Here is a 121,896-nt window from a genome sequence, read left to right as displayed (position 1 = left end):
TACTAACAGGGGGCAAAACCTAGTATAAAAATGAATGTATCTGCACTTGTGATGAGCACCGGGTGATGTATGAAGTGTTGAATCGCTATATTGTACACCTGAAACTAATACTACACTGTATGTTAACTGGAATTTAAATAAAAACTTAAAAAAAAGATGAGTGTATCTCAAGGAGCCTTCTTCCAATAATACCTTTGATGCAATTTCCTAGAAGGAGAGTATCTACATATGTTTGGGATAAAATCAGAAAGAACACATGAAATATGAGCAGCTTGGATACATGCATATATTTAATAATGAAACAATTCATCAACAACAAAAAAATTAGAAAAATTCATGAGACCTCAATGCTGTGGAAGAGAACGGGACATCAAGGCAAAAGATACAAAAACTGACCCAGAAGGCTGCCTGATGAGTGAAGCAAAGGCAAATTTGCTTAGCATAGTAGTATATGCCCTTGAAAAGAAAAATGTTTGGACAGGTACCCACTTATCTGACTGCTTGGAAGCTGACAGCCTTACTGTATGCTGCAGGGAAGGGAGGCAAAGAGCCAGGGAAGGGAAAGAGGGGCAAGGGGTAAGAGCAATATAGAATCCAGGGTAAGCAGATGGAAGAGACTGAGACAGTTACAAAGAGATGACTCTAAGGCCTTTTGTTTCCTCTGCAGTCTACAATAAACCTGTTCCAAGTCTTTAAGTATGTCAGTCAAGTCCAATGATCACATAATGAGTAGCACTAGGCACTGTGAAGGAATAGTGGAGGGAGTGGTCTACAAAAGTAAAGGATAACATGGTTCCTGGTCTCAAGGAGCTTACAGCCTATATGGGAGACAGATTCCACGCAAAAAACAAATTTACAAAGTAACATAAGTATAAATAAATATACACATGAATAAACAACATATGAAAGCTTAAGGGGTACTGGGTCAATAATTATTTAGAAGTTCCTAGGTCAAAGAAGGTTTTCTGAAGGAAAAATTGGGGAACTGAGTATAATGTTAGCAGAGAGTAGGGCATATGCAAAGGCATAGAAGTGGAAGTAAATATGTCATGTCCAGTAAGCAAATTAGCTTGATTAGAGTAGAAAGTCTAAATAGGTCTCGTTGAGAAGTATGGTGAAACAGTAGGGGGTTAATTCGGTGAAAGACACTGCAGTGTTAGGTCTGATCCCTAAAACAAACAGGGAAAGAGGTTTCCTTTAGGTAATGATGATAAGTAGCCATAGGGCCAGGAGCAACTCCACTGCTCTCAAGTTTTATGGTTACTCTGAGACAAAGAAATTAGCAATAGGATGGCAGAAAATTATTCAGCATCCTTGAGCAGTTCAAGAAGAAGGAACTGCCTTCTGCAAGAACTCTTACAAAATGGCAAATGAAAACAATCAATGAAATTCCTAGATATAAGATCCACCATCCAAAGGCCAGCCAGCTAGATCCCAGTAAAATCAAGTGCTCAAGCAGAATGTCCTAGACCGTTGTTACTAATTCTTGGTGGGGAGCCAATTGTGTACGCTTATAAAAGAATTTATTTTTGAGCTACCACGACAATCAACTTTGATCCTAACATTTTAGAAATTAAAATAGGAGGATGAGAAGAGCCCTAATCTATAGGGAATGCTCACGTCCCTGAAGGAGGACAGGTCAGTAAGGGCCCAAATTCTTCCCTGGTCTTTAAGTGGAAAGGCAAAATATCACACCTTGAAAAGAGGCTTTTCTCAGCCAAAGCAAGTAAGACCTCTTTCTTTAAGCCTATTGATCTGAAGCTGTTCCAGGAAGGAAAAAAAGAGTCCAGGCCAGATATTCAGCAGCAGCCGGAGTTGGACCCTATTTCACTAGAGTTCCGCTGGGAGGCGCTGGGTCCTACTGATGTTGAAATACACTGCTGAGGACCAATCTTGATGCCATTTGCCTGTAAAAGAAAAAGGCAAGAGTTCCCACCTCAGTGCTAAAGTAATTGGGATAAAAGACAGGGATAAAAAGAGAAATCAGAAATTACATTTTTTAGAAGCAGATATGGCTTTGGCAGGTAACCATGTGCCCGCCCAACTGATGCAGAACAATAATCTTCAACAATAAAGATAAGATGACCAGCTCAGATATAAGTATTATAGATGACTACAAGTGACTCTTGTGCCCATTTTTTTTTTAAGTGAGGGTGGAGGGGAAGGGGGCAGAGGGAGAAGGAGAGAGAAAATCTTTAAGCAGTCTCCAAGCCCAGGGCAGAGCCCAACATAGGGCTTGACCTCACAACCCCTGAGATCCTGACTTGAGCCGAAATCAACAGTTGGATGCTTAACCGACTGAGCCACCCAGGTACCTGTCTTGTGCCCATTTTTAAGGTAAGAGTCATATTTAGGTTTCATAGCGATGTGCAGAATCAGGATGAGATGAGGTTAAGAGCAGGAGGAGGCAAAAGAGTAGATGTCAGGGTGCCTGGGTGGCTCGGTTGGTTAAGCGACTGCCTTCGGCTCAGGTCATGATCCTGGAGTCCCGGGATCGAGTCCCGCATCGGGCTCCCTGCTCAGCGGGGAGTCTGCTTCTCCCTCTGACCCTCCCCCCTCTCATGCTCTCTATCTCATTCTCTCTCTCAAATAAATAAATAAAATCTTAAAAAAAAAAAAAGAGTAGATGTCAGCATTTAATTCTTTGTTTTGCCACAGAATCTGCTTTATAGAAATGGCCCTGTTGAGCAATTAGGAATTACATCACCCCTAAACACTGGGATAGTGCAAAGAAAATCTCCCATACTGTATAAACATTTTAGATACCAACTAATTATCTCTTTAAGCATTCTGGGCCCCAGACTTGAGAAAAAACAGAAAATGACAGATTTCTCTCTCCCTACTTAAAAAAATCAAGTATGAATTGGCATAGCTTCAAATAGCATGATGTTAGAAAGGAAATGCTTACGTTCTAGAGGATTTCTTGTCCTCTTTAACACAAAGCAAAGTTAACTGTCAGCCCCACCCCCCTTCTCACCTCATTGTGGACATCAAATAAACCCTGCTGGATCTTCCTATATATTTCTTTGGCTGTGTTAATGAAGGCCTAAAGGAGACATAAATCATATTATTAGGCTCAAGTTTAAGAAATCTAATAGGAAAAGGTAATACCTTTTCCTTAATACAAATATTACAAACACCTTAATACAAATATTATTCCCACTTGGATTTCTCAGGTATGAATTAGGAACCATTGAGACCAGAGTAAAAATACAGAAGTGCCCACCCCCTGCCCAAGTCTCTGTTTCAAAAAGAAAAAAGGGAGTATATGGTATTTTGATACTGAAGATATTCCCTAGATTGGCACCTTCTCCAAATAAAACATGATCTGTTTTCAATTAATTACTGAAGATACAGTCAATAGCAGGCTTCAGAATGACTACAGTAGAACCCATGAGATCCTCCAACTAAAATATTTACAAGCAACACTGGTGTCTAATCCACACTTACCAATTAATGTTACACAAGGCAAAAGTAAAACTCCACTGTAGGAATCAAGGCAAAACAAAAAAAAGGACAATTCCCTTAAAGGGAAACATGGTCAATGTGACCACAAGACATCGTTTCCTTAACTATGGTCTTATAGAAGAAAATTTTGAATAAAAGAATAAAGATATGGCGTCATCTCTCAAAAGCTTTCCCTACTTTTTCCCAAGTAGTACCTCTTCAACATTGCAGGCTGTTTTGGCTGACGTTTCCATAAAGATAAGTCCATGCTCCCGGGCAAAGGCCTCGCCTTCTTCTCTCTTCACATCCCTACGGGACTCTAAGTCACTGCAAGAGATTAATTGGGGAGAAAACTAAAAAAAGATCCAAGTGAAAGAAGAAACTCTTATTCTAAAAGATTCCCATGGCTGTTTCAACCAGCAGTTAATGCATGAAGAATGTGGATCCTACACGATTTTCTCTTAATACAGAGTTACTGATTTCTGTAGCTTCTTGGAAAATGGTTCTTCAAATTCATGACAGGTGCTGCATGGTTGAGGATAATACCTTACTCTCTTATAGAGAAAAAGGTTTATAGTTAGGCAAGCCCCAGGAGAACACAGCTGCCTTAACTCTCACTAGTCTCATTATTAACATATATAATAGCAGCTTGCCACCAGGGAAATAAAAGACTTAAGACAAAAATGTATAAAGTTAGGTGGTATGAGGGGAAAAAAGATAAAGCCACAGACTGAGAAAGAGAATCAGGTGGCATGGAAAGACTTTATGACAAGACAGGATAAAAGGCTGCAGACAAAGGTAAGGATGGACTATCTGACTTTCATTTTTCTAATGAAAATTAGAAAATTAGAAAATTTCTAAATTTGCATTTCAGAGATTTCCAGTTTTCCAACCATGCAAAGAAATCAAAGAGTAAGCTCACTGAAGAACAGCAAATCTATAAAATGTATATTTATCATTCACCAGCTGTGTGAAGACCTGGGGAGAACTACCCATCTAAATGTCTACCTCTAGCCCAGCTGCTCCTCTAAGCTCCAGATCTCTTGCCCATTTCTGTTCTTCATTTCCAGTCTGATGTGTAAAAGGGCACCTGACACATACATCAAAACAGAACTTCATCTTTTCCCCCAAACTACTTCTGCCCCAGGCTTCCACATCTCCATATAGAACAGAAGCTAAATCCAGGATGTCATAATTTTAACAGCTTTTCCTTCTTCACTCCAAACACCCAATTCATCCCAAAGCGAGGTACTTCCAAAATGCACCTTAACACCATCATTTTCCCTCTCTCTGGTGTCATCACCTGAGTCCATGCCACCATTCACATTTAGACTACTGAAATGAACATCCCACTTCAACCCCTGCTCCCCTCCAGGGTGATCTTTTAAAATCTAATCAAGCCACATCTCTGCTTAAAACTCTTAAAAGCTTCCTACTATATTTAGAATAAAATCCACATTTCTTCCTAAGGCCTGAAAGTGCTATGAGTTCTGGCACCTGCCTACCTTCCCAACCTCGTCTTGTACCATTCCCCCTTGATTCAGCCCAACCACACTGATTTCTTTCAATACCATGACCTTGCCAAGGTTCTTCCCAGTTCAAGGCTTTCAGTTTGCTCCCCCTCTCTGATACTTTTCTCTTTTTCAAACTGTGCCCACTGAACTCTTACCTATCCTTCAGGTTCCAGCTTAACTATCACCCTTAATTAAAAATAGTACCGTTACTCTCTTTTATAGCACCTTTCTTTCCTTCACTGCATTTATCACAATTTGTAATAAGACATAATTCCTTTTATATTTAATATTTATGTCTCCAATAAACTATAAGCTCTATAGGAGCAGGGGCATGACTCTTTCTTTCTCCCCTCATACACTCAGGGTCTGGCAAATAGACATTTAGAACACAGTTCAAATAAATGAGTAAAATAAGTCCGTGGCCACAGTTCTCAAAACGGTGCACTCTAGGCACTACTATAAACTCACAAGGGTGCCACAGGATACTTTTTGGTTTTTTTTGCCCCAGGATAAATTTTCAAGGGAAACACAGCTAACACTCAACATCAGAACACCACGTGAATTATAAGCTTAAAACAGTTGGCAAGGTCACTATCAGAACAAAATAGACCCTGCTCAATATTTGCATATGTTTGTGTAACCTGAATTTTTGGTAGCTGCTGTGATAAAAAGCAAGTACAAAACTGGGGCGCCTGGGTGGCTCAGTCAGTTAAGCGTCCAACTCTTGATTTTGGCTCAGGTCATGATCTCAGGGTCGTGAGATTTAGCCCCATGTCAGGCTCCACACTGGGTGTAGAGCCTCTTTAAGATTCTCACTCTCTAGTGCTGGAGATGCTCAGCACCATGGAGGACAATGGCTGGGAATCCCCTTTGTTTTCTGGGGTGCGGGGACTGCCCAAGGAGCCCTGCCATGTGGCTGCTGCAGGAAACCTGCAAGAGGGACCCGTTAGTTCTGCATGTTCTTGGAGGGAGAAATTGTGGGGAGAGAGGCAGATAAGCACATTTTTTAGAGCTGGGAAAGAGCTCAGCCTTGGATTCACTCTTTACTCTAGAAGAACGGAGTGAACTTGTGTAAGATATTAACAGAGGACTTTTCCACTCTAAATTCTTTTTTTTTTTTTAAGATTTTGTTTATTTGACAGAGAGAGCGAGCCAGAGAGCACAAGCAGGGGGAGTGGCAGAGGGAGAAGCAGCGGACTCCCCGCTGAGCAGGGAGCCTGATGCGGTGCTGGATCCCCGGACCCTGGGATCATGACCTGAGCCGAAGGCAGACACTTAATTAACCAACTGAGCCACCCAGGCGCCCCGACCCTAAATTTTTTTTAATGCTTCTTGTGACGATTGGTACGAGATTTAGGGTTTACCTATTTTATTTCATTCTTTAGTTGTAGGTAGCAGTAGAGTGAGCTGCCCTCTCAGGCAGAACTGGCATTGGGGGCAGAGTAGTAGATCTGTTAATTATAAAGTTTATGCCTTAACACTTTGAATCTGTTTGTTTTTTTTTTTTTTTGATAGATTACCTCAGTAAATTTAAGAGTTTTTTAAAATGTAAATCTAAAGCAATTAAGTTTCTCTTTGGGGGGCGCCTGGGTGGCTCGGTCATTAAGCGTCTGCCTTCGGCTCGGGTCATGATCCCAGGGTCCTGCGATGGAGCCCTGCTTCAGGCTCCCTGCTCCATGGGAGGCCTGCTTCTCCCTCTCCCACTTCCCCTGCTTGAGTTCCCTCTCTCGCTGCGTCTCTCTCTGTCAAATAAATAAAATCTTAAAAAAAAAAAAATTTCTCTTTGGGGAGCCTAGTGGCTCAGTCTGTTAAGAGTCTGACTTTGGCTCTTGTCATGATCTCAGGGTCCTGGGATCGAGCCCCACATGGGCTCCCTGCTCAGTGAGGAGTCTGCTTGTCCTTCTCCCTCTGCCTGCCGCTCCCCTCGCTTGTGCTCTGTCTCTGTTTCTCTCTCCTCCTGCCCCGCCATGCATGCATTTTCTCTCTCAAAGTAAATAAAATCCTTAAAAATGGTTAAAATGATAAATTCTACCTTATGCATATTTTACAATTATTTTTTATTTTATTTTTTTATTTTATTTTATTTTTTACTAAGAGCACCATAAAGTAAAAAAGTTTAGGGACCGAGTGATTCAATGTCCATAGAGCACTTACATGACTTCTGGTCCTTATTATTTCTACAAATAAAATTTTACCTCTTATTCCCAATCAGCATGATAACCATGTTGGAGCTGGAGTGTTGCCGGGCATCCTCTAACCAGGAGGTCAGGTGGTTGAAGGTTTCACGCCTACAGCAGAGAAGTTTAAAAGTGGGTCAGAGGTCTATTTCCAAATGCCAAAGTAATTCCAAACACATGGGAAAAGGGGGAAAGCTACATGTCTAAAAGAAAATATTAGAGAAGTCTTTCTTCTTTAGCATTCACCAGAACCAGAACACAGAAAAGAAAAAGATTTTGAGAACATGGGGAAAAGGCTCCCTCCGGCCCAGCTGATCTGACTCACCTTGTGATATCGTACACCAGCAGTGCTCCAGCAGCTCCCCTGTAGTAGGACCGGGTGATAGAGCGGAAGGATTCTTGCCCAGCCTTTCCCACCAACATGGCAACAAAGAAATCCCAACAAAACCAGGTTATTTCCAGAGCAAGGACTTGATCACATGCCACTCTAACACAAAGGACTTAACTTTAAAAAAGAACTTTTATTAAGAAAAGAGAATTAGAGGGGCGCCTGGGTGGCTCAGTTGTTAAACGTCTGTCTTTGGCTTGGGTCATGGTCCCGGGGTCCTGGGATCGAGCCCTGCATCGAGCTCCCTGCTCCACGGGAAGCCTGCTTCTCCCTCTCCCACTCCCCCCGCTTATGTTCCTGCTCTTGCTATCTTTTTGTCAAATAAATAAAATCTTTAAAAAAAAAAATTCACACTCTACATTTCCATACGGGGCCAAGATATTTATAACTGAGCAATTTATTAATGCCCCCATATATTGGGTACTTTTGCTTTCTTGATGGAATAGTTGTGGGTTATTTTTCCTCCTTACAGGCAGCAAAAGCATCTTTTAAATAATAATAGTATATTATTATTAATAATATCCTAGGCACTGAATCTGTCCTATTAGAAGTTTTCACATTCTTGTACTGGCTCAGTAGGTGGAGAATCTATTGATCTCGGGGTCGTGAGTACGTGCTCCATCCACAATGGGTGTAGAGATTGTTCAAATAATAAATAAATCTCAAAAAAAAAAAAGTTTTCACATTCTTTTTTTTTTTTTTTTAAAGATTTTATTTATTTGACACACACACACACACAGAGCACACATCGGGAGCGGCAAAGAGAGAGGGAAACGCCGACTCCCCATTGAGCAGGGAGCCCAATGCGGGACTCAATCCCAGGACCCTGAGATCATGGCCTGATCTGATGGCAGGTACTTAACCGAGCCACCCAGGCACCCCAAGTTTTCACATTCTTGAAATCATTTATTCTCGTATCCCTACATTAAGGTTAAGAAGGAAAACTATTCATATTTTAAAGATGAGGGAAAAATGGCCTTCTCATAGTATAAAAACAGCAACAGTGAATACTAACACAAATGGGAAAATTGAAGCTCAAAGGGTAACTGGCCAAAAGTTATAAAATCTGTAAATGCTGAATCCATAATTAAACTTAGGATCTTAGTGCATCCCAGCACAAAGATTTGTTCTATTAGCCATTACATCATATAATCTAAACCTGGATTTGAAGGTGAGAAGAGAGTTCCAGTACATTAATTCTAAGGTTATTTTTCCAACAACATGAGACTCTCTTTCTACAAGAATCATACAAATGTTTTAGTGAGTTGTGTACCTCTTAGAACACCAAAATCAAAAATAATTCTAAAGAACTTTGTTGGGAATATTAACAACACTTTAAGATTTAAAACGTATTTTTCCCCTTTAACAGCTCACTTAACATTTTATTTAGTCCCTAATAGTTTTAGGTCTTAAATTATTTGATTACCATTCTGCTTTTACCTTACTTTTTCTCCTCTTCTGCTATGTTGAAAGGCCCCTCCCTCCCTGTGGCCTTCTAGGAACTAAAGGGAAATCTTGAGGGAGGCCTATGTGATGGTTGAAACACATGGCAGCATTTAACTTTAGCAGCTAAAAATACTTCCAGAGGTTCATCAGAAAATGCCTCTTAAAACCAAATCCCTTGAGTGGCTGGGTGGTGGCTCAGTCGATTGAGTGTCTGACTCTTGATTTCAGCTCATGTCATGATCTCACAGTCGTGGGATCAAGCCCATGTTGGGCTTCCTGCTGAGCGGAGAGACTACTTCTCTCCTTCTCCCTTTGCCCCCTTCCCCTGCTTGCACGCATGTGCTTGCGTTCTCTAACATAAATAAATAAATATTTTTTAAAAAATCCCTGGGGTGCCTGGGTGGCTCAGGCGGGTAAGCATTTGCCTTAGGCTCAGGTCATGATCCCAGAGTCCTGGGACTGAACCCCATGTTAGGCTCCCTGCCTGGCAGGGTGTCTGCTTCTCCCTCTCCCTCTGCCCCACCCGTACTGATTTTTTCTCTCTCTCAAAATAAATAAATAAATTTTTTTAAGTTAAAAATTAAAAAACAAAAATCAAATCCCTTTACTTCTTCATCTGAGTCCAGTTCATGAACTTTTGTTCAACCAATAACCTAGAAAGAGATGAGTGGTTCAATTTGGGCTGGTCTGTGTTGGTTTGAGGTATCTTTGTCCAACCCCATTAAACAAATCTGAAGCAGCAAAGAATTAAGATGGAGGTATGATATAAAGCATGATAAAGAGAATTAACACCTTTTGAATTTTCTCCCAAGTGGAAGAATCGTATTATGGTTTCAAGATATATACAATTAACCCTCGCATAACACGGGTTTGAACATCTCAGGTCCACTTACACACAGATTTTTTTATAGCACGGCACTGTAAATGCATTTTCTCTCCCTTACAGTCTTATTTATTTTTTATTTTTTTTAAAGATCTAGCCATCCCTTTTTGTTGTTGGTTTTTAAAGCATTTTATTTATTTGACAAAGAAAGACACAGCGAGAGAGGGAGCACAAGCAGGGGGAGTGGGAAAGGAAGCAGGCTTCCCGTGGAGCAGGAAGCCCGATGCGGGGCTCGATCCCAGAACCCTGAGATCATGAACTAAATCGAAGGTAGACACTTAACGACTGAGCCACCCAGGTGCCCCTTATTTTTTTTTTATTTTTTTTAAAGATTTTATTTATTTGAGAGAGAGAGAATGGGAGATAGAGAGCACGAGAGGGAAGAGGGTCAGAGGGAGAAGCAGACTCCCTGCTGAGCAGGGAGCCCAATGTGGGACTCGATCCCGGGACTTCAGGATCATGACCTGAGCCGAAGGTAGCCACTTAACCAACTGAGCCACCCAGGCGCCCTATTTTTATTTTTTTTAAGCCCCAATGCGGAGTTTGAACTCACAACCCTGAGATCAAGACCTGAGCTGAGATCAAGAGTCAGATGCTTAACCAACTGAGCCATCCAAGCAGCCCTCTCCTTTATGGTTTTTTGTGGGGCTTTTTTTAGGATTTTCATTCATTTATCTGAGAGAGAGAGAGAGCATGCACAAGCAGGGGGAGTGGCAGGGAGAGGGAGAAGCAGGTTCCCCGCCAAGCAGAGAGCCCGATGAGGGGCTCAATCCCAGGACCTTGGGATCATGACCTGAGCCAAAGGCAGACGCTTAAACCACTGAGCCACCCAGGCACCGCTCCCTTATGGTTTCCTTAATAACAGTTTCTTTTCTCTAGCTTACTTTATCATAAGGATACAGTATATAATACATATAACATACAAAATATATGTTAATCGATTTTTTGTAAGCCTTCTGGTCAACAGTAGGTTATTAGCAGTTAAGTTTTTGGGGATGCCTTGCTAGCTTAGTCAGAAGAGCACGCAACCCTTGATCTCAGGGTCATGAGTTCAAGCCCAAGCCCACGTTGCATGTAGAGATTACTTAAATAAATAAAATTTTTTTAAAAAGCAGTTAAGTTTTGGGGGAGTCAAAAGTCATACGCAGATTTTTGACTGTACAGGGGTTGATGTCCCTAAGCCCCACATTGTTTTAAGGGTCAACTATCTTTTTTTTTTTTAAAGATTTTATTTATTTATTTGAGAAAGAGAGAATGAGAGATAGCACGAGAGGGAAGAGGGTCAGAGGGAGAAGCAGACTCCCCGCTGAGCAGGGAGCCCGATGCGGAACTCGATCCCGGGACTCCAGGATCATGACCTGAGCCAAGGGCAGTCGCTTAACCAACTGAGCCACCCAGGTGCCCAAGGGTCAACTATCGTTTGAAGTATCAATTCCTAAAAAGTCAGAAAGGCTCATTTTCTAAGAATCAAAATGCATTCTGAAGTAAAATACAAATGAATTTGGGATTGACCAGTATTTTATATTAACTACAGTATAATGTCTCTTTGTTTAGCATGGGTTATTTGGGCAATTATATGTACAGAATGAAAAGGGATAAACAATAATATGGCTCTCTAGGGGCATGTGGCTGGCTTAGTTGGTGGAACACATGACTCTTGACCTCAGGGTCATGAGTTCAAGCCCCACATTGGGCACGGAACCTACTAAAAAGAAAAAAAAAGGTAATACAGCTCTCTAAATCCTTATCAATAACCAGAACAGTAACAACAGAAAACTCTGGGTAAGTTGATCTCTTTAAAAATTCCCTCATGGGGGGCACCTGGGTGGCTCAGTTGGTTGAGCGACTGCCTTCGGCTCGGGTCATGATCCTGGAGTCCCGGGATCGAGTCCCACATCGGGCTCCCTGCTCAGCGGGGAGTCTGCTTCTCCCTCTGACCCTCTTCCCTCTCGTGCTCTCTATCTCTCGTTCTCCCTCTCTCAAATAAATAAATAAAATCTTAAAAAAAAAAAAATTCCCTCATGGTAATCCCTAAATATTTTCACGTAGGATGACTTTGGGAATATGTGAGAAAATGGGGTCAACAAAATGGGAAACCAAGGTGGGTAAGCAATGAGTAGATCAGGGCTGACAAGGGAAAAAAGATCAGGCTTACCCAGAAGAGTGCAGACAAGAAACACACCACATTATAGGCAGGAATCTCTTAAAAATTTCAAGTAGAAAACCTTGTATTCTTTTTTTTTTTAAGATTTTATTTATTTGAGAGACAGGATGAGAGAGAGAGAGAGAGAGTATGAGAGGGGGAAGGGTGAAAGGGAGAAGCAGACTCCCAGCTGAGCAGGGAGCCTGATGCAGGACTCGATCCTGGGACTCCAGGATCACGACCTGAGCTGAAGGCAGTCACTTAACCAACTGAGCCACCCAGGTGCTCCGAAAACCTAGTATTCTGAAACCTGATCTCTTTTTATGGTTCAACAAAAATTAGTCTAATCTCAAAATAATTATTAAAAGAGAACAGAAAACAACTAGCCCAGTTGCATCACAAGTGACTATCAGGCCATATGGTCCTTGAGGATCCTGTCAACAGAGCAGTGGCTCTCAACTTTCTTATTTTATGATCCACTGTGTCTCATGTTACCATGTAAGGAGGAAAAAAAAAAAAACACAAAAGCCAGGAAACCAACACTTAGACACTCTCATAACTGTGACCATAGCACTAACTGGAAGCTCTTGGGTCTCCTGGCATGAAAACATCCATTTTTAGAAATGGTGGAGGTTTAAGTTAAAAAGGCAGAACTAGCTATTACCAGTCTTGACATCTACAGGTTTCACTCTGTCACCTGCTCAGAATTTGTCCTATGGCCTCTTTAGGGGGGCAAATATACCTTTGCGGGAAATATAAAAATTAGGAGATAGTAAAAGGAGAGTTACAAGATACATACTTCGGTTAATAGTGACAAAGAACCCCTGGGCCCAAACAATGAAAGGAGAAGGGAATGAGTGATGAGTGACAGCTGTTTAAGAAATATATGAACTTAACCTTGGCAACAAACATAGAGTATATCTCTTGGGTTTAGCTGGGAGGAAAAGGCTAGAGACAAAACTAGTCAAAAGAACAAGTCTGGAAGATTCAGAGGTATGTGGCTAGTGCTGCCACTATTAGAAACGTAAAGTCTGTTCAGAAGGGCAAAAGGTTATTAAAATACTTGCAAATATGACCAAATGACGTACAAAAGAATATGATCCTAGTTAAAAGCACCTCATAAATGAGCGCAACCAAAGGTGGTAACAACCTTGGAGGCCACCAGAAAAAGATTCTGCAAAAAGGGCTTAGAGCAGCAAGTTAACTTACAGTTGACTCGGGAACAAGAGGGGAGTTAGGGAGGCCTGCCACCATGCAGTCGAAATTCCTCGTATAACTTCAACCCCTCCAAACCTTAACTACCAATAACCTACTGCTGACCAGAAGCCTTACCCATAACATATGTTGATCAACATGTTTTGTATGTTATTTCTATTAAACACTGTATTTTTACAGTAAAACAAGCTAGAGAATAATAACATTAAGAAAATACATTTACAGTACCGTAGTACATTTACTGAAAAAATTTGCATATGAACGGACCTGCGCAATTCAAACACACGTTGTTCAAGGACCAATTGTACTTTTAAGACAGATACCTGCATGCGTAGGGAGATGGAGGATGGGAGGAGGGTAAGGGGAGGAAAAAAAGGAAAAAAATCACTGTACTGCTTATAGCTATAAGGGCTTCAGCTCTTGAGTTTTGAAAAAAAAACCAGAATGAAATAATAAGTAAACAAAAGCAGATTTTAGCTGAATATCAAGAACTTTGTGCTTGCTTCCTTCAACTTTAAATAAAGACAGGGATATTATTTTCCTTAGAGAAAAGAAAGATACAAATCAAATGAGATAATACACATAAAATCAGTTTATGTGGATAAAACAAAATTATACTAAGTCAAGATAAATTTTAGCAGTACTACATTTGTCAAATTTTAAAATACGCATAACCTCTGACCCAGATTTTCCATTTCTGGGCAGGCATTCCACAGAAATTCTCAAACTATTTGCATAAAGATGTAGTAATCAAGGACATTCAGTGAAAATTTGCAAAGGTGAAAACTGGAAACCTGAATTTCCATCATTGGGAGTATAGCTAAACAAATGATGGTACAGACTTTTTATGAGTCTATATAGTGCTTAAAAGAAATGAGGTAGAGATGTATGTATCAATACAGAAGTATCCAAAACATAGAAATTATTAAATAAAAAAACTAACATAGCTAGGTCTACTCGGCCATGATTCTATGCAGGTAAAACTAACAAGAACAAAACCACTACCATGTACTTGTACATGTGTATGTATCTGAGAACACAAAGAAGTCTGAAAGCATAAGCACTGAAACATTCACACTGATTAGGCAGAAACCAGGAATGGAAGGAAGAGATGTGTGTGTGTGAAAGGGGACATTCACATTTTATTCTATACACTTATATTGTTTGCTTTTATTTTTACCAGGACAAATTCATACATTACTTGGGTAATTTAAAATAAAAATACAAAGACACGGCATTCAGAATTTTAACTGTAACAGATGAAAGTGAAAACTCTCCCTCTACGCTCATCTTCACCATCAGCCCCACCCTCATGGCCCCTTGCCCCCGCATCAGCCTTTACTGTTCTGTTTGGATCTTGGTCAGGGACTAAATTATCCTGTTCTCTCTCACCGTATCCCAGATTTGCAGTTTGATTTGTTTTCCATCAATGTTGACCATACGGGCCCCAAACTCCACACCTGTCAGTGAAAAGCAAAAGAAAGGATGTGATTCTCATGAACATCACCCATGTTGAGAGGTTCATGTTTTTCCCCAATGTGCCCACTGACTCCTTCTCTGTCTGCACTCAGTACCACTAAGCCCATTATTGCTATTTGCTACAATTAATTTTGTGTTTCTTGAACTTTCATTTTCCTTCTAGAATTAAAAAATTGTAATCTAGGTGATAATGACCCCAGGAATGTAACCAAAAAGCAGAAATGGAGATGAAAGTAAGAAGTAGAAAGGGTGAATGTATTTTTAGTAATGTTAACACTTAAATTTCATTAGATAATTAATGTTTAATTTGTAACTTTTTAAAAAAAAAATCTAAAAACTTTGAAATATTTCCTAACATTTTCTCAAAGTCACTCTCTAATCCAGTATTTTTTTTGTAATTCCATAATTTTTTGTTTGAGAAAAGAGCCTAAGAAATAGGTTCCCAAGGAGGATACATTTCAGATCTCTAACTAATTCCCACAGTTCATTAGAAAATAGCCTTCCTCACAGGAATACGGAAACTGACAGGCTGAATAAGGTTTTGGTTTACCTGGCATTCATCTTCTTTCAAGTAATGTTAGGACAAAATTTAAAATTGAAGGTCGCTCAAACTGAAAATACTTGATCATAAGTCAATTTGTCCTATGTTCTATTTTTATATAGTATTTTACTAGAGAAATTCTGATTTCCAAGTAAGAAAGAGCGCTAATTTAGCTTCTGCTAAAGGGCTGATAGGTGCCTATTCAGTGCCCCCCCACACAATATTATCAGGACTCTCTCTCTCAACTCTAAGATGCTGCAGTTAAAAAGATATAAAAAATTCTTTTACTACTCTAGACTGCTTCATCAAGAGCAGTGATACCTACTGAAAAAAAGTCACTAGATTTTTTTTTTTTCCCCTTTCTGGACAATAGAAATGGAATCTCAATAGCGAATTAAAAAATAAAATTTGCCTTTTATGCAACTTCTCCCAATTATGCACTCAGAGATCCTTGTATTTTACACATATTTTCTATCCAACTGTCTTATCTTGGTATATAAGTCTGAATTCAAAAAGAAACAGAGCCTATACGGGACTCTGGCAAAAACTTGATCAATTCATTCCTCCACTTTAAAATTTGTCATTTTCTCACTACCTTCAGCTGTTTTAGAACTTGGTCCCTAATTCATTCTCTAGCTTTATTTTTTTTGCCACTCTCCACTTGAAATTTCATGCTCTAGCCATATTACTTTGTTTTCCAAAGGTAGTCTGATCTGACATTCCTGAGTATTTGCAAATATTATTCCCTCTTGCCCTGACCAGTTTTCCATCTCTACAACCCCTGTGCCTGGCTAACTCTTGTTCATTCAATTTTCAGCCTCTCCTCCCCTTCTACTACAGGAATTTACTTAGTCTCTGATCCAGCCCCACCTCCTACATTGGAAGACTAAATTACTTAAGGACAGGCACAATGTCTGCCTGGTTAGGCACTATATACCATTAGCACCTATTACACTGTACTCACTTCATATTAACTTACAAAGATATTTTCCTGTAGATGTTATCCTCTAAATCCTTTTCTAACCCCATTACTTATTTGGCTCTGAATAAGGTGTTTGGGAACAGAAGTAGCTTCAGATTTCAATAAGGTGGGATTTGGAAGTAGCGATACGGTAAGAATGGGAGTTAGGGATTTTATCCAGAACCTGCACCTGCATGGCAAGAAGGCTAGTTTCATATACATTATTCATTTGGAGTGGGGTTATGGAGATTATGGGGAAGGGGTTGTTGAAGTCCCAGAAGGCCCCCGCCTTAACACAAATGTGCAGCAAATGTTTATGCCTTCCATAATCACAAGTGTGATTTTGTTATTCTACTACACTCTTTTCCTTAAAGGTCATCTGTTTTACCTACCTTCTACTTAGAAGGGAGCCCTGGGAGGGCTCTTCATATTTACTTCTTCCTCTCCAACACACACAAAAATCTGCATGTTGGTGATCACTTTGAAAAACATACGTGACGTTTGCACTAACTTACCGCAAAACAAGGTGAGTTTTTGAATAAAGCAGTTAAGCTTTCGTGGGATTTTCCATAAACATACAAATTATATTTAGGAAAAAAAAAAACAGGGCAATGAACTCATATCTCACGCCCATCTCTGAAGTTGCCTTTCAATGATTTACTCCCCTTTACACCACTCCCCATTTATCAGCATTTGGTTAGTCACTCTTTATTACAATACATAACCTTGGACTAGCTTAAAAATAGGAAAAGGTAACTTTTTAATTCGAATACCGAAGCCTGCTAACTTTCCATTTCAGCTAGTCAGGTTTCGTTATCTCTTCTGGGACAGGCACATGGACTTACCTATTGTGAGGTCGTGGACAGGCTGGAACCGCTTGTCCGTAAACTGTAGGAGGAGACATGACTTCCCCACACCTAAAAGAGGAAGACGCACGTTCTAGGAGTCACGCGGCCCAAGAACAATCTCGAGTCCGGGCGTCCGGGGCTGGGGAAGGGGAGCCCCGAGCCCCGCCCCCGGCCGCCCCGCCCCCGCCCGCTCTTCACTTAATCGCCCAGCCCACTAAATGAGCCCCGCCCCACGCCCGGATTTGTGAACTTCGGATCCCCGCCCCAGCCGTGAGGGCAGTCGCCCGCAGGTTACCTGTGTCCCCGATGATGATGTACTTGAAGAGATAAGCATAAGTCATGGTCCCGTTTCCTCTGGATTCCGGGTCCGCCCGACTTCCACAACCACTTACCTCCGGCCTCTCTAGCCGCACAATCTACCGATCTCTGGCCCCTCTAGCCCAGATCACGTCTCTATTGCTCTCCCCTGAAATTCTCTCTGGGTCGGAGCGACTGTAATACCCGGACAGCACCTCCAGGGACGCCTCCAATACTTCTATTTGCCATTATCCCACCAAGCTCCAGGGGGCGGTAGCTACCCTTTCCGCCCGCTTGGCCATCCCGGCAACAGCCCCACGGCTCTCCTTCCAATCAGCGGAGAGCGACGCGCGTCCTTGCGGAAGTGACGGCAGTTCGAGTCCGGTGGGGGCGGTGGGAGCGATGAGGGAACTGAGACGGTGGTAGCCGTTGTGTGAAGATGGAGGTAGGAACCTGAGCGTTAAGAAGGCTGGAGAGAGAGCGCGGCCGACCGAGTCGAAGCAGAGGCGGGAAGCCGGGCGGAGAGGCGGGTGACGGGAGGGGAGAAGAGAGCCGGGTTTGGGAGTGTTGTCAGAATGTCGGGGACAGAATCCGTCGCTCCATGCTAACTCTCTACTCCCCCTAACTTATCCCCGCCGCTTTCTTTTGGTTTCCAGTTTCCCGGAGGAAATGACAATTACCTGACGATCACAGGGCCCTCGCACCCCTTCCTGTCAGGGGCCGAGGTGAGCACGAGCTGCCGACGCTGTGGGGGGAGGGCCTGAGGCAGCGGTAGGGTAGGGCGGTGGGGAGGAGAGCGCGGACGCCCGGGCCCGGGGGCTGGGAACCAGGGGCCGCGATTGGTGTTCAGAGAACAGTGGCAGCTGCTTCCCGAGCCTATAAAGACTAAGGGGAAGGCCCGGGAAGCTGCTGTCATCAGAAAAGCAAGACTTTGAAAAGAGCCAACCCATTTCAGAGTGATTCTGGATTGGAAGGACAGGGTGGAATTGTTTCCTTTCATTGGGGAGAAATAACTACAATCTGGGGGATCACAGCGGGAAGAAATTGGGGTAAGGGAGTTTACTTAAGGGGTTAACTGTGAGCATGTGTTCATTCTTGGAACTCTCTCTGTTGTAGGGTCTTTGTTTCTCTTAAACTTCTACTAAAAAAAAAAAAGTGGTTATGTTTACCTACAAGCTTGTTTCGCTAGTGACAGGATGAAAGGAAATATTTGCCAGAAAACATGGAGTTGAGTACATGTGTTTCTGTTTGCCAGTGACTCAGAGTTTGGGCAGGTTACTTCACCTTTATATGTCACAGATTCCCTAGCTGTCAAATGGCTGTAATAATAGTTTCTTATGATGTTGTGAAGTAGAAGTAATGGTTATGATGAGATACTTTAGTATCTGTGAAAAAGCTTTGCTTAAAATATTGTCATAGATACATATCACTTGTTTAGGCAGGGCAAAATAGTAAGATTTGGAACAGAAAAAGTAAATTTCCCAGTCTTCGAAAAATTAGTCTTGAGCTTTCTAGGATTTGGGTTGTTTTTTTTTTTTTGAGAATTTTAGTACTTTCCCCCCCCCAAAAGTGATGTGAACCACTTGCAGCAGTTTTTGTTGTTTTTTGTTTTTTGTTTGTCCTAAGAATTCTCAGTTGCTGTTGAGTAGGCTTATCCTGGATTAAATCTTAATATTTCCGTGGATGAGAATTAGATTGAAAAGGGACAGTTGCTAGTTTGATTTCTTTATTGCCATTATTGGTTATCGTTACTCTCTTGAGGGGAAAGTATAGCTCAAATAAACGACAAATTTAGAAATGATATAAAACTAAATCTCTTTGATGCTTTCCAGTCTCATTGCCAGTTTTTTCTGAACGATATCTCCATGGTTTAATTTCGTTATTTGGAGTGCTGTAAATCTCACATTGGCCTTATCCACACGAACATGCATCATTGCCAATTTCTTCTGAATCAGATTTAAATTTAGAGTGTGGTAAATTTCACACTGGCCTCATCAAGAAACTTTCCAGGTTTGAGTCTATCCTTTTTTTGTTTTTATGACTTTAAGAAATTTAACAACACAACTATTTTGCCAAGAAGCTCACAATTAAATTTCAGTGTCTTCCTTTAGCTTAGGTCTTTGTCATTGCTAACAGTTCTTCTCATTACAACTTCACCTTTCCTCCCCCCCCCCCTTTTTTTTTTACCTTTATTTCAGTTGGTTTGTGGTTTTTGTTGTACCTGGTCTTATTGTGAATCACCCCCAATATAACTTAGAACTAGATAAAGGTGATATTTTTTCTTTTAGAAAAAGAGTGATATTTAGAGTTTTCTTGCATGAAAAAAGATAGATGTCCAAAAAATACTAACCATAAAAAAAATTGAAAAATTGGACTTCACTGAAATTAGGAACCTCTTTCCATCAAAAGACATCATTAAGAAATTAAATAGGTATACCAGAGACTGGAAGAAGATATTTTAATACACATACCTGACACATATTCAGGATATATCAAATACTTAATGTAGAGTAAAAGAATCCAATTTAAAAACAGGCAAAAGATTTTTTTTTTTAAGATTTTATTTATTTGAGAGAAAGAATGAGAGAGAGAGAGAGCACATGAGAGAGGGGAGGGTCAGAGGGAGAAGCAGACTCCCTGCTGAGCAGGGAGCCCAATGCTGGACTCGATCCCGGGACTCCAGGATCATGACCTGAGCCGAAGGCAGTCGCTCAACTGACTGAGCCACCCAGGCAAAAGATTTGAACACACACTTCACAAAAGAGGGTATCCAGATTGCCATTAAGCATATGAAAGAGTGTCATCATCACTCATCGGGAATGCCAGTTAAATGGCATTTAAATGCCAGTTAAAACTATAACGAGCATGACAGTATACCCACTAGAGTGGTTAAAATTAAAAACACTGACAAAAGATTTTGCAAGGATGTAGATAACTCTTAATCATTGCGGATTAAAGTGTAAATTGATTCACTTTGGAAAACTGGCAGTATCTGCTAAAAATGAACATATACCTACCCTGTGACCCAGAATTTCTACTCCTTGATGTATACATGAGAGAAATGAGTCCATATATTCACCAAAAACATGTACGTTCACAGCAACTTTGCTCAATAGCTAAGCACTGGATACAACCCAAATGTCTATAAACTGGTACTAGTAAAAAGGGATACTACACAGCAATAAAAAAGGACATCAACTACTAATAAATGTACCTTGGGTGATCTCAAAAATATATTGTTGAGTAAAAAGCCTGACATGAAAGAGTAGACACTATATAATTTCACTTTTTTTTTTAAAGAGTATAAGGAATAGACAATGTGAAACTATGGTAATAGAAATCAGAATAGTGGTACCTGATAGGAAAAGGAGAGAGTATTGACTGGGAAGGAGTATGACAAAATCTTTTACAGTGATAGAAATGTTCCGTATCTTTGATCTGGGTGATGGCTAATTGGATGTTTACATAATGTAAAAATTCTTTGAGCTATGTACTTTAAATTTGTATACTTAAGTTATACCTAAGTAAGAAATAATACTAAAAATTTCTAAGGAGTAAGTATCCAGAGAGGAAGGCTTAGGATGTGTTACAGCATTGCTTGAGACAGGAAAGTTCTATCTGAAGGGAGTTTAATCTGTTTTCCTCATTCTCGTTGGCTCTTATACAATGATACTGTGCTTTGAGCACTTTTGGGAAATAATATAAAGATACCTATTTTTAATTAGGAAAGGTACTTATAATATTAGAACCAGTTAATTATTTCAGGCTGAATACTTAAAATTTTCACTACTATAGAATTTTTAAAAAACAATGAATTATCTTAATGACCCATTGTACCAGTGTACTGTGAGTAGACAGGTGTTGGATTAAAATAAATTTCTTTAAAATGAGTAATCTACACAAAGTATTTTTTTTTTAAGATTTTATTTATTTATTTGACAGAGAGAGACACAGCCAGAGAGGGAACACAAGCAGGGGGAGTGGGAGAGGGAGAAGCAGGCTTCCCACTGAGCAGGGAGCCCGATGTGGGGCTTGATCCCAGGACCCTGGGACCATGACCTGAGCCGAAGGCAGACGCTTAACCGACTGAGCCACTCAGGCACCCCTACACAAAGTATTTAAAGAAATACTGGGTTGTATGTTTTAGCATGGGGAAATAGGAAAAGAGGGAAATCTTTTTTTTTTTGGTTCTTCAAATAGCTGAGCATCCTTGTTTATAAACTGTAATTCCCAAATTGTTTCCTCCCTAAAAAAGGCCCATGAATTTAACGGAGAAGGAAAAGAAGGCTGAATGAGAGGGTAGCTACATCATGTTCCTGTTTTCTCCTTCTGGGTTAAAATCACTTATTTTTACCTGAATATTTGCTAGTTTTATCTTTGTTTTATATATGGTAGAGTAAGATCTAGTTATGTAGTAGGTCCACTAAAATAAAATAACTAGATATTCATTATTGGCTTTATCATTTATGGTAGTAAAAGAGCTTTAGAGTGAATCTCTTGTGTTTATTCTAGTCTATAGTTTACCCTCTGTATTCTTGATCATTGCTCTTCTTTTACTTAGGGAAGAAACAAGCAAATAAGCAAAACAAAACCCCCCAAAAAACAACATTAAAGCCATGGATACTGAATAACAAAGCTGTTTCCACATTCCAGGGGGTGGTGCATAGAAAGAATGCCTTGTTAATTCGATACAATGGAATCTCTGCATGTCTGGTTTTTTAGTGTAGTCCATGAGAGCACTCCAGATGGTTTATGTGGGGTAGTCCTTTGCAGAACACTGGTTTCTTGTTTGGGATATGAATTTTTACTCTTTTTTCTGTTCTCTTTTAACAAATAGTATCATTTTCATATCTTGGCAGAGTTGCCTTTTTAAAGCCAAAAAAAGATAGGCATCTTTTGCTTTGTCAAAACATTGTTTCTTGTAAAAATTGAAAACTACTATCATACAACTATTAATCTATTACAGTAGATGTTTCCCCTGATCCTTTTTCCCATCCCCATAACTTTGTTCACATGAAAATTTGGTAGAAATCTTTGTACTCTCTTCTTGAAAAATCTCACATGAACCTAAACTGAAATTTCAGAGAGAGTCATGGACTTGAAGTTCAGAACTTTCACACAAGAATCATGAGCTGTGTACTGAGAAAAGTTCAGCTGTTGCGGAGATTTTTAGTTTTTCCCATCAAGAACTGCTTGCTCGTATGTTCCTTGTACCACTCTCGTGTTACATCTCTACCAAATTTTTACCATGTTAAGTAAAATAGTAAGGATCTTAGAGAAGGAAAATGTAGAATTGAAGCTATATATATATATATTGTTTGTCTTGTAGGAAACTTTTCTCAGTTTGCCATTGTGATTCAGAGAGATTAGGCATTTCACAGACATATTTTTGTTCTCCCTAGTTTCTACTAGCTGGAAATTCCTTTTAAGCAATGTCTTCATTAAAAAAAAAAAAAAAGTGGGGTACTTGGCTGGCTCAGTCAGAAGAGCAAGTGACTCTTGACCTTGGGGCTCTGAATTCAAGCCCCACGTTGGGTGTAGAGAATACTTAAATAAAACTTAAAAAATGAAATAAAAAATGGTGATATTAGTGAGACCCTTTCTGGGCCGATAATAACCTTGAAGAACCCTTAAAGAATGTATTGTTTAACCATGGGGAAAAAGTGTGGGTACCTCTGGAATTTGATCTGAATCAGTTGATATTTACTATGCCATGTGATAGGTTGATTGAATTTAAAGTTTCTAAAATTTCCAATTTTCTATAAGTGATTAGCAGGTTGCAAGTTAATAATTAGGATGCTAATGTTATCATTAATAGCAATGATTAATAGTTATTAAACAAAATAACAATATAAGGAGAGTACTGTTACAACTCTTATTTTATAGATGAGGAAAACCCCTTCAGAGTCCTTTAGTAAGTGGCAGAGCTGGAACTTGAACCCAGACCTCTCTCACACCAGAGTCTCTTGCAAGTATTTATAATGCTCTTACTGCAGATGTCGCCATTTTAGTTTTTTACTGTCAAAAAAGGAACCATAGCATCTAATGTATCTTAGTTCAGACATTGGTCTGTTAGCTCTACAAATGGTGGACCCATTCAGTATAGAAAGGAGTCTATTACTATAGTTGAAGTCAGAGGAAGGAATTGGGTTTTATAGCTAGCTGGAGTAATCTTTTGCTTCCTCTCTTGCAGAAAAGGCTCTGTCAGAGCAAGACTAGGAATGTTAGAGAACCAGTTTGCCGTTTGGCCATAGCTCTTATGAAGGTTTTTCTCCTCAGTATTAACCTTATCTTGACATTGTTGGGTTTTCCAAAAATAAATCTTACTTGTTGTTAACATCATGATTACTAAGATGGAACTCTTAAGTGTAGATATTTTAGAAGAGGATATCATTCCATGACAGTACTTTTTGGGATTTGCTTCAAAGGAACCTAAAAACGGTAGTCAAAACTATAATTGTCTGGTTGAAAGTGAATTTCTGTGGTCTAATAGTTCAGGTGGATAATTGCAAAATAACTGGTGTCTATTAGAATCTTTTGAGAGTTTTTAAGCATCGTAGGCAAAACAATTTATAAAGACTGGGTCCTTACTAACAGCTCAAAGAGTCACTCATTAGAACAATAAGCATGATAAGACAACAGATGGCAAAGATAAAAAACTGAAAACTGTGATTGATTTTGGCAGCCTTGTATATGCCATTATGACCAAGGGTATTAGGAAGAACAGAGGTTTATTTGTAAAATTAAATAGGTCTTAAGAAATTGATAACAAAAACAGGATCCAGGCTGAAAAGAGGTACACTAAGAAACTCCAGTACCCAGCCGTGTTTTTCACTTAGCAGTATGCAGTTCCTCCTCTTCCCACTAACTTTTTTTCTGTTTTTCCCCCTACAGACATTCCATACACCAAGCTTGGGAGATGAGGAATTTGAAATCCCACCTATTTCCTTGGATTCTGATCCCTCACTGGCTGTCTCAGATGTGGTTGGCCACTTTGATGACCTGGCAGACCCCTCCTCCTCTCAGGATGGCAGCTTTTCAGCCCAATATGGGGTCCAGACATTGGACATGCCTGTGGGCATGACCCATGGCTTGATGGAGCAGGGCGGGGGGCTCCTGAGTGGGGGCTTGACCATGGTAAGGGGCAAGACATTATCAAGCTTACCCAAGCTCATGGGCTTGGTAGTGGTAGGGGAGATAAAAGTGACTCTCTCTTCCCTACTACATTTGGGTATTACTTGGTTCTCATTCTGTGTTTAAAGGCTCACCAACAAAGACTTAATTTCCGCTGAAGGAAATTTATCATTTGAATCAATTTTACTTGAAAAATAATTTAAAATTATAAAATGTCCAGTTCACCCGGATATGAAAATGATTGGGATGGGGGGGGTGTTTTTTTTTCCCCATCTATAATTGCCATCACATCCTAGGATTAAAATGTGCGTGTGAAAAAAAAATGTGAGTGTGACAGCTGGCACGTTGAGAGATTTATTCAAAACCAGTCTGAACCAATGTATTGTGGATTACTTTGTTATAAATTGGTATATTGGACTTCCAGCACATTTCATCAGTAACACATCTTCACACTATATTTGATGCCAAACATCTCTAACATCGGCCTTATTTACTCTTGATTGCCTGTATGTTGCAACTTTAAAAGACCATTATTGTAGGAGAGTACAGGAAGGAAGTTTTTCTTTACCCTATGTGTCATCACTACCTCCAGATTACTGAATAATTTATTTGTTCTTTAAACTAACTTGTCCAAAATTAAGACTTCTCTGGTTATTTTTCATTATTTTGGAACAGGCTTTTGAGTACAAAGAAGTAACTTTAATAATTTCTGTACTTTATTAAAAAGCTTAATATAGGTAAGTTATTTGATGTTTAGTCTTTAAATGATGATACAATCTGGGTAAGCAAGGGTTATAAACTGTCCTGAATTCAGTGGGGGGAAAGAGTGGTGTTTTTTTATATTTAGTGTTTAATTAGTCCTTCTGCTTCTCTCAGGACTTGGACCATTCTATAGGAACTCAGTATAGTGCCAACCCACCTGTTACAATTGATGTACCAATGACAGACATGACATCTGGCTTGATGGGGCATAGCCAGTTGACCACCATTGATCAGTCAGAACTGAGTTCTCAACTTGGTTTGAGCTTAGGGGGTGGCACCATCCTGCCACCTGCCCAGTCACCTGAGGATCGTCTTTCAACCACCCCTTCACCTACTAGTTCACTTCATGAGGATGGTGTTGAGGATTTCCGGAGGGTGAGGCATTCCCTGCCAAAATCAAATCTGCCATGATATTCTGGGATAAACTCTTGGCATACAGAGCCTACCGAGTATTATTTGCTCCTGCCCTGCCATCTCCTCTGCTCTTTTCTGGGTATGGGGTCCTGCCTCTCAATCTACAGTTTATAATGCTTTTCCCAATCCCCATTCTAATTGGTCCTCACATACTTTACTAATGTCTTAATCCTATTGCCTCTTTTTAGCATTTCTGAAAATTCCATCCATGTGCCTAGTTAGTTCCCCCATATTAAGGTCCTTTTCTTACAGTTCTCCAGACATGATACTTCCTTCTTCCCTTTTGTAATTCTCTTTTCTCCCCTGCAGCAACTTCCCAGCCAGAAGACAGTTGTGGTGGAAGCAGGAAAAAAGCAGAAGGCCCCAAAGAAGAGAAAAAAGAAAGATCCTAATGAACCTCAGAAGCCAGTTTCAGCATATGCTTTATTCTTTCGTGATACACAGGCTGCCATTAAGGGACAGAATCCCAATGCCACTTTTGGGGAGGTTTCAAAAATTGTGGCCTCCATGTGGGATAGTCTTGGAGAGGAGCAAAAACAGGTGAACAGAACATGGAGGGACTAGTGGGTAGTGAATGTCCCAGAAATTTTTAAGTAAGGGGATAAAAAACTAAGTTTCCTTTTAACTTTTTAAGTTGTTATTTAATATCCTCTTTGTTAACAGCACATTCACAGATCATAGTCTTAAAGTTACAGCCATCCACTGACTCCAGAATGCACATCAAAAACTATTAATAATGTTTATAAAAACAGTCTAATTTAAACCCCATTTTTTTTCCATCTGTAAAATTAGGCCATTCCTTGGTAAAGAGCATCTCTAAAATCCACTAGCCTTAAGTTTGAATTTAGAGTTTAGTTTATGGTTTTTTCATTGTCCTAGTATAAACTTGAAAAACTATAGTTAATCTCTCTATAACATGGATTTAAAAAATAGGGGCACCTGGGTAGCTCAGTTGGCTAAGCATCCAAATCTTGGTTTCAGCTCAGGTCATGATCTCAGGATCGTGAGATTGAGTCCCACGGTGGGCCCCGCACTGGGTGTAGAGCCGGCTTAAGATTCATTCTCTCCCTCTCTCTCCCCCCGCCCCTCCCCCACTCCCCTCCCCCTTGCTCTCAAAAAGTAAATAAATAAAAATTATGATACTATGTAAATATACAATTAATATTGAAGATGGCTGTAATTATCATTGCCCTAGACTCCCCAGGTCTTTTGTCAGAGTGAGTCTGCTACTTAATATTTGAAACAAAAAGCTGAAACTTATAGCAGTTATCCATTGCTACTCAACAAACCGCAGATTTAATAGCTTTATTTAATTTATTTTTTTAAAGATTTTATTTATTTAACAGTGAGAGATACAGCGAGAGAGGGAACACAAGCAGGGGGGAGTAGGAGAGGGAGAAGGCTTCCCGCTGAGCAGGGAGCCCAAGGCAGGGCTCGATCCCAGGACCCTGGGATCATGACCTGAGCTGAAGGTAGACACTTAACAACTAAGCCACCCAGGCACCCCGCAAATTTAATAGCTTTAAAAATAGTGGCAGTTTATTATTTCTCATGATAATGTGAATTGGTTAGATGGTTTTTCTGATGTTCTTGCCTGGGCTTATTCTTGTGGTTTGTCAAATGATAGCTGGTATGGCTGGCCAAAGTGACCTTGCTCTCGTGTCTGACATTTGGTGCTACTTGGCTTAGATTCCTGCTCATTGACATGGCCTCTCCATCAAAAGGCTAGACTGGCTTCCTTGTAGTATAGCTTAGTGCAAGGTCTCTCTGTCACTTCAGCCAGAATTGCATGGTCAAAGCAATTCATAGAGCTATCCCAGATTCAAAGGAAGGGGAAATAGGTTTCAGCCCTTGATGGAAGAAAAAGTATGCAAGATGGGAGGAATTCTCGTGGCCATCATTTCAAATAACTTGCCACAGTCCTTAAGGGACAATATACCCATTAGACACATCCCAGGCTAAGCAGACTATTAATCTTACACAATGTTTGGATCTGGATTTTCTCTCTTTTTTTTGGTTATAAAAGTGGGCATGAGTTGGTGTTAGCTATAGAAGTGTAGTTGTCCTGGCAAGACTTGCTGATTGGCTGACTTTCAGATGCATGGTCACTGGGAAGTCTGCCATGGAGGCTATCTTGATTACTAGCCAGAAATATATTCACTAAAAAGAGTTGTCAATATTTAACTGAGATGAATTGTCATTCGTTGATAAATAATACAGAATTATTAGTCTTTTCTAGGAGTATGGGGACTTTATAAACAGTCTCTGCCTTTCCTGTAGGTGTACAAGAGGAAAACTGAAGCTGCCAAGAAAGAGTATCTGAAGGCTCTGGCTGCATATAAAGACAATCAAGAGTGTCAGGTGAGAGGGTTACTTAAAGCAATAAAAAGATTTTTGGAGCTGTTTATTAGCAGTTAAAATAAGTAAATACCGCCAAAAACCTGTAGGACCTGTTAATACTATGTTGTATTAAAAGCTTAAAAGTATATAACAGGTTTCCTATTGTTTCCATCATAAACCTTGCCACAGTCTCTCTTTCTGAGTTTATCTCCATTATTTACTTTCACAGCTCTTTTCTTTCTTCCACTCTGTGATGTATCTTTTTTGGGAGGTGATTAGAGTGAATATGTTCTGGGGAAGAGAGTAAATTTCCCAATGACTTACTTACTTTCCTTTTTTTTGGGTCTTTTAGGCCACTGTGGAAACAGTAGAATTGGATCCAGTGCCACCATCACAGACTCCTTCTCCACCTCCTATGGCTACTGTTGACCCAGCATCTCCAGCACCAGCCTCAACAGAACCCCCTGCCTTGTCCCCTTCCATTGTTGTTAACTCCACTCTTTCCTCCTATGTGGCAAACCAGGCATCTTCTGGGGCTGGGGGTCAGCCCAATATCACCAAGTTGATTATTACCAAACAGATGTTGCCCTCTTCTATTACTATGTCTCAAGGAGGGATGGTTACCGTTATCCCAGCCACAGTGGTGACCTCCCGGGGGATCCAACTAGGCCAAACCAGTACAGCCACTATCCAGCCCAGTCAACAAGCCCAAATTGTCACTCGCTCAGTGTTGCAGGCAGCAGCAGCAGCTGCTGCTTCTATGCAACTGCCTCCACCCCGACTACAACCCCCTCCACTGCAACAGATGCCTCAGCCCCCCACTCAGCAGCAAGTGACCATTCTGCAGCAGCCTCCCCCACTGCAGGCCATGCAACAGCCTCCACCTCAGAAAGTTCGAATCAATTTACAGCAACAGCCACCACCTCTGCAGATCAAGATTGTGCCTCCACCCACTCTGAAAATGCAGACACCTTTAGTCCCACCAGCTGTGGAAAGTAGTCCTGAGCGGCCTGTGAACAACAGCCCCGAGGCCCACACAGTGGAGGAAACCTCTCCTGAGACAATCTGTGAGATGATCACAGATGTAGTTCCTGAGGTGAGCCTGTTTTCAAGTCTTTCTCCAGACCAGTGGAAAGGTAGAATTATTTTGGTTGACCCAATAAAAGTGGAGGTTGCTACTAGCATTTAATGTCTGGCAACCAGGAGTTCCTGTAGGGAGTTCCCTGCGACTGTGACTTGTCCTACCCATAATAATCTATTGTTCTTGGTAAGAAACATTTAGGAGGGTGTTCTGTCCCAGACCACCTCTTAACTAAGCAAAAGTCATACTGCAGTTCTACAAAAGAGGATAAAGCCTAAGCATGGAGTTATTTTTCAGAGGTATCTATCCAAGGACCCTAAACTTTGGAGATGGAATTTCTCCTACATCTCTGCTGCTTGGCTTGATGTGTTTTAAGTGGGGGATGGATAGCTTGAAAAAAAATGGTTCATATCATTGAGTCTTTCCAAAGAGACATAAATAGATGCCAATTACCCTAGTTTTAATTTGTACATCACCAACAGTCATTTAAAATATGTTTTGAGACTCCAGGTCCACAATTAATGAAGCAATCATTTAAAGAAAAATAACCCCCCATCAGCAGGAAACTATGAATCTCTGAGGTCTTTCCCTTTTTCTAATGGCATAAGCCAGCCTCTATTCACACTGTACTTTGTAGAGATTTTCAGAGGAGTAATAGTCAAGTGTGGAATAAAGTCAGTGATAGATAAAATTAAAGAGTACTAGCCAGCATTCTACCAATTGGAAGAATCTTCATGTCAGTCTCAAGATGCTTAGAGAGGGGGAGACCAAGAACTCTTTTAGAACTCTGCCCCCAGGGCGCCTGGGTGGCTCAGTCGTTAAGTCTCTGCCTTCGGCTCAGGTCATGATCCCAGGGTCCTGGGATCGAGCCCCCCATCGGGCTCTCTGCTCTGCGGGAGCTCTGCTTCTCTCCCACTCCCCCTGCTTGTGTTCCCTCTCTCGCTGTGTCTCTCTCTGTCAAGTAAGTAAATAAAAAAAAAAAAATTAAAAAAATTAAATAGTTAAAAAAAAAAAACTCTGTCCCCTTATGGGGGCAGCTCCATTGGTTCCTGGAGTTAATTTGACTAGCTGGCTAGTTAAGTAAGTAGCAATCTGATTCGTCTTTTGTGCTCTCTTCCTCTCATAGGTTGAGTCTCCTTCTCAAATGGATGTTGAACTGGTGAGTGGGTCTCCTGTGACACTCTCACCCCAGCCTCGATGTGTGAGATCCGGTTGTGAGAACCCTCCTGTTGTGAGTAAGGACTGGGACAATGAGTACTGCAGCAATGAATGTGTGGTGAAGCACTGCAGGTGAGCTTATAGTTTCCCTTCTTACAATTCAGATATTGCTAAGTTAACTGTTGGAAAACAGGGTAACCCTGAGCATATAGTCAGTATCACCTGACCTGAGGTAGACTAGATTGCTATATGTATGTCTAATTATAGAGGCTACTAGAAAAGCTTTCCCTGCTTAAAAAGAGCTTACATTTCCCACATAGACAAAGATGATGTAATTAGCAGTTTTTGCTTTTTGGTTATATTATATTCAGTTACATGTGCTCTTTAACATTCAGTTACATATGGTCTTTTAAAAAATTATAACACCTAAAGCTGTTAGTGACTATGGATATTAGCTTAGCTTCTCTCCTTACTGCAAATCCAGCTACCCGGGGAATTAGAATTTGAGGACGACCATTATGCTAAGTGGTAAGTAGCGTAAGAAGAAGGTGCTAAGTGTGGCAGAAGGGGTGGGTGGTAGGGGCGAGAGAAGTTCTGAAGATTTTGCCCATCTCCCCAATTTTCCTGGGATTTACCTCTATCTATGAAAGTATTGGTATTTTCCTAAGTCAAATCTGCTTCAGCAAATCAGGATTGTCTAAACTTAATTAAGGCCCACTGCCCTTATATTCATATGTTGATATCATTTCATCTTAATGAAACTATTTAAGACAGTTCAAAAAGGCTGTATCTAGGCTGTAATTCTAAGTTTATGTGTATCTCTTCTCTCTCAGGGATGTCTTCTTGGCCTGGGTGGCCTCTAGAAATTCAAACACTGTGGTGTTTGTGAAGTAGTCCTTCCTGTTCTCCAAGCCAGTGAAGACTTATCTGCTGGAAACATGTCTAAGAGCCTCTTTTTAAAAAACAAGTTGGGCTTCAGGCTTCTGCCTGATCTCAACCCATGATGGTCCTTCGTGCTTCTCCCCTTTTCTATCTCTTCATCAGGGGCCATACTATGGAGCAAGGCCATTGAGTTGGCTGTAATCTGGAATTGCTTTTTACTTTCAAGTACAAGCAGAGATACCAGTGATAATAGCAGAGAAAAGGGTAAAGGGAATATGAACAAGCAGAACATAGGGGTGGTGATGGTGGGGGGTTGTTTGAGGAAACTCGGTATAATTGTCATAGGACATGCCTAAACAATTATTAAAATGATGGGAGAATACTCAGCTTTGAGCCTAGGCTAAAACACTGTGTGCATCCATTTTAAAGGGGATAAAAAGTTGCATTAAAGGTTATCTCTTAAACAGGAACGATTGCTGTCACACCTATACATTGCTTTGAGAACAAAAGTTTTCAACAGAGCAGGCACCTTGGGCTATAGGGAAAATACTGTCACCTGGGAGTTCCTTATTTATTTCTTTACAAATAATGTTATTTCTGTAATCCTTGATCCTCCCTCTTGCACTTACCACAGTTTATGAGTGTAAAAGACAGAAGTCTATATCCTTAATATAAGGTTTTACCAAAGTCTAAAGAAGTTGTGTTCACTTGTGTTTAATGAAATATCTTTTAAAAGATAGGCTAGAGGTGTTTTCACTTACATAATATATAGGCTAATTCTCTGTACACCCTAGGGTTTCATTTAAATTTAAGATGTGCTTATCTCATTTTTCTTGGAAATAAGCTAAAAAAAGAAAAGACAAGCAAAGCCACATAGTTGTGAAAGGGTAAACAAATATTTAGAGCATGTTAGCCCTAATGATGATAACCTTAAGTGAAATCAAATCTTACCTTGAGAAATAGCTGTCCCAGAGAACCCCCTTCTTGATTACGACGTTCACGTAGTACTAACTGCTAATCACTTTGATCCTATATAGTATAATCAACATTTTAATTCTTTCCATGCACTCGTTTAGTTTGAACCTTACAACAACCCAGTGAGGTAGGTAGCATATTCCCAGCTTACATATAAGAAATCCTGCTGAGAAATAAGGTGCACGAGATTACACACTGTCAAGTGGCAGAGCCAGATTTTGACCTTGAAATCCCAACCACAATACAAACTTTTATTTAAATAAGGAAGAAAAACTATTGTACAAATATTACTCTTCAGGTGCAGCCTACAGAGCCATGGCTGTAGGTGCTTAGCTCTGTAAGGAAGTGCTTCTACAGATTTTTAGGTTTAGAGATGATACCATCTGGATACCTTTGCTTGAACCGGGCAACCACATCTGGGTCTAGTAGGTGGATCCCATCCAGTTGGTTTCCAAGGGTGATCCTGAAGTAAAGATAAAGAAGAGGCAAACCAAAAAATCCTGGAATTAAAAGGCTTAATATTGTTAAAAGATGCTTACCTTTTATTAAGGCTGCCTGTCATCTCATCTAATATTCATGCCAATTCTTTTAAGAAGACCTTAATATTAGAATAGTATTTGGTAGTATGACTGGTTAGGAACTGGGCACAGATTTTGGTGTTAAAATAGGCTGGATCTGTATTACTTAAGGGTTAGTAACAGACAGCTAACCAGGCGTACTTCACAAAGTTGCTGCCAATGAGTATTCTTTGGATAAATAAAATGCTAGCAACATGTCTTCCAAAGCTCTACTAAGAGAATGAAAGATACTGAAACTGTTGACAGATTAAATGGATTCTTAACCACCAGGGGGCAGATTCAATACATCCCATAGAATAACTGAGGAAAATCTTCAGTAGAGACCCTTTAGAGAGCAGTTATTTGGGTCTTAAAACCTGTTGGGTCTCCTCCAGTGAATGTTGCAGAGCCCCATAAAACAGTTTAAATACAAGCTTGGGTGGCTTATGAATCCTCTGAAGCCCATTTTTAAACTACTGAAATATGAGGTAAAGCTCTACCAACAGCCATCCTTGACCATAAACAGGAGGGCTACTATGTTTGCCTTACCAGTTGGGCTGCACATTGTGTGGTCTTCCAAATAACTCAATCTTGCGAGTGCCAGGGGATAGTCTCTCAATCATGCCATAGATTTCATCTGGTTTATGACTGGTAGAACGAACCTAGGAAAGCAAGGCTGTAGTTACTTTTATGTTACCAAAGATTGCAAGTCTAGCCCTTTCCATTTATATTTATGATCAAATGAGAGAACCTGGAACACACCTGACTTGATTAATGTGGAAGGTTTGGATGCCTGGGGAAGCACATACCTCAGCTACGATCACATCGCAATCCAGACCCTGGTTGAAGCCTTGGGGATTTCCTTTGACACCAACCTGCTCAGCACAGAGAACAGATTACCTTATGGAACCCCCAGCATTTGAACTTTTTCTCAGTAAGTCCAACAATTCCTCTTTCTGCTTCACCTATTGAACTGGGCCCCAGTGTTGCTCACCAAGCAGTGTTCCTTCCCGTGGTTCAACCAGTGACCTGTACGGCCTGTCCGAATAATGCGCTGCAGTTGATTTGTCTTCACCCAGATAATTTCATCTACCCGTTCATAACTGTGGGACATAAGGAAGAGAACTAGAGCTTTAATCAGGCTTTCACAGTTGAGGGGTAGTACCATCTACTCTACAGAGGAAAAGGACTCATAGGGAATACTCTGGGAGAAGAGAACACATCTCAACTACAGCAATTACATTTCTATTTCCTTCAATAGAAAGCAACACAATGATCACTACTTACCCCCAGAGGTTCAGACATTCTCTGCCCAATTCCATGGCCCTAAAAAGAAAAGGGTTAAACAGCTGCTTTCATGTCGGTATTTTTTATCCCTTCAAGATACCGAAATGTTTTCAGTAGACATTCAGTGAACATTTACATGCAAGACGCCGTTAGGGCAACAGGATGGATCTAAGAATGAAAACATAAAACAGTATCTATTCTCAATGGCCTTACCTTTCATAAGGAACAGATGTAAAGTTAAATATAATTCAGGTATCATTTGTGTTATATACAGGCATTAGGTCTCAGTAGCAAAAAAGGCTGACATATAGTCATACAGTTAATAGCAGGGCTAGGAAAACCCAGGATTTTATTCCCACCCAGTACTCACTCTGTACTATCTGCCCATACCTACATATCTTTGAACTGCATTACCTGCCTGTGACCCAGAGGAAGAGAAAGCCATCATCCTGCAGTACTGGTATGTTGAGCCTGCGCATCTCATCATCTGTCAGCGTCCCATAGGGCAGCTCCATGTGAATATCCCAGGGTGGGTCAGCCATCACAACTGCAAACTTGCCCAAGATACTGACGTCCAGGTAGCGGATATCACAACAGATCCACTGCATGAGGTGGTATTTGGTCATCTTTCCTTCCTTCACTCTCAGATTCATGGCCCCAGTCCCTCTTTTCCATTTGATTTTCCTATTCCATTATAAATATGTATATCCCACACCATTCCCAATCAGTAAGATAGATTGCTGATTATGCCTGCTTTCCTACATGTATGGCTGCCCTACTCAGATATAAGTACATAAATTGAAGTAAGTTTTCTGAGTGGACAGGTACCTGAGGAGGGAAGAGTCGATCTGCACTGGAGTCACCTCCAACACTCTGTGTAAGAGCAAGCTCTTGGCTAGGTGTATGGTCTTTGCTCCCAGGAGCCTCAGAATCCATGCAAGCATCAATTTCATAGTGAACATACTTGCAGGTATCCATGTGGAAACATGTGTTAAGGAAAGAGCAGTCACCTAATGACTCATCAGTGTGTTTATTGATGATTCGTCTGGGAAGATAAAAAGGGAGAATGAGAATCGAGATGGTGTTCCATAGTTAGATCCCATAGTTCAAGTTCCAAACTATTTCAAAATTTTGTCCTTTATTACCCTCTCCTAATTTTATCTTTAGAGCTTCCTCCAAGAGTTTGCAGAGAAAGGAAGCAGGTAACATGGAAATCCATAATGCACACTAAAGAAGAATTTAATTCCTCTCTGAGCAAAGACAACTTTCTTAGGACAGGAAAAAGGGCTTGCTGGTTAGAGCTGAATGAAACAATGGCCTTAGAGCCCAAGTTCCTATTTCCAAGATCATCCTTCCAGAGAATTTTAACTTTTACTGGGCCTCAGAGACAGAGATGCCTTGCTAATGCAAGAATGGGACATTATTTAAAAAAATCTCATCTGTTTGGGAGTGCAGTCTGTATTCTCTCCCACAGAACACTACTTCTGAAAGTACACCTTCAGAATCTGGAGGTCTAAGACAAATCATTAAAACCATTTAATGACAGGATCAAAGACAGAACCCCAGTGACTGGAAAAATGTGCTGAAAATGAATGAGTGCTTCTGGGAGCCCCACCCCACCTCTCTCCCTCCCAAGACACCTGAAATGCAGCTTGCGGCAGGGCCGGTCAGCATCACTGGCTTTCATGCACTCCTCCTTGGTTCCATAGTCACAGAACTCTTGTACTTGGGCCCGACCTCGTGAGCGAAACTTTTCAACAATGGACTGTTCCTTGGCTGTTGTTGTATTTAATAGCTCTAGGATCTCCTGACTGACCTGTGACAAAAGAAGCCTTAGACTTAAAAGGGTTTGCAGATAAAATGAGCCCTAAGCCACCTCCCTAAATTCTACTTGATAATGTCCTGTTCTAAGAGGTGAATGAGCTAACCTAATACGGGAAAATTGGGAGTTCTAGAAGATTTGTCATGGGTTCAGTACTTTCTTACAGATCTGCATTTGGGATGGAATTAAAATATATGAAGCCTGGTTCCTACTGCTGAGCATTAAGTTAACCTCTCCTCCCCAGGAAAGCAATCCTTCCCACCAAAACCACTTATATTTACATAATCAAGACACAGTAAGTACTAAGCACTTCACTGTTCAGCTGAGTCTATGCAACAGTTCTGTAAGGGAGGGTACTCTGGTTATCCTCACCTTACAGATGAGAAGACCAAGGCTCAAGAGAAGTTAAATTTAACTTGTCCATATTTACACATGTAGAAGTAGCAAATGGGTAAGAATTCATGTGAGTCCATTATTTATATTGAGAACCACAGTTAACTGCCAATTCACATTGTTTAGTAATCCGTTTCCATAATTAATGAATGGTCCATGGTAACTACCTTCCAGTATTGATCTCCATTCATCTCCCTCTGTTCCTATATTTGGGGTCACTTCCGTTTACCTGATGATTCTTCCAATGACAAACATTCTCAAAATCGGGAGTTTCTCAACATTGGCTTTATTGACATTTGGCGGAAGTAGTTCTTTATCATGTGGAGATTATCCTATGATTGTAGGACGCTTAACAGTATCACTTGCCTCTACCCAGTAGATGCCTGTAGCGCGACCCTGTGTTGCGACAACCACAGTGTCTTTATGTGACTGCTAAATGTTCTCCGGGGGAAGGAAGTGGGGAAAAATAATCCCCAGTTGACAACCACTATTCTAAACCCACAATCCTAAGAACTGCTCCTTGCCCTAGTTACGGGTAAATCCCTCCCAACCAAAGCTGTAATTCAAAGTGTATATGTGAGGAGTGCCAGGTTGGCTCAGTTGGTAGAGCATTCAACTCTTGATCTTGGGGTTGTAAGTCTGAGCCCCAAAATGGGTGTAGAGATTATTAAAAATAAAATCTTTAAGGGGCACCTGGGTGGCTCAGTCGTTAAGCATCTGCCTTCAGCTCAGGTCATGATCCCAGGGTCCTGGGATTGAGCTTCACATCAGGCTCCCTGCTCAGCAGGAAGCCTGCTTCTCCCTCTCCCTCTCCCCCTGGTTGTGTTCCCTCTCTCGCTGTGTCTCTCTGTCAAATAAATAAATAAAATCTAAAAATAAAAAAAATAAAATCTTTAAAAAAAACAAAGAAACAAAGTATATGTGTTAAAGCATTTCCATCTACCCCTACCTTCTTACTCTGTTGTTCCTTAGTAGACTGCTGGTTCAGAAGGCTCTCTATCTCCAGATCAACATCTGAGGCAGCATGTTTCCTTGATTTCTTGGTTGGCTCCTTGGCTGCTTCTGATGCTGTAGAGGCCAGGCCAGAGGCCAAAGAGCTAGCAAAGGCAGCTACTGTGGTTGAGTCCTGCTCTGCACGCCGCTTCTGCCCTGTGATAGTCCCTGTTACCTCCCCAGGGCCCTTCTTTTCTGCCACAGCACCCATCATAGCAGAGAGCTTGGAATGATCAGCATAGGTCACAAGAGTGGGATGTGCGTCATCTTGTAAGAGACCTCGTTTTACCTCAATCAACTCCTGAGCTGCAAACTTCTGTAGGAGGCTTTCTACCCCATCTTGAGTGGCAGGGGCATCTGGCTAGGGAAGGAGGAGAGGGAAAGGCAGTAAGACACTGACCATGAACTGAAGCAAAGTAAGTGGTATATCCTAACCCTGTCTTATCAGATCATTACCGTGGAGATGGCAAGACGGATGGACACAGCATCAGTGGGCAATGTTAAGGCCAGATCAGAGAGGTGGTGTAGCAATTTCTTCTCTAACTCGGGGTCTGTAGCTAGTTCAGGAACTGCTGAAGCTGTGCTGGGCTTAGGGCCACCAGAAGTGGGTGCAGTAGGCACTGGGCTGTCACTGCGGAAGGTGGGAGACAGTGCTGCCTCTGGATTTCGTAGATCTAGGAGTGAAGAAAAGTGAAGAAAATGATAAAGGACAAGGACTGTAGGTCTGTCTAGACACTCCTCAGGAGTCAAATTCTCCAACATTCACAGCACATACTTTCATTTCATGAAGAGAATTCTCTGACCAAATTTAGCACTAGATCACCTTTCCTCAATCATACTCAAGCATTCACTGCTTTGCCAAGGTAATCCTGGATTTTCTGAGAACCACTTACCTTTTCTCTACTGAGTAAGAGGTATTTTCCTAATTCCAGTCCCTGCTGTGGTTCAAAGGAAATTAGCAGCATGGTAGATTTAAATGTCCATACCACCTCCCTTCAGTCACTCGAATGACAACCGAAATAATCAACCCAAATTTAGGGGCACCTGGGTGGTTAAGCATCCCAACTCCTTTTAATTTCACCTCAGGTCATGATCTCAAGATCCTGAGTCTGAGCTCCATGGAGGGCTCCAAGCTCAGGGGGGAATCTGCTAAAGAGGCCCCTCCCCCAGCTTGTTTGCACATACATGCTCTCTCTCCAATAGTAAACCTTTAAAAAAATATATTTTAAATAATAACCCAAATTTTAAAGCCAGAAATATTTTCAACAACCTATCAGCTCTTCTGAGGAATGGAGTTTGAATTTTAAAGAATTAAGGCCACTGGACACCAGAGGATATGTAAAATGACAGTGTTGAGGATTAGGACCTTTTTCTTTATTAAAGATTTTGTTTTTAAGTAATCTCTACACCCAACATGGGGCTCAAACTTACAAGCCCAAATCAAGAGTCGTGCACTCTATCGCCTGAGCCAGCCAGGTGTCCCTAGAATGTGACCTCTAACACTCAAACACGAGAATTTTGTAAAACTTTGCAGAAGGGCACCTGGGTGGCTCAATCGTTAAGCGTCTGCCCTCCGCTCGGGTCATGGTCCCAGGGTCCTGGGATCGAGCCCCTCGTCTGGCTCCCTGCTTAGTGGGGAGTCTGCTTCTTCCTCTGCTCCTCCCCCCACTTGTGCTCTCTCACCCACAAATAAAATCTTAAAAAAATAAAATACAAATGAAATATTTAGCTCTGGACTTGTACCAGAATTCTGTTAAATATTATAAGATATAAGTGGGTCATTAGTTTACATTTAGAAATATTTTGGTTACTTAAACATTTTTACTCTAATGGAATTGACTTTAGTAAAATTGGACTCACAAATTCCAAGGAAAATGGAGCTGAACTATATCAAACACCTTGCTGGAACAGTTACATTTTATGAAAATGAGTTACACCCTATTTGGAAAACAGACTCCACAATACCATACTAGCTGGAAATGTTAAATAACTGACAGAACTTGGGCGCCTGGGCGGCTCAGTCGTTAAGCATCTGCCTTCGGCTCAGGTCATGATCCCAGGGTCCTGGGATCAAGCCCCACCATCAGGCTCCCTGCTCCGCGGGAAGCCTGCTTCTCCCTCTCCCACTCCCCCTGCTTGTGTTCCCTCTCTCGCTCTCTCTCTCTCTGTCAAATAACTAAAATCTTTAAAAAAAATAACTGACAGAACTTTGTTCACTTTGCTTATGATTCCTTTATGTTCTGCTAAATCTTAAGAGTAGAACATTTGCCAGATGAACTGATACAAGTTCCTTGTTTTGTTTGGCAAAGAGGTACTGTATATGTGGAGATCCCTGAAGCACTTTCAAGGTTGGGACAAGAAAGAATTCAAGAGCAACGGACCCAAGCTAAAAATATGTAAGAAATATAAGTGACAATTATTATTTAGCTTAATTGGAAGACTACAGGCAAAATTTCTGCACTGAACAGGATTGAATGATGACTGCTGAAGTCCTTGCAATTCAGAGATTCTAGGAGTCTAATAAACTTGAGCTAATTGAGCTAAATACCCCAATTACAATTTACACTGGGATAAAACTGAGATTTTTTTTTTAAATCAGTCAAGTTTTAAAATATTTTGAAGTAACCAAAAACTTATTTCATTAAGCAACTGAAGCACAATCAATAATAAGTATTATTTTTAAGGCAGAAGAAACAAGTACTCTAAAATTAGGATTTCAGGGGCGCCTAGGGGCTCAGTTGGTTAAGCGCCTGCCTTCGGATCAGGCCATGATCTCAGGGTCCTGGGATCGAGCCCCACGTTGGGCTCCCTGCTCAGTGGAGAGCCTGCTTCTCCCTCTCCTGCTTGTGCTATTTCTGTCGCTAAATCTGTCTCTCTCTCTCAAATAAATAAATATCTTTAAAAAAATAAAATTAGGATTTCAGGGATGCCTGGGTGGCTCAGTCAGTTAAGTGTCTGCCTTCGGCTCAGGTCATGACCCCAGGGTCCTGAGATTGAGTCACGCATCAGGCTCCTTGCTCGGCGGGAAGCCCGCTTCTGCCTCCGCCTGCTTCTCCCCCTGCTTGTGCATGCGCGAGCGCTCTCTTTCTGACAAATAAATAAAATCTTAAAAAAAAAAAAAGGATTAGGATTTCAGAATTTCAGGGGGGCGCCTGGGTGGCTCAGTTAAGCAACTTCATTCGGCTCAGGTCATGATCCCAGGGTCCTGGGATGGAGCCCCACCTCAGTCTCCCTGCTCAGCAGGGAGTCTGCTTCTCCCTCTCCCTCTGCCCCTCCCCCCCATGCTCTCATGCACCTGCGCACATGCTCTCTCTCTCTCTCAAATAAATAAAATCTTTAAACTTAGGATTTCAGGCATTACACCCACAAATTGTTTTTTTTATTTTGTTTACTTGACAGAGCGAGCACAAGCAAGGGGAGCTGCAGAGGGAGAGGGAGAAGCAGGCTTCCCACTGAGCAAGGAGCCCGATGCGGGGCTTGATCCCAGGACCCTGGGATCATGACCTGAGCCGAAGGCAGACGCCTATCGACTGAGCCACCCAGGCGACCCCACAAATTGTTCTATATGTTATCTACTGATGTAACTCATTATTATATACTGATATAACTCATTATTCATATATTTATTTGTTTTATACATTATGTACTAATATAACTCATTATATATCTTTAACTCCTACAGTATGCCAAAGGGAGTAAATCATATTAGCTACTGTTAACAGAAAATGGGGCTAAAGGAAGATGTGGGTAAATTTTAAGTCAATACCCAGGATACAGGTCCTCTGTTATGCAGCTCCGAAATTTTTAATATTTTAGGTAAGCCATAAATTATCCGTTACCCCTCCCCCTTAATTCATGTTTAAACTTTGTGCCAGGTACCTTACTTATCTTGCTGCCATTAATATGAGCTTTATTTTGTTTGTTAAAAAATGGCTATGGCACCAGGGTGGCTCAGTAGATTAAGCATCCAACTCTTGGTTTTCGCTCAGGTCATGATCTCATGGGTCATGAGATCGTGCTCAGCAGGGAGTCTGCTAGAAGATTCTCTCCCTCTGCCTCTCCCCCCACTCAATGGCAGGCCCTCTCTCTCTAAATACATCTTTAAAAAAAATAAAGACCTAAAAAAGTAATAATAAAATATCTAAATAAAAATTTTAAAAGGCCTGGGCGCCTGGGTGGCTCAGTTGGTTAAGCGACTGCCTTTGGCTCAGGTCGTGATCCCGGAGTCCTGAGATCGAGTCCCACATCAGGCTCCCTGCTCAGCGGGGAGCCTGCTTCTCCCTCTGACCCTCTCCCTTCTCATACTGTTTCTCTCTCTCTCTCTCTCTCTCTCAAATAAATAAATAAATAAATAAATAAAATCTTAAAAAAAAAAAAAAAGGCCTAAGCTCCCTATAGATAACACCTACTACACCTTTTTTTTAAAACCACCATAAGGGAAAATAAATAAATTAAACAAGCCACTTTAAGGTATGACTGACATGTAAAAAGCTTAATATATTTAACAAATATAACTTTATGAGTTTGGAAATAAGGTTACACACCCATGAAACCATCACTACCATGAAGGCCATAAACCTATTGGGAAAAAAAATGTACTTTAAAAATGCCAAACTAAGGAAGGTCTCCCAGTGATTCTTTGTCCATGGTATTTGCATTCATTAATGATATGGATACATTTTAGTTCACTTAATATCCTTGTCTTTTCTCCCTGAGCTTTGTAGTAAACAATTAAGTATCAGATTTCACTAATGCTATAAAAATCAAGAGGTAGTAAGAAAATTTTTATTTCCTGCAGGAAAAGAATGGAATCATCTAAATTATTAGCAAGCCTTTGGTTATTCTTACCTGGAAACTTGATTAATAAACTAAGAGAGTATGTCTCACGTTTTCCTAAGAATCCTGATGCTCAAAAAAATAGATTCTTTGGAATAACCAAAATAATTCAAAGAAAGAACAGTGATAGGCTGGTTTATTTTGTGTTTTATCTCTATCTACTCCCACAGTACCACATGGGCCAGCCAAAGCTCTGAGCCAGAAGACAATACATTTTTTTTTTAAGATTTTATTTATTTATTTGACAGAGAGAGACACAGCAAGAGAGGGAACACAAGCAGGGGGAGTGGGAGAGGGAGAAGCAGGCTTCCTGCTGAGCAGGGAGCCCTATGCAGGGCTCGATCCGGATCATGACCTGAGGCAAAGCCATCCAGGCGCCCAACAATACGTTTAAGCACAACCTTAAAAATATTTTTATAAGTCCTAACCATATTCTTTAGGCAGATGTACTAGGAATCTTAACCATATTTTAAGTGGGTCAAGAGATTAAGTCAAGAGATATTTATATCCAAAAAAAAAAGTATTTACATTCAAGGGAGAATACAATCTTGTTGTCAAAATTATTAAACATGCTTAGCATGAAACTGAAGTATCGACACTCTAAGTTAGGTTTGCACATGGCACAAAGTCTGGTTAATACCAAAGTGTGGTTATTACCATGGAAAAGTGAAATGGAACTTAAAATTGACTACTAATTAATCTCCGATCATAGGACTTGTACTTCTTCTTCCTCTACTTGCCCTGCCCTCTTAACTTCTCTTTAATTATCTAAGTCCTATGTAGCCATCAAGATCAAATCACAAGTGCTAACTCATGTTGCCTTTGCAAATAAAGCCAACTCTTGTTACTTTTCCCTTCCCTGTCTATACTTATTGTGGATTCATTCATTCAGCATTTTACATATATCATATCATAGTTCTGAATTTTTTATAAGCATCTGAATTATTTTATAAGCATCAATCCTTTATCCCCCCTAAATTTTAAACTCCCTGAGAGCTGAGACAGTATGTCACTTATCTTTGTCCATTTTTTGTTAGGCACACTGTAAATACTTAACAGATGTTTGTTTATTATGGTGTCAAAGTCCTGACAGAACATCTAGGTTCCAGGGGCCAGAACATGAGCACATGGACCTGATATGTACCAAGACAAGATTTAGAGATGGACTCCAGGATATTAATAAACACTGGAACTACCACAAGGATGGTATGGATTCACTATCCTTGTAGATCTTTATAACTTATTTGTTTTAAATAATCCAGGGCTTGTGCTGGGGATAGGGGTAGATAAAACTGGACAATCATTTGAGGTTCCTTCAAGTTTTGTGACACAGAGGGCAACGGGAGGGGAGAAAAAGTTTAAAAACATAAAACAAATATTTTCAGGTTTCTGCTTGGGACGTAGATGGCTAAGACAATGCCATTTCTTCTACTCATTTAGCAACTCTGTAAGGGTCCCTGAGCTGGTCACTGTGGATACAAAGGTTCGGTCCGTGCTCTCATGGTGGCTACAGTGGCAAAGAAACGACCACTACAAAGCAGTCGCTATAACGGAAGAACAAAGCGCCATAGGAGCAAAAAAAGGGGGGGGGCTTAACTGTTTCAAGGGATGGGGGGCTAGGAGGCCTAGCAAAGGCAACGTTCGCGCAGACTTAAAGAGGAGTCTGCCAAGCGGACGAGGGTGGGGTGGGGTGGTGGGGACCAGGCTTCTGTCTCGAGAATGTGAACTGGAGGAACCAAGGCCCGAGGTGGAACGGAACTACGACTACGTACAGGAGGACGAAGGGTCTGTGTGCTGAGGGTGAAGAGGAGAGTACTGATGTACCAGGTATTAAAGAAATGACCGCTTGGGAAAGGGTGCTGACTTGGGAGGTCTTTTTCTCCAGGGTTCCCTCCCGCCCTCCCTGGCTAAACCTCGGCCCGGACAGCCCCGCGCCTCACCCAAGTGCCCCGAGTCCTGCTTCCGCCTCCGCTGCAGCCTCTCTCGCAGCGAGTCCAGCTGCTTTTTGTGGGCCTGGATAGAACTCCACGTGTCCGACATCCTAGTCTCTCAGCCGGGACACGTCTCGAATCAGGCGCGGTGGACTAGCACCTCCCAGCCCCAGCAGCAGGAAATCTCCAATTCTCCCGCGGACACCCCCAGGCTAACCGGAAAGAGTTCCGGGTAATGCGCTAGCCGGGAAGTCATTTTCCGTTTCCCGCTCGCTTTGAAGCTCAAATGAGAGCCACCTTAGGTGTTGGCAGGATGGCGGAAATATTTTTAATAGGAGCTCCCCCGTTCTTCCGGGCGCGGTGAAGCTGTGGTTTCCATATTAGTGCCTGGCAGAACAGCCATGTTGCTTATAGAGGCGCATGCGGCCATGTTGAATGTAAGGAGTTGACCCAAGGTGTTAAGACAGCACTAATAGAGCAGCAAGTGTAGTACAGATTTTTATTTATTTTGCAAAGATTTTATTTTTAAGTAATCTCTACACCCCATATGGGGCTTGAACTCACCACATGGAGATCAAGAGTTGTATGCTCCACTGACTGAGCCAGTGAGGTGCCCCAGTGGTACAGATTTTTAAAATGAAAGACAACTAATTCCTTTTGACAGTTAGATACTAACATACCTTTTCCGCTGTAGATGTTGCCGTTTTATGTTTTCATGCATTTATTTATAAAGATACAGCTATTAGGCTGCGCCTGGTGGGCTTAGTCATTAAGCTTCTGCCTTCAGCTCAGGTCATGATCCCAGGGTCCTGGAATCCGGCCCTGCGTGGGGAATCCCTGCTCTGCAGGAAGCCTGCTTCTCCCTCTCCCCCTGCTTGTGTTCCTTCTCTCGCTGTCTCTCTCTGTGTCAAATAAATAAAATCTTAAAAAAAAAAAAGATACAGCTATTACGTTGGTTTACAGTCTATGGGTGTGTGCCTGGAGGTGCCCTTCTTTGAAAGAGAAGGAGGACTGGGCTCCTGGGTAGCTCAATTGGTTAAGCATCTGCCTTAGGTTCAGGTCATGATGCCAGGGTCCTGGTGTCTAGCCACATGGCTGGGTCCCTGTTCAACAGGGTGTCTGCTTCTCCCTTTCCCTCTCTCTCTGTCTCCCCCCCCCACCACCACCTGCCCCTCTCTCAATTTTTTTTAAAAACCACATTTATTTAAAAAAGAAAAAGAGGGGCGCCTGGGTGGCTCAGTTGGTTAAGCGACTGCCTTCGACTCAGGTCATGATCCTGGAGTCCCGGGATCGAGTCCCACATCGGGCTCCCTGCTCAGCAGGAAGTCTGCTTCTCCCTCTGACCCTCTTCCTTCTCGTGCTCTCTATCTCTCATTCTCTCTCTCTCAAATAAATAAATAAAATCTTTAAAAAAATAATAATAAAAAAGAAAAAGAGGAGGACTGATGGTGCACAGATATCTTTTTTGTTGTTGTTGTTAAGATTTTATTTGGGGACACCTGGGAGGCTCAGTGGGTTGAGCATCTGCCTCCCCAGCCCCGGGTCCTGGGATCAAGGGGTGGAGCCGACTTAAAATAAAAAGGTTCAGGCTTGAATTGACAGCTATGGCTTCAACAGATGAAGCTATAGGAGAAAATTCCAGGCTGAGGACATGATAAAAAAAAAAAAAGATCTAGAGTTAGGAAATTATGATGTATGTCCTGCCAATCCAGATTGGTTTGCAAAACAAAGAGAATTACATTAGAGAATTTAGGAGGTCATTTATGTTTCCATATTTGAGGCCAGATGGAAAAGGGTACATGTTACCTTAGTAAAGAAGTTGGAATTTATTCAGAATACAGCAGGGAACACTTTAGGGTTTGGGAATAGGCAGCTCTTTAAAGATTAATCTAGTGTTCTAGTTGGATTGAGATGGGGAGGAAAGAGAGTTTAGAGACAGGGAAAATAGTAGCCTTTTTTTTTTTTTTAAGTAGGCTCTATGCCCAAGGTGGGGCTTGAACCCAAAACCCCTTGGGGTGCCTGGGTGGTTCAGTCGGTTAAGTGTCTGCCTTCAGCTCAGGTCATGATCCCAGTGTCCCGAGATAGAGCCCTGCATGGGGTTCCGTGCTCAGCGGGGAGTCTGCTTCTCCCTCTCCCTCTGCCTCCCTGCCTGCCTGCCTGCCTACTTGTGATCTCTATCTCTCTCTCTGTCAAATAAATAAATAAAATCTTTAAAAAAAAAACAACTATTAAAGGGTCACATGCTCTACCAGTAGAGCCCACAAAGCACCCAAGTTAGTAGCTTATTTCAACCGGTGTTTGGTGATAGGGCCTTTAATTAACTCAGAAGCTGGTTATGGATAGTAATGGAAAGGAATGGGTGAATATGAGAAGTGGGGGCTATTGAGAAGAAAGATGTATGTGTATTGGAATGTAGCAGTTTCATCCATTTATTCAGCAAAGATTTAGTAGTGATCAAAATATTCATTTCCAAACTTTTTTCTCAATTTAATATACTTACTAGGCAATTTACACCATCTTTTGAGATGTGTAACTTTGTGTGTTTGTTTGTTTGTTTGTTGAGATGCATGACTTTATATGTGAGCCTTCAAGCAGAGGACACAGAAATGTATAGGGGCTCATATGAGTATCTCTGGATATTTAATTCTCAGGATTATACCTAATTAAAAGGGAAAATGCTATCTTCCTCAGCTGAAATACTCTTGGAAAAGTTGGCTGATACGAGATCATGGAACTACTCAAGGGGACTGCTCTACCTAAGGGTTTTGGCTTCCTTTAAGGACCTGGGTCTAGCAACTGCCAAGAAAGTGGACAAGGGATGCTTTTGTACTTTCGTTTGGGATGTATCCTGTGTGGCCCTATGTTTAGACACATGTATCATTCCTGAAGTAAGATAATACCATTAATGCTATATTACAGATTTTTTTTTTTTTATCTGACAGAGAGAGAGAGAGCATAAGCAGAGGGAGGGAAAGAAGCAGGCTTCCCGGTAAGCAGGGAGCCCAACCTGGGGCTCAATCCCAGGACCCTGGGATCATGACCTGAGCTGAAGGCAGACACTTGACTGAGCCACCCAGGCACACCTATATTATAGAATTGTTAAGGGGCGCCTGGGTGGCTCAGTTTGGTGTCTGCCTTCAGCTTGGGTTGTGGTCTCAGGGTCCTGGGACCCAGCCCGCATTGGGCTCCCTACCCAGTGGGGAGTCTGCTTCTCCTTCTCACTCTCCCTCTGTGATCTCTCTCAAATAAATAAATAAATAAATAAAATACTTTAAAAAACCCCAAAACCTAAAATCCATTAAAAAAATTGTTAAGAGTTCATTGTTCACAAATCTGAATCCCTCACTTGTTATAAGATCACTTTCTTTCAAGATCCTTAACATATAGAAATAAAATACATGGAAATCATATAGCAGTTAAGTTAAATAGTCTCGGGGGAGAAAAGAGTATTGGACATAGCCTTGTAGAAGAAAGGAGTTGATTCATCTTGAAGATGGAATTCCATAGGTTAAACCCCTAAACAATATAAGCATTTTTGTCTAGGAAAGGAAGGATTTTCTAGTGGAAGAGATTCAGTCTCTGGTAGAATTCAAGATATCTAAGGCCTGTATTGCCTCCCCTTACCTACAGAAGAAGCCAAAGAAGTAGCACCAATATTCCTGAAAGTCAACCAAATCAAGGGCAGCTTCCAGAAGTCTTTGCTTTCACATTCACTTTGGGTAAATTATTACAGTAGTAAATCAGGCAAATTTTAGGAGCATAGGAGGGCCACTCAGCATGCTCTGCTTATAGGGGGATTCTTTCTAGACTCCTCATGACCAGTTTTCTGCCCACTCTTAGCCAGTCTGCATACAATCCTGAGCAGTGCATAGGGAAAGGAACCTCACCCAAACCTCTTCTAGTCAAGACAGAGTGCAAGCCTAGTTGTGAGCAGATGAGTGCTGTATGCACTACATTTCTTAACTTTTCTTCATATCTGCTGTGGTAGATTGTTTCTAGAGTTAGTCACAGTGCTTCCCATCCCATATGCCTTTATGCAGGGTGACTTTGCCACTCTTCCTTTTAAGAGGTAAAGCTTATTTTCTTTCCTCTTGGATCTGAGCAGGCCTTTTGACTAGTTCGGCCAACAGAATGTAGCAGAAGTGATATTCTTTGAGTTTCAGAGCCTAGGCCTTAAGAGCCTTGCAGCTTGCACTCCTTTTACCTTCTTGGAGACCTGGGTCATCATGGGAGGCCACTCTCTCTCTCTCAGAGAGAAAGAGAGATATCCTAGAGATTGAAAGATTTGAAAGGGAAAGGGGCCCACAGGATGACAAGACAATAAAGAAAGAGGCCCCAACAATCCAGCCACTCAGCTGAAGGGCCAAAAGTGAATGAAGCCATCTTGGATCCTCCAGCCCAAATCAGAGTTGCCCAAGTGAGCTCAACCCTCACTACATGGAACATAGACAAGACATCCTATCTGAGACCTGCCTAGACACCTCATGGAATCATAGGCAACTATATAATTATTGTTTAAGAGACTAAGTATTGGGATGGTTTGTTGCATAATAATGGATTACTGAAACACCCACAATACTGACCAAATACTACTGTACTTCTTACTTGTTCTTTAGTCAAATGGTTTTTTCCTTAAGTTTTTTTCTTTCTTTTTTTTTTTAAGATTTTATTTGTTTGACAGAGAGAGAGATAGCGAGAGCAGGAATACAAGTAGGGGGAGTGGGAGAGGGAGATGCAGGCTTCCCACTGAGCAGAGAGCCTGATGTGGGGCCCGATCCCAGGATGCTGGGATCATGACCTGAGCTGAAGGCAGATGCTTAATGACTGAGCCACCCAGGTACCCCCTTAAGTTTTTTTTCTTACCCAATTTTTATTTTACGATCAAAAGCAAAATGTCCACTGGGGATAGCCAATCTGTTATTAAATTAAGCATTAGAGGGGCGCCTGGCTGGCTCAGTCAGAAGAACATGCGACTCTTGATCTCAGGGATATGAGTTCAAGCCCCACGTTGGATGTAGAGATTAGTTTTAAAAAAATCTCAAAAAAATAAGAGGTGCCTGGGTGGCTCAGTCGGTTGGGCATCTGGCTCTTGATTTTGGCTCAGGTCATGATCTCAGAGTCCTGGGATCGAGCCGGAGTCAGGCTCCCTGATCAGCGAGTAGTCTGCTTGTTTCCCTCGCCCTCTGCCCTTCCACCCTGCTTATGCTCTCTTTCTCAAATAAACCTTTTTTTTAAAAAAACATTTTATTTATTTATTTGACACAGAGAGAGAGATAGGGAGAGCAGGAACACAAGCAGGGGGAGTGGGAGAGGGAGAAGCAGGTTTCCCGCGGAGCAGGGAACCCGATGCGGGGCTTGATCCCAGGACCCTGGGATCATGACCTGAGCCGAAGGCAGACGCTTAATGACTGAGCCACCCAGGCGCCCCTAAATAAATAAATCTTAAAAAGTTAAACTGGGCCCCTAAATAAATAAATCTTAAAAAGTTAAACTGGGCCCCTAAATAAATAAATCTTAAAAAGTTAAACTGGGGCGCCTGGGTGGCTCAGTCATTAAGCGTCTGCCTTCGGCTCAGGTCATGATCCCAGGGTCCTGGGATCAGGCCCCGCATCAGGTTCCCTGCTCCGCGGGAAACCTGCTTCTCCCTCTCCCACTCCCCCTGCTTGTGTTCCCTCTCTCACTGTGTCTCTCTGCCAGATAAATAAATAAAATCTTAAAAAAAAAAAAGTTAAACGTTAGAAAAAAACAAGGAGAAGAAAAGTCAAAGTTGGGTCTAATTGAGAGTAATACTAGTGAAGTCTGTCTTGCTGGTCAGGAGACACCCACTCCTTGGTTTACTAACAAGTTCCAGTAATGATAACCAGAGCCTCAGTAGTAGGAGTTTGTGAAAGATGAAAATGTGCCAATAGAATCTAGGCCTTTTTCATGAGTAATACAGGTTGAAAACTCCGAGAACCAGATGGAAGGCAGAATTAAGATTCCAAAAGTTTTAATGGGGAGTAACACCTGTAAAAGGAAAAGGGGGTAAAATGAGTTTGGAGCAGGAAGAACTGTCAGACTATGAGGCAGACCTGACCATCTCTGCCAGTCCAATGGGGACTTCCAGAGTAAAAACGCTCATTAGAGTGCCATGTTTCATGGAAATGCCTAAGCTCCTGTACCACTCACCATCTTTGCTCAGTCTTTGGCCAGAGCTGAAGAGTGGAGCAGTTGAAGGATGTCAGTGAATCAGGCTTCTTGCAGCTAGGTAGCCAGTTCTTCCTTAAAGGGGAACCTCTAAAGCAGCACATCTCTGTATCTGCCAAAGGGGACTTGGCATATCTTACATAGTTCTTAAATGATAACTGCATTGGTCCTTAGGTTGTTGAATGAATTATTAATATATTTGAGTGGTTATTATGAAAGTTGAATTCAAGAGAATTGTACACCCTCTCCCCCTTCTCCATCTTTGCATTATGAGTTATTTCCCTCTCTGGGAACCTGCAGGCCATTGTTTGCGTCTATCATAGTATTTACTACCACACCACCATATAAAAATGTTTATATTTTTCTTCATCTTAGACTGAGCTCCCATAGGGGCAGAAGTGTCTTACTTACTTTTGGACCTGCCCAACACTTGGTCTCTGAAACAAAATAAATCCTCAGAAATTAACTGAATGAATGAGCAAATCTGCCTTTTAATAGTGATGCTTTGCATCCATCCAGTTTGAACTGGATCCACTATATTTATTTGTTTTGCAAGCCACATTTATTTACATTCTCGTTCCAGCAAGTTAAGAGTTCATTCACCTTCTGAAAAGATGATCAAATGAAAAGTGATTGAGAGTGAGAAATGGGACGCTGAAGGTGGGGATTGGAGGGGCTATAAGAAGGAAGAAACTAAAGGCTCTAAGAGACAGAATAAATTAAAGGTGACGAGAGAAAAGAAAAAAAAAATTAAAGCTGTCAGATAAGAGAGGTCAACGAAGAAGAAAAAGCAGGGCAGGAGAATAAAAAGAATAAAAAGGAGACAGAAGGGAAAATAAAGTAGAGCAATGAAGGGGTGTGGGGAGTGAGGCGCAGTGCAGACCTGCCTAAGGAAGTATCCATGAGTCAAAGCCTTACCAACAGCTGTTACCATAATGGGAACTGACATATAAAGAGAGGGCAAGTCTACTTTAATTATTTAAACGGCATTATCCATGTCCAGTGGGGGTAGGGGAGGTAAATAGAATAGGATTGGTGACCTACCTCCTTCCATAGGCTGAAAGGAGAAAAAGATTTACAAAGCTTTGCTAGGAATTAGAGGCAGAAGCTGTTTCTTCCCCAGTTGACTTCACAAGATTCCCACATATTCCTGTTCACCAAGACCTTTTAAAGGGGACCGGTACTGCTCTAGTGGGGGCAACTAGAATCAAACGTTGGTTCTTTACTTTGAATTGAGCCAAGAATAGGTTTACTCACCTCCTCCTTTTGGTCTTCCAGCCAGCCAGCCAGTCTCACATCAGGAGTCTTAAATGGTGTAGCAGGAAACAAGCACTGTCCCTGCTCACTGGGTTCCTTAATCCAAGTTTGCCACTAATTGGCTGAGTGACTTTGGGCAAACCATTTTACCAGCCCCATCCATGTAGCACTAACATTCAGTCACATTATAAAAAAATTCTGGGGACTGTTCTCTAAAAAAACAAGGTCTTAGAGTCAAATCTAAACCTCACCAAGTTGTGGAGAGACAAGGTAAAAAATGTGTATGTTTCATTTCACACCGCCACTCCTCACGTACTTCCTCTGCTAAGAATCTTCCTTTAAATTATCCCGCTGGTAGAAATTATTAGTGTTGAATTACTTTTTTTCCTGTTTATAACATCAGATCTCAAGGATCATAAAGATTTATTCATCTTGGTTCTGCAGATTAACTGATGTCAGGTAGGCTAGCCTGGGGTTCAGGAAAGACAAAGAAACAGCTTCTAACCTCCAACAAAACAAACAAACAAAAAAAGCCTGGTGGTGGAAAGTTCTAGGCAAAGAAAAAATCTAGACAATGACTGCACACAATGGACAAATCCTTTACTTTTTGAGAACATAAACTCCATTTCCACAGGGAAATTACATTCACTGGAGGTTGTTTTAGGACAAGGCTGAATAAATTAAATATTTCAACACCATATGTTCAGCTTTGGCAGGAGATGTAGGTGGGAAGGGAATCTCAATGTTAGGGAATGCCCATATCACACCCCAGCTGGCTATTTAATCATGAAATAAGGAAAAGCACACAAATATTTGGTTAAAACATTTTTAATGAAAAGGGAAAGACACTAGTATCTCCCTTGTCTGCTCTTCACATTTTACTATGTTAGGAAGCTCTGGAGCCTATACCTTTGGAGGAGAAACCATCATTCAAGTCAGTCAGTAGCAGAACTCTCACTCTCTCCTCCTCAAAACTCCTGTTCCAAATGATCCTATGTTAAGAGTAAATACTACATCTCATTACAAGACGGAGAGGTAGGGAGAACACCACCTAGAGCTCGTCTCCCAAAGTCTGGGACTCTAAGACCCAGACAGTGGCAAAGACGTAAGCCCTGGTCCATAGACAGGCAAAATGGGGGAGGAAATAGGCCTTGAGAAAGGAAGACAAGGAAAATCCAAGGGGCCAGGGAATAAAGGAGGGAGTTATCTAAAACTAGAAGCACACTAGTGCTAGGAAATCCCCTATGACCTGTGGTGCAGTGCTGCACACCAAGTCACTAATAGTCCAAAAGAACATTCATGAGACCCATCCAGTCAAGAATTGGAGGTCCCCTCCCTCACACCATGCCCTTTTCTTAATCTTATAGGTTCCCAGCAAGCCCTATGCTTTAGCAACACTCTTTAACTCTCCATCATTACTCTTTCAACCCCCCTCACCAATAATGCTTCTTAAAGATATGAACTTCACAGTTCCCAAAATATTCCACAGGAGACCTGTTGGCAAGACATCTGCTTGTTTCCTAACTTTGGGAGGCTATGATGAAGGAATAGAAGCTGGAGGTGTCTTGGCATATTGATCAGCCAACACCTTCGCCTGACCGGGAGTGTATGGGGAAGAATGTCCTATATGCCCTTCATTTCCCCCTACCCCTTAGGGCCGGGCCACCAGATACAGATATTGTTGTGTCTTCACTGCTGGCACCTTCTGGAGCAGGGAAAAGAAGGAATGTACAGTTTGCTACTTTTCTTCTGTGGTGGGCTTCTTAGGCACTGCCTTGGATGCAGGAGACCGAAATAGGAAGAGGGGGGCTCTCTTCTCCTTGGCCTCTCTGGATCCCATTGCTGGAGGCACGTTCCCAGCCACAGTTCCCGGGCCAAACAGCACTGGTGGCGCCAGGCCTAAAGTGGTACTGGAGGTGGAGCTGGAACTCCGGGGCTTGGTGGGCAGGTCACTTGACAGGAAAGCTGTGTACTGGTTCCAGAAAGACAGGGGACCTACCCTCACCAGTTGGACAGGAATGTCCTGGGATAGGAAGTCCTGCAGGTTGACCTGGTCACCAGAGAGGAGTGGCACTGGGCCCTCCAGAGACAGCTGCCGGCCCCTTCGGGCTGGGCTGCAATTCCAAATGTGGGTGCTCAGGTGCACCTGCCAAAGGGAAAGGGAGAGGAAGAAAGGAGAGGGGAGAAGGGTCACCCCAGGGAAGCTGGAGAGGGTTCCCCTTGGGAAGGTGAAAGCTGTAGAGAATCTATTTTCCTCAGGTACAGTGAGTGAAGAGGGAAGAAAAATTCATCAGGGGGTCATCCCCCTGTGAGCACAACTATTTCCAAGCTCGGGGACTAGAGAGAAGCCACTAGGGAGGTATCACAGAAGGACTCAGAGAAAAAGACAAATAAGGGCTCATACATCTTAGAAGTCCTTCTACAGAGCTCTCGGTTTCTGCTCCCTGGGTCAAGGGGCAGCAGGTACAGAAAAATAAGCTCATGGGATCGTGGGGTCATCTTTTCGGGGAAAGGGGGAGAGCCCCGGGGAAGTGATGGAAGGTGAGCAGCCTGGGACCAAGGAAAGAGCAGCAATATTCTGAGGGCCGTGGGGGGCAAAGGGTTGTACCTGGTGGTGAGCCAGCAGCATATGCTTCTTGAGGATAGCCCGCTCGAGAAAGCTCTGCCTGCAGAAAACACAAGTGAAGAGCGGCCCCTCCTTGGGGTGGGTCTTCTGATGCTCCTCCACGGCTGCCTGCGTGGCAAAGGTCTGACCACACACCTCGCAGGCCTTTCTGCTACTGCTCTCGCCCGGCTCCTTTCTCATGGCCTCCTGCATGCTCAGCTCCACCGAGGCGCTGCCGCTGCCTTCCCCTTCCCGGCTGAGTGCCGCCGTTGGGCTTGAGCTCCTCTCCGCTCTGGCCCCCTCTTCCATGCCTCCGGAGACATCACCGCCTCCCTGCTCCATGGGCTGTGTTTGATCCAGGCTGTCGGGTGGTGGTGGAGGCGGCGGCAGCAGGGAAGGCTGTTGAATCACCTTCTCATTGCTTTCCATCTCCTTCCCCGTGGTGGCTACTGCTGCCGCCGCCGTCGCCACGGTCCCCACTTCCTCCTCTGCCCCTGAGGCCTCTTCTGAGTCACCTCGCACGGATATTGCCTTCTCGCCTCCACTCTCTGAGCCTCTCCCTGCCAGGGAATCTTCATCAGTCACATCTTCCTCCTCTTCCTCGTCCTCCTCCTCCTCTTCAGACAACTCCTCTTCCGGGGACGGCTGCTGGGACGGCTGCTGGGGGAAGCTCCCCGGCCCCGAGACCGTGGGTTGCTCAGCGCCATTTTCCTGGGCAGCTCCCCCGCCTTCAGAGAGCGTGGTACCACCATTGGGGATCTGGCCCCCCAGGTGCATCCGAACGTGCTGCTGCAGAGTAACAGCGTTGGTGAACTTCTTCTGGCAGATGGGGCAGGAGTTCTGGGCCCGGGAGGCTGGGCTGGCCTTGTGGCCCACGAAATGTGCACGCAGGTTGCCCCGGGTGGAGAAAGCTCTGCCACACACTTTGCATTTGAAGGGCCGCTCACCTCCATGTTGGCCATAATGCAGGCGCAGTGCGCGAGGACAGCTCAGCACCCGGAGGCAGATGACGCACTGGTTAGGTCCCGACGAGGCGGGGGACGAGGTTGCAGGCGCCGAGGTGGTGGGGGCTCCCGAGGCAGTAGAGGCCACTGCCACAGCTCCTTGCCGATCAATCTTTTCTACCAGTTGCTGCAGCTTTGAGGTCTCGGAGGGTGAGGCCCCCAAGGGCTCCAGCACATAGGGGAAGGGGAAGCTACCTGTGGACTTAAAGTGGTTGGTAAGCAGTGCCCAGCTGGGAAGCGAAGTCACCAGCTTACTCAGCTGCATTCGGGTTGCTGTGCCACTTTCTCCCACCCCGGTGATGGCTGAGCCCTCACTCCCCGGAGGGGTATTTTCATCAGCTTTACTCTTTGGCTCTACTGCTTTCATGAGCACAAACTTATTGAAAGCAGGCAGCGCAGGAGCCGTGGCTGTGCCTGCACCGGTGGAGAGCAGCGTCAGGCTCTCCGTGGCACTAAGTGCTGTGGTGGAGGCCACCAGAGGCTTGCGTTCCACACCTCCACCGGGCATGGCCACCTCCTCCTCGGCCTTCTCTGGCGGCACGGACATACCGTAGGGCAGGCCGCTGCTGGTGATGACGTAGTCTAGGTGCTCGGGCACCGGGTGAGGGTTCATCTGCACGTGTGGGTACTTCTCGCGATGCCGGTGAAAATGCACTTTGAGGTTGCCGCGGGTGGTAAAGCGGTTGCCACAGACATTACACTTATAGGGCCTCTCACCTGTGTGGGAACGCAGATGGATCTGCAGGGCACTGTCACTGCCAAATACTTTGGCACAGAAGCGGCACTTGTGCCGTCCACCGGGCTTCTCCAAGGGACCCATCACTTCCCCGTAGCCCAGCTCACCACTTCCATTCTTTGGCTTCAGGAGCCCTGGGGAGGCAGTAGCCTCAAGGCCTCGAGCTGCCCCAAGACACTGTGCTGCCAATAGTCCCGTGGTGCCTGGGAATGCCAGATGAGGGGAGGCCATCAGCTGATCTGTGCTGCCAGGCAGGGCTGGGGAGGGGGCAGGGGTTGGTTTGTGGCTTCGCCCAACCCCTCCAGCAGAAAAAGGGTGCTGTGACCCCAGCGGATGGTAAAGATGAAAGAAAGCCTGCTTGGGCGTTTCTGCCCCCGAGGAGGATGAAGAAGAGGAGGAAGGTGCCAGCGTCTTGCTGGTTTGGACGGGCTTGATGGGGCTGAAGAGGGGAAGCAGGGGCTTGGTGGAGGACGCAGTCCCCGTCCCAGGTAACTCTGAGGGACTGGCAGGGGTGCCCACTGTCTGGCCTAAGGAGCCAAGCAGCAGCACCTGGCGGCAGATTTGCTCAGTCATCTGCATCTGGTGGATCTGGCGCTGCTGCAGCACCCGGAGCTCTTCCAAGATCAGAGGGATGTTCAAGTGGCTGCTGCCTACCCCTGGGGGCGGAGGTGGAGGAGGAGGAGGGGGGGGTGCAGGGGCAGATTCTGGAGGTAATGGGGTTGCGCCCAGCTTGGGACTCGCCAAGATCAGGCCCCCGCCTCCCCCAGCTGCTGTACCTGTGGCAGCGACCAGGAAGTGCCCCGCAGACTCCTCTACTCTCCGCTCTGGGCCCCAGGAGGGATCTGTGGGCACTGAAGACCCAGAATCCGGAGGGTTGCTGTGCTCTGCCTCCATGACCTGGGTACTATTTTGGCCCTCCGCCCGGGATTCAGAAGAGGTCGAAGAGTTGTTGGGGTTTTCCTGGCCCCCAATTATCACCATTACAGGGGGGTCAGTAGAACATGCATTCTGGTGGGCGAGGAATTCAGTTGGGTCAGTGAATTGTGCGCAGCACTTGGCACAGACTTGGGGGTGGTCCTCCTCGCTAGCATCACCTAGGGAGAAGACAAGGAGAGAGCGTGGGTGGTGCGGTTGGGATGGGCATGCGAAGGCTCTAATTAACAGCGAGCCCAGTAACCGCTTGTGGGGGGCGGGGAGATGAGCTCACCATCAGGCCACGCAGAAGGCTAGAGCTCAGTCTTGACCGGCCCGGACGCGAAACACCCCAGGGTTGGGGGGTGGGGAGGGGCAGGCACGCTCAAGCTTCTGCCTTCCCTAGTCCGTCCCCCACCCCCCCCAACCCCGGGCCACCGCGGGCGCAAGGAACGGGCGTGAGGAGGGGGTCCTAGGCAGAGAATCGTGCATTTCATCCCGTCCGCCGAAAGTCCCTTACCGCGCGCGCGTCCCCTCCGCCCCCACCCCTGCCGGGGCAGGGCCCTACCGCACCTCCAAGCTCCGCCGGCTCCCCGCAGGGCCCCCCGAGACGAGAGCTCCTCCCGGTTTCGTGCGCCATGGCTGTGGGGGAGGTGGAGGGCCGGGTAGAGTGGGAGACAATAGGTAGCGGGATTGGGGGAGGCGGCGATAGCCGCCGGGGCTGCGGCAGCCTCTGCGCCCAGCGGCCCAGACTGCGGAGATGGAGATCGGCGGCGGCGGGGGCGGGGGCTGGGAGCCGCGGAGGAGGGGGAGGGGAGCGGGGAGGCGCGGAGGAGGGGAGGAGCTGGAGCGAGAAAGCTGGGAGAGGGGAGATGGGGGAGGAGCTGCTCGGGAGCCGGGCGGGAGCAGGGAGTGGGAGGTGGGTGTGTGGGGCCGGAGCCCAGAGCCTAGCAGGTTTCCGGAGGCTCAGTGACAGGTGCTTGTGGGGCGTGGTGGGGGTCCACGTTCCCTTGCACTCTACCAGCTCCCCCCTTCTCCAGATGTCTTTGCCCAGACCTGCCCCCACCCCCCTCAGGCTCAAGGGGGCACAGTGGGAAACACAGCCCTGCTCAACAGAGCAAAGCGAGAGGCTTCTCTTATTTTTCTTTGGATAAAAGATCCACTGAGCCTGGAAAACGTGGACTCCAGAGAGGGTGGTCTGATCTCAGAGGTCTGAGGGAGCCCAGAACATCCATCCCTCATCAAAACACGCTCCCCCAAATACCCCAAGTTTTATCCAGTCTTCCTCACCTTTATTCCCACCCTACCCCCATTCCTCTCCGCAAAAGACGTTTCTCAGGGTGGGAGGCTGCAAGGTAGAATTTCCAAGGAAGGCACTTCAGGACCCCTCTCTGCGGAACACTGAGCCCCTTTACTCCCCGCCCCTCCTCCCGCAGAATAGCCGAATGCAAGTTACCCCCCAGATCACCCGGCCCACACCTGATTTATGGAGCTCGTGCTTATTCAAGGAGCCATCTCCTCTTTAGTGCTGTCTTCCCTGCCCGTCTTCTTCCTCCATTGCCCTTCTCTTGCAACAACACTGCACGCTGTCACTATTAAGGACTGTGGAGGTTGGGGAGATGCCGGCCTGCAGGGGCCTAGAGGCCCACCTAGCTCTAACCTGGGGGGAGGGGAATTCCTGAAACAATGGGAAAAAAAATGCAGTGGGAGCTACCAGACAGCCTCTCAGTGCCACAAGCCCTTTCAGCCCCAATCTGGTTTGAATGCCTAGAAATGACTTAACGCCAGCTCACTGCCACAGAGGCCACCTCCCCTCAGAGAAGATAAGTAGGGGTGAGATGTCTCTTAGACCAGATACTCTGCAGTCCCTTTCTACCTTGAAATGTGTCTTCATAGGTTTTCCACTTCCTGAAGGAGTTTATCTTACTTACAGGAATTGAACCGCAGTCACTTAGTTTTGTGGTTCGCTTGGGCATCAGTAAACGCAGGTTGTGCTAATCCCAGTTCTGTCCTTGACTGACAGTGGTCAATCATGCAACCATTTTCCTTTTTGTAAAGTGGTAATATTGTAGGTATGTTATCTTTCTCAGAGAAATACTGTGGTGACAAAAACTTGAAAAACTCTTGACAAATCATGTTAATATTAATATGAACATATGGGACTTTAAATATTATGGATTAGAGAATTGACATTGTCAATGGCAAAACAGTCAAAATAACCTAAGATATACATATACTAAAATTAGATCAGCGTTTCATGTTGCTTATTGACCTTATTAATTTCTGAGGTAAGACATTGTTTAATATCATTGGCATATGCCAACATTAAGGAGCCTTTTTTGGATGGAGATAAAACTACCTAATATTGGCAACATCCATTCACTGTTGAACGCAAATTTTGCCATCTTTTTTTTCTCTTAAAGATTTTATTTATTTTCTGACAGAGAGAGAGAAATGAGAGAGGGAACACAAGCAGGGGAAGTGGGAGAGGGAGAAGCAGACTTCCCGCAGAGCAGGGAGCCCGATGCGGGGCTCAAGCCTAGGACCCCGGGATCATGACCTGAGCTGAAGGCAGATGCTTAACGACTGAGCCACCCAGGCGTCCCTTGCCATCTTTTTAAAATGAGAACATTTTACTGAATTATGTTTAGAAACTTCAAATAATCATGAGGATCGTAATGTTATAAAGGATGGCTCTGAAACAGATGAGCTCCGAGCTTTCAGGCCTGACCCTTACAGTGAGGGAGAGGGGAATCTATTTCAATTATGGAAGGTCACGGGTTAGTGTGGTATTGTTTATTTTTACACATATGGAAATTGAAGCTTGGAGAGATGAAGTGACTTTTCCAAGTTCACACTGTAATTCAGTGAGGCAAACATTCGGAATTTCGACTCCTGTCCAGTTCTTTCTCAAGCACATCAACATTGTAAGCCTTCTCTAATGCTAGAGAAAGAGCCCTGTGTAGCTCCCACCTGCCATTTGCTCTCTGGCCTCAGCAAGGGAGAGGGAATGAGATGGAGGCTTTCTACTGAGCATTTGTTAATTAGCATTGAACATTTGATATCAAGTTGCTGTTTTGTCAACTCTTCCGACAAGAAAAGAAATCCTTTTCTTTTCATCTTCTCCTGGGAAACACTGTCCCCTTTCTTGCTCTTTAATGAAACTTGCTTTCTGATGCGTAATTCGATCTGCACTCTTCTTTAAGGTAAATTTAGTCCCTGCTGAAAGGTGACGGATCAACAGCCACCTGTAAGAGGAACCCTCTCTTTCTCAGCACTTTGCACTCACTGCCTCTCCTGAAAAGGGGGGCAGGATTCTTAGGCAGACAGGAATGAAGTCATAAACACAGGAATAAACTAAGCTGGTAACGGTGTCCCTAGATAGCAGATAAGGTGAGGTAAGCTATCCTGGGTCACACACAAAGTCTGGGATGGACGTGGAGACTAAGACCTGGACATGCTTGTTTAAATTTATAAAGAGCCGAAATGACAAGGAGAAAGGAAACCAGGTAGCTCTCTAAACTGCTGCTCTAGGCTTGGGAGGGCATGGCTAGGGAGAACAAAGAGAAAAATAGGTGGGGAGTACACAGCAGGATAGTAGTTGAACAAGTGGTTCTCAAACTTTGCTGCCCATCAAAATTACTGGCAGGACTCGATCCCAGGACCCCAAGATCATGACCTGAGATGAAGGCCGACTGAGCCACCCCGGCATCCCATTGGGCTCCCTGCTCAGCGGGGAGTCTGCTTCTCCCTCTCCCACTCGCCCTGCTTGTGTTCCCTCTCACTGTCTCTCTCCCTGTCAAATAAATAAATAAAATCTTTAAAAAAAATCACTGGCAGAGCCTTTAAAAATCCCGATAGCCAGGCCACACCCTAGATTAATGAATTTAGAATCCCTGAGGGCGGCATCCAGGTATCAGTATGTTTATAAAATTCCTCAGGTGATCCCAATGTCCAGCCAAGGATGAGAACCACAGTAGCTTTCGGGCGGCTGCTCTTCCCAGCAAACCTTTTTTCCTGCTGCTCACGTCTTACCTGCCCTCAACCTGGCCAAAATTTAGACAGTGGCGAAACCAGCCGCTCAATGCCAGATCTTCCTGTCAGGCTCCTTCTCTCCTCTGCCCGCAGCCACAGGTTAACTCTCTTGTGTCCAGCTTCCATGGACAGAATGTTTTTTTTTTTGAAAGGAGATAGAAGTTTATTGAATACACCGCAAGGGAGCAGCAGGCAGGACAGCAAAGGACAGACTGTCTGCCAGAATTTGATTATGATTTAGACCTGATTGTGAATTTAAGCGACTGTATTGCTTTTCCCAGAATACGTTCATCTTGAGCCATATTTCTAATTTTAAGTTAAAGGTTGGTTCCACGCAGAGTTCAAGCATCGTCCAGCTATTAAAGAAACAAAGCATACTATGTAAGCACCTGCTTAAACTTACTCTTAGTGTTGGTCCAACACTAATAGTTTCCATAATTATGAATCGATTCTGTAACTGCTGCTACTGTTGCTATAGACTACTTCTAAGGGGGAATGTCCCATGTTCTCTGCATCACTCCTCTCTCCTAAATACATACACATACTCACTCCTTTGCTACCCACACCTAGTAATGCACCCATGGCCTATGCAACACCGTAGGCAAACAGGCATGCTGAGGTATGTTTACATGGGGTGCTAAGTGAGAAAAATATATTTGTTTCCAGAACAGGAATATCTTAGATCGAACACCGAAAAAGTTTTTAAAGAGACATTTTTCTGACATTGAAGGACTCAGCATTTAGCCAGGAATTCATACACTTTTGCTGCTGGAAGGGACTGAGATCTGACCCTCTGAGCAAAGTGATTAAGATTGACAGCTCTGAAGCAAACAGGCCCGAGTTCTCGTCCCAGCACTATCTAATCTTTGTGATCTTGGGAAAGTTTCTCTATTTCTCTAAGGCTTGGATTTCTCTTTAAAATGGGGGTATAAGGGGCGCCTGGGTGGCTCAGTTGGTTAAGCGACTGCCTTCGGCTCAGGTCATGATCCTGGAGTCCCGGGATAGAGTCCCACATCGGGCTCCCTGCTCAGCGGGGAGTCTGCTTCTCCCTCTGACCCTCTTCCCTCTCGTGCTCTCTCTCAAATAAATAAATAAAATCTTTAAAAAAAAAATAAAATGGGGGTATAGCTTCAAAAGGGAATGAAATTCTTAGGCTACAACATGGAGGAACCTTGAAAACATGCTAAGTGAAACAAACCAGACACAAAAGGACAAAGTGTATGATTCCTTTACATGAGGTATCTAGAATTGGTAACTTCATAGTGACAGAAAATAGAATGGTGATTGCTAGGGACTGCAGAGAGAGGGGAATGGGGAGTTATTGTTTAATGGGTATAGGGTTGCGGCAGCTCTTTCTGCCCATGGGTCCTTTCCCTGTGCTTTAATAAAAAATCACCTTTTTGCACCAAAAAAAAAAAAAAAATGAGTATAGGGTTGCAGTTTTGCAGGAAGAAAGAGTTCTAGAGATGGATATTGGTAATGGTTACATAACACTGTGAATATACTGAATGTCACTGAGTTATATGCTTAAAGATGGTTAAAATGGTAACTTTTGTTATGTATGTTTTACTACACATTCAAAAAAATTTTAATGGGGGGATGCCTGAGTGACTCAGTCAGCATCTGCCTTCGGCTCAGGTCATGATCCCAGAGTCCTGGCATCTAGTCCCACATCGGGCTCCTTGCTCAGCGGGGAGTCTGCTTCTCCCTCTCCCTCTGTTGCTCCCCCTGCTTGCGCGCTCTCTCTCTCTCTGACAAATAAATAAAACCTTTTTTTTAAAGATTTTATTTATTTATTTGACAGAGAGATTGACAGTGAGAGAGGGAACACAAGCAGGGGGAGTGGGAGAGGGAGAAGCAGACTCCCCGCTGGGCAGGGAGCGGGGAGCTCCATCCCAGGACCCTGGGATCATGACCTGGGCCGAAGGCAGACGCCCAACGACTGAGCCACCCAGGCGCCCCAATAAATAAAATCTTTAAAAAAATTTTAATGGAAGTAATAATAGTGGAGTTGGGAGGAATAAACAAAAGGAAATGCATACAGGACCTAGCATAGTACCTGACAGATAGTAAATGCTCCACAAATATTACTGAGGAGTGTATTATTTAAAGGCCAAATGCTGGGGCACCTGGGGGGCTCAGTCGATTAAGTGTCTGACTTGAGCTCAGGTCATGATCTCGGGGTCCTGGGATTGAGCCCTGCCTCGGGCTCCCTGTTCAGTGGGGAGTCTGCTTCTTCTTCTCCCTCTGCCCCTCTGCCCCTCACCCCGCTCATGCTTGCTCTCTCAAATAAATAAATAAATAAATAAAATTTTTTTAAAAAGATTTTATTTATTTATTTGACAGGGAGAGACACAGTGAGAGAGGGAACACAAGCAGGGGGAGTGGGAGAAATAGGCTCCCCACTGAGCAGGGAGCCTGATGTGGGGCTCGATTCCAGGACCCTGAGATCATGACCTGAGCTGAAGGCAGGCGCTTAATGACTGCGCTACCCAGGTGCCCCAATAAATAAAATCTTTAAAAATATAAAAATAGGGGCACCTGGGTGGCTCAGGTCGTGATCCTGGGGTCCTGGGATCTAGCCCCACATTGGGTTCTCTACTCAGTGGGGAGCCTGCTCCCTCTCCCTGTCTGCCACTCCCTCTGCTTGTGCGCGCTCTCTCTCTCTCCCTGTCAAATGAATGAATAAAATCTTTATAAATAAATAAATAAATAAATAAATAAAGGCCAAACACTGAAGCCCTGGAAGAAGAATGGCCCCACCCAAGGTCACCTAGCTTCAAAGTCCAAGCTGGATTAAAAACCAGGTTTTCAGGGCGCTTGGGTGGCTCAGTCCTTAAGCGTCTGCCTTCGGCTCAGGTCATGATCCCAGGGTCCTGGGATCGAGCCCCGCATCCCTGCTCCACGGGAAGCCTGCTTCTCCCTCTCCCCCTCCCCCTGCTTGTGTTCCCTCTCTCGCTGTGTCTCTCCCTGTCAAATAAATAAAATCTTTAAAAACAAACAAATAAATAAATAAATAAAATAAAAACCAGGTTTTCTGCTTCCTGATCCAGTGCTCTATGTTGCACCCCACCTGAGTTACTTTCTATCTACACAGAGATGTTTTCTTTTTGACCCAGGGTTCCTAAGGACTGAAAGGCTTGGGCTCCATACCCTGAGGGATTATGTTCTCTACTTCCAGATATGAAGACAAACAGAGCCCTCAAAACTCTCTTTTTGCCTTCCTTCTCCTTTTGCTGCTCTTGATGTCTGCCAGCTCCCATTTCTCCCTCTAGATCTGTTTGGCTGTTGTCCTGGTTTCTCCTTCTCACTAAATATCTGGGTTTCTGTTTGTTTCCTTTATTTCCCAGATGTATGAGTTTACATTTTCCCTAGTCACGTCCCTTATGTTCTCTAATCCAGATTTCTAGACTCTAGGGGAGAGAGAAAATTTTTTCTCTCTCCAGAGTTTTTAAGTAAATATACTATTTCCTTCTCATCACTTATGTGCAATAACTATTCTGTTAGGTTTTTGGTGTTCTGGTCAGGGAAGCTGAACAAAAACAGGGCTAGAAAACAGGTTTTTTCAGACTGTTTCTTGGTGACATCTTAGGTCACCGCAGAGATGAGGCTTATAAATGTGCAACAAAGGCTTAGCATTTGCTTGTCACATACGGTAAACATTGCTTAAAAGAAGGCAAGTACTCCTGAAAACCTTGGAGACACCCTCACCTGCTAAATAAATGTCTGCTGATATTCCTGAGGGATGCCCATAGTTTCACAGGGACACCAGAGGATGAACATAGAGTCCCTCCCCACCTAATCTGGGCACATGCAGAACAAGAAAATGTCTTCTGTGGTAGAAAGGAAAGTCAGGGGTCTGAAGATCACGTAAGCAAGTAAGAACTCTACCAATGGAAAAGGAGGGAGTGGGAAATCTATCTATCTTGTAAGAGCAGGAAAGAACTTTAGATTTGATCAGATACAGCCACCTCATCTCCAGATGTGACCCAGTGACACTCCGGGTCATGCAAGTAGCACAGGATCTTTCTCTCAGATCAGAAAACCCTTCAGCTTTCTTAAAGCAGACCTTAAGAAGTTACTGCTGCCTTCTTGCTCCTCTCATTTACGTTTCTGACTTTTATGGCTCAAAGGCAAAAATTCCAGCTCAAATGTGTTGCCGCCATTGGATTGGAGCCTGCACTGTTTCTACGGGAATGACTGTAGCAGCATCCCCATGCCCCGCAGTGTTCGCGGCCCCAAGTGGGAGCTACAGCTCAAGGGGCTTAAGAATCCACTCAGGGCAGTGGTGAAAAATTTCTTTTGACTCCCTCACAGGCTCTTCATTAGCAGTGGTGTGGGCTGTGGGTGAGCAAACTTGCGAGGTGTGGGGAGAGAAGAGGAGAGGAGAGGTTGTTTTTTGGGGAGGCGGTTGGAGGCAGGGGGTGTTTCGGCATTGTTCCACAATCCAACCAGCAGGGGAGCAGGACTGTGAGGCAACGGAAAGTCTCCTGTAGAGCCTGAGGAAGAAACATCCGGCCTGCAGCAGCATGAAGGAGGGCGAATGTGTCCCAGGAGGGAAGGATGCCACCACCATGAACCTCTAAATATGGGCACAGTGGGATCCCAGCAAGGCAGTGACTTGAGGAGAATGTGTTCTATCCAAAATACAATATGTTTGTTAAGGCTGTTCCTTAGCACATAGAGCACTCATTTTTTTTTTTTTTTTTTACAACAGGTGGAAAGGTAAGTTTAATCATAACTTCATTTTAGTCACTACAAATACAGTATCCTAGCTAGAGCTTTTCATAGCACACGTCTCCTAGAGAAATACTAAAGTTCGCCAAGAGGTTCCTGAGCTTTGGACATATTTCAGCCCTTGCAGGAAGTGCCAATGTCCTCATATATAATAACAATACTCACACATATTAAGTACTTATTTCTGTTAGGGACCATACCATATATATTGAACACTTATTTATACTATTTATTTTTCCAAGTGCTTTACACATATTAACTCATTCCGATTCTCACAATAACCTAAGGAGGTAGGTAGTGTTTTACAGATGAGGAAACAGCACAGAGAGGCAAAGTAAACCAAGGTTGCACAGCTAACCAAGTGGTGGAACCAGGATTTGAATCCTGAAAGTCTGGCTTCAGAACCTTTGTTCTTAGTACTACACTACACTGTCAGGTGAATCAACTGTTTGCTAAATAGCTTATCCCTGAGGCAGGACTTCCAGACTTTCACAGCATGAATGTATATAGCCATAGCAGTATGTCCAAAACTTGCCTGATCCTAGAACTACCTGATCCCTTGCAAAGATAGAGATTCCCAGACTCTAGGCCGGATCCACAATCAAGCAAGTTTGAAAAACCCTAATGTAGCAGAGTGAGCACCACCAGCCCTGAGCCTCAGGAAACCTAGGTTTTGGTCCTGACAGTGCCTCTCACTGTTTCTGAGACTTTGGGCAATGTCACTTTTCAATACCCTCGTTGCTCCACTATCCACGACGTCCTGGACTATTCTAAGAATACATGAAATAACCGCCCCCCTTCAGAGAGAAAATCTGTTCCTTTATTTTTTTTAAGTTTATTTAATTTTTTTTAAGTAATTGCTACACTCAATGTGGGACTCGAACTCACGACCTCAAGAGCAAGCGCTGCATGTTCTTTTGACTGAGCCAGCCAGGGTCCCCAGAAAATCTGTTACTTTAAAAAAAGATGCAAGTATGTTGACTCATACTTGTTTTGTTTTGTTTTGTTTTTAGCTTGGCCTCCCTTGAAGCACAAACCTAAGCCCTCCGGTCTCTACCCCAGGTGACATGGCTCCACACCCCAAACCAGGCGGCATCTGACGGACATTAGCTCTCTCCCTCTGGGAGCTCTGATCTGTTCTCAGCTCAGCCCAACAATGAGAAACTTTTTTCTCTTCTCCCTCAGGGGAACCTTCGTTTATCCAATTCATTCTCTTGCAACCCAACTCTCCAGAAAGAAAAGGGGGGAAAATCCCACCCCTAAGAGACGGCCTCCAGGTCTGAGGAGGTTACTTAGCAACGGCACAAAGACCAGTGAGCAAAGGGGGACCTGAGGAGAAAACTCTTGGGTGGGGAGACAGAGCCAGTTTGAAAACTCCATTTCATTCGGAGAAAAACAAGGAAAACACAAACAGAATCAATCCCGAGGAAAGCCAAGCGGGGGCTTCTCCCCAGCACAGGTCAACGCCTTACTACTCCCTGCATCCAATGCCTTCACACCCCCAATGACCAAGTCCTCCCCTGGCTTTACCCGTGGCCCAGGTGCCCTCCCTTGCCCTGGCCTGACCCACACGGGCTGGGACTCAGGGCTCCCGCACCCCTCCCCAGGCACCCACCGTTCTCAGACGCGCTGGGACCTTCGCAGTCCGAGATTAACTGTTGGGGTTTCCGCTGCTTTCGCCGAGACATTCCCGGGTGGAGGTGGGGTAGGGAGGGGCAAAGCTCACTGAGTCCTAACCGGGGTGACCTGGTCTGGTCTCTCCTTGGGTCTGAAGCCAACGGATGCCTCTCCCCCAGTGCTAATCACTGTGAAGCAGAGACGTTCTCCCTTCCCAGAGACAGACAGACAGACTGGCCCGCGCTCTCTCTGATTCTCTGTCCCTGACTCTCTCTCTCTCTCTCTCTCTCTCTCTTTCTCTCTCAATCTCTGCAAGTCTTTAAAGGGGAGACGCCCCCTTTTTTTTCTTCAGCTTCTTCCCTACGCTTCTGCAGCTCCCATTGTAAAAGCAAAAATCCTAATCTTTCCGCACACTCTTTTCTTTTGTACTGCAGAGGGGAAGGATTTAACCCTCTCCTCACTGCCAGGCCTCCGGCCTCTCCCTGTGCTGTCTGTTCGGAAAATGTCCCTGCTTATTTCTCTAACTCTTCATCCACGGTCCTCACAGTGCTTTTGGGTTCTCTCACGATTCTATGCCACCTTGTTTGATGATGCGACTGTGTCTGGGGTATAAAGCTGAAATAAGAACTTTCCTGTATATCCTGATTATGAGGCCAAGAAGTCAGCTACCACCAGTCGAAAATGGGGATATGAAAGGCTGGCAAAAAGATGAAGATGGACAGTCATTACAGTAAAACTTCATATATAGAGAGCTCTCCATAACATATAGGATATTTTCACATACATGACATATTTTGAGCATTACAACTCTAAGATTAGCGCAGCAGGTTTGAGTACTCCTATTTGTAGTTGATTCTCTTTATAGGTAAGCAAAAGGATCCGTGAGGTTAAGTAACCTATCCAAGGTTGCATAGCTCTGATGTAATACAGACAGGTCCATCTGACAGCAGGCTAACATTTTTCCCCTCTATATTATTAAAGGTCCAGTATGCCACCAGGCTCCTAGCATGAAAAAAAAAGTGATTGATCTTAAGGAATCCCAGTTAAAATAGCAACATAGTTCCTGGCTTTTCTGTTTCTCCGGCTCCTGTCCAGCTCCTGGGGCTGAAGGTATGCCAGCTCTGAGAAGATGATGTAGATGATTCTGTGGGACTTCAGACTGGAAGCTACAAGGAGGCCCTTCCAGCTCAATATGAAGGAACTTTCTAACAGTGTAATGGACTCTCCGGTGAATGGGTGAGCTCTCTATAATAAGTTCTCGCAGAGGCTGAAAACAAATGTCAGGGATTCTGTGGAAAGAATTTCCTTGTGGCTATCATATTTGACCTTTAAAAATGTCTCCATCTCTAAAATACATCATTTGGCCACAAACCAGTTCTCTCCTGCTCAGCCTGCACATTAAGGGTGATTCATTTATTGTTCTTTAACTTCTGGCCATACTGTGCTCCTGAGCATAGAATAACCAGATGTGCCCTATCTCCTCACTATGATGCATGAGTCCTCTTCTCCTGGACTTATTTACCTTGTACTCTCCTGGCTGAGATGAAAGAGTATCTGAGACACCATCAGTTAGGAAAGTGGAAATTCTTTTCCCTTTTGGAGCTCAGGGCTGTAAATATCTGATGGCTGCGTCTTCAGAGAAGAATAAAACAAAGTTCACTCACAGCGTTCGGTGCAAACTGGAAGTTCCCTTGGTTTCTTCCCTGACCCGGATCCAGGCTGGTGTGACAATATTAAGAAAGGGAGAGAGAGAGACAACAGATGGTCGGAGGGTTGCTGGTGAGAAACAAGGCAGGTACACACATCTGAAGGGGTTTGGGAAGCACTCTGATCTTTGCTTTGGAGTTCACTGAATCTCCATTATTTTCCCCATCCTTCGGGGTCAGGACCCTGGGTGGCTCCCTCATGTTCCACCCTTGGAACTCTTGCTGACATTGTCTAATTCATCCTGTTAACTTCTCTGTGCCAGACAGGTGCAGTTATCACCACGCTGTTGTGGGGGAAATGAGAACACTGACGCCAGGGAAGCTTCTAATTTCTCAGTGGAATAGACTGGGTCCTGTCTCTCTCAGCCCACTGTTTCCATCATTTACTTCCTTTTTGAGGAAAAGAAACAAGAGAAAGAATATAGCTTTCTGCTTTTCTCAGGAGTCTCTGATGTCCGAGGGCAGATTTGGGAGTCCAAAATTCATGTCCTTCCTGGGTCTTGTCTGTCTTGTCTTTTCCTATTTTTTTTCCCTCCCCTCTTCTTGCTGGCCTTATTGTGAAAGGAAGGGCTCTTTCCCCTCCTCTCCTTTCTTCCGCCCTCCCCCATTTACCATTTTTTTCCTTTTACCTCTCCACTGTGGCCTCTTGACCTCCCCACAGAGTTACAAAAGTAAAATCCTTGAAGAGATGCTGCTGTGGGAATGTTAATGAGCCTTCCCCACAAAGGGGCAAAGACTTTACTTCACTGAGTTGGAAAAAAGCCCCTTTGAAAAGGGGTTTCTGTGTGTGGTGAAGTGGAGAGGGGAGGGGAAGGAGAGAGAGAGAGGGAGAGAAAGAGCGAGAAAATGAAAGGAGGAGAGAAAAATGAGAGAGAGAAAGAGAGAGAGAGAGAGAGTGACTTAATAGCAGAAGAGAATATTAAAACAACACTTTTCATTTTTCAATTGATTTAATTTTTGGAAAATGTTCCATGGTCTTTTGACCTTGTAAACTAAGCGCTTACATTCCCAAGAAATTGAAGAGGCACTTGAGGGCACTGAAGATAATAAAGGATAGGAAAAAGGGACTTATCCTGGCACCCTACCCCCAGTTCCTTCCAATGTGTAGGAACCTGGGAGGCTCTGGGGGAATATTCTGGATGGGGCGAGCTGGTGGTGAAGATGGGCTCTTTCCTCTAGCTTTGTGGTTCCTTCTTATGCTATTTTCTAATTTTATCAACATTTTCTATGTTGGCTTTTCTGTTGGCTATTAGCCTAATAATTTTTTTCTCTCTTCACGAATAGCTTAAAGTACTATTGAGGTGTTTACATCACAGAGCCAATTTTCAAGCCAGACCACTTGAGTATAATCTCTGTATCCTTCATTTGTGAACACAGGTTGCCTCTGAATTAGTTAAAATGGATGTGAAGGTATTTTTAGTGTCAAATTTAAGTCCTCAAAAAGCAAAAATATGTTGTTGCTCTTTAAAGAAAGTTAGTCATTCTGTTGGACTCTCAGAGATTTTCCTACACATTGTTTTGTGATGTCAGCACAAAACTCCAGTTAAAGAAGTCCTAGTTTTAGGAGCAAATAAATCCTTCTCTTGTAAAGGGGGGTGAGGGTGTGGGGGGAAGAAGCCCTGAACTGTGAGGAACAAAGAAAAGGTGATTGGAATGAGATCCTCAGAAGAGAGAGGAGGAGCCAGTCAGGAATGCTAATTCCTAGAGCAGTATACGCTCCGCTGGACTCACTGTCAGCACTTGGGGAGTTATGGAAAATTCATATTCCTGGTCTCTATCCCTGATTTACTCAATCTGAATCTCTGGGGGGTGAGGCCTAAGATTTTTAATAAACTCTTAAATGATTCTTTTGCAGAGTCAAGCTTTAGACATTTGTGCTTGACTGGTAGTTTCTGAACCATGGGCTCTAGATTCCTAGGGAACTGCGGTGTTGCACGGACTCCATGTTACTCGTGACGGGAGCCCAGCCTGTGGCCAGAATATATAACATGTCTCAAAAGTATATACTCCTGTTGGCCAAATGTTCGTTGATGTTGTTGGGATTAATATACTTTTAAGTTGGGGCGCCTTGGTGGCTCAGTCGTTAAGCGTCTGCCTTTGGCTCGGGCCCTGATCCCAGGGTCCTGGGATCGAGCCCCGTGTGTCTCCCTGCTCAGCGGGAAGCCTGCTTCTCCCTCTCCCACTCCCCCTGCTTGTGTTCCCTCACTCGCTGTGTCTCTCTCTGTCAAATAAATAAAATCTTAAAATATATATATATATATACTTTTAAGTCAATTAAAAGCGTTTCTAAACTCATAGAGGCTTTTGTCCTAAAAATACAACTATAGTCATGTGGGGGGCCTAGCAAATTTTTGGCATTTTATTCAAGGCCTCTTCTGTCAGGACAATACACTGCTCTAAGCATTCCTCCTTTTTTCTAGTTTGTAGAAGAGCAGGTGTTGTAGAGGCAGATCCTCTATCTTCCAAAGAATTAGAATCCTATGAGGAATTTTATTTTAATTGCAAGAGAACTAAACTCGGAATCTAGTAAGGAATGTAACATTCTTTTTTCTTTATTTTTAAAGAAAGATTTATTTATTTATTTATGTATTTTAGAGGAGGGGAGTGGCAGAGGGAGAGGGTGAGAATCTTAAGCAGACTCTACTGAGTGTGGAGCTGGATGCGGGTCAATCTTACAACCCCGCAATCACGATGTGAGTAGAAACCAAGAGTCAGACACTTAACCGACTGTGCCACCCAGGTACCCCTATTTTTTAGGGCTTGAACTCATGACCCTGAGATCAAGACCTGAGCTGAAATCAAGAGTCGGACACTTAAACAACTGAGCCACCCAGGTGCCCTGAAAGGCACGTAACATTTCTCTTGATAACAGTAATCATAGTTTAAATGCATTCTGTGTGCCACACCCTTTGAATACATAATCTCATTTAACCCTTAAAATAACTTTAAAAAGTATTTATTTGAGAGAGAGAGAATGTGTGTGTGAGAGCATGTGAGGAGGGGTAGAGGGAGAGGTAGAGAGAAGCCCAAGCCCGACTTCCCACTGAGTGCAGAGCCGGAGGGGAGGGTGCGCAGCGCAGTTTGATCCCATGACCCTGAGATAACAACCTGAGCTGAAACCAAGAGCCTGACGCTTACCCGACCACACCACCCAGGCACCGCAACCCTTAAAATAACTTTATAAAGAAACATTATGTAATTATCATCTTAGACATGCAAAACACGCCATTTTACAAATGAGAAAACTGAGGCTTAGTTCATAATTAGCTGATAAATGGCAGGTTAAAATTTCCCTCAGCAATGCCTGATTGGCATTGCCTGTGTTTTGGTCACAATGACACTGATTTCTGCCTCTGTTACAGATTTCACTTTCTGGCTGCAAACCTGGGGGATGACTTAAACGTCTAACTTCTAAACAAAATTTCAAGACCTACAAGTAAATATCTACAACAAATTATCGTTCCCCAAACTCCATTTGTCTTGCTAGCATTCCGGGAGTAAGGCAATAAAGAGTAAGGGAAAAACACCCTTTGCAAAAATTGGCTAAATAAGAAAGCATCGGCAAACAATCTCTGGTCTTATTAGATGATTTCCGCCTGGCCTCTTTCAGGTGGCAGTTGCCATGGTGTTTTAGGGGCAAAGGGAGGGAGTGAAGATCAAGGAGGGTCATTCAGACTGAGGCTTGTCTGGTGTTCCTTTTCAGAGTTCATTCTGCAATGGATGGCAGGAATTTAAACATTCATAAGAGGAAGGATAGAATTTATTCTTTTTGCTCTCCTTTATTTCTCCATGTTACCCATGTTAAATAGAGGAGAAATGGAGTTTGTGAAGAGTCCAAGGTAGTGGAACAGGAAAGGGAGGTTGTGGGGGAAGGGCCATGAGCCTCTAACAGTGGAAGAAGGCTAGGGTGGGGGCAGGGAAGACCATGTGAGTGCTTGTGTTTTCTAGGGAGAAATTATAGGAACAATTTTCTAAAGTTCTGGAGATCCTCGGGTTGGTCATTTGAAAGAAAATCAACAAAGGGTGGAGGTCTGGTAAAAACAGTACGGCGAGAGAGGAGCATGATGAGAAAGGCAAAAAAATATATTATCATCCCAGGCCATGAAAAAGGAAAACAAATCAGAGTGATGGGAAAGAAAGAGTTAAGTTGTAGAGGCAAGTGTTTGGAGGAATAGGCAGTAGGGATTGAAGTACATCAGACAATAGAGGTAACTGACAACCTATGATAGAAACATGGTCAGAACCTTCAGGAAGAACCTTGAAGAAGAGCAACAAGTAGACTAGCAAGGGCTTTGGGGGCTGGAAGGGGCCAGAGGGATCATCTACAAATCTTTCACTTTTCAGATAAGGAAACTAAGATCAAGGGAGGTTAAGTGACTTTTCAAGAGGTTCTCCAGACCAAATCTTAGCTCAAGAAAGTGCCCTTTCCACAGTGCCAGGGAGCCAGAGAAGAAAAGAGGCAAGAATGTGTGGGAAGCCAAGCACAAGTGAAATGTTTAAAAGATAGATTTTAATTTCGCCATCCTCTTTAGAAATTATGTACTTCGTCTTTCTTGTGGGGACTTGGGTAATTTTAGGACTTAATTCCATTCCGATAACTTCATACTTTAAATTATTTCAGTCAGATAATAATCCTTCCCCGCTTTGTAGGCTATTCCCAGGGAAGGGATCCTTCAGTGACTAATTTAAGTACTGAGAAAATTTTTGATGATGTCTAATTGATTTGTAATTATATCTTAAATACAAATCCTTTAAATCTGCCCTAGGTAGCGTTTATTTATTGACATTCAACAAGTATTTTGTAAGCACCTACTATGTGCTAAGTACCTAGTAAATAAAACAAGTACTATCCAGTTTATTGTTATGCAGTGGTTTTGTAGTTGGACTTAAATTATTTGTTGATATCTCTTTGTTATTTTTTACATTATTTCCATTTCTAGATTACACCACTGTTTTATTTCTTATTTATAATTGGGGCAGGCAATTTATGCCAGGATTCTTAAGGATTTTCTGATGTGTCTCCTCATCTGTCATGGAACTACTCTCATGGCTTCAAAATAAGCCAGGACACATGGTTCCCACAGAGTTGCTTAGAGTAAGTTTACTATAGAAGATAGTTCACAGTAAGGATTGCTGACCAGGCAAATCAAAGCCAGAATCCTTCAGGATAACTAGGAGGAGCTGAAGATTCCAAAGACAGCCTGCAAGTCCATAGGGGCTGGAATAGGATAGCAAATGAGTTAACAGAGAGATAAATTAAGAGTTGGAAGGATTGGGACACCTGCCTGGCTCAGTCAGCAGAGCATGGGACGCTTGATCTCAGGGCCATGAGTTCAAGCCCCATGTTGGGTGTGAAGCCTACTTAAAAAAAAAAAAAAGAGGGGACGCCTGGGTGGCTCAGATGGTTAAGCGGCTGCCTTCAGCTCAGGTCATGATCCCAGGGTCCTGGGATCAAGCCCCGCATGGGGATCCCTGCTCAGCGGGAAGCCTGCTTCTCCCTCTCCCTCTCCCTCTCCCTCTACCTGCCGCTCTCCCTGCTTGTGCTCTCTCTCTCTAAAATAAATAAAATCTTTAAAAAAAAAATAATTGGAAGGATTGCTGTGACTATTGACTTTACTGGACTTGGGGATTTGAGGTGAATGGCAGCTGGCTTACATTTAATATGGAGGCATTGTAAGGGCTATGGTATATGTTGTAGAGAATTCTGTGCCGCCCTGCAACCGAGCATCTATGAGAATGGATGGCAATATAGTACTTATGTTATTTAATAATCATATGCTGTTTGACTCATTATTTTGTGTCCATATTATTTATTTAGTTATTTAGATTTTATATTTATTTGACAGAGAGTGAGAGAGCACAAGCAGGGGGAGCGGCAGAGGGAGAGGGAGAAGCAGACTCCCTCTGAGGACGTGGGGCTCGATCCCAGGACCATGAGATCATGACCTGAGTGGAAGGCAGCCGCTTAACTGACTGAGCCACCCAGGCGCCCATATTTTTTGTCCATTTTAAAGTGCATTATAGGGGCGCCTGGGTGGCTCAGTCGGTTGAACACCGGACTCTTGGTTTTGGCTCAGGTCATGATCTCCTGGTCCTGAGATCAAGCCTGGGGTCAGGCTCTATGCTCAGCAGGAGTCAGCTTGAGATTCTTTCTTTCTTTCACTCTGCCCCTCCCCCAGTCGCTCTCTCTATCTAAAATAAATAAATAAATCTTTTTAAAAAATATTTTATTTATTTATTTGACAGAGGGAGAGACAGCGAGAGCAGGAACACAAGCAGGGGGAGTGAGAGAGGGAGAAACAGGCTTCCCGCGGAGCAGGGAGCCTGACGCCAGGCTCTATCCCAGGACCCTGGGATCATGACCTGAGCTGAAGGCAGATGCTTAATGACTGAGCCACCCAGGCACCCCAAATAAATACATCTTAAAAAAAAAAAAAAAGAAGAGGGTAAAGCGGGAAACTGGAAGAAATAGGCCTGTTACTCAAGGGGTTATTTCTTCCATCATCTGCTCCCCGCCCTTTGCGCTATAGACCTTGCCATCTTTCCACACAAACACCATTTCCAAGCTGTCCATCTTTATTCAGTCAGCTTGAAATTCAGGTATTGACTTTTTGTCTTGAAATGCAAGAAGGAACATACCCCTCCCCCTATCAAGACACCTGAAAATAGCCTTAGGAAATAAACTCACATTACATGATTAAAAATCTTAGAAAACAAACAAACAAATGTCATTATCATTATGGTACTATGAAATCCCTTTTAAATTTAAGATCCATTTAAAATAAGAGCAGTTAGGGTCCTCTGGGTGGCTCAGTCATCAAGCAACTGCCTTCGGCTTGGGTCATGATCCCAGGGTCCTGGGATCGAGCCCTGCGTCGGGCTCCCTGCTCAGCGGGAAGCCTGCTTCTCCCTCTCCCACTCCCCCTACTTGTGTTCCCTCTCTCGCCTTGTCTCTCTCTGTCAAATAAATAAATAAAATCTTTAAAATAAAATAAAATAAAGTAAAATAAAAGCAGCTAGGGGCGCCTGAGTGGCTTATTCGATTAAGTGGCTGCATTTGGCTCAGGTCATGATCCTAGAGTCCCAGGATCCAGCCCCATGTGGGGCTCCCTGCTCAGTGGGGAGTCTGCTTCTTCTCCCTCTGCTCCTCCCCCTGCTCATGCTCACACATTCTCTCTGTGTCTCTTTCTCAAATAAATAAATAAAATCTTTTTTTAAAAAGATTTTATTTATTTGACAGAGAGAGAGAGAGAACAAGTAGGCAGAGAGGCAGACAGGGAGAGGGAGAAGCAGGCTTCCCGCAGAGCAGGGAGCCCGATGCGGGACTCAATCCCAGGACCCTGGGATCATGACCTGAGCCCAAGGCAGCCGCTTAACAGGCTGAGCCACCCAGGCGCCCCAATAAATAAAATCTTTAAAAGACACAAATAAATAAATAAAATCTTTAAAAATAAAAGCAGTTAAAATATATAGTACAATTTTCACAATAAAAAGCACACATATGAATTTTTTTAAGGGTTTTATTTTTAAGTAATCTCTACACCCAACGTGGGGCTCAAACCTGCAACCCTGAGATCAAGAGTTGCACGCTTTACTGACTGAGTGGCGCCCCTCCAGGAAATTATAGTCTGAGCATTCTGTGATGCCCACTGGTTGTCCGTTCTGTGCAAGCTGGGCGCGCTGTATGTGAACATACCCTCACGTCCTTTCTGTCCTCCAGGAGCTTATATTGAAAAGCTACTTCACAAAAAAATAAGCTAACATGACACATACTTCCAGTTTTAGTGGAGTAATCATTGCCACGGGTTCTAGTCAGATTCTTCCACTTCCTAGTTAAATCACCTTGAGAAAATGTCTTTACCTCCCTAGACTTCAGTTTCCTCATCTGCAATGAGGACGTTAGGTCAGATCATTTTGTCACCTAGCTTTAACCTCTGTGTTGTTGGTTTTTTTTTTTAAAGATTTTATTTATTTATTTGAGAGAGAATGAGAGATAGAGAGCACGAGAGGGAAGAGGGTCAGAGGGAGAAGCAGACTTCCTGCTGAGCAGGGAACCCGATGTGGGACTCGATCCCGGGACTCCAGGATCATGACCTGAGCTGAAGGCAGTCGCTTAACCAACTGAGCCACCCAGGCGCCCCGGGTTTTTTTGTTTTTGTTTTTTTTTTAAGATTTATTTATTTATTTGACAGAGAGAGACACAGCGAGAGAGGGAGCACAAGCAGGGGGAGTGAGAGAGGGAGAAGCAGGCTTCCCGCTGAGCAGAGAGCCTGATGCGATGCGGGGCTCCATCCCAGGACCCTGGGATCATGACCTGAGCTGAAGGCAGCCGCTTAATGACTGAGCCACCCAGGCGCCCCTAACCTCTGTGTTTTATATGTGAATATCTTCATCAATCAACAAACCGTGTCTGTGGCAGCAATTTCTACATACAGCTTTGCAATAAAAAAAATCAATGAGTTTGTTTCCAAAGCCATCACTTAGGACAAAGGTCACATAGAGTCAAAGCTGAAAAATCCCCAAGGAAGAATACACCAGAGACTGGTTTGAAAGATGATCGTTTCTTTGGTTGAATATCAAATGATGTAGGTGGCCTGCATTTAAGGGGTGGGTAGAATAAAAAACATGCACTTAAAAATTATTATTTTTTAATAATTTTATTTATTTATTTTTAAAGATTTTATTTATTTATTCATGAGAGACAGGGAGAGAGAGAGAGAGAAGCAGAGGGAGAAGCAGGCTCCCAAGGAGCAGGGAGCCCGATGCGGGACCTGATCCCAGGATCCCGGGATCATGACCCAAGCCGAAGGCAGACGCTCAACCATCTGAGCCACCCAGGCGCCCCTAAAAATTATTTTTATTTATCTATTTACTTATCTATCTATCCATTAAGTAATCTCTATGCCCAACGTGGAGCTCAAACTCACAAACCCGAAATCAAGAGTTGCATACTCTACTGACTGAGCCAGCCAGGCGTCCCTGCATTTTTTTTTTTAAGATTTATTTATTTATTTGAGAGAGAGAGCGCACACACCAGGAGCATGCACGGTGCGGGTGGGGGCAGAGAAAGAGATGAAGAGTTGGAATCTTCAGCTGACTCCCCATGGAGTTCAGAGCCCAACTCGGGGCTGGATCCCAGGACCCTGAGATCATGACCTGAGTGGAAATCAAGAGTTGGACACCCAACTAACTGAGCCACCTAGGTGCCCCCACTGTTTCTTCTTCTTCTTCTTTTTTAAGATTTTATTTATTTATTTGACACACAGAGAGAGAGAGAGAGAGAGATTGAGAGAGCGAGCCTGAGTCAGGGGGAGAGGCAGAGGAAGAAGGAGAAGCAGACTCTTCACTGAGCAGGGAGCCTGACCTGGGGCTCGATACAGGAACCCTGTGATCATGACCTGAGCCAAAGGCAACTGCCCAAGGACTGAGCCATCCAGGCGCCCCATGTTTCTTTTTTAATATGCATTTTTAATATAGGATCATACTCATGCTTATATCAGAAAAGGACAAGACACCTGAGGTTCACTTTGGGCTCATTGAATGGAATGCCAGAGTTTGAATGACTGCAGTCTTTACACTGTTGTTTCTCTCTTTCTTTTGCAGACCTTAATGTAGTTATAATTGAATTAATATGTTAATTTAAAATATTAAAGTCCGTCAAAAGCCCTCAGAGCTGCTGATCTCTGTGACCTCCAGGAGTAAGTCCAGTCAAAAACCAAAGCAGCTTACAGGTTTATGATTCCGCATCTCCAGATGGCAGAATCACCTCAGGATTTAAATCCAAGCCCAGGGCACATCTGGGTGGCTCAGTTTTTAAGCTTCTGCCTTTGGCTCGGGTCATGATCCCAGGGTCCTGGGATCAAGCCTCACATCAGGTTCCCTGCGGGGCTCCCTGCTCAGTGGGAAGCCTGCCTCTCCCTCTCCCACTCCCCCTGCTTGTGTTCCCTCTCTCACTGTCTCTCTGTCAAATAAATAAATAAAATCTTAAAAAAAAAAAAATCCAAGCCCAGACCAGAGAAATCCTTTCCTTCCTTTTCGACATAGGACCAGGCTAGGTCTTTCAATTAATTATACTCTCTACAAATATTTATCAGATGCATTTCATATTTCACTCACTGGGCCTGCATTTAAAGGGCAAGTAGAATAAAAAAATACACTTTTCTCAACACGGAATCATACTCACAACCATATTAAGAGAGGTACAAGAGACCTAAGGTGCTGGGGTTACAAAGGTAAGTAAGACAGGGACCCTGCCTCTCCTTGAGAAGAGGGGCAACGTTAAACAAAAAAAATATAAGAAACATGAGAAGATTTTGTAGAAGCCTGCATAAAGTTCCATAGGAAGAAGGGAGACTTGACTTGGACTGATTGTCCACAGGCAACAAATTATCCATTCCTCCATGCCTCCCTCCCTTTGTCTCTTCATCCATCTATCCATTCATTAAACAAATGTCTGTGGTTAGTTACTATATCTAAAGCACTGTGCTAGAGGTTCTAAATGCAAAGAAAATTAAAACATATCCTTCTTGAAGGAGTGTTAACTTGGCATAGGAGATGAAACCGGTGAGCATGGAATGTTAATAGTCTCTTCATGGGCCATTTCTTTGTGACAAGGCTACATGGGCTCTCTACTTTGGATTCTCTCTAACAGTAATCTTGTGAGGTAGACATAGTTATCCCCATTTTACCAGTTAGGAAACTGAGGTTTAGAAAGGTTAGTCATTTGCTGAGGGTCATGCAGTTGTGAATTATGGAACTGAGGCTCTAACACATTTCTCTTCTAACAAAGTCTGTGCTCCGAAGACTATGTGGATTCTGTGCGCCTTTTTGGGTTTAAGTTGTCCTCACCACCTATCAATTGTATGACTTTGGGCAGGTTAGTTAACTTCTCTGAGCCTCAGTATCCTCATATAAAAATGAGGTTAACTGTATCTACTTCATAAGATTGGGGTGGAGATCTAACAAAACTCAGTTAAAGCATCTGTCCCAGTACCTGGCCAATCTTTCAACCTCAGTACATCTGGTGGCTAATATTATGCTGTCCTGTAGAGGTAGCAAGTGGTGAGTGCTATGGGAGTTGCAGATCAAACGTGTATACTTTCAGAAGGAAAGGTCACTTCCACTTGGAGAGTGGGAGGGTGAGTAGATTAAAGCAGGATCAGGAAGAATTCAATTGGAGTTTTCAAAAAAAGATAAGACTTGAACATTTAGACTCTAAAATCTGAAGTAGAAGTCTCTGTGAGGAAGGCAGCAAGGAACTTCTTGGTACCTGTGGAAGGTGATAAACAGTAGAAATGAAAGCAAATAAATTAGATAATTACAGAGAGTGGTAATTAAACAGGGTAATGGGAGAGAATGTGAGGAGGAAGGGTGGGGGCTGGTGGGTCCCAGATAAGGAGGGAAGACTTGATTCAATCTCTAGGTAGAAGGCTGTTCATATGTATATTGACTGCTCTCTGTGAATGGATACTGAATATTGGCCCAAACTGACGGAAATGCAAATACTCTTAGAAAGGACTATTAGTAATGCAAATGTGAAAAACCTGTGATGTAAGCAGAACAACAACAAAACACCCCAATCAATCCTTGAATGAATCGATCCGTGAATAAAGACATTTACATCATCACGATTTTGATGAGAGAAAAGACAATATATTTTTCTTGTCCTTAATTTGTCTTCTTTCCAGCTAGAACTAAGAAAGATTAGTTAAGGTCATCTCATTTTTATTGCTCATTTATTTAGTCACCCGTTCAACAAATATGTTCCTTAGAGCTTACTCTGCACCAGGCGCTATGCCCTGCCTGGGGAATACTGTGTATGGTCTTTCCCAGAATTCTCCTCTCTTGCTCCAGAGCTCCAGAGCTTTGGGAACCAGACTCACGAGAACCCCAGGCAGGTTCTGACACATGACTGCAGACATGTTTTTGGATAGAGGTGGGAGAGGACCTGGTAATATCCAGGGCTGGGAGTGTGCCCTGAGATAATCCATTGGTGAGAAGACAAAGGATACTTGATTGAAGAGGTTTTGAAAAGATATTAATGTCCCGAAATTTTATTTGAATTGAAACAATTGTCTACCTTTCACATTCCTCTGTGCACCTCATCTATGGCCCACCTCATCACTCCTCCTCTACCTGTCCTCAGCTTTTGCTGTCCAAATTTACCAAATAAATCTTCTCTTTCTTTCCACCGGTTCCAACTCCTGCTGTTCTTCACAGCGTGTCTCTGGGCGCAGCCCCAAGCCTTGAGGGGCAGTCAATGGATTCTGAGTTGCTGCTCAAACACAGATCCCCATGGAAACCAAAGGACTGAGAAAACAAAAAGAGAGGAAGAGGCAGCCACTGCCTGACCTTTTATGCTCACCCTCCAAATTCTTTTCGCTCTTAGGCATGATGGCAAGTGCTTATTTGTATAACTAGTGGAACGAAAGAACCTGACCCCTCCCCCGCACCCCAATTTCTTAAGAGCCTCTCTTCGCGCTGATAGTAAGTGAAAAGCGGTGGGACATCTCCACCTGATGGTAGAAGTGCCAAATTACCACCAAGAAGAGCGTAATGAGGGACAGCCCGCAGTGCAGGTTTGTAAGTAGCTGCAACAGCAAGAGGCTGCAAAGATCGAACGCGCAGGCGCCACTCCTAGGAAGGTGTTTAGCTGTGATGCATTTTGTACTTACTCCTTCTTACATATATTTTAAAAATAATTAAATATTATCTTTATGGTGATGACTCAGGGTGTTTTTTTTTTTTTTTTTTTTTTTGCATCCAGTCCAAATATGTATACGGGGCCTAGTCTCCCGTCTCCAGACTCCATAGTAGATACTTCCTATTGGAAGGCCACCACAGATTCAGCATAATCCCGGAGTTGAAAGGTGCTCTTCTCTTCCTTTCCTTTGCCTTCTAGAGGGTAGACTTTGCCAGCTTACACAGAGAAATCAGAGGTTTATTCTACTGTCTCTTCGATGCATCCTCTCTAGTCCTTCCAGAGCAGTGATTCTTTCTGCGGCCACTAGTGATACCCCGCACCCTCGTTTCCCAATAGGCTGTCACCCTTTCTCTTCAGGAGCTGCAAGGACACAGGGAAGGGCAGATCCATCGCTTTCCTCCTGCTTCTTGATTCCCTCAGCCTTCCCAAGACGATTATGCCAGAAGAACTGCGATGTTCTTAATTGGAAAATTAGGACAATTTCAGAAAGAAATTATGATGGTGGAGAGATAAAAATTGAACTTCTAGGTAGCCTGCATTTTTCCTTTCACTGTGCAAAGAAAAGTACCTCAAGACTTGGATCTTCATGGGTCCTCCCCTCCATTCCTGACCTGCCAGTGGACTGAGTGAGGCTCTAGCTTCTGGAGTTTTTAAAAATTAATTTTTTAATTATTTTTTATTTTAAAGATTTTAAGTAATCTCTACACCCAACGTGGGGCTCAAACTTACAACCCTGAGATAAAGAGTCACGTGCTCCACCGACTGATCCAGCCAGGTGCCCCAACATTCTGAGGTCTTTAAATCCAATTTTTCACCAGTGAGAGCTGTGGGCTTGCTGGTTCCTCCACCTTGATCTATTAAGTAAACACATCTCTCAGGGTTATTTATTAATCATTATTAATTAATTAAATCAACACAATCTGAATCCATACTGAAAATATACTATTGTAACCGAACCCAGGTGAGTTTCCTCCTTGGTGTGTCATAGATACACTAGGTGGAGTTGTCACACCAAGTAAACTATTTGCAGCAAATAAGGAGATCACCAGGGATAACTTCCAAAGCAGTGACACCCCGAGCAAGGGTGAATAGGATCCTTTTATTTAGAGCTAGGATGAATATTTAGATAAGGAAGCCCTGACATCATATGTAGAGGAGGGCATAAGTCCAGGCATGCACCTTAAGGAAACATTCCGGTACATATGTTGTATATTATGTAAATGAGGCTTGTGCTCCTACTAGGGTGGAGATTTTAGTATTATAATGAGTTAAAGGTAGTTGTAGGTCATCCTAGAGGTCACTCCATTGTCCATCGGCATAGTCACGAGTTTTGGGTGTTACACTCAAACTGGTCTGGGTGGTCTGGACAGTGTGGAGGACTTGCCAAGGTAGCTGTTATCACTTGAGGTGTGGTTCCTGTTTCCATTTGCCTGAGTTAAAGAGATAACCTGGAAAAGCAGAGCTTAAGGAAAAATGTGGGACACAGGCCAGTGAGTACAGGCAAGTGGGCAATAAAGGTCAGGTCTTGGGGTCTAGCTGGTGACACTACTTCCCTTTCAGCAAAGCTCTGGGCCTTATCCTGACTCAAGGAATGTATGACACCTTCTTACTCTTCTGAGAGGTTGCCGTGGCACTGTTGAAAGACCTTGTAACTTTAGTATCTGACTCTTAGTCACAGTGGGTGCCAGGCTAGACAAAAGTCTTGATTCAGAGTCTCTCTGAGGGGAAGGGTGTGGGATTGGTCTGAAAGAGTGGTTTGCGATTCCCACCCACGTATCAGCATATCTAAGCCACACCTAATTATCTTCTTCCATAAAGTAGTTCTGCCCTCCAACCTTACCTCCCCTGTAGAAGGCGCTCCTGTTCTATTAATTAATCAGGCTTTACTTTCACTTTCTTTCTTAAAAACAAAAACAAGGGTGCCTGGGTGGCTCAGTCAGTTAAGCATCTGCCTTTTGGCTGGGGTCATGATCCCTGCGTCCTGGGGTCGAGCCCCGCATCTGGCTCCCTGCTCAGTGGGGGTCTGCTTCTCTCTCCCTCTATGCTCTCTCTCTCTCAAGTAAATAAACAAAATCTTAAAAAAAAAAAAAGAAATATTCCTTTGATTTCCATAGGCACTCCCTAGTCCATATCTTTAGCATTTGACTCTGGAGAATCACCTTTAACCCACTTACCCCCATTTATTCACTTTCTGATTACCCTTCACCACCACCTTCATTCCCTCTTCCATCCTACAAACTGTGTCTTAAATGTCACTTGCATCACGTCCCACCTCTGTCCCACATCTCTTAGTGGCTCTCAAATTGCTACAACGGTAGTAGGATTCACTCATTCCTGAGGCCTCATTCTTACCAAATAGCCTTACCTCCCCCAGCCTGTTCCTCCCTCTGCAGCAATTTGGCCAGGCTCCTCCTGGGTCCCACATTCCCTCCCAACTCTCCCTCCTCGTGTTGTCCCTGACTCCTCCAGCCTCTGTGGGAAGCTGCAATACCTTTAGTATTCTGGCCATAATCTAACATGGAACATTTTCTTTTCTTTTTTTTTAAATACAAGGGTTGTTTTGTTTTTTTAAGATTTTATTTATTCATTTGACACAGAGAGAGAGACAATGAGAGAGGGAACACAAGCGGTGGGGGGGGGGAGTGGGAGAGGGAGAAGCAGACTCCCCACTGAGCAGGGAGCCCGGATGTGTGGCTAGATCCCAGGACCCTGGAATCATGACCTGAGCCGAAGGCAGATGCTTAATGACTGAGCCACCTAGGTGCCCCTAACATGGAACATTTTCTGTTGCTCTTTACAATGTGTATTAGTTTTGTCTCTCTAACTAGTCATTCCAGTCAGAAGGGAGGTCAAGACTTCTCTGCACCTTCTACAATGCCACTTATCTGGGCACAGTGCTGAACACACTGTATGTTCTCAATTAACACTTTGCCCATTAGACTTTCTACTTGCAGGCAAGTCACCCCTGACCTTTCCTTTCTCTGTATTGGCACAGCATGTTGTTATACCTGGATTACACCATTTATTATAGTTTACCCCCCACCTTTTTTTTTTTTTAAAGATTTTATTTGTTTGAGAGAGAGGGAGAGAAAGAGCCAGAGCACAAACAGGGGGCAGGGGCAGAGGGAGAGAGAGAAACAGACTCCCTGTTGTGCAGAATGCCTGATGTGGGGCTTGATCCCAGGATCCTGAGCTGAAGGCAAACACTTAACCAACTGAGCCACCCAGGTGCCCCTATAGTTTACCTTTTATCAAAGGTGGAGCCCACTATGGTGAGTATGGTGAGTGCTGTGAATTGTGTAAGACTGACGAATCACAGGCCTGTACCCCTGAAACAAATAATACATTATATGTTAATAAAAAAAAAAGATGGAGCCCATACCTGTTTCTTGGATTGCATTGGGAGTTCCTCAGGCATAGAGACCACATTGCATTTGTTCTGCACTGTTCATAGCATTTAGCAGAGTGCTATAGTAAGAAGAAGCTCAATACCTCTTTTCCTCAGCACGAATATTTTTACATAATGGAGGAAAAATAGACCGTCTATTTTTTTAAGATTTTTAATAACTTTTTTAAATAAAAAACATTTTTTAAAGATCTATTTATTTATTTGAGAGAGAAAGAGAGAGAGAACACAAACGGGGAGAGGCAGAGGCAGAGCGAGAGGGAGAAGCAGACTCCTCGCTGAGCTGAGAGCCCGATGCGGGGCTCCATCCCAGGACCTGGAGATCATGACCTGAGCCGAAGGCAGATGCTCAACCATCTGAACCACCCAGGCGCCCCAAGATTTTTTAAAAAATTTATTCATTTTAGAGAAAGAGAGAGAGACACAGAGAGAGCATAAGCGGGGGAGCTACAGGCAGAGGGAGAGGGAGAAGCAGGCTCCCTGCTGAGCTGGGAGCCGGATCCCGAACCTGGGCTTGATACCAGGGCCTTGATCCCAGTACCTAGAGATCACGACTTGAGTGGAAGGCAGATTCTTAACCATCTGAATCACCCAGGTGCCCCAAGGCCTCATTTTTTTTTAAAGATTTTATTTATTTATTTGACAGAGAGAGACAGCGAGAGAGGGAACACAAGCAGGGGGAGCGGGAGAGGGAGAAGCAGGCTTCCCGCGGAGCAGGGAGCCCGATGCGGGGCTTGATCCAAGGACCCTGGGATCATGACCCAAGCCGAAGGCAGTTGCTTAATGACTGAGCCACCCAGGCGCCCTGACCACATATTTTTTTAAGTAGGCTCCACACCCAAGGTGGGGCTTGAACTCATGACCCTGAGATCAAGAGCACATGCTCTACTGACTGAGCCAGCCAGGCGCCCCTGAAGTCTTTTCTTTTCTTTTCTTTTTTTTTTTAAAGATTTTATTTTTTGACAGAAGGAGACACAGCAAGAGAGGGAACACAAGCAGGGGGAGTGGGAGAGGGAGAAGCAGGCCTCCCTCTGAGCAGGAGCCAGATGTGGGGGCTCGATCCCAGAACCCTGGAATCATGACCTGAGCCCAGGGCAGTTTCTTAACCAACTGAGCCCCCCAGGTACCCCTATATCCCTTACTCTATGCCAAGCACTGTTCTAAGTGTTTTGCTCATTTAACATTTTACAAGCTTATGAGCCAAGGTGGGACTAGGGGTGAGGCAAGAGGCCATCTGAGGCACTGACTCAGGGTCACACACATACACTTTTGTGCCCTAGCTGCTTCTCTTGCTCCACCCTAGTCCTGGCCCTGCTTCGGAAGAAGTTATTATCTACACCCATTTTATCCAATGAGTAAACCAAGGCACTGAGAGATTAAGTAACTTGCCTAAAGTCACACAGGTGGCCAGTGGCAGAACTGGGATTTGAATCTTAGCAGCCCTAGAACCCAATCTGCTCTTAACTAGTCCCCTATACTTGTCTTTTATTTTTTTTATTTTTATTTTTTAAAATTTATTTATTTGACAGAGAGAGACAGCGAGAGAGGGAACACAAGCAGGGGGAGTGGGAGAGGGAGAAGCAGGCTTCCTGCCGAGCAGGGAGCCCGATGCGGGGCTTGATCCCAGGACCCTGGGATCATGACCTGAGCCGAAGGCAGACGCTTAACGACTGAGCCACCCAGGCGCCCCTATACTTGTCTTTTAAAGTGCTAGGTTGGGGTGCCCGGCTGGCTCCGTCGGTGGAGCATGTGACTCTTGATCTTGGGACTGTAAATTCGAGTCCCACATTGGGTGTAGAGATTATTTAAAAATAAAATCTCTAGGGGCACCTGGGTGGCTCAGTCAGTTAAGCATCTGCCTTCGGCTCAGGTCATGATCCCAGGGTCCTGGGATCGAGCCCCGCATCGGGCTCCCTGCTCAGTGGGGAGTCTGCTTCTCCCTCTCCTTCTGATCCTCCCCCTTTGCTCCTGCTCTCTCTCTCTCTAATGAAATAAATAAAAAAATCTTTAAAAAAATAAAATCTTAAAAATTTTTTTTAAGGACTAGGTTAATTTTAACCTAGTCAAATGTTCATATTATGGACACAATTAAATACAGTATAAATTGTGGATCCATACAGACTGGAAATATGTGCCTGAAGAGACTTGGAAAAGATAAATATATCACGGAACATGGGCGTAGCAAGGGGAGGCAGGCTGGAATGTGTCTGTGACTAAGGAAACAGACTTAAATTATGTGATTGCACAGTCATCTGCCTGAAGAAAAACTTCATAAACATAAGCGGAGTGGTCTTGGAGCCTAAGGGAAAGGGGTCAGAGATCAAGACTCTGAGGTACTATCTGAAGAGAGGAGCTGTGGCTACTCACCAGGCTCCACCTGGATCTGGGTAAACAGGCCTGTTGTGGGCTGAGTTGGGTCCTACCCAAATTCGTACATTGAAGCCCTAATCCCCAATATCTGTATTTGGGAGATAGGGCCTTTAAGGAGAGAGCAACATTATTAACGACAGCCAGAGAGTGGAGACAGCCGAAGTCATCATCAACCGGTGAAGGGATAAACAAAATGTGGCATAGCCACACAAAGGAATATTATACAACCTTAAAAATCCTTAAAAAGGAATGGAATTCTGATACATGCTACAACATGGATGAAGCCTAAGGACATTATGCTAAGTGAAAAATACTCAGGACAAATTATAGGATTCCACTTACATGAGGTACCTAGAATAGGCAAATTACTTAATTATATGACACAATTCTGTATATTTCAAGCCTTGACTTTCCTTTACCACCCCACATACTTTTTATTTCTAGGTAAATAGCTTCTCTTTTCTTTTCTTTTTTTTTAAGATTTTATTTTTAAGTAATCTCAACACCCAGTGTGGGGCTTGAACTTGCAACCCTGACATCAAGGGTTGCATGCTCCACCGACTGAGCCAGCCAGCCACCCCTAGGTAAATAGGTCTTTACTTCAGTGTTCTATACCATAGTCTGGGAATAATGGTCCCTGCCCATTGGCCTGTGGTAGATCAGGTGGGCCCTGTATCGTGTGAGAAATTCTGGAAGATGGAAGGAGGAGGCCCAGAAGAGCTGAGAGGTCAGGCTGTTCAGAGTCGACAAGCAGAGAAACAAAGACAGGGGCCCACCCCAGGAGAACGACATAGGTTGCCCAAGTCAGGCAAAGAGTTCTAGAGTGTGGTTCCAGGGCAAACATTCAGAAAATAAGGCCATGGATGGAGGGAAGAGAGGTCTCTGAGTGTCAGTATCTTAAGTCATAGTAGCCAGGAGGCTATTAGGGTAGTTGCCAACATCACCAGCCTCCTGTTTCTTCCTTCAGAGCTCAGGCCCTGCCCTTTTGCTTTATAGGTCCCTCAGCCCCTCCTCACTTCTTTCTTGCTGTTGTCTCTTTTCTGGAAAACTATGGACAATATTTTCCCCAGAACCTTTGGTTACTAGGTCCTCTGGTCAGAGAACCTCAAGGCTACTTAGGGGGCTTGGAGTTTGGGAGAGAGCACAGGTGGTGGAAGTTGTCTTGTTGCTTGTGCTGGCTCAAAACTGGTGGAGGGGTTTTTGCTGTTGTAGTTGTAATGTGTCCTTCAGAGCTGCCTAGCTTTTCCGTGGAGGGAACAGGGACCCCCTTCTCTTTATACCTTTTGGCAAAGAGAGGTCCAAGGAGTGGAGACAAAGTGGCCTTGGAGGTCCAGCATCCAGCCTCTTCCCCTTTGCTTCTCTTCACATTTCGGACTGTGTGAGGCCTTCTATCCACAGGAAACATCTGCTCTTTTTTTTATTATTAAGTTTTAATTTTAATTCCAGGGTAGTTAACATACAGTGTTACATTAGTTTCAGGTGTACAATATAGTGATTCAGCAGGAAAATTCCGCTCTTGATGTTTAGTTTCATTAAATGGAGCATAGAAAGACATCTGCTTTGGATGTCAGGCCAGACAGTCTCAGCATCTTGCAGCATTAGAAAGTGATGGGTCAGTACCCAAGTTATTCAGCCCCATCCCATCCAGCCCCAACTCCCTTCAGCTAGGTGCTGTAACAACACAGCCTAAGAGGAGAGAGGCTCCAAAACCTCTCTGGCCACAGAATCGCCAGGACCTAACTCTTCAGGAGGGTCAGCCTACAGCTGGGTAAAGGAGCACACATAGGATGGAGACTGGGTATGTGATGTATTTCACTGGAGGAGGAGACGTAGCTGTGGTGACCCTTCACTGGCTCCAGAGAGAAGAGTGGGAAAATAGGAGTGTGTGAGGGGCCAAGTGAGGTTCTTACAAATAAGGCAGACTAAACACAAGAGAAAGGGGAGGTTGGTGAAGCTTTTCTTTTGTACAGATATGAAGCAGGTTTCCAATGGAAAGGCTTTGTATTTGTGGCTAATATAGTGGGCCGGTGGATTAAACTAAATTGAACCTGAACAGAGACATTTCCTTGGCTCTAAAAGTTCTAAGGTTTGGGTTCAGCTCCACGATGTTGTATGACTGTGGGCAATTCATTTAACCAGTTTGAAAAGTCAGTTATTAAAAACTGGGGCTACTGGGGCACCTGGGTGGCTCAGTCGTTAAGGATCTGCCTTCGGCTCAGGTCATGATCCCGGGGTCCTGGGATCAAAACCTGCATCGGGCTCCCTGCTCAGCGGGGAGCCTGCTTCTCCCTCTCCCACTCCCTCTGCTTGTGTTCCCTCTCTCGCTGTCTCTCTGTCAAATAAGTAAATAAAATCTTTAAAATAAAATAAAAACTGGATTACTAAAATAACTGCCTTACCTCACAGATAGGGTAATGACCTTGTATAAGTGGGAGGTCTTTGGAAACTTTAGAGCCTTGTTATTTGAAGTTTGGTCTATGGACCAACAGCATCAAAATTACCCAGTAGCTTGTTAGAAATGAAAATTTCAGGTCCCATTCCAAATGTATGGAACCACAATCTGCATTTTAACAAGATCCCCAGATATTTATATGCATATTAAACTTTTAAAAGCATCACTATAAAATACTCTATAAATTAGTTTACTGCTTGAGGGAGAACCAAATATCACTTGGGGTTCAATTTTGGTCTCTTATAAAAGACCATAAGGGAGTGGGAGGTGCCCACCTCTAAGCAACAGATCCCTCCACCCCAATTTCTTTAATAAGTATAGTGTTAAGGAGGATGATTTTTTTAAAAAGTTTTATTTATTTATTTGAGAGAGAGAGCTCGTGAGAGAGAGAGAGAGAGCATGAGCGGAGGGGAAGGAGGAGAGGGAGAGGGAGAAGCAGACTCTGCTGAGCACAGAGCCTGGAATCATGACCCAAGCTGAAGGCAGATGCTTAACTGACTGAGCCACCCAGGTGCCCCTTAAGAAGGATGATTAAGAATGTCCTAGATGAAACTAGAGGGTATTATGCTAAGTGAAATAAGTCAGTCAGAGTAAGAGAAATACTATATGATTTCACTCATATGTGGAATTTAAGAAACAAAACAGATGAACATAGGGGAAGGGAAGGAAAAATAAAATAAGATGAAAATAGAGAGGGAGGTAAACCATGAGAGATGCTGAACTCTAGGGAGCAAACTGAGGGTTGCTGAAGGGGAGGTGGGTGGGGGGATGGGGTAACTGGGTGATGGGCATGAAGGAGGGCACGTGATGTGATGAGCACTGGGTGTTATATGCAACTGACGAATCACTAAATTCTACTCCTGAAACTAATAATACAGTATACATTAACAAAATTGAATTTAAATAAATAATTGAGGGGGAAAAGAAAAAAAAAAGAATGCCCCGGGCCTAGCAGTGAGATAGGAGGAAATGAAGGAAGGAAGACCTGGAGAGAGGAGAAAGAAGATGAACATTGGAAGGAGGATCACCTAAAATGATTTTCTGGGATGAGTGCAGGGGAGTGTTCTCAGAGACAAGTAGAGAGCATCTGTAAACCTGTGGGGTGTGGGGGAGGCTTTGAGTGCACGAAGATTTGGTGTTCTGGGCTAGGAGACAGGTTTCTCTTTTTTGCTGCCTGTTTCCTTTTTCTCAAAGGAAATGTGCTTCTGACATGGACGCTCCTCTTGCTTCTCCTGATGGACCAGCTGGGCTTCTCTGAGGCCCACAGCTTCCTCCGTCAGCATGCTGACAGGCTCAAAGCCAAGGTCACTGCCAAGTACAAATGTTGCAATGATGAAGGCTCTAGGACTGCCCGCCGAGAAGAGCTGTAAGAGCGTGTGTTCCCCAGCACAGGGCACCTCCGCGAGGGCCCGACTGTGAGATGTGAGAGGAAGTCTGACTTTTACAGGTGCCCCTTCGGCATCTTCTAAGCCGCTCAATGCCATCTCTACCCAGAGGTTTGCCTCCGCACCGTTACTACCTTGGCATTACCTTCTGGAGGGATATGAGCATGGTCTGTGTGGGGAAACAGCCAATTTGCTTGGAAGAATAGTCTCTGTACCCTCTCAGCAAGGGTGTGGGCTTGTGCTGCTCCACGACCCTCCCCCCATTCCCACTCAATCCTGGCTGGGTTGGATCCTCCTGCAGAGCCTGGAGTGCCTCACTGTTCCCTAGGTCTTAGCCCCTGACCCCTACTCTCACCATCTGTCCTGTGGATATTTGTTAGGGGTAGAGGGGAGATGGGCTTGTCATGAACCCCCTTTGGGACCATTAGTGCTTGTCTTAATTTGCCTTGTCCTGCCTGGAGAGAACGTATTGATGCTAGATACTTTCCTGAGGTTTGGCACCTTTTCTCCTTAAGATCTCACTCCCTAGGTTGGAAGAGAAGGTCAGAGGGAGGTTTGTGAGCCTGGTGTAGGCAGTTATACCCCAAGGATCTGCTGAACCCATGAGCCCATTTTCCCACCTGATGCTTTTTTTTTTAAGATTTTATTTATTTATTTGAGAGAGAGTGAGAGAAAATAAGCAGGGGGAGCAGCAGGCAGAGGGAGAAGCAGACTCCCTGCTAAGCAGGGAGCCCGATGTGGGACTCGAATCCAGGACCCTGGGATCATGACCTGAGCTGAAGGCAGACGCCTAACCAACTGAGCCACCCAGGCACCCCCACCTGCTGCTTCAATAAAACTCTCAAGGGCACTGACCGTGAATGGCTCTGAGTGTTTGGGTTGCTGCGACCTTCTCATCTGAGGGCAGGGACGGGGGGCAGTAACAGAGAGGGGATTGTGGGAGAAAACTTCCTTTATAGAAACAAATCGCAGAGCTGTCAAAAACAGCGGCCGGTAGGAGTCTCAGTGTCAGGAGATGGGAATGACGTGGACCCACTCCAAGTGGCATGGTCCCTTCTCAGACACCCCTCCTGCTGCCGCAGCCCCTCTAAGCTGTGCTGCTTTGAAGACCTGTCTTTGTGGCTGAGCAGAAGATGCAAAGAAATGTTGAAAAGACCAAAGCGGTTACTGACAGAACAGAAAAATTAACCCAGAGGATATAATTAGCATAAAGCTTACAAAGTACAGATTCTCTAAGTTGTTCCATTCTACTGAGATACTTAAACTCTGGTCCAAAGGGATGAGGAAAGATACCCAACACATCTACTGAGCATCCTCAGCATGCCAGAAACGTGTTCTACATGGGGGCGACTATACTATGGAAGGGGCAGGAAAGGTGAGAGAGGACGGATGTGTGCCCTGTATTTTATCTCCTCCAAAGAGCTTTCAGCTTTTAGAATCAATTCCTTTCTACCTCAGTGTAACATTCAAAATGTTTATCCTATCATTTCTACATTGTGTGGTCTGTTGGTTACTAGAGTTCTCACAAGGAAATTGGCAAGGAAAAATTTAGGACCCATGAGTTATTTTTGTTTATTATTCATTCATTTGTTTATTTTTTAAATAATCTCTACACCCAACGTGGGGCTCAAACTCATGACCCTGAGCTCAAGAGTTGCACACTACACCTACTGAGCCAGGCAGGCGCCCCTCATGAGTTCATTTTTAAATTTCAGGCTAAGGACAGCAGAGTCTTTGCTATTTGGCTCACTTACTTTTGTCCTTTAAGTAGCAATTGCTTTTCTATAAGAGGAAAAATAAATCTAGATTCTTATTGCACATTATATGCAAAAATAAATTTCAGATGAAATAAAGATAAAAAAACAAACTATAAAAATGTTAGAAGATATTTAGGACACTAGAAAATCTTGGGGTTGGGATAAGCTTACAGAGAAGTCCAGAATCCATAAAGAAAAACATTACTGCACAAAAATAAAAATTTTGGAATGAAAAGAAGACAGAATAAACATGAACAAACGGTACAGTTGGAAGAAAATATTTGTACTCATATGAAGAGATGACTTTTTGATATACAAAGATCTCTTATGAATTGATAGGAAAAAGTCAACAACTCAATAGAAAAATAGGCACATGATACAAACAAATGATAGAAGAGGAATTCTGAATGGTAAGTAAATATAATAAAGGATACCCAATTTCTCTATTTGTCAGAGAAATTAAAACAAAATGAGCTGCCAAACAGACTGGCAAAAATTAGTTGATATGATCTTGTATAGGTGAGAATAGGCATTTATTCATATACACACAGACACACACATTATATTATATATGTAGTTGGTATACACAATATATTATTATATTGTATTTATTCAACACAATGAATTAGGAGCATGAATTGCTACAACTTTGAGGGGAAGTAACACCTTAATATCTTCTAATATTAAAAGTATATAACAATATTGTATTATAATAATCAAACTTGCTAAGAGACTAGATCTTAATTATTCTAACCACTAAAGATAAATGATAATTATCATTTATTTGACATTATAGAGGGGCTAATTATTACCACAATGGCAATCATATAATATATAAATATATCAAATCGATATGTTGTACACCTAAAATTTACACAATGTTATATGTCAACCATATTTCAGTTACCTGTCCCCCCCAGCCTCCCCCAAAACCCACATGTATTAATGATGGTTATATGAGTGTTTTGTGCAAGCAACTTTGACGAGAGTGTTACTGTAGGGAATGAATGTAATAGCTTTCCTCCTCTAATGCAATTAGAGGAGTATTTAAAAACACATGTAGGTGTGCCTGGGTGGCTCAGTCAGTTAAGCATCTGACTTCAGCTCAGGTCATGATCTCAGGGTCCTGGGATCAAGCCCTGCACTGGGCTCTGTGCTAAGCAGGGAGTCTGCTTGAGAGTCTCTCTCCCTCTGCCCCTCCCCCCACTCGTGTGTGCTCTCTCTCTCTCAAATAAATAAAATCTTTTTCCCCCAATAAATAAAATCTTAAAACTACCCCCCCAAAGCACATGTAATAAAGGTGTTTGTAAGAAAATAAAAGCTATGTGTCCCTTTTGATATTAAAAATTCAAACTTCTAAAATCTATTTATTTAAAAAGTACTAATATCTGAAGGTCCATGCATTTGGATAATTATTTCAGCTTTGTTTTTAGTGGCAAAAACTCAAAACAATCTAAATATCCACCAAAGGTGAATATTATGGAAACATATTTTGAAGAATATTGGGCAGCTATTCAGAAAGAATGGGTTGGATCCATATATATTGACCTGAAGGGGTGTAGATTATATATTGTAATGTGGAGAAGAGGAAAAGAAATTGTAAATAATGTGGATAGTCTGATTCCAAATTTGAAAGGGAGAAAAATCTATACATGCTTATTGGTATTTCTATACATTTTTATAAACATAAAGGCTGCAACAAGTCTTTAACATAGTTATCTCAGGGGAGAGGGGGATTAATTTACTTAAAAAAAACTTTTGTGTTTTTAAACATGTTACAAAGAGCATGTACTACTTTTTTTTTAAAAGATTTTATTTTTAAATTAGCTCTATACTTAATGTGGGGATTGAACTCACAACCCTGAGATCAAGAGTCACATGCTCTACAGACTGAAACAGCCAGACACCCACAAGCATGTACTACTTTTATAATTTAATATGCACAAATGTGAAGGACACTGAGAAAAGTAAAATAAAAGTAAAATTAGAGGGTGGATATATTCATGAGTGTGGAACAAAGGAAGGTTGGTGGGGGTAAAGAAGGGCAAATAAGTTATGCAGAGAAAGAATAATTGGTTGCCTGAGTGGCTCAGTGCGTTAAGCGTCTGCTTTATACTCGGGTCATGATCCCAGGGTTCTGGGATTGACTCCTGCTTTGGACTCCTTGCTGAGCGGGAGCCTGCTTCCCCCTCTGCCTGCTCCTGCTTGTGCTTTCTCTCTCTCTCTCTCTGACAAGTAAATAATAAAAAAAAATATTAAGAAAAAAAAAGAGGGGGCACCTGGGTGGCTCAATAGGTTGGACCCCTGCCTTTGGCTGGGGTCATGGTCCTGGAGTTCTGGGACTGAGTCCCGTGTTGGGCTCCCTGCTCAGCAGGGAGTCTGCTTTTCCCTCTGCCCCTCACCCCACTCTTGTGCTCTCTCTCACTCTCTCTCCCTCAAATGGATAAATAAGGTCTTTAAAAAAAAAAAGAAAGAAAGAAAAAAGAGAGAGGAAGAAAAATCAAATAGAAAAAAATGACCTTGTGGGTGCCTGGGTGGCTCAGTTGGTTAAGTGTCTGCCTTCAGCTCAGGATCATGATCCCAGGGTCCTAGAATCGAGCTCCAGGTCAGGCTCCCTGCTCAGTGGGGAGTCTGCTTCTTCCTTTCCCTCTGACCTCCCCACCACTTGTGCTCTCTCTCTCTCTCTCAAATAAATAAAAATAAAATCTTAACAAAAAAAGAAAAAGAAAAAAATGACCCTGAAGGAAATAGAGATTCTATAAACAGAAGAGAATGAAAAATAACTGGCAACTTAACTTTAATTAATACTTTTAGAGAGACCAATGCATAAAACAAGGACAGTATGAGATGATACAGATAATCAGAGAATAATAGTTCTTTTTCCTTTTTAAGATTTTATTTAATTATTTTGAGAGAGAGAGACAGAGAGCGTGAGCAGGGGGAGGGGCAGAGAGAAAGGGAGAGGGAGAGAATTTCTAGCAGACCCCATGCTGAGTGTGGAGCCCAAGGTGGGGCTTGATTCCATCACTAAAAGATCATGACCAGAGCTGAAACCATGAGGCCAGTGCTTAACCGACTGAGCTACCCAGGCACCCCTAATAAGAAATAGTTTTGTTTTGTTTATTTTAGGATTTTATTTATTTATTTGAGAGAGAGAGTGAGTAAGAGACAGAAAGAGAGAGAGAGCAGGCGCATGAGCAGGGGGAGTGGCAAAGGGAGAGGGAGAAGCAGACTCCCCCATGAGCAGGGACCCCGATGCAGGACTCCATCCCAGGACCCTGGGATCATGATCTGAGCCGAAGACAGACACTTAACTGACTGAGCCACCCAGGCGCCCCAAGAAATAGTTTTTAAAAATGAAAATGTGGTTGGTGAAATGAAAATTTTATTGGAAGGGGATGATAAACTCAAGCAAATTGCTCAGAAGACAGAATAAAAAGTCACAGATGACAAGTAGGAGTGAGAAAGATAAAGACAGGATGACTCTTAGAAGTCCAACATTTTATTAATAGGTGTTCTAAGGAGAATAAAGAAAATAGAGAGGAGCAAATTATCAAGGATATAATAAAATAAAATTTCTCAGAGCTGAAGGGAGACCCCAAATTTCAAAATCAAAGCATTTACTAAACTGGGAGCGGGAGGAATGAAATAAGGTTTAGACACATTGTAAAACCTCAGAATACTGAAGATATAAAGGAGATAGTAAAAGCCTCCCGAGAGGTTGCCAACAAGGTGATGAGAATTAGACTAGCATCAGAATTTAATTTTTACTATTATTATTATTATTTTTATTTTTTTAAGGATTTTATTTATTCATTTGAGACACAGAGATACAGAGAGAGAGAAGAGAAATCATGAGCAGGGAGAGAGGCAGAGGGAGAGGGAGAAGCAGGCTTCCCACGGAGCAGGGAGCCCGATGTAGGGCTCGATCCCAGGACCCTGGGATCATGACCTGAGCTGAAGGCAGACGCTTAACCATCTGAGCCACCCAGGCGCCCCACTATTATTATTTTTAAAAGTTTTTAAATTTTTAAAATATTTATTTATTCATTTATTTATTTATTTTAAAGATTTTATGTATTTGACAGGGAGAGAGAGCACAAGCAGGGGAGGTGGCCGGCAGAGGGAGAAGCAGGCTTCCCGCTGAGCAGGGAGCCTGATGTGGGGCTCGATCCCAGGACCCCGGGATCACGACATGAGGCAAAAGCAGATGTTCAATCGACTGAGCTGCCCAGGCGCCCCTATTTATTTTTTTTATTTTTAAGTAATTTCTACACCCAACATGGGGCTTGAACTTACAATCCCAAGGCCAAGGTTTGCAGTTTCTACCGACTGAGCCAGCCAGCATCAGACTTTTAGTTAGCAACACTGGATGCCAGATGACAACTAAAACAAGGTCTTCAAAGACAGCATTGATTTTCAGCTTAGAATTCCATACTCATCCAAATATTTAATTATGTGTAAGGGAAGAATAAGGACATCTTTTTATTTTTAATTTTTTATTGTTATGTTAATCACCATATATTACATCATTTGTTTTGGTGTAGTGTTCCATGATTCATTGTTTGTTCATAACACCCAGTGCTCCATGCAGAATGTGCCCTCTTTAATACCCATCACCAGGCTAACCCATCCCCCTACCCTCCTCCCCTCTAGAAACCTCAGTTTGTTTTTCAGAGTCCATCATCTCTCCTGGTTCGTCTCCCCCCTTCATTCTTCCTCTCCTGCTATCTTCTTCTTTTACTTTTTTCCTAAAATATGTTGCGTTATTTGTTTCAGAAGTACAGATCTGTGATTCAACAGTCTTACACAATTCACAGCGCTCACCGTAGCACATACCCTCCCCAATGTCTATCACACAGCCACCCCATCCCTCCCACCCCCGACCACTCCAGCAACCCTCATTTTGTTCCTGAGATTAAGAATTCCTCATATCAGTGAGGTCATATGATACATGTCTTTCTCTGATTGACTTATTTCACTCAGCATAACACCCTCCAGTTCCATCCACGTCATTGCAAATGGCAAGAGCTCATTCCTTTTGATGGCTGCATAATATTCCATTGTGTATATATACCACCTCTTCTTTATCCATTCATCTGTCGATGGACATCTTGGCTCTTTCTACAGTTTGGCTATTGTGGACATTGCTGCTCTAAACATTGGGGTGCACGTACCCCTTTGGGTCCCTACATTTGTATCTTTGGGGTAAATACCCAGTAGTGCAATTGCTGTATCGAATGGTAGCTCTAATTTCAACTGTTTGAGGAACCTCCATACTGTTTTCCAGAGGGGTTGCACCAGCTTGCATTCCCACCAACAGTGTAGGAGGGTTCCCCTTTCTCCACATCCCCGCCAACATCTGTCGTTCCCTGACTTGTTAATTTTAGCCATTCTGACGGGTGTGAGGTGGTATCTCATTGAGGTTTTGATTTGGATTTCCCTGATGCCGAGCGATGTTGAGCACTTTTTCATGTGCCTGTTGGCCATTTGGATGTCTTCTTTGGAAAAATGTCTGTTCACGTCTTCTGCCCATTTCTTGATTGGATTATTTGTTCTTTGGGTGTTGAGTTTGATAAGTTTTTTATAGATTTTGGATACTAGCCCTTTATCTGATATGTCATTTGCAAATATTTTCTCCCATTCTGTCGGTTGTCTTTTGGTTTTGTGGACTGTTTCTTTTGCTGTGCAAAAGCTTTTTATCTTGATGAAATCCCAATAGTTCATTTTTGCCCTGGCTTCCCGTGCCTTTGGCGATGTTTCTAGGAAGAAGTTGCTGCGGCTGAGGTCAAAGAGGTTGCTACCTGTGTTCTCCTTTAGGATTTTGATGGACTCCTGTCTCACGTTTAGGTCTTTCAACCATTTGGAGTCTATTTTTGTGTGTGGTGTAAGGAAATGGTCCAGTTTCATTCTTCTGCATGTGGCTGTCCAATTTTCCCAACACCATTTGTTGAAGAGACTATCTTTTTTCCATTGGACATTCTTTCCTGCTTTGTCAAAGATAAGTTGACCATAGACTTGAGGGTCCATTTCTGGGCTCTTGATTCTGTTCCATTGATCTATGTGTCTGTTTTTGTGCCAGTACCATACTGTCTTGATGATGACAGCTTTGTAATAGAGCTGGAAGTCCGGAATTGTGATGCCGCCAGCTTTGCTTTTCTTTTTCAGTATTCCTCTGGCTAATCGGGGTCTCTTCTGGTTCCATACAAATTTTAGGATTATTTGTTCCATTTCTTTGAAAAAAGTGGATGGTATTTTGATGGGGATTGCATTGAATGTGTAGATTGCTCTAGGTAGCATTGACATCTTCACAATGTTTGTTCTCCCAATCCATGAGCAGGGAAGGTTTTTCCATTTCTTTGTGTCTTCTTCAATTTCTTTCCTGAGTATTTTATAGTTTTCTGAGTACAGATCCTTTGCCTCTTTGGTTAAATTTATTCCTAGGTATCTTATGGTTTTGGGTGCAATTGTGAATGGGATCGACTCCTTGATTTGTCTCTCTTCTGTCTTATTGTTGGTGTATAGGAATGCCACTGATTTCTGTGCATTGATTTTATAGCCTGCTACTTGACTGAATTCCTGTATGAGTTCTAGCAGTTTTGGGGTGGAGTCTTTTGGGTTTTCCACATACAGTATCATATCATCTGCAAAGAGTGAGAGTTTGACTTCCTCTTTGCCGATTTGGATGCCTTTGATTTCTTTTTGTTGTCTGATTGCTGTGGCTAGGACTTCTAATACTATGTTGAATAGCAGTGGTGAGAGTGGACATCCCTGTCGCGTTCCTGACCTTAGGGGAAAAGCTCTCAGCTTTTCCCCATTGAGAATGATATTCGCTGTAGGTTTTTCGTAGATGGCTTTTATGATATTGAGGTATGTACCCTCTATCCCTATACTCTGAAGAGTTTTGATCAAGAAAGGATGCTGTACTTTGTCAAATGCTTTTTCTGCATCTATTGAGAGGATCACATGATTCTTGTTCTTTCTTTCGTTAATGTATTGTATCACGTTGATTGATTTGCGGGTGTTGAACCAGCCTTGCAGCCCAGGGATAAATCCCACTTGGTCGTGGTGAATAATTCTTTTAATGTACTGTTGGATCCTATTGGCTAGTATTTTGGTGAGAATTTTTGCATCCATGTTCATCAAGGATATTGGTCTGTAATTCTCCTTTTTTTTTAAACCATTTTTTTAAAGATTTTATTTATTTATTTGAGAGAAAGAGAATGAGAGAGAGCATGAGAGGGAAGAGGGTCAGAGGGAGAAGCAGACTCCCTGCTGAGCAGGGAGCCTGATGTGGGACTCGATCCGGGGACTCCAGGATCATGACCTGAGCCAAAGGCAGTCGCTTAACCAACTGAGCCACCCAGGCGCCCCTGTAATTCTCCTTTTTGATGGGATCTTTGTCTGGTTTTGGGATCACGGTAATGGTGGCCTCATAAAATGAATTTGGAAGTTTTCCTTCCATTTCTATTTTTTGGAACAGTTTCAGGAGAATAGGTATTAATTCTTCTTTAAATGTCTGATAGAATTCCCCTGGGAAGCCATCTGGCCCTGGGCTTTTGTTTCTTGGGAGATTTTTGATGACTGCTTCAATTTCCTTAGTGGTTATAGGTCTGTTCAGGTTTTCTATTTCTTCCTGGTTCAGTTTTGGTAGTTGATACATCTCTAGGAATGCACCCATTTCTTCCAGGTTATCTAATTTGCTGCCATAGAGTTGCTCATAATATGTTCTTATAATTGTTTGTATTTCTTTGGTGTTGGTTGTGATCTCTCCTCTTTCATTCATGATTTTGTTGATTTGGGTCATTTCTCTTTTCTTTTTGATCAGTCTGGCCAGAGGTTTATCTATCTTGTTAATTCTTTCAAAGAACCAGCTCCTAGTTTCGTTGATCTGTTCTACTGTTCTTTTGGTTTCTAGTTCATTGATTTCTGCTCTGATCTTTATTATTTCTCTTCTCCTGCTGGGTTTAGGCTTTATTTGCTGTTCTTTCTCCAGCTCCTTTAGGTGTAGGGTTAGGTTGTGTATTTGAGACCTTTCTTGTTTCTTGAGAAAGGTTTGTATTGCTATATACTTTCCTCTCAGGACTGCCTTTGCTGTATCCCAAAGATTTTGGACAGTTGTGTTTTCATTTTCATTGGTTTCCATGAATATTTTTAATTCTTCTTTAATTTCCTGGTTGACCCATTCATTCTTTTTTTTTTTTTAAAGATTTTATTTATTTATTTGAGAGAGAGAGAATGAGAGATAGAGAGCACGAGAGGGAAGAGGGTCAGAGGGAGAAACAGACTCCCCGCTGAGCAGGGAGCCCGATGCGGGACTCGATCCTGGGACTCCAGGATCATGACCTGAGCCGAAGGCAGTCGCTTAACCAACTGAGCCACCCAGGCGCCCTGACCCATTCATTCTTTAGTAGGATGCTCTTTAGCCTCCATGTATTTGAGTTCTTTCCGACTTTCCTCTTGTGACTGAGTTCTAGTTTCAAAGCATTGTGGTCTGAAAATATGCAGGGAATGATCCCAGTCTTTTGGTACCGGTTGAGACCTGATTTGTGACCTAGGATGTGATCAATTCTGGAGAATGTTCCATGGGCACTAGAGAAGAATGTGTATTCCTTTGCTTTGGGATGGAATGTTCTGAATATGTCTGTGAAGTCCATTTGGTCCAGTGTGTCATTTAAAGTCTTTATTTCCTTGTTGATCTTTTGCTTAGATGATCTGTCCATTTCAGTCAGGGGGGTGTTAAAGTCCCCCACTATTATTGTATTGTTGTCAATGTGTTTCTTTGCTTTTGTTATTAATTGCCTTATATAATTGGCTGCTCCCATGTTCGGGGCATAGATATTTACAATTGTTAGATCTTCTTGTTGGATAGACCCTTTAAGTAGGATATAGTGTCCTTCCTCATCTCTTATTACAGTCTTTGTTTTAAAATCTAGTTTGTCTGATATAAGGATTGCCACCCCAGCTTTCTTTTGGTGTCCATTAGCATGGTAAATGGTTTTCCACCCCCTCACTTTCAATCTGGGGGTGTCTTTGGGTCTAAAATGAGTCTCTTGCAGACAGCATATTGATGGGTCTTGTTTTTTAATCCAATCTGATAGCCTGTGTCTTTTGATTGGGGCATTTAGCCCATTTACATTCAGGGTAACTATTGAAAGGTATGAATTTAGTGCCATTGTATTGCCTGTAAGGTGACTGTTACTGTATGTTGTCTGTGTTCCTTTTTGATCTTTGCTGCTTTTAGGCTCTCTCTTTGCTTAGAGGACCCCTTTCAATATTTCTTGGAGGGCTGGTTTCGTGTTTGCAAATTCCTTTAGTTTTTGTTTGTTCTGGAAGCTTTTTATCTCTTCTTCTATTTTCAATGACAGCCTAGCTGGATATAGTATTCTTGACTGCATATTTTTCTCGTTTAGTGCTCTGAAGATATCTTGCCAGTCCTTTCTGGCCTGCCAGGTCTCTGTGGATAGGTCTGTTGCCAATCTAATACTTTTACCATTGTAGGTTATATATCTCTTCTCCCGAGCTGCTTTCAGGATTTTCTCTTTGTCTCTGAGACTCGTAAGTTTTACTATTAGATGTCGGGGTGTTGACCTATTATTATGGATTTTGAGAGGGGTTCTCTGTGCCTCCTGGATTTTGATGCCTGTTTCCTTCCTCACATTAGGGAAGTTCTCTCCTATTATTTGCTCCAATATACCTTCTGCCCCTCTCTCTCTCTCTTCTTCTTCTGGGATCCCAATTATTCTAATGTTGTTTTGTCTTATCGTATCACTTATCTCTCGAATTTTGCCCTCGTGATCCTGTAGTTGTTTCTCCCTCTTTTTCTCAGCCTCTTTATTTTCCATCATTTGGTCTTCTATATCGCTGATTCTCTCTTCTGCTTCATTTATCCTAGCAGTTAGTGCCCCCATTTTTGATTGCACCTCATCAATAGCCTTTTTGATTTCGACTTGGTTAGATTTTAGTTCTTTTATTTCTCCAGAAAGGGTTTCTCTATAACTTCCACACTTTTTTCAAGCCCAGCTAGTATCTTTAAAGTCATGATTCTGAACTCTAGGTCCGACATCGTACTAACGTCCGTATTGAGTAGGTCCCTGGCTGACGGTACTACCTCTTGTTCTTTTTGCTGAGGTGATTTTTTTCGTCTTGTCATTTTGTCCAGAGGAGAATAGATGAATGAGAGAACAAAATGCTAACAGGTTTACAACGTCCCCAGCAAATATACTGTATACAAATCAGAAAAGATCTAAAACCAGGGGAAAAGAAAGGGAAAGAAAGAAAAAAGAAAGAGAAAAGAAAAGAAAAGAAAAAAAAGATAAAAACAAAAACAACAATACAACAAAAGCAGAATGTGATCAAATATGATCAGGCTAGTGCATAGATCAGTGCCACACACTAGATTTTGGGCATATTTTGGTCTGTTAGAAAAAAGTGCCTCCTAAAATTTTAAAGGAAGAAAAACATATATGTGCAAAATAAGGGTTGATACAATGAAGGGATAGAAGATGACTGTAAAGATGAAATTTATAAAAGATTTTATAAAAGGACTTGATAAGAAGTTGTTTGAAAAAAGAAAGAAGATTAAAAAGAAAAAGAAAAAAGGGAGAGAATGTGATCAGGCAGGAGACTAGAACAGAGCCATACACTAGTGATTTAGGGTATATTTTTATCTGTTAGAAGAAACTGTATCTCAAAATTTTAAAGAGAGAACAACTTATATATATATACCAAAAATAAGGGTAACTACTATGAAGGGATAAAATATGACTCTAAAAATGAAAAATAAAAAAAATTTTTTTTTTTAAAAAGAGATTGATAAGATGTTGGTTGAAAAAGGGAAAAAGAAAAAAAAAACAGTTAACAAAAATTAACTTTGATGAACTAATGAATCATGGTAAAAAAAAAAGCCATGAATTCTATGTGCAGTATTCCCCTAGCGCTGGAGTTCTCCCGTTCTCCTTGATCGGTAAACTTGGTCTTGGCTTGCTGGCTGTTCGTGCTGATCTTCTGGGGGAGGGGCCTGTTGCTGTGGTTTCCAAATGTCTTTGCCGGAGGCTGAATTGCCCCGCCCTTGTCGGTCCGGGCTAAGCAAGCTGCTTGGGTTTGATCTCAGGAGCTTCTGTTCCCTGCAAGCTCTCCGTACAGCCTTGGAGGACCAGGGCAAAAATGGTGGCCTCCCAATCTCCACCCGGAGGAGCTGAGAACTCGGGGCCCCGCTCCTCAGTGCGCCCCCAGAGAAAAGCAGTCACTCCCTTGTCCTCGGTCTCCGGCCGCACTCCGTGCTCACCCGGCCTGTGACCGAGCGTTGCTATCTCTGGCACCCGACCCCGCGCGGAGTCTCCAAACCCAGCAGATCCCTGCAGTGCGTTCCCGCGCCACTCCTCCCCGGGGGAGGAAGGGGAGTCTCCCCAGCTCTGCCGCTTGTTGGGTCCCTGCTGGAGGAGCAGTGGCCCGACTGGGCCGCAGATCACAGTTTATGGCAACCCCGAGCTGAGAGCCCGCACCTCGGCTCTGTCTCTGCAGCCGGCTTCCCCGCTCCGATACCTGGGAGCTCTGCCGCAGTCAGGCACCCCCGGTCTTTCTGTGACCCCGAGGGTCCTGAGTCCACACTGTCCCGCGAGGTTTCCACCTCCCGCTTAGCCACTGGAGTGATGTCCCTCAGCGGAACCGACTTCTAAAAGTTCCGATTTTGGGCTCCGCGGCTCTATCACTTGCCAGAAGCGGCCGACGGAGGCCCCTCCCCCGCCGTCTATCCTCCCGAATATCGCCTCAGATTCACTTCTCCGCACGTCCTACCTTCCAGTAAGTGGTCGCTTCTCTGTTCAGAGAGTTGTTGCTACTCTCCTCTTTGATCTCCTGTTGAGTTCGTAGGTGTTCAGAATGGTTTGATCCCTATTCAGCTGAATTCCTGAGACCAGACGAAATCTAGGTCTCCTACTCCTCCGCCATCTTGCTCCGCCCCCTCCTTTTTTTTTTTTTTTAAAGTAAGCCCTATACCCATTGTGGGGCCTGAACTCACCACCCTAAGATCAAGAGTTGCTGGCTCTACCAACAGAGCCTGCCAGGCGCCCCAAAGACCATTTTATGTAGAGGCCGCTTTTAGGCAAGCAGGCTTGAGCGCTGGAATGTAGAAAGTGCCACAGCGACCCCCTGGCTGAATACAGACAGGCCCATCAGGCGCCCCACCTCAAAATCTCCAGAGGCCCTCACTGACCAACGGGCTACTTACAACCAGGCACAGTTACCAAAAAAGGGAAAATTCCATACATCAAATCCTCCTCACTTCCCCCTTTAAAAACAGCCCCTATCTAGGGCAACTCGGTACAGGGTCTCTGCTCAGCGGGAAGCCTGCTTCTCTGTCTCACAATCTCCCCGCTTGTGTTCCCTCTCTTGCTATTTCTGTCAAATAAATAAATAAAATCTTACAAAAAACAAAAACAAAAAACAACAGCCCCCCGGGGCGCCTGGGTGGCTCAATCATTAAGCGTCTGCCTTCAGCTCAGGTCATGATCCCGGGGTCCTGGGATCGAGCCCCGCGTCGGGCTCCCTGCTCCGCGGGAAGCCTGCTTCTCCCTCTCCCACTCCCCCTGCTTCTGTTCCTGCTCTTGCTGTGTCTCTCTGTCAAATAAATAAAAAATAAAAATCTTAAAAAAAAAAGACCCCACCCACTGCCCCGCCTCTTCTGCCCTCCCCGCAGCATCCTTGAAGTGTATTCAATAAACTATCTCCTTTGTTCTTTTTTTTTTAAGATTTTATTTATTTATTTGGCAGAAGAGAGCGGGAGAACACAAGCAGTGGGAGCGGTAGAGGGAGAGGGAGAAGCAGGCCCCCCGCCGAGCAGGGAGCCCGATGCGGGGCTCCATCCCAGGACCCTGGGATCATGATCTGAGCCCAAGGCAGCCACTTAACCAACTGAGACACCCAGGTGCCCCTTTCTCCTTTGTTCTGCATCGGGTGAATTCTTTCACCTCTCAGGCCATTGGCTTCCACCTGATCATCGCCCCACATTGGGGGGCCCCCATCCTCTCGGGAGAGACATCACATTTAGACACCACATTTTAGATGTTAGGATTCAGGAGTTTTACAATCTATATACTGTTTCTTTGAAAGTTAGGTTCTAAGATCCATTCTGTAAAAATGAACATGAAAAACAAAAAAATTGACACAGAATTCAGGTAACAGAGGATCCGATGCATAAGAAAGACCCAGGATAAGAGCTGTGGCTGACCAGGAGAGCAACCAGTGCAGCCTGAGAGGCAGGGTGGGGGACTCAAAGGGAGTTCTCTAGGGGAAAAAGAGAAGTCCTTAAAATAGATAGAATGATTAAGAGTTTGTCAAAACTTGAGGATAAACGAATGGAGAGCGAGAAGACAAGAAAGATAGCCAAATAAAATGTGTAGTCATACATCCTTTTTTAAAAAAATATTTTATTTATTTATTTGACAGAGAGAAATACAGCAAGAGAGGGAACACGAGCAGGGGGAGTGGGAGGGGGTGAAGCAGGCTTCCCGCTGAGCAGGGAGCCCAATGTGGGACTTGATCCCAGGACCCTGGGATCACGACCTGAGCCAAAGGCAGGTGCTTAACGACAGAGCCACCCATGCGCCCTGTAGTCATATATTCTTAACTGGCTATATGAGCAATATTTACACAGTCATAATGTAATACTCTTTAGGTAAATGCTTTTTAATGGTTTTCTATATTTGGAATCACAGACAGAGTAACAAAGGTCTACTGAAGGTTATGGAATAGAATATAAATATTATCAATTCTGACAGTTAAGAAGTACAGATGATAGAAGTTGGGGGGTGTAAGGTAAAGAGGAGGTGGAGGGAAGGGCAGGGTTTCTGTCTCCTTTTATAAAGTAAATGGGCAAAAGATTTAACTATATTCATTCACTAATTTGACAAGTACTTATTGAATGCCTGCTATGTTCCGTACACTCTTATTTTTTTTAAAGCTCTACACCCAACGTGGGGCTTGAACTCAAAAATGAGATCAAGAGTGGCATGTTCTACTGATGGAGCCAGCCAGGTGCCCCTCCAGGCACTCTTCTTAGTGCTGGAGATTCAGTGGTGTACAAAACAGACACAAATCTTGGCCTACTTACAAAAGCAATGATTGGAGAGTTACACTGAGAACTCTAGTCTTACGTGGACAATTGATGGTAAATTGGTAAACAGCCATCCCCAAATTGCAGAATGGAGTACATCCCAGGTATGGCAGTCATGGAGGGGCCACTGGGATCTCCCCTCAAGAAAGAAATAAGCTGGAGGGTGCCTGGGTGGCTCAGTTGGTTAAGTGCCGGACTCTTGGTTTCAGCTCAGGTCGTGATCTCAGGATCATGAGATGAAGCCCTGTGTTGGGCTCTGTGCTCAGCGGGGAGTCGGCTTGGGATTCTCTCCCTCTGCCCCTCCTCCCTTCTCTCTCGCTCTCCCTCCAAAAATAAATAAAATCTTAAAAAGAAAAAAAAAAAAGGAAATAGGCTAGTATAGACCTCCCAGTGAGAAAATAAATCTTCCCCCCTCAGAAAAGAGAAGAGGACATCGAGGTTTCTATATGGTCAGGTATTTTAATTCAGATCCTGCAGGAAGTAGACTCTAAGCTTGAATCGAACAGCAGGCCCAGAGAGAGAGGGAAGGAAGATGGGATAGGAAGAGCTTCAGCCTGCAGGCAGTTCTGAGAAGGTCTCAGGTAGGTGACCTGAGGAGGGTCTCAGGCAGGTGGAGTCGGGCAGAAATAGCTTGACCCTAGTGCCCCCATTGCCTTCAGTCACTGGCTGGGGACAGCCTGGTTTCAACACTGCAGTGTCCCAAAGACTGGTAATGGCACTTCTTGCAGCTGATTTCTAGAAAATCATCCATTTTATCCCATATGAAAACGGAGAAAGTTGAGAAGCTTTTAAGCATCTGCCTAAGATGACTTCCAAGGGATCTTCCAGGGATTTTTTTCCCTCTGGAGTATTTACTTACTTCCAGTTATTCAGTCAAACACAATCAAAATTTCTTCTAGGTGCTGATGTGAAGGGATTTTGCAAATGTAATTAAGGTCCCAAATGAAATGATCTTAAAAAAGGAAGATTATCCTCTGTGGGCCTAGATTAATTGGGTGAGCCCTTAAAAAGGACTGGATTCTTCATAGAAAGAGAGATTTGAAACATGAGAAGGATTCCAGGTGAGGAAGAGTCTGTTTTTGGCTCTAACCATGGAAGGGGCCCCATGGCAAGGAATTCGGATAGCCTCTTGAAGCTGAGAGCACCCACTAGTTGAGAGCCTGCAAGGGAACAGGGACCTAAGTCCTGTCATGGCAAGGAACTGAATTCTGCCACAACCCTGTGAGCCTGGAAGAGAACCCTGAGCTCCAGATGAGAATGCAGCTCAGGGACACCTGGATTTCAGCCTGGTGAGATCCCGAGCAGAGAACCAAGTCAGGAGGTGCTTGCATTGTGGACCGCCAAAACTGTGAGCTAATAAATGGGCTTAGTTTTAAGCTGCTGAGTTTGTGATCCCTTGTTATGCAGCGATTGAAAACTAACATGCTGCCCATCATAGTAGAGTCAATGCAAACTTCTCTTTTTTTTTTTTTTTAAGATTTTATTCATTCATTTGGGAGAAAGGGAGAGTGAGAGAGAGAGATCAGGAGCAGGGGGGAAGGGTAGAGGGAGAAGCAGACTCCCCGCTGAGCAGGGAGTCCAACACAGGGCCCAATCCCAAGACCCCGGGATCATGACCCAAGCCCAAGGCAGACATCCAACGGACTGAGCCACCCAGGCGCCCCTAAATGCAAACTTCTTATGTAGTTTCCAAGGTTTCCCATGATCTGACCCTTGCCTGCCCTTGTGTTGTGACCGTGTATTCTCTCCCCATGCACTACTCTTCAACAACATACCCTTTCTTTTCAAACATGCCAAACACTTTTCCACCCCAAAGCCTTAAATTGTACTAGCCTCTCCCTCTTTTTCCTGAGATTTTCAAAGCTATGGTTTTCAAAAAATCTTTTATTATGGACATTTCCAAACATACATGAGTAATGAGAGTAGCAGGATGAAACCCTATGTTCAGCCAGCTTCAATGAACATATGGCCTATCTTTTTCATCTGTAGTCCTCCTCACTCTTCCCCCGCCCTGTGTGTTATTGTCTTTTTATTTTTCACATATAACATTTCTCAGCTTAACCATTTCTAGGTGTACAGTTCGGTAGTGTTACGTATATTCACACTATTGTGCAACCATCTCCAGAACTCCTTTCATCCTGCAGAACTGAAACTCTATACCTATTAAATAATTCCCTGCTCTCCTTTCTCCCCAGCCCCTGACAACCACCATTTTACTTTCTGTCTCTAGGAATTTGACGATTCTAGGTATTCATATAAGTGGAATCATACAGTATTTGTCTTTCTGTGACTGGCTTTTTTCACCTAGGAAAATATTTAAAGATTCATCCACGTTGTAACATGTGTCAGAATTCCTTTCTATTTATTTATTTATTTATTTACTTTAAGATTTTATTTATTTATTTGAGAGAGAGAGAGAGAGAGCACAAGCAGGCCAAGGGGCAGAGGGAGAGGAAGAAATAGACTCACTGCTGAGCAGGGAGCCCGATATGGGACTCGATCCCAGGACCCTGGGATCATGACCTGAACTGAAGGCAGATGCTTAGCCCACTGAGCCACCCAGGAGCCCCATAATTCCCTTCTTTTTAAAAGGCAGTGTAATACCACATTTTGTTTATCCATTCATCCATCGATGGATGTTTAGAAAAAAAAATGGGGCACTTGGCTTGCTTTCATCCTCCAGCTATTGAGAACACTGCTGAAAATAGCTCTTTGAGACCCTGCTTTCAGTTCTTTTGGATGTGTACCCAGAAATGGGATTGCTGAATCAGTTGGTAATTCTACTTTTAATTTTTTTTTAGGAACCACCATACTGTTGTCCATAGCACTTGTACCATTGTTCATTCTAATATACAACGGCCAAGCAGCCTACAGTGATTTTTTTTTTTAAGATTTTATTTATTTGAGAGAGAAAGAGAGAGCACAAGTGGTGGGGAGGGGCAGGGGGAAAGGGAGAAGCAGGCTCCCTCCCAAGGAGCCCAACTCAGGGCTTGATCTTAGGACCCTGGGATCATGACCTGAGCCAAAATCACACACTTAACCAACTGAGCCACTCAGGTGCCCCCAGCCTGCAGGGACTTGAAACTGACACAGCCCCTCCTGCAAGCTCCTGCCCTGGATAGCAGCCTCAGGGTCACTGAAAAATGTAAGTTCCTGATATAAATTCCCCGACAGCCCTTGTGATCAACAGTCTTCCCTGCCTCCTAGCACCTTTCCCTCCTCTAGCCTTTAGATAAGACTCTTCTGCGGCTTACTAAAATCTTGCTCTTTTGGTTTGGATCGATCAATCTGGCTTTCATCTGAGAACCCCAAAACACTCCACTTACAGACCTGAATAGAGACATGTACCCCAGGTCCTGCCTCTCTCTGTCTGCACTCTGCCTTCACCTCCCCATGAGGCCCTTGAGGCACTGGGTAATTCCTCTCGGTCCTGTGAGTAATAAACTGCTCTATTTCAATTCCTCTTGTAGTCTGTTTTTTTACAACTTACCATCCACCACCCTGTGCTCCACTTAATAAGTGTTAATTTAACAATTTCATAGTAGAGCCCAATCTACTTTTTAAACAAACATTTGCCTCAGAATCATTCCATTTTGATCTGTATTTTTATTATATACTTATGGATCTTTTTTTTTTAAGATTTTATTTATTTGACAGAGAGAGACAGAGACAGCAAGAGAGAGCACAAGCAGGGAGGAGAGGGAGAAGCAGGCTTCCCGCCGAACAGGGAGCCCGACGCGGGGCTCTATCCCAGGACTCTGGGATCATGACCTGAGCCGAAGGCAGAGGCTCAACCAACTGAGCCACCCACGTGCCCCACTTACAGATCTTTTTAATGTTATTTGGTTAATTGTTAAGACAACAGGTATGATAGCATTGTGTTAAGCACCTGGGAAAATAGAAACAAGATGTACAATAGCCTTTAGAAATATTTTGGTTTATGAGCTCTAGATTTAAGTTTATTTTTGTAATTCATGGTTTAACCGTTTTATTTATTAAATATTTTGAAAGATTAAGATATTTCATAAGTAATGTTCCAGTTTAAGGAGTTGATATCCAGTATATTGTTTGTTTTCTGAACACAATATTGAGAAATTGTGTCAGTCAACTTCATTCAAGGGTAAATGGTTAGTTTCTGGTCTCCAATTAGGTGACCTTGAGTCCTTTGGAAATGAACATTTACATGACCAAACTATTGATTTTCTACTGTGCACAAGAGACTTTGCTTTCTAGACATGATTTGATCACATGGATGAAGCAACCATCCAATATGAAAAGCTGGAGAATGAGGCAGAATCATAACAGGATAATATTGGAGGTGCTAAAGGGTTGAAACGAGTTAATGCACAAAATTTGCCCAAATTGATTAGGCCCCGGCCAACTTAATGAGAGTTTGTTAAGCTCACAAATCTAAATTGATATGCAATACAAATTTGGATACATTATTTTGGTGCCCTGATTAATTGCTTTATTTTCTTTTTTTAAATATTTATTTATTTGAGAGAGAAAAAGAGAGAGAGAGAGCACATGCATGAGTGGGGGGTAGGAGCAGAGGGAGAGAATTTTCAAGAGGCAGATGCCCACAGACGGAATCCCCCAGTGGAAAATTTAATATTGAACTTTACTTTTAGGCATGGGGGAATTTATTTTTTAAAAAAGATTTTATTTATTTATTTGACAGAGAGAGACATAGCGAGAGAGGGAACACAAGCAGGGGGTGTGGGAGAGGGAGAAGCAGGCTTCCCCCGGAGCAGGGACCTCGATGCGGGGCTCAATCCCAGGACCCTGGGACCATGACCTGAGCCGAAGGCAGACACTTAACGACTGAACCACCCAGGCACCCCTAGGCATGGGGGAATTTATTATTGAGACATTTGAAAAGACTTTAATTGCCTTTTTGCGGAGAGGGATTGTTTAATTTCGTTCAGTTTGTGAAAGGACCAGTCTAAGTGTTATTTCTTCAGAAGGCAAGGTAGAGTAAGCACTTGAGTTTCTCCCCACATCACATAATGGCTTCAGGAAGTCCCCAGAACCAGGCCTGTTAACATGCACTCAGCAGGACATCTATAGTTTCTCTTTGAACACTAGCTCCTGAGGTATATATCCAACTGGTACAGAACAGAAAAACATTCTCCCATCAAAAACTCTATAGTCCATCTTAAGCGGGACCAATGTAAGCCTAGAAGCTGAAAAGCCCATTAGATGCTTTTGTTCTAGGAATCCTCTGGATGTCTAAATGTACCAGCTTTTGTTATCTTCTGAGTGACTGTGGTCTCACTTTCTGTCGTTGGAGCAACTGAGAGTTGTTTATCTGAAGGGGACACCAAGGAACTGCTAGAAAGTAGTATTTCACTTAAAACTGTGTTTGATCTTATTGTATGGATATTATGTGGCTACATAAAAGAGAAAAACAAGAAGAAAAAATAAAAATCTCACTGAAATGTAAGCATTAGAATAAACTGTAGATACTTTCAAACCTTTCTCTTCGTCCCAGGGGCTCCTATCATTCTCTTCAGGGCTAGCTTTACCTCTTGGTTCCGCAGCGTGTAGATGAGGGGGTTGAGGAAAGGGGTGATGGCTGTGGGAAATAAGGCAGCTGCCCCATCCAGGGGGCTGTTGGTTTCAGGCCGAAGGTAGATGAAGGCACAGGGCACATAGTAAACAGTGACCACGGTTACATGGGCTCCACAGGTTGAAAAGGCTCGGCGCCGCCCATCAGGTGTATGGATTCTCAGAATGGCCTGAGTGATCTGTACATAGGAGAGGAGGATCAGAGAGAAGCAAGTGGCAACCACCACTCCAATGTCCACAAAGGTCACCTGCTTGTTGACTGCTGTATCAGCATAGGCTAGCCTTAAAACTGCAGGGATGTCACAGAAGAAATAATCTACCTGGTTGGGCCCACAGTAGGGCAGATGGAAGGTTAGGATGGGCTGGATAGCCCCATGGATGGACCCTGCCAACCAAGCTCCAGCCACGAGGATGGTGCATAACCTCCCATTCATGAGCACAGGGTAGTGCAGGGGCTGGCATATTGCCAGTTACCTGTTGTAGGCCATCAGGGTGTAGAGGAAGCACTGGGTGCTGCCCAAAAAGTGATAGAAATAGAGTTGAGCCACACAACCACCAAATGGGATGGGTTTAATGCCTAAAGTGAAGTTCATCATGAGGCAAGGGACACTGATGGTAGAGATGCCCATGTCAATGATGGAGAGAACACCAAGAAAGATGTACATGGGACGGGCATGGAGCTGCGTGTCCACTGAGACAGTGACTAGAATAAGCAGGTTTCCCAGCTGAGTCAAGATGTAGATTAGCAAAAAGAACACAAACAGTAACGTTCTTAGCCTGAGAGGGTAGGGAATTCCTGTGAGAATGAACTCAGTCAACAATGTGCTGTTGACTCTTTCCATCCTCTGGAGAGATCTTACCTAGAGAATGGACAAAACAAGAGTTAGCATGGAAGTGAGAGGGAAGTGAGGAAGAACTGGAGAAAGATATTGTAAAACTGGGACAATGGTAGAGAGGTTTTTTCCTTATGTGTAGAGAAGACAAATAAGGAGAAGCATGCTCTATGGCAGGAGTTGGCCTGTTTAGTAAATAAAATTTTATTGGAACACAGCCATGCTCATTTACTTATATATTGTCTGTAGCTGCTTTGGTGTTATGATAGCAGAGTTGAGTTGTTGCTTTTGGCCTGCAAAGCCTAAAATATTTACTCTCTGGGACTTTACAGAAAAAGTTTGTTCTTAAGAGTTTGCACCGGAACGCTTTTGCTAAAGATTAAGGGTTTACTGGAAAAGACTTGTGTGGGCAATCTTAGATGCTCTGCCAGTTCAGAAACCTCCAGAATCCACTGGCTCATTCTTATCTCTACCAGGACATAAACTTACACAGAGTGGGGAGTATGCAAAAAGGAAATGAGGAAATTCTTCGTCTCCTTTTGTAGTAGAGGGAATGGAATAGAATTTTGATTAACTGGCTAGCTGTATGTGACAGGTCTTGATGCTATGCAAGTCTACTTTCTAAGTTCTTTTTTTTTTTAAAGATTTTATTTATTTATTTGACAGACAGAGACATAGCAAGAGAGGGAACACAGCAGGGGGAGTGGGAGAGGGAGAAGCAGGCTTCCTGCGGAGGAGGGAGCCCAATGCGGAGCTCGATCCCAGGACCTGGGATCATGACCTGAGCCAAAGGCAGATGCTTAACGACTGAGCCACCCAGGCGTCCCCAAAAAATAAATCTTTAAAAAAATAAAGGAAGAGAATGCCCATGAGGCTGTAAGCATATAAGTAAAGTTGTGGTTGGTACTTGGTGCTATGTATTTCAGTGTCTTTGTATATAATAATGTAGGCTTGGGATATGGTAAAGGAAGAGAGGATAAAAGGAAGCAAAGAGGGATGCCCGTAGTGAGATGTCAGAGATGAGAGGAAAAGCAAGGATGATGGAGAGGAGGAGAAATGGCTAGAGAGTAGGGCTCTCAGTGTGGAGGAGTTATTTTAAATTTTTTGGTCCAACCTCTTTTTTTTTATTAAAAAAATTTTTTTTTTAATTTATTTTTGACAGAGAGAGAGCACAAGCAGAGGAAGCAGCAGGCAGAGGCAGAGGGAGAAACAGGCTCCCTGCTGAGCAGGGAGCCCGATGTGGGGCTCGATCCCAGGACTCTGAGATCATGACCTGAGCCGAAGGCAGACGCTTAACCGTCTGAGCCACCCAGGCGCCCCTGGTCCAATCTCTTGATTGGCATTTCACCACCTGAGGAAAAAGGTTGATTAATGACCTTTTAAAACTCCCCTTAGTTGTATGATTCTCCAATATCTAAGCTCATGGTTTAAGGTAAAATGTTAAAGAAATTGAAATGGATAGATTGATTGATTTTGCTCTGGAATGATTCCTGTCTACTCAGAAGGAAGAGAGTGAGATTAACAGAGAAGTCAGGAGCTCTCTGATCAATGATTCCCTCTAACTTCACTCCTGTGCTCTGGCTCAAATGAATGTGAAGAGCAGGGAAGTGGCAACCTTGAGTAAGATGTCATGGATAGAGGGTCCAGCTGCTGGCTGGAAACACTAAATGTGAATACTGTAATGGAACTGGGTCATCAGCTTGCCTCTTAGTTCTGAGAACGTTTCACAGCTCCACTGGGTTTTCATTTCCTTATTGAGGTTCTGAGGGTGGGGAATGAAACTCTGGACCCAATTCTGGAAAACTTACCAATAGTGGGTAGTTCTACTCAATCCTTACATTAAACACTTAACTTTAAAACTTCTGTATCCATGCCCTGTCAAAGCTTAGCTCTTATTATTTAACCATCTCTTATAGTACTTTAAAAAGGCAGCAGTAAATCCTTCCACCCATGTCTTGTTTTTTTTATTTTTTCTGAAGTGAATAGAATAGCAGTTGTGATTTAAAAAAAAATATTTTAGTTGCAGGAAATCAGTGATGGTTGACCTTCAAAAAGTCGACCACAGAGCTCTTCTGGATGCCAGGGCTACAGACACTGGCCTCTTCACCTCCCAGCTACAGAAACTGCAGAGGGTTTAAGCTCCCATACAAGTTCCTTGAGACATTCATGACTCCTCAATAGCAGTCCTGGCCTGAATGAGCTCAGGTGTTTTCTCTGGTGGTTGTCATGGGATGCTATAGTTTTCTGGGGTCACAGAGGTCTGATGTTAAATCTGCAGATTTAGAAGCCTGATTTGGTCAGTTCTCCCTAGAGGAATCAGGCCCTCGGAAACCAATTCACGTTATTCAATACCTGAGAGAATGACTTGTAAATCAAACAACCAATTTGTTAATTTACAGTGGGAGATCTCATTCCCATGGCTGAAACGGTGTGCTTACTACCCACAGCAATCACTTACTAATATCAAGGTCTCTGGAAATCAAATTAGATAATCAGATGCATATTTCTAAGTTTTGAATCAGAGCAAAGGGTATTTGATGGGACACACTTAATTTAGGCTGTGATAGGTATCAATGAATTATGCCTGGTAAATTACACAGTACCTTCATCTAGGGGATTCTTTAATCTTGCCTTCAGATACAATATTTTTTTTTCTTCTGGGAAGTACTGGTGTTATATTGACAAAGTTTTATTCTTTTCGTCCTGAGTTTAATTTCCCTAATCATTTTTCTTCATTTGTTTTCCATGCTGTTTTCCTGTTTGTAATAGGGGATGTTTTCTGAATTAGTCTCTAGGAATTGTTATTTCTTTGGGCCAAATTTGCTGTAGATAGGGAATTGCAGTCCACATGGAATTCTGTGTGCCAATTCTTGTTGTATTCAATTAGAGAGAATAGTATTTCCTAATCTTACCCTTAAATTTTAGACCCATCTTTTTCTTTCCTCCATTTTTTTTAAAGTAAGCTCCACACCCAATGTGGGGCTTGAACTCACAACCCCGAGATTAAGAATTGCGTGCTCTCCCGATGAGCCAGCCAGGTGCCTAGATCCATCTTAATGGGAGCAATGTGGGGTTGGGATGTAATTTTATTTGTACTACTGTCCTTATTAGGTGTGGTATCATTCCAGGTGCAGTTAAGTTTTCCTCCATTTCTTTAACAAGTTTTTCCCCCATTTAATAAGTTTTTCCTCATTTAGCTATAAAGATTAATAAGATGGCTTCCTTTTTGCCTCTGATCTTTTATGACCATCTTCCTTGTGGCACTGCTATTATCCTAGATCTCCAAGTGTAAAACTTGGTATTCACTGGATGAACTTCTACTTACTCTGAGTCATTAATAACCCAGAGGTAGCTCTGACGTGCATTAAATCCTCTTAATAAAAAAAGAGCAGAGAAAAAGAAGAATGTGGCACAAAGAGAAAGGAACAGGACAGTGATGAAACCTTCATAGATTAGGGTGATAGGAACTCACAGAACGATGGCATGTTATATCTGTGTATGTTCCTATGATCCTTAGAGGAGTTAAATAACAGAGGAGTCCCGCAGCCGTATAGCGCTAGAGTAAGGACCCGGATTAGGTTTTATGGTTTCCAGTTCAGCAGTATTTCTACATTTTTTTTTTAAGATTTTATTTATTTGACAGAGAGAGACACAGCACAAGAGGGAACACAAGCAGGGGGAGTGGGAGAGGGAGAAGCAGGCTTTCTGCAGAGCAGGGAGCCCGATGCGGGACTGGATCCCAGGACCCTGGGACCACGACCTGAGCCGAAGGCAGACGCTTAACAACTGAGCCACCCAGGCACCCTGTATTTCTACATTTTCTTAATAAATAAGCCAGAATGATTTAGTAAATCATGTTATTTCAGGACGCTAAATCATTAGAAGTTTTTAGAACTCATTGGCAACATGGGCACCTGGGTGGCTCAGTTGGTAAGCGGCTGCCTTCGGCTCGGGTCATGATCCTGGAGTCCCGGGATTGAGTCCCACGTCGGGCTCCTTGCTGGGCGGGGAGTCTGTTTCTCCCTCTAACCCTCCCCCTTCTCATGTGCTCTCTCTTAAATAAATAAATAAAATCTTAAAAATAAAAAAGAACTCATTGGCAATATTAATCCCCAATGTCCTGAGGCCATAGCTTTTGTCTGTGATCCAAATAACATTTTTTTTATTTTTTAAATTTATTTTTATTTTTTAAAGATTTATTTATTTATTTGAGAGAGCGAGAATGAGAGAGGGTACATGAGAGTGGGGAGGGTCGGAGGGAAAAGCAGGCTCCCTGCTGAGCAGGGAGCCCGATGTGGGACTCGATCCCGCAACTCCAGGATCATGATCTGAGCCGAAGGCAGTCGCTTAACCAACTGAGCCACCCAGGCGCCCCTGAATAACAATTTTTAAAAAATATTTTATTTTATTTATTCAGAAGAGACAGAGCGCGAGAGAGAAGTAGAGGGAGAAGCAGGCTTCCCGCGGAGCGGGGAGCCCGATGCAGGACTCGATCCCAGGATCCTGGGATCATGACCTGAGCCAAAGGCAGATGCTTAACCATCTGAGCCACCCAGGTGCCCCTGAATAACAGTTTTAAGAGTTTGATGGTTCATTCTGTCAAAGATTCGAAACTGGTGTTGCTGCTCCATTTCTAAACCTAGATGCAAAATTAAGTGCAATTTCTAAAATCAAACAAGAGTCAATATTTGTTACTATGAATCTGTGAAGTGGACCATCTCCTTTCCTTGTCGGGTATTCTAGCACACTGAGCCTTTCTTTGGAAAGTAGACCACTGCCTGGGGGCTTAGCAGTATTTTCATTTTATAGAGATTTAGAGTGTGAAGATATTTATGCAGTGTGTTTTTGAATTCTGATAGGATAGCAAATATAAAAAGTCATCTAGTATAAACATGTTTAAAAAAGATATGGGAATTTTTAGTGGATCACAAAAGGATTATATACATCTATAAAGCTGATTATTAAAAATTTGTTAGTGACTGATTTGCCCAGGGAATCAGGTATCTTTTCTAATGAGGCAAAGGGCACAGGCTTGACCCCATTTTGGCAGATGATTTTTGCTTAATTCTGGTCCCAAATAAATACCTAACTCTATAGTCACCTACCTCTCAAATAACCATGAAGTAAATATAAACAAACCAACCAAACACCCAACCAGTTTTTTTTTTAATATAATCAACTCAATACACTTTCTTTTAATTTATAAAAAGCATCTCAGGGCACCTGGCTGGCTCCATCGGTTAAGTGTCTGACTTCAGCACAGGTCATGATCTCAGGGTCCTGGGATTGAGCCCTGTTTCATCCTCTGATCTCCACACCCCCCCACCCCCACTCAAGTTCTCTCTCAAATAAAAAAATAAAATCTTTTTTAAAAAAGCACCTCAAATATTTAGAAAACTTAGATGATCTATTGCCATTTTCTGAATTTTCTAATAAGACACATAAATTGGAAAATGATCTAGAGGAACAACATTGGAATGAATATATACATATGCAATGAGATGAGAAAAATTTGAATTACTGTCTGGGAAATGAGATAAAACATTTCCATTAACATGTAAAACCCTTGTTAAAGCAATGAATTTGATGTGTCTAACATATTCACGAACACAGAAATGAGATTACAATTTTACTTGTATCCATTCTGTCTTACAGGTGGGGGAAGGGACCTGATAAGGAACAAATAGCAAGGAGCAGATATGAAACCACCACAGAACTCAAGATAGTCTTACTTTCTCTGGTTGGTATGCAATCTAGGCAGTGAATGAACCTCTGAAGAAAGGGAGCTTTGGATAAATATGTAACCAATAAAAGTCTTGTGGAAATAGTGTTATCTTGATAATAAAGTAGCTAAATGGTAGCTGCATAGTCTTAACAGAGTAGTAAAGAAAATTTCTGTGAGAGCAGAAAAAGAAATCTATTGACTAGACAAGGAAAGACATTGAGAGATGAAGTGACTGAGAGTGGAGAAATCCTTTGCACAGTGTTTGGACCCAACATTTATCTATATCTGAAATTTACTCTGTGTTCATCTGTATTTGGCAGTATCTTCCTCTTCCTCTCTTTTCAGCTCTTCTTCACATCAGTGTTCAAATCCTGTGGGTGATGATTAATTCTGGAAAATGGGACAAAACAATGGCAGGTGTTACTTGGGGGAGAGAGAATCCCCTTCACCTGGAGGTGTCAGTATCTACAAAAAACGCTCTTTCAGTCTGAGAGATGGGATATAAATCTGTTCCTAGAGTGATATCAATGGTTTTGGATCCCACGGGGTCAACAGTAGTTGTAGTGAAGAGCTCAGGGCAGAAGACCTAATTAGTCAGTTCTGGTTGGATCAAAATGAAGGACTAAATTACTGAAAGTTGATTTATTTGCTTGTTTATTTGTAAACATCCTCTTCCAATTGCCTTATGCTGGGGGAAGAGTTGTGGCCCCCAGTGAAGGTAACTGCTAAGGTTGGTCTCCCTTGTGTTCTCTTACTTCTTTTATTTTCCCCAGAGTCGATTATAGTATGTGAGACCTATAGCTTGGGGAATATTGGAATGTGACCCCTGTGATGAGATAAGACAAGTATCTATGCTTTGTTTCCTGGGATACTTAGTTTCTAGCTGTTTCCAATTTTGTAACATCAGCTGGGACAAAATCTGTGGTGCTCATAAGGCTTGTGGATGATTTCATATCTGTGATTTCTTTTCTCTTCCAAAAAAGAAATTTTAGAAAAAACAAAAAACAAAAAACTAGTGTGGTTGTTACTAGTCATGAAGGTCTTCTTATTGGCACATTCACATGTTATGAAACTCATTTGTTAGAATTACTAAGATGCTAATGTATATCTGAGAGTGTAGGAGAAACATAGAATCTCAGGGTTAGAGGAACATGAGAAATCATCCAATCTAGCTATCATTTACAATATCATAAGACATGGTCACTGGGCGGTGATTTTTACTTTTTAAAGATTTATTTATTTATTTTAGAGAAAGAGGGAGGAAGAGAGAGAGAGAGAGAGAAAGAGAGAGAGAGAGAGAGAGAGAGAGAGAGAACAGGGGGTAGGGGCCGGGGAAGAGGGAGAGAAAGTTTTAAGCAGACTCTGTGGTGAGGGCAGAATCAGATGCAGGGCTCGATCTCCCGATCCTGAGATCACAACCTGAGCTGAAACCAAGAGACAGATGGTTAACCAACTGTGCCACTGAGGCACCTCTTTACTAGTATTTCTTGGTCCTGTTTCTTTGAATGCTTTGAGATTGGTTTGACTTCTTTTCTGCTAGTTTGATCTTTGGAATTCTCTGAACCACTTTCCCAATTTTTTCCCCAATGTCTAGAGATGGTCTATGTCTTCTGAGAATACCTTAAATGTGATCTGTTCTGCCTAACCCCAGATGTTTGTGGTGATCTCTATAGCTCCCAAGTCATCTTGGTATTGAAATGTCTAGAGTAGAGGTTGGAGAACTTTTTCTAGAGAGGCCAGATAATAAATATTTTTGGCTTTGAGGGCCATGCAGTCTCTGCTGCAACTATTCAAGTCAGCCATTGTACATGAAAGCAGCCATAAACAATACACATAAAATGGGCATGGCTGCATTATATAAAACTTTATTGGTAGACACTGACATTTGAATTTCACATAAACTTCAACAACAGAAGAATAAATAAATCTTAAAAAATAAAAAGAGGAGAGCCTGGGTGGCTCAGTCAGTTGAGTGTCTGACTCTTCATTTAGGCTCAGGTCATGATCTTGGGGTCTTGAGATAGAGCACTGTGTCAGGCTTCGCACTCAGTGGGGAGTCTGCTGGAGATTCTCTCTCTTCATCTCCCTCTGCCCCTCCCCCCATGCAGGGGCAGTCTCTCTCTAAAAATAAATAAATAAATCTTAGAAAAAAATTTCAGGGGCACCTGGGTGACTCAGTCAAGCATCTGACTTTGGCTCAGGTCATGATCTTGGGTCCTGGAATCGAGCCCCACGTTGGACTCCACACTCAGACAAACTCTGCTTGTCCCTCTCCCTTTGCCCCTCCCCCTGCTCATTCTCTCTCTAAAACAAATAAAATCTTAAAAAAATAAAAAAATGTCAATGACGGTTCTTCCTTATCAGTAATTACTTTAAATATAAAAGGATTAAAACCTCCAATCAAAAGACAGATTGACAGAATAGATAAAAACACATGATCCAACTATAGGTGTCTGAAAGAGACTCACTAGAGATCCAAAGACACAAACAGGCTGAAAGTGAAAGAACAGAAAAAGATATTCCATGCAAATAGTAACCAAAAGAGATCAGGAGTCCCTATACTAATATCAGACAAAATAGATTAAATACAAAAAAGTTACAAGAGACAAAGAAGGACATTACACATTAAAATATTCAATACAACAAGAAAATATAACAATGATTAGTTTTTAAGCACATAATGACAGATCAAAATATATAAAGCAAAACCTGACAGAATTAAAGGGAGAAATAGTTTTACAGTAATAGTTGGAAACTTCAATACTGCACTCAAAATGGATAGAACAACAGAAGATAAGGAAATAGAGGACTTACACAACAATAAACCAATTAGACCTAATAGACTATACAGACTATTCTACACTAAAACAGAATACACATTC

At 43.1% G+C, this 121,896-nt stretch overlaps 5 protein-coding genes across 9 annotated transcripts; 1 reads left to right on the top strand and 4 right to left on the bottom strand.

The window, feature by feature from the left end:
- Positions 1–272: 272 nt before the first annotated feature.
- Positions 273–17,532, bottom strand: RAB2B (RAB2B, member RAS oncogene family). Its single transcript, XM_027572751.2, has 8 exons — positions 17,338–17,532; positions 17,040–17,111; positions 14,606–14,673; positions 7,464–7,546; positions 7,157–7,249; positions 3,663–3,774; positions 2,978–3,046; positions 273–1,907 (listed from the first exon to the last, which is right to left on the bottom strand). The coding sequence occupies exons 1-8, from the start codon at positions 17,381–17,383 to the stop codon at positions 1,800–1,802; spliced, it is 651 nt and encodes a 216-aa protein (XP_027428552.2). The 5' UTR covers positions 17,384–17,532; the 3' UTR covers positions 273–1,799.
- Positions 17,533–17,642: 110 nt separating this feature from the next.
- On the top strand, positions 17,643–31,804 carry TOX4 (TOX high mobility group box family member 4). Of its 2 annotated transcripts, XM_035728302.1 has the most exons (9): positions 17,643–17,784; positions 17,996–18,064; positions 24,234–24,476; positions 25,350–25,610; positions 25,959–26,189; positions 27,930–28,010; positions 28,342–29,085; positions 30,197–30,360; positions 31,062–31,804. In XM_035728302.1, exons 1-9 carry the CDS (start codon positions 17,779–17,781, stop codon positions 31,120–31,122), a joined length of 1,860 nt encoding a protein of 619 aa, XP_035584195.1. In that variant the 5' UTR covers positions 17,643–17,778; the 3' UTR covers positions 31,123–31,804. The 2 variants fall into 2 exon arrangements, with proteins under 2 accessions (XP_035584195.1, XP_035584196.1); XM_035728303.1 differs by lacking the exon at positions 17,996–18,064 and having other exon boundaries at positions 17,724–17,784.
- Positions 31,805–32,322: 518 nt separating this feature from the next.
- On the bottom strand, positions 32,323–44,232 carry METTL3 (methyltransferase like 3). Its single transcript, XM_027572750.1, has 11 exons — positions 43,914–44,232; positions 37,594–37,811; positions 37,094–37,498; positions 35,570–35,745; positions 34,758–34,974; positions 34,344–34,531; positions 33,930–33,968; positions 33,637–33,745; positions 33,452–33,517; positions 33,192–33,304; positions 32,323–32,548 (listed from the first exon to the last, which is right to left on the bottom strand). The coding sequence occupies exons 1-11, from the start codon at positions 44,011–44,013 to the stop codon at positions 32,437–32,439; spliced, it is 1,743 nt and encodes a 580-aa protein (XP_027428551.1). The 5' UTR covers positions 44,014–44,232; the 3' UTR covers positions 32,323–32,436.
- Positions 44,233–52,036: 7,804 nt separating this feature from the next.
- Positions 52,037–67,459, bottom strand: SALL2 (spalt like transcription factor 2). 4 transcript variants are annotated; one of them, XM_027572561.2, is made up of 4 exons: positions 66,992–67,459; positions 57,178–57,246; positions 53,956–56,786; positions 52,037–53,493 (listed from the first exon to the last, which is right to left on the bottom strand). In XM_027572561.2, the coding sequence occupies exons 1-4, from the start codon at positions 67,062–67,064 to the stop codon at positions 53,086–53,088; spliced, it is 3,381 nt and encodes a 1,126-aa protein (XP_027428362.1). In that variant the 5' UTR covers positions 67,065–67,459; the 3' UTR covers positions 52,037–53,085. The 4 variants fall into 4 exon arrangements, with proteins under 4 accessions (XP_027428362.1, XP_027428363.1, XP_027428365.1 ...); XM_027572562.2 differs by lacking the exon at positions 57,178–57,246; XM_027572564.2 differs by lacking the exons at positions 57,178–57,246; positions 66,992–67,459 and adding an exon at positions 60,640–60,763.
- A 44,897-nt stretch (positions 67,460–112,356) lies between these two features.
- On the bottom strand, positions 112,357–113,298 carry LOC113910561 (olfactory receptor 10G3). Its single transcript, XM_027572864.2, is given in 1 exon segment — positions 112,357–113,298. A coding segment is annotated over 1 exon segment (942 nt).
- Between the last annotated feature and the right edge of the window lie 8,598 nt (positions 113,299–121,896).

Source organism: Zalophus californianus, chromosome 6, assembly GCF_009762305.2.
Source record: "Zalophus californianus isolate mZalCal1 chromosome 6, mZalCal1.pri.v2, whole genome shotgun sequence".
NCBI classification, from domain to species: Eukaryota; Metazoa; Chordata; class Mammalia; order Carnivora; family Otariidae; genus Zalophus; species Zalophus californianus.
The sequence above is the reverse complement of the archived record's forward strand: the minus strand, read 5'-3'. Positions and strand labels throughout refer to the sequence as shown.

Excerpts from the sequence above, each read along its gene's own strand:
- METTL3 (XM_027572750.1), bottom strand. The coding sequence starts at position 44,013 with ATGTCGGACACGTGGAGTTCTATCCAGGCCCACAAAAAGCAGCTGGAC. Across the intron at positions 33,969-34,343 it reads TTCCTCTGGGTCACAGGCAG|GGCCATGGAATTGGGCAGAG; the intron begins GTAATGCAGTTC and ends TTTTCTTTTTAG. Across the intron at positions 32,549-33,191 it reads CACAATGTGCAGCCCAACTG|GATCACCCTTGGAAACCAAC; the intron begins GTAAGGCAAACA and ends TCTTTACTTCAG.
- SALL2 (XM_027572561.2), bottom strand. The coding sequence starts at position 67,064 with ATGTCTCGGCGAAAGCAGCGGAAACCCCAACAGTTAATCTCGGACTGC. Across the intron at positions 56,787-57,177 it reads GGAGCCGGCGGAGCTTGGAG|GTGATGCTAGCGAGGAGGAC; the intron begins GTGCGGTAGGGC and ends TCTTCTCCCTAG. Across the intron at positions 53,494-53,955 it reads TGCTGCTGGCTCACCACCAG|GTGCACCTGAGCACCCACAT; the intron begins GTACAACCCTTT and ends TCCCTTTGGCAG.
- TOX4 (XM_035728302.1), top strand. Across the intron at positions 18,065-24,233 it reads CCTTCCTGTCAGGGGCCGAG|ACATTCCATACACCAAGCTT; the intron begins GTGAGCACGAGC and ends TTCCCCCTACAG. Across the intron at positions 26,190-27,929 it reads TTGGAGAGGAGCAAAAACAG|GTGTACAAGAGGAAAACTGA; the intron begins GTGAACAGAACA and ends CCTTTCCTGTAG.
- RAB2B (XM_027572751.2), bottom strand. The coding sequence starts at position 17,383 with ATGACTTATGCTTATCTCTTCAAGTACATCATCATCGGGGACACAG. Across the intron at positions 17,112-17,337 it reads CATCATCATCGGGGACACAG|GTGTGGGGAAGTCATGTCTC; the intron begins GTAACCTGCGGG and ends TTCCTCTTTTAG. Across the intron at positions 3,775-7,156 it reads ATGCTGATTGGGAATAAGAG|TGACTTAGAGTCCCGTAGGG; the intron begins GTAAAATTTTAT and ends AATCTCTTGCAG.